This window comes from Nomascus leucogenys, chromosome 19 (assembly GCF_006542625.1).
Source record: "Nomascus leucogenys isolate Asia chromosome 19, Asia_NLE_v1, whole genome shotgun sequence".
NCBI lineage: Eukaryota > Metazoa > Chordata > Mammalia > Primates > Hylobatidae > Nomascus > Nomascus leucogenys.
In genome coordinates this window covers 15,995,947-16,140,125 of record NC_044399.1, presented here as the reverse complement: position 1 = coordinate 16,140,125, position 144,179 = coordinate 15,995,947, and the positions used below count along the sequence as shown (strand labels likewise).

At 42.1% G+C, this 144,179-nt stretch overlaps 1 protein-coding gene across 3 annotated transcripts; it reads left to right on the top strand.

Annotated features, from left to right (window-relative positions):
- The first annotated feature begins 28,014 nt into the window (after positions 1-28,014).
- Positions 28,015-138,700, top strand: FAM49A (family with sequence similarity 49 member A). 3 transcript variants are annotated; one of them, XM_030799617.1, is made up of 12 exons: positions 28,015-28,052; positions 69,677-69,832; positions 100,144-100,223; positions 122,190-122,311; positions 123,863-123,968; positions 125,816-125,952; positions 126,421-126,498; positions 126,677-126,793; positions 126,885-126,964; positions 128,368-128,494; positions 132,741-132,811; positions 134,890-138,700. In XM_030799617.1, the coding sequence occupies exons 3-12, from the start codon at positions 100,154-100,156 to the stop codon at positions 134,951-134,953; spliced, it is 972 nt and encodes a 323-aa protein (XP_030655477.1). In that variant the 5' UTR covers positions 28,015-28,052; positions 69,677-69,832; positions 100,144-100,153; the 3' UTR covers positions 134,954-138,700. The 3 variants fall into 3 exon arrangements, with proteins under 3 accessions (XP_030655477.1, XP_030655479.1, XP_030655478.1); XM_030799619.1 differs by having other exon boundaries at positions 28,030-28,052; positions 69,680-69,832; positions 134,890-137,756; XM_030799618.1 differs by lacking the exon at positions 28,015-28,052 and adding an exon at positions 67,922-67,963 and having other exon boundaries at positions 134,890-137,756.
- Positions 138,701-144,179: the final 5,479 nt, after the last annotated feature.

The window sequence follows — 144,179 nt, the reverse complement described above, 5'->3', positions numbered from 1 at the left end:
AAGACTCATTTTCATTATGCAAAGGTAATTCACCTTTAGGAACTCTAGGTAATTTAATATATTCACAAGATAAAGAAGGAAAAACTGTGAGATAACCTCTATACACAGCAAGCGGGTGTTTGGTAAAGTTATTTCCAATTTCTAAATAAAACAAAACGTCTTTTCAAATTAGAGTTAGAATGTTCTCCTAAATGTCATTGACTTGGGAACCGCAGGTGAGGTCCTTAGACCATGAGCATCTCCAGCAAGATAGCATTCAAGGGATGTGCAGTGAGTATCTCCAAGCCCCAGAGTGTGAAGCCAGCTGCCAAGGGACCAGTTTAAGGAAGAGCTTTCTTAACTCTTTAACATTCCTCACTCCCAATCTCCAAACTTGATGGGTTAGAAACTGCTTACCAAGCAGGAGTGCAGGAGAAGGGATAGCATTGGCGGAGAAATGAAAAATAGTGGCCGTGGAAGGCTTCTTGCCTGAGACATATTCATTCTGGGAGGGGAGAAGACTTAATCCTAAATCAACTTTGGAGTTCTACTTAATATCTTGGACTTCATATTCTAATTTTTGGACTGAGATTGTTTGAAACTTAAATTTTAGACTGTTATCTAAGAGTAAGGAGAAAAACTATGTGTCTGCTAGAGTTTTCATCCAAGACCAAAAGAAAATTACCTCCTCTAAGACACTGAAAAGGATTGGAGTTTTTATTATGTCGTCAGTCTTGCGTAGCTAATTGTACTGGTTACATTTATTTTCAGTCCCCTATGAACATTTGAATCAGCTTGTCAAGTAGCTAAAAAAAAATCCTGTTTAGATTCTGAGTAGAATTGCATTTAATTTGTACATTGATCTGTAGTAAAGTTACATTTTTATAATGCTAGGTGTTTTCTATTAGAGTGTTCTTTTTATATCTTCCGCCAGTTTTCCAATTTACTTCACACAGGCTATGCATATTTTTGTTAAGATTGTCCCTAAGTAGTTTTAATTCATTTGTATAGCAATAAGAAGTGCTTTTCCATTATAATTTCCCTTATAATTTCCACTTTTTCTCTTAGAATTTCCGTGTAATCCTCACTATATATTGGAATTTATTGAACACTTTTGTGGATCTTTAGTCCAACAACCTAACAAAGTTCCTTATGCTTATTTGTTTTTATTGTCTAGATAATTAAGTGGTCTGCAAATATCATTTTTTCTTTACTAATATTTATGCTTCTTTTAATTTTATTTAATGAATTTCATGGATTTTATGCAACTACATCAATTAACATTATCACAGTGAGGCTATTTTGTTATATCAGCTGACTGAGGAGTGTGTGTGTATGTGTACATGTGGCCAATCAGGAGTGTCTTCTGACATCAATTAAGATGATCCCATGGCTCTTATCCTTTGATATGTTAATAGTGAATTTCATTCATTGTTTTCCTGATGAGGAACTGTTATTATATGGCAATAACTATAATAGGAAGGGAGAAACCTTAGATATTCATAATGCATTATGTTTTCAATTCAATGCAAAATATTATTTTCGAAGTGACCTATGTCTGAGTTTTGCACATATGTTTGTGAGGCTGGCCAAAATTATGTGTGTGTGGTGTGTGTGTGTGTGTGTGTGTGTAAGTGTGCATGTATGTTAGCCTTTTTTAGGGTTTAGTATCAAAATAGCATTAAATTGGCTGTGAAGTGTTGTTTTTCTGTGCTCCAGATCAGTCAATACAACACGGGAATTACCTTATTTTTGAAAAGCAAGCTGAACAGGAATCTGTTTTTATAGGGCTAGATCTTGACTACTTTTTACAATTTTGCCACGTTATTAGATCAGTGTGCTACCTTTTATTGATGTGATTTTACTAAATTATATGTTACCAGAAAAATCACTCATATATTTTAGTTTTTCAACTTTTGCCCTGAAAATGAATGTTTTATTCCTCTATCATTTTAAATAATTTTAAATGATCATTTTCTAATCTCCATATTTTTTCTTTTTCATTTTTCTATTTTTTAAATTTGGGTTAATTTGTCATGGATTTCCTATCTTATCAATTTTTCCAAAATAAACCCCCTTTCTTCATTTTATTATTCAGGATTTTTTATAACCTTTTAAAATTTCCATTTTTTTGCTTTTATCTTTGTCAAAGCAGTCTTGCTTTCTGAGGGGATTTATTTTGATTTATTTTCTTACCTTCTTTAATTGTACGCTTACTTCTTTTATTCTCAATTTTCCTTTTTTCTCTTATATGAAAGTAAGACTATCTATGAGGACTGCTAAGCCAACAGTTTACAGCTTCCAAAATGAAGTGTATTCATTGTAGTTTATTTCTAAATAGATATTTTAATTTTCTCTTTAATTCAAAATTTATTTAAAATCTTTTATACGGCCATTTTTATTAAAGTCTAACATACATACAGAAAAGTGCACAACAAGTAACAGGATTGTGTGTTTCAAAAATTTTTTAGTATGAAATAAATAATTTTTAGTGTAAGTCATCCTTTGATGTATCTTTGGATTTTCTTACAGCAACAATTCAATGGGTTTTTTTGTATTTTATTAAGATTTTCTTTAAGATCTAATACAGTGTTTTTTTGAATACTCATGTTTTTTAAAAAATATATTATTTCTGTTTGTTGGTACAAAGTTTCATAGAAAATAGACATATAAATACATATAATGATATCATTCACACATTTTCATCATATAATGTATCTAATGATATTTAATTATCCTTAGTTGTTCTAAAATTTGTTCGGGTCAGAGCACAGCTCACAAAGAAATTTATTTGTATGGCACACTCAGAAAATGAACAAAGCTGCTTGAAGCCTGAGGTAATTGGTTTTAGGCTGTGGCCGCCTCAGGTCCCACCAGGCCACCCCATGGCCACGTGGATCAATATCTCAGCACTTCAGTGACCCATCTGCGGCACACCACTGTGGGAAGGGCTGGGTAGCTCAGCTCTCAAGCCTTTGTTATTGTTTACTTAATCTGCTGATTTCAGAAAACTGTGCATTAAAATGAGCTACATGAATGTGGATTTGTCTGTTTCCCTTTTACTTTGTTAGCTTTTTCTTTACAAATTTTGAATCAAGATTGTTAGAGATCTAAAAATCTATGATTCATATGGATTCCATGATTTTTAAGGATTATATTATTTATCAATATTTTATCTCTCCATTGTCTTACTTAGAAATCCTCACTTTAAATTCACTCTTACCTAAAATTAATATTGCTATTTTGGGGTTTGTACTATAACAGTGTACCTGGGACAAATAAAAGAATCAATTTACGTTACTTACAAGTGGTACACCTAAAACAGAATGAAACATACATTTTGCCTTTTATGTTTCATCCTGTTTTAGGTGTGCCACTCGTACATAGCACAGAGCCATTACCCAACGTAAGGATCTCTTTCCTTCATATTCATTGTTATTATTTCCTTTGGACCTATTTTTGCACTCATATTTTCGACTTAATGAGCTTTTTCAGTGTTTACTTTTATTTCTCTGTCCTGTTTTTGTTTTAAGTAATTGAGTTTTCTTTGTTCATGTTATTCCTCTAGTATTTTCATGTTTATACATCCTATTCAAATTTTGCTGGTGGAAACTCTTAAATCATTGGATCACATATCAATCTCTAGAGCCAGCCAGTATCTATATCTTTTATTTCAACAAGATAAAAACTTTAGGAAAATTTCATTTCCCCCATCTCTCTAACACTAGCCTCCTTGTATGTTTAGGTACAAACTGATGTTAAAATGTTCTTAAATTATGCAAAAATAATTATTTCAACTATAAGTTATATCGGTTGCTGGGGTTTGGTGATGTGGTTTTCTTTGTTATGGTTTTGTTTTGAGTTTTTTGCAAGGCTATTTAAAAAAAAAAACAAAGCATATATCTTCCCTTTCTTGAATTTATTATTTATTTTGATACACTCTATACTAGAACAAGTCTTTTGGAAGAGTCTCTGAGTTGTGAGTTTAAGAGCCCTTGCATTACCAAGAACATCTTTATATTTTCCTCTCATCTGAGTGGTAGTTTGTGTGTCAATTCTAGAACTCTTCTTTCAAAATAATTTTATCTCATACCTCTGAAAAAACTTCCTCCATTATTCTTAGCATCCAACATTGCCAAAAAGAAGTTAGGTGATAATCTAATCTTTACTGATTTCTTCTTTTCTTTTTCTGCAAACTTAGAAGAATTTCTCTCTTTTATTTTATTTTGCACTTTCATTAGCACATATCTAGATGTAAATATTTGTTTATTTATCTATTTAAATTATTCCCAAGTAGCACTTTTTGGGTCTTCAGGTTTGAGAACTCTGTCTCAAACCACTTACTTTCTTCTGAAGAGTAAGTTGTAATGTGTCTGTTCTCAAAAAATAGATATTCCTGCTGTTAATTAGCTAGGGAGAGGGCAGGTTGCTGGGTAGGAAGTTGAGACTCAGAAGGTGTGGTAGGCAGAATGGCCCTTCAAAGATATCCCATCCTAATTCCCAGAACCTGTGAGTATGTTGAGGCATTCCTGCCATGATTTTGTTACATTATATGGTACAGTTGACCTTAAGATGTGGAAATTATCTAGCTGGGCCTGGCCCAATCTCATGAGTTCTTGACAGCAGTGTTCCTTCTCTGAAGCAGAAGGGGAACTTAGAAACACTGGAAGCATAGAAGACTCACTGTATCATTACTGCTTTGAAATGGAGGAGGCCATATTCAGAGAATATGGAATAAGGGATATGAGAGCCTAGAGGAGCCGAAGGCAGTCCAGGCCAACAGTGAGGGAAAAAATAGCTACCTTAGACCTATAACCCCAAGAAACTGGATTTTGTCAAAAACCTGAAAGTCATTGGAAGTGGATTTTTCCCAGAGCCTCCTGATAAGAACCCAACCAGTCAACACTTTAATTTTGACCCTACTGTAAGGCCCTAAGAAGAGAACACAGTCATGCCTACCCAGACTTCTAATCCATAGAACTGTGAGATAATAAATAGGTGCTGTTGTAAGCTGTTAAACTTGTGGTAATTGTCGTGCAGCAGTGGAAAGCTACAGACAGCAAGCCTTTTTCAAGTGGGAAATAAATCCCTGCTTCTTACTCTTGGGCTTTGAGGATGGGAAATATTTGGGTAGGATAGCTAAGTAAATGGTGACAGTGTAATAAATGGAAGACCTCAGAAGAGAAACTTGAACATTTTATAACTAATGTCATACACTCAAGGCCCTTGCAAACCTTTTTTTTTTTTTTTTTTTTTTTTTTTTTTTGAGATAGAGTCTCACTCTGTCACCCAGGCTGGGGTGCAGTGGCGCAATCTCGGCTCACTGCAAGCTTCACCTCTAGGGTTCATGCCGTTCTCCTGCCTCAGCCTCCCGAGTAGCTGAGACTACAGGCGCCTGCCACCGCACCTGGCTAATTTTTTGTATTTTTAGTAGAGATGGGGTTTCACCATGTTAGCCAGGATGGTCTCCATCTCCTGACCTCGTGCTCTGCCTGCCTCAGGCTCCCAAAGTGCTGGGATTACAGGCGTGAGCCACTGCACCTGGCCAGGCCCTTTTAAGTTGGAGAAAGCTATCAATTTCCTTACATTGATTCAAACTAGGTCAAAGACATATCCTTCTTAGGTGGATATTACTTCTCTTGTTTAAAGTTAGGAAATCATGGCTCATAAGATGAAGTGACTTGCTCTGAGCTACATAGTCACAGTCAGGCTGGGGTTTAAAACAAAACTTGTCTCTTTTCCCAAACTCTGAGCATTAGTTCATTCATACCTAACACTCCAGTTCAAAGGCTGGGACAGCTCTTTTCTGAGCCCTAGACTCCTAGACAGGGACCTGATCCTGCCTGGATCCTACCAGCTCCTTCACTTAAGATCTCCATCTAGTCCTGCTTACATTGGACTTCACAGCTGACTCCCACTGCCTCTTAAACACCAATATGGAAGCCTACGGGAATCTCCCCCAGGCCCACCAGTGGCCCTAAAGCTAAATATTACATCCATCCATCTCCTTTACTTTCTCCTCAAGGAGCCAGCTCCTCCATCTAGACATTTGCCTCCTATTCTAAGACCATACTCCATCCCCTTCTGAAGTAAGAGGAGAAGACATTTGAAAATGCATGCATGTCCTTTTTTAGTTGTCACAGTAACTGAGGGGTGCTCAGCCATTGAAGTGTACTGTTCCTACAATTCATGGGTCAGTTCACACAATGAAAAACTGTCTTACCCTAAATGCCAATAGCACCCCAGTTAAGAAACACTTGACTGTGGTCTGTTTCACTTCCCTGTGATGTGAGGCAGCACATCACCCAATTTTATCCAAACTAGTTGTATCTGCCATACAATGCCTACTGCGATCTTGCCTCTACCCACCTTTCCAGAAAGATTTCCTTTTATGAATATCCTGGGACACCTTGTACACTGCCATTCCTTTCTGCCTCAGGATTCCTACACCTTTTTCCTCTAATATCTTTCTTCTACTTGTCTATTTGCCTGGTGACAGGCAATCATTCATCCCCAAAGTAGCTGAAGTTCTACTTTTAGGAGGTTCTTCCTAAGTCCCTGAGGCAGTCTCAGAGAGGATGGAGGTCTACTCTGTATCTTCAGAATGTAGTATTAATAAGCAGTCCAACAAATAAAGCAGTTGTTCAAAGAATATTATTAAATAAATAAATTAGTGAATAAATAAATTAATTCTGTAACCAATGATGGATTATTGAGTAAATGAGCAATTGATTGGGAAGAAAATATGCATTACATATTGCTCTGTGATACATTTCACATCCTAAATAGCCTGCAAGCATCAAATACCATCCATTGTCTTATGTGATACTGAACTCAAGCTAAAGCATAGCTCTCAATGCATTTCAAGGTGCCTTAAACAGTCTCCTCCTCTTATGTTCATAAGTACTTTGCTTGTTATTGGCTGTGCACTGTGCACGTGGTACTTCGCCCCTCCTTGGCAGGCTGGTGGCTGGTCTGGACCAGGAAGCTCTCTCAATGAGTGTGATGTCTGGACTGCCAGGGGCAGTGACCAGGAGAGCCAGGCAGTGAGTGGCTACTGGCTGTGTCTGGGTGCCTGAGTAAGGGGGGCAAGCTCAACTGTCCCTTTGCTGTTCTCTTGATCTGGATTCCTTCACCTAGAATATTATTAAAAATGGAAACATCCCGTTTTAAATAACAGAAGAGTTATTTTAAAAATACTGTAACTGCATCAGAAATGTATCATCTTTTCAATATAAGCATATCATTACATATGAAGCTTCTGGAGGCCATGTGCTTTGACTGAGGCCTCTCCAGTTCCCCGCATTGGTTAAACGGGAATGTTAAAAGCCCACTTCTCAAAAGTGAGAAGTGCACATAAGGAATTTTGTGCTAGGGATGTGGAAACTCCTATATACCGTACTGATTTATTCATGTGCTTCAAATGCATCATTTACTGTACATCCATGATATCCCAGGAACTAGGAGTCTGAGGAAGGCCAGCACTGTTATTCTCAGAGTTCATGGTCTAACACTGGAGGCCAACCCACGGAATTTACGATGAGAGAGGTTGAGGCAAGAAGGGGGCTGACTTCACAGGGCAGACATCCTTCACTTAGCCCAGGGGAATCGGAGGAGGAGATAGGAGAGATTCCAAGGACAGATGAGTTCCAAATCTGAATTTTAATAAAGTAGTAAAGACCAAGAGAGGAAGAATTCCAGAAAGAGAAACCAGCTTGTGCTGCAGAAATGCCAAAAGCTGCTATGAGTATTGTTCCTATTACCCTTCTTATGACTGCCCATTTGTGAATAACACTTGCCTAATTATTAATGATACACTGCTTTGTGTCCTATTGTACCATCACTGAATGCTACTTCTTTGTTGCATTGTTAAGTCTCACTTGTTTATACGTTGTCTCCTCAAAGATCTATGATGTTTTTTCCCTGCATCCTAAACAGAACTCTTCCAGAAACAAAACTCATCCGCTTCCCCAACCTGCTCCCTCTTCAACCATCCCTTCTACAATCCCTCAGTCACACAGACTCAAGGCCCTGGGTTCATCTTTAGCACCTCCTTTCCCTCTCCTACTTCCGTTCTTATTCCCTGGCCTCTCAAAGATACCAATCATGAAGGCTCAGTACTTGCGCCTCGGTTAAGTTTCCTTCCCACCCCCAACCCCAGCAACATCTCCTCTCCCAGCCCTAGGCCTGCCTGAACCTCTCTGAGGGGTCTGAGGGGCCTCAGTTACTGCTGCAGGCTCCGCCCTGGCCTCTTGGCCCCCAGGCTTGTCCTCTGACTGTCTATGCACATCGGCTGAATGACTGAACTCCACTGTCTTTGTGCTTCTGGTGTTACCCTAGCCCTTTCAGCCCAGCAAGATGGACATAACATCTTTCTTGCATATTACAGGGATGCAATGAGACTCGAGACCAGTTTATAAACTGGTGCCAGGCACAAGGAATTGGAAAAAGTGAGATTTTGGACGTTACTAATGTGCTTTTTCTTTGGCCTTTCCAAACACTAGATCTTTTTTTTTTTTTTTTTTTTTTTGAGATGGAGTCTCGCTGTCGCCCAGGCTAGAGTGCAGTGCTGCGATTTCGGCTCAATGCAGGCTCCGCCCCCCAGGGTTCATGCCATTCTCCTGCCTCAGCCTCCCGAGTAGCTGGGACTACAGGCGCCCACCACCTCGCCCGGCTAATTTTTTGTATTTTTAGTAGAGACGGGGTTTCACCGTGTTAGCCAGGATGGTCTCGATCTCCTGACCTCGTGATCCACCCGTGTTGGCCTCCCAAAGTGCTGGGATGACAGGCGTGAGCCTCTGCAGTCGGCCACCAAGCACTAGATCTTTAATATGCTCCAGAGATTTGTGTGGTGTGTGTGTTTGTGTGGCCAGGTTGAAGAACAGGGTTTTGACACGGAAGGAAGGAAGGAAGGAAGGAAGGAAGGAAGGAAGGAAGGAAGGAAGGAAGGAAGGAAGGAAGGAAATTATGAAGCAAGACAATAAGGAAGGAAGGAAGGAAGGAAGGAAGGAAGGAAGGAAGGAAGGAAGGAAATTATGAAGCAAGACAATAATCCCCAAGCCAGACTATTGTTTTCAGAGAAATTTACTGAGTGCATTTTTTTTTCATGCTGGCATATTTAGAATCAAATTTGGATAGCTATATTCTTAGATCTTTCCCAAAGTGCAGAGGAAAACATTCTTCTCTACCCCTAAGATTTACTGCAGTCAGAAATAAGGAGCCTCTGACACACAGGGGGAGGAAATGTTCAACCCAATGTAACTTTTCCAGGCTCTTCTCCATTCTGGGGAAATGGCTTCAGATTCCAGCACTTATTATAGAAAAAAAATAAATCTTAGAAAGAACTTGGTGAGAGGGGCAACGGGATGGGGCCTTGACAGAGGAAGGCGGAGATGCACGGGTCTGCTACCTGTGAGAGCTGAGGGAGGCTAAATCTGCAGAGAGGAGTGACAATTTCCCCCTAGGGAGAATTGTTGAAACCAAAGGTACAGACAGTCCATCAGTAATAGCTGCAATATGATGATCACCAGAGTTCCCTGCAGCCACGTAGCCACGTAAACAACAAAATGTGCAACCTGGTGCAGTTCTGAGGATCCGAAGAATCACAGGGTCCTCTGCCTTTTTAAGGCCCGGAGGCCATTTTAACTTCCCTTCTCATATATTCAGACTCTATCTTAGGCAAAGGAGTGGGGTTGTGGGGGAAGGGGCCCCCCAAATAATGAAACAATTTTTTTTGAGACAGTATTTCACTCTGTTGCCCAGGTGGGAGTGCAGTGGCACGAACACAGCTCACTGCAGGCTTAGCTTCCTGGACTCAAGCAATCCTCCCACCCCAGCATCCCGAGTAGCTGGGACTACAGGCATGCGCCACCGTGTGCAGCCAATGAAACACTTTTTATCAATTCTGAGACTGAATAATGCCTTGAGAGAGGTCTTCAGTTTTAATATGAGACTAAACTCTATACCAGACTGAAATAATTGAGATTTTAGTAGTTTTTGTTTTATTTGATGTGTGTGTGTGCGTGTGTGTGTGTGTGTGTGTTTGGTGTGTGAGTCAATGTTTTATTGCATTCTGGCTAACCAGCATAGAGAGATTTTTGAGAAGGCCATTTGATTATACACAAATTTTTAAAAACAACTACTATTTTCTCTGCAAATCCAAGTTGTTGTGAGAGATGGCTTTGTGCCTTCCTCCTGCATAGCCTTCCAATCCATTGTAGTGAGGAGAAAGATGAATAGGAAGAGATGAAAACTGGAATACAATCCCAAGAAATGATTTAACCTGATATCTAACTGACTCTATGATCTTTCCTGACCTACCTTCAAATATTATTTTTCATTTATTCCTTTAATCTACCCAATCCCTTTCCAAGGATCATTTCTTCCAAATTCAGAGTCTCTCTGAAAATGAGCTACAGCTTCCTAATTAGAAAATTGTTCTCATGCTTATGGCAGGGGCCTCCTGCTCCCACCTGTCTCAATGCTTCTCTGAAGCTTGTTTTCTTCCTCTCTTTGTTCTAAGTTCATGGACTCTGGGTATCCAGGGCTGAGCCTCAGTGGACACAAAGAATAAGAGCTGAAAGTGGAGATGAAGAGAAACTGGAGCACCAGTCTGCCAAAGGCATGGGATCAGATAAGAACCAGGGAGCAGACACAAAAAGAAGGGGCTCTCTACAAGTGACACAAAAATGGCCTTTGTATGGAAGAGTCACTGCTGGGAGTTGAGGAAGCAGCTTGGCTGGGCCATTTTGGGGAATCCTAGCAGTGGCCTCTGGTCTTGTTTGCTTCTCAGCTTTCTCTCTTTCCAGGTATCAAGCTTCAGGCCGGCATGGGCTGGGATCTCAGCAACAGGTGCCTGTGAAGGGGAGAAGAAATCTTGTAACAAAGCCAGTTTCATTATTAAAATGACTCAAGAAACCCCCATTGGTTGTTGTCTGCTGAGTGCCTGACCCTGTGCTAGGAGAGTCAGGGAGAAGGGGGTTTCTTCAGAAGTCCCCTGTGCCAATGAGTGTGCCCAGTGGAGTGGGATGCATTTATATTCACATATCAGGATCAACCAGCAGTAGCACGGATGCTGCTGGTGGTACTGCAGACTCCTAGCTCAGTGCTCTGTTTCCATGACACTTCTTCTGAATTATTATCAAAACAAGTCTACATGAGCTAATACTGTGCATGCTCACTCTGCTTAAACCCTTCCACTCCCAATCCTGTTTCTCTTCTGTGCCCCCATAGTACCATGTTCATTTCTTTACTGCGTCTGTAGTATTTTGTCATGAGGATTACAAGGCAATTCTTGAGATTTTGGAGAATATTAATGTGGTTGCTTTAACAGCTATTTTGAAAACCATTAAAATTTAAGTTGTTTTCCTTACCAAGTAGTGGCAGAACAAACTGAGCCTGTAGGGAAACTTTGAGGGTTGGCATCAGAATCAAGGTGCTGAATTTGGGGCTTCCATGTCTAAGGACTGTACCAAGTTGGCCGCATCAAAATATCCTGCTTTTCCCTTCTGTACGGGCTTGGACTGGGTGACTGCTTTGGGATCTTGGGGCCTGGTCCCCGACTGCCTTGTGTTCCGGCTCGGAGTATATGGGCCATCTCCCCTTCTAAGACTGAGCACTGTGTGTCAGGGCTGGGTGGGTTTTGTCTTTGCTCTCACGGTGATGCCCTGAACAGCTTTTACAGCTTCTGCGAAGATGTGTGAAATTGAATCATAAACCAGAAGTTCCATCCCGCCGCCCAGTGAACTTGGCAAAGACAGAAGTGTTCATCTTCCCTGTGTTGTGTTCGCCCACATGAATCTCTCCTCCCATTCCCAGAATGGCCCCGTCATCCTCTCCTTTTCCCTGTATAAGTGAGTTCTCAGCCAGTTGGCTCTGCTCTTCCACCCTAAACTCACCAGGATCCGCTTTCCCTCATCCTGACTAGCTCAGGCGGCTGCAGCCTTCTCCCCTATACCTTTGACTTCTTGGATCCTTGTGCTGCTGCCAACAGTGTATTTCCAGACCTGCATTCAAGATGATCCTTTCTGTGCCAGCCCTCCTCAGCCTGCCCACTCATTCTGCGGCTTACTAAAAAACCACAGAACCATGACATGAAAGGAGTTGACCCAGCGTAGAAATTATCTCCTTCTACAGCGTTGCAAGGCTGCCAAGCAACCCTGCTTGAGTATGTCCAGTGACAGCAGACTCCCTGCCACATTATTTGTGTAGTTTTGTGTAGCACTAACAAAATTTGTGTAGCTCTATTTTGTAGCTCTATTGTGTAGCAATTTGTGTAGCTCTAACGAAAGTTTTCCTCAAAATCAGAGAAAACCAAAAGGGGCCTCGTAAAGTTCTCGGAATACAAATCTATCATGGTGCAAGAATGAAACAGGGCCAGAAAGCTACAAAGACAAGTCAGGGCAAGTTCAGGGTTTAAAAAGCTACACTGCCTTCCAGTCAAAGAGCACACCAAGTGCACAGTCTCCCTTGGGTCTAGCTGGGCTCTGGCCCCCCATAGTGTCCACCTCTAGTCTTATTGCTGTCCTCTGGGGCCACAGGGGACTTTGCACAACTACTCTCATGGGTTTCTGGAACCTTCTCTTCCTCAGGGTCAGTGCCTCCCAGGCTTTTATACATGCCATCATCCAACCTGGGTTACTTTTTCTACGGTTCATATTCAGCCTTTCTTTCTAGATACGTTTTTCTGTACCTCCCTCTGGAAGCCGTATCTGATAACCTATCTTCTCCAACTTCTGCTTAATTCTGCAGCAGTTTAGCAAAGTTGACCAGAAGTCTTTCTACCATTTCCATAGGCTTGTTTTTCTCAAATAGAGCTTCTGGAAGGCAGGGACTCATGTTTGTTTTATTGCCCATATGTAAAGAAACCACACTGGAATTTTTCTTCAGCGACTGCCTTCTAACTTCCTAATTGTGTCTAACATCGTATGAGGAAAGTGAAGCCCACGGAGGTTGCTGAGTCCCAGGTTCCTTCAGCTGAGTGCTATCAAAGCAGGACTGAAACCCAGGTCTCCTGACTCCCATTCCAGTGGTGATTTTTTTCCCCAATATATCCCCTTGGCCTACAGAATTTTAATACAACAATTCTTTTGTGAATTACTTGCCTGTTGAGGCGTCTGTATGTCCTCTGATTAACATGATCACTCTTGTCTATCTTAAATAACATCAACGAATTCATGCATAATCTCTAATTGAGCCTTTTTTAAGCCTTTGTAAAGAACTATGTACAGACCACAAATGCTTTTTTGATGATAATAGTGATTTTTACCAAAAGCCTTCATTTAGGATAAGTGTGCAACTGCAGAAAGCAAGGCTACTGTTCCTACTCACATTCCCATGTTCACTACAAGCAACTTCAAAGAAACTCTGCAGATGAAGCAATGCCACTATATTGCAATTTAAGCTTTCTTCAGTCATTTCTCTGCAACCACACTCAAATTTTCAATTCCTCAAATAGAAAATGAACTGAATAGACATTAACAAAGTAATCTCTCTACTTCTTTGAAAATTGCAAACTAGCTGAATTTTTCTCTTATGGTTGATAATAGCCATGAAGAAACCAATCATAACTCCTTCTCTTCTGCCTCCCAAATACATCATTTGAAAAAGCTTCCTTTATTGGGTAATAAAACGAGAGGAAAAATCATATTAGAGACTAATGAACTCATATAGTGTTATTTTCATCACTTAGTAACCTCAGGATATGAATAATTTTCTTTAAATGAATTTTTTAAATGTGGACTAAGGAATCCATATCCTTAAAAGCCTGAAGTTGTCAAAGTAGAGTGATAACTTTTTTGAAGTTTATAAATTTCAATACAGAAAAACAGTCTTTTATAGCTTTAGCTGTCTTTAACTTCAATCACATATTCTAGCTAAAGTCATTAAGCCCAAGCACTGACCTAGATTGAGAAAAAGAGGACATCAATTCTAAAGACATGAACATTTGGGACAATAATTGTAGCCACAGCTCAAAGAGAAGGCATCCTGTTTTCCTGTAGGGATGGACAGAGAACTTCATAAAGCACACACTACAGGCTGAGGCAGTACCTAGGAATCAAACTGGGCACTACTCAAAGCAGGCATTAGCTGGGCTGATCCTGGAGAGTTTGTCACAGCCTTTAGTGACTTCAGAAGTGAAAGGAAAGAAGATGCAGTGGAAGGGTTAGTTGTGTAACCAGGAAGGGTTGGCACTTTGCTAAATATGTGGAATTATTGAGAGTCAAAAATAAGCCAGCTTCACCCCCGTGTTTCCTGTGCACTTACCTACAAACTGTCTGGCCTACCTACAGAAGAATCTTCCTTTCTGATAAGGTTTTGTGTGTTCCTTTCAGCATATGTACGTCTTTATGTCCTCTGAAAAGTAATGCAAACTGAGCTGATGTGGAAGATACTCCCCTTACTCAAACCACTGTAGACATGCCGTCTTAAAAATGGAAAAACTAATCAGCTAGGAATTGTAAAGTCATAGCCTAATTTGAGACCAAGAAAGGAAAATTCCACATTGAGAAAAAAATAAGAGGGGATCTCAAAATGGTAAGTGAGATTTAAAACTGAAAAGTGTTATAGGGAAATTGGAACCTGGTACAGGCCTTAACAGCTGGCACTAAGGATTAATGCCACCCAGAGAGGGGAATTCAGCCAGGAGTCCTATGTGTGTGGGCAGCTGAAACTGAGTGGTCTGAATTGATTCTGTAGCCACTGGTATTGTTGTTTGTAAGAAAATCACTGCCCACCAGCTGGGCGCAGTAACTCACACCTGTAATACCAGCACTTTGGGAGGCTGAGGTGAGTGGATCACTCAAGGCCAGGAGTTAGAGACCAGCCTTGCCAACATGGTGAAACCTCGTCTTTAATGAAAAAAAAAAAAAAATAGCTGAGTATGGTGGCATGCGCCTGTAATCACAGCTACTCGGGAGGCTGTGGCAGGAGAATTACCTGAACCAAGGAGATGGAGGTTGCAGTGAGTCAAGATTGCGCCAGTGTACTCCAGCCTGGGTGATAGACAGAGTGAGACTCTGTCTCAAAAAGAAAAAAAAAATGAAAAGAAATAGAAAATCACTGTCCATCTGACCCAAGAAAGCTGTAATGAAGCTTTTTATCCACCTAGGTCAGTGAATAAAAATAAACACACCTGCAAAAAATCAAAACACAGGAAGGGTTCCAAATCTAAGCTACTTGAGTTATCCAGGACACCAAAGAAATAAATTAACATAAAGATTAGTCCAGTACACTTAAACTCATAAAGCATTAGCGATGCAAATGAGAAACTGTTACCCAAAGCAAATCACATGGGTTTCTAATAGAAAATATCCTCATAGCCAAAATGATAAACCATATGAGAAAATGAATGACACAGAAGAACAATTAAGAGAAACAATAAATAATCCTGGAGATACTTGCAACAACTTAAATAAAAGTAAAAGTAATTCAAATCAGTAGCTTCAATTAGGGTTTCTCTTAGGATTTCAAGAATAATTCAGCAACAGAAACGCTACCAGTATATTTTATCACATTAAACAAATTAAAGGAGCGAAGCCATAGGAAATAGAGAGAAAATGTTAGATAAAATTTGCCATCATCTGTGATAAGGACCCTTAGAAAACTCAAAATAAAAGAAAATGTTCTTAATTTTATAAAGAGTGGCTACCAAAAACTTATTGAAATACCACAACTAAAGGTAAAATTCTAAAGATATTCTCAGAAATGAGACAAGGGTGATTGATAAATGCACCATTGTTCAACACTGTACTGAAGATCTTAGCCTGTGTGATAAGAAAAATAAATTAAGAGGAATAAGAATTTGAAAGACAAAGTAACAGCTACACTCAACTGTAATTAATGTGACTGTCTACATCAAGTGTTGAAAAACTGTATCTGTGAAAAACCAGAAGTAAATATGTTTGACTTTTTGACTTTTTAGGACATACGTTCTCTATCACAACTACTCAGCTCTGCCACTGAAACATAAAAACAGCCATAGATCATACACCAGTGAATTAATTTAGCTATGCTCCAATATAACTTTATTTATAAAAACAGATTGTGGGCTACATTTGATCCAAATGTCATAATTTGCAAACTTCTGATTTATACAGAATAAAAAGACAAATATTGAAAATCAATAAAAGATTTCATCAGGATTGCTGCAAATAAAATCACAATATATAAGTCAATAGCTTCTTACATGTTGGCAATAACTAATTAAAACTCCCTTATTCACAGTATCAAAATGATCCATTCACAATAGCAATAAAAATTATAAAGTACCTAAAATAAATCTAAAGATTATAAGCAATACTGTTACAAACAAAATTACTAAAAATTATTATTTAAAAGAAAAAATAAATTAGAATATATTAAGACTATGTTCATAGAAGGAACTAAAAGATATCATAACTAGGTTGGTTCACCCTATGTTAATTGAAAAAATACCAAAACATTCTCATCAAAAAGCCAGAATGTATTCATGTGAAGTGTCTATATATACACACACATTAATATATATGTATAACTGTGTGTGAATACATATATATTATAAATTCAGACTTTAGAATATATATATATATATCAAAGTCCATATCAAAGAGAAAATTCCAAAGAAAGCCAATAAATTTGTATAAAAATCAGGAAAAAATCGCTTCTCAGTCTTTTGGCTAAGATCAAGTATAAAAATCAGGAAAAAGAAGTGGACACATTAAATATCAGAGATGAAGATGTATTATAAAAATAGATTAATCAGAACAATGTGGCATGTGAACAGGGATAGATGTGAACTTGGTCTACATTAGAAGAGGTATTAGAAAACAAAATGGAAAAGATGGTGTTGGCACAAATGGCTTTTTCTAAAAGAAAATAATTAGATCCCTTTCTTATACTATTTTCCCAAATGTATTTTATACGTATCAAAGTGAAAAATAAACTTTAACATTAGATGTAAACATTGAAAAAATACGTTTTTGACTTTCGGTGCGAAAAAGCTTCTTTAAAGAAGAAACAAACAAAAAAACCCAAAACTATAAAACGATATAAATTGGCTTCAACAAAATTAAGCCCTTCTATATGATAAAAGATGCCACAAAGTGAAAAAGAAAGCCACAGATTAGATAAATTAGCAATACATCTAGTAAGCGATTAATATTCAGAAAATAATATCTGATTTTCATAAACAATAATAAACTATAAAATTATAAATTATAAAAGATACAATAGCTATAATTACAAAGGATAGGTTTAGATATTTTTCAGAAAAGAAAACCTGAAAAATCAGTAAACATATGAAAAGATGCTCAGTTTTCAGTCTCTCATTAGTAATTCAGAAAATGTCAATGAAAACAATAAAATTACATCTAACAAATAAAAAATACCAGAAAATTTGACAACAGAAATATTGGAAAATATGTGGAGACATCAATAAGCTGATGCATTGTTACTGTGAGCAATAAAATGGTAGAACCATTTTAAAGAGGAATTTGTCAATATCTGGTAAAACTGAATATGTACATAGTCTACAGAATCATGTAGTTAATCATGAAGGAGCGTTCTAAAAACCCAAACTATTGAGTGAAGAAACAAAAGAATCATCATATTATATGATAGCATTTACATCAACTTTAAAACCATGCAATATATTAAGTGTATATAGCTCTTTAAGGAATGTGCAGATCGTGTGAATGGAAAGGTTCCCAACAAATTCATGATAGTTGTTGTCTCTGGAAGGAGAAGAATGGCAATGGGGCTGGAAGATGTGTCAGTTGGGTTAAGTATGGTTATAACAACTTCAACATGCTACAGGAGGGGTACAAGTTGTTGTAGCATCTCACACTGCTCACATTGCCAATTAAGGCTTCCAACCCAGCAGTGACTTATGACTGCCCACAAACCAATGGTCAGAACTGATCACATGACCCTGCAAAGGCAGCAGGGAAATGTAGTCCTCTCAATGCCCCTAAAAAGAGAAGAACCAGAAGTGACTTGGCACTGATTTTCAATTTTCAGTTGAACATTAATCTTATTACTTAAGAGGAAACATTAAAGCACAAATAACAAAATGTTAATATTCTGGGTGACAAGAACATAGATGTTTGTTACATTAATATTTGTCAATGTATCCCTTAGAATGAGGTAAGCACCTCTCAATCATTACTCCTTAGTATGAATTAGATTATCAGTGCTTGGGTCGAGACAAAAAATAAAAAAGAAATAGATGCATGCTGAAATCACACTTTAGTTACTGACACATTCCCCCATCACTTTCAACAACTAGTAAAATCTCCTTAGAAAGTTAGAAAATTTATCTATAATGGCCACTCTCTAAATCTCCCGTCACTTCAGTCAAACTGAAGTATTCATAATGTCCTGAGTAAACTCACGTCTGGGTACATTTGTTGTTATTTCTAACTTTCTTCCCTTTTCCCTCTGGGTCAATTCTACTCAGCCTAAATATGCAAAAACATAAAATGTATTCCAAACATCAGTGACATTTGGTTGGAAAAAAATAAACGCAAAAAAAAAAACAAAAAAAAAAACCCTTGACCACCTGCAGGAAATGAGCATCAAATTAGTATGCATGCCACTTTGGCAATAAACAAAACCAACATATTCTGCTGTGTTTCTTCTGCTAGGTGAAATAACGATTTTTTTGTTTTGCTTTTCGCAGTCCTTTCACTTCTGTCACTTTATATGATTCTTTCAACATCCTTATGAGGTTGACAGGGCAGGCATTTATTATCCAGAGTGAACAAATAAAGATATTGAGACAAGAGAATTTTGCTGACCCACCCAAAATCATACAAGGAATTCAAAGCAGAGCTGTTCCCACCACCCAGGGCTGAAGATGGCAAGCTCTTCTCACTAGATCACTCTGCCTGTTTAGAAGGGCAGTTTCCCATTCTTGTCCACATATTTGGCCAGGGCCTTCCTCTATATACACCCATCCTTCTTGGAGACAAGACTTAATGGAAGCCAATGGAATCCATGAGAAATTGTGGAGGAACTTGATAATTTACAAACAGAAGACAAGCATCCTAGATATGCAATGTGCTGCAAACTTTAGTGCTCATATCAGAAGGTGGGGTAAATGTTCAGTATCAGGGAGACCCAAAAACACCAGCCTGGATGCAGCACATGATTGCTGTGGTTTTGAATCCCAGCTCTGCCACTTACTTGCCTTATGACTTTGGGAAATCATCTTCCCTCTCTGGGCCTCAGTTTCTCTGTCTGTCAAACGAATAAATAAGTTTAGTTTATGTCTAAAGCCCCTTCTCCTCTGAGATTCTAAGAGCTGGAAATGATTAACTATGTATAATAAAAGGTAATGTTCCTTTTTTCTTTCTAGAAAAAAACCCACATTAAGTGGATTAGCTGAAGCCTAGGTATAGATGAAACATAGAAATCAGAAAATTAACAGCGTTTATATATATAAACAAAGAAAACACTGGATTTTCTAAAATTTTCCATTTTCTCTCCCACTAACAGATGGGAAGCAGTTTGATGGAGTTTATCAGAGGAAGCAGCTGCCATCCTACATGAGTGACACTAATGAGACAGGTGAAATATTCAAGAGCCCAAGACTGTCTTCAAGAAATTACTGCAGTTCTGGCAGGGTCATACTGGGCTTGCCTGGAGGTTTGTCTTCTGCTCTAAAAATAGACTGTGTAAATACTATTTTTTATAATGATGATGACTATTATTTAGAGCTTGCCCCAGCCTCCAGGCAAATGTCCCAGGAAGAACAAAAGGACGCTTAGTATAATTAAAACAAAGAAAACGTAGAGGTGTTGGCATGTGAGAAAAGGAAGTGTTTCAACATCAGAAGCCAAGAACTATTTGTTGGATTTGATTAATAATCACTAATGTGGATTTTATTTTAAGATCACACAACAGTGTGGAGTTTTGCTTTATTCATACACACACAAAAGCAGCCAAACAGCTCTCTTTATGAAAAAGTTATTACATTGCCCTTCTGGGCTTGATTGTACTTTTCCAGAAATAATTTGAAAGGGCAATTTTTCTAATCTCTGGATCTTGAAGATTCAGGATTTGGTGTAATTCAGATCAACTCAGTGGATATGAATTAGGTTTGTATTAGATGTCAATATTAAGTTTAAATTAAGTTTATATTAGATATTTAGATGTCAAACATTGAGAACACAAACATTGTGTGTTTTTGTGCGTATGTATAATTTCTAATTTTCAGGAGCCCAGGAAGTAATGGGCAGAATTAAAACACTGTGAGATACATTCTAGGAAGAGGAAATAGCAGGTATAAAAGCAGATAGAAGTGATATAATATTTCAAGTTAAAGAGTGGAGAGAAATGCAGCAGAAAGAACAAGTAAAAGCAGATTGTAATTTGGCCATATGAGTTCTGCAGAGAATGTAAGACTCTGGTCTAGTGTAATGGGGAGCCACTGAAGAGTTTCAATAGAGGGATTCCGTGATCATAGTTGTCTTTTAGAAAGGTCACTTGGGCTTCAGGATGGACAGTGAATTACACAGACTAGATATGAAGGCAGGGAGACCAACCAGAAACCTGTTGAAATAACTGTGGTGAAAACTGATAAGAGGTTGAGCTGGGCAGTGGCTGAAGCGGGGATAATAAAGAAGATATAATAAATATGAATTCTAAAGACAGCAAGTTTCCTCCAAGTATGACTATTCTAAGGCATTTCTCAAGTAGTTACAGGGTTAAAAGGCAAACACAATAGGCTGCAAACCATGAATATAGCCATTTATGTAGTTGTCACATGTAGTAATGAGCATTTAAACATAAAATATTAATATAATATTAGCATAGCTTATGAAGAAGCTCTACAGAGTCAACCATTCTGTTTGATGGTAATTTTAACACTGTGTTATTACTGAAATTGTAATTTTCAGCTGCCAAAGATTAGGATCAACTGACCTATGAAAAAGCATCAGTGGATCTGGACTTGAAACAGAAGTCATTTGTTGAAACTTTTCAAATAAGAGAGAAGGAAAGAGAGACAGAGACAGAGTGGATAGTAAGAGAGAATCCTGGCCTATGTATGAATCAAACCTGCCCACTTGCTCACTAATATATTTTTTGAAAAGCAAAGAAAGTATTTGCAAAGAAAAAGTAGATTTGGTTGTCCAAATAATTCAAGAATTGGTCCTAAACTGTAAGTCATGACACCCGTGTTTTAATTTATTGGCTGTGGCTGTAACTCAGTTGATGACTTGAACAAGTTACATCAAGCCTTAATTTCTAGGCTATAAATGGGTATAGTCATAAATGACCCCTACTTACCTGTTTGTGTAGCTGAATGGATGACTAGGATATGCCTGTTAAATGCTCTAAGCCTCTGCTTAAGGTTCCCATATAGGTGTCATTACTTCATTGGCAGGGATTTTGGAGACTGTGAGCTTTGAAAGTGGTGAGTTTGAGTCCCCTAAAGGGGACAATCAGCAATTTCTGGGTTTACCTGGCCAGCCAAAGAATGAGATCAACTGACCTATAAAAAACTATCAGAAAATTTGGACTTAGAAGAAATAGAAGAAACATGCTGAGAGTTTGCAAATCAGAGAGAAAGAAAAAAAGAGACAGAAAGAAAAGAAAAAAAAAATTGTGGGTGAAAATAACTATAATCACTTTTTAAACTTGGTAGCTGGGTAATATGATTTGAATCTGTGTCCTCATCAAATCTCATGTCGAATTGTAATCTCCAGTGTTGGAGGTGGGGACTGGTGAGAGGTGATTAAATCATGGGGGCAGGGCTCTCATGAATGGTTTAGCCCCATCCCCTCTGTGCTGCTCCCATGATAGTGAGTGACTTCTCAAGAGATCTGGATGTTTTAAAAGTGGGTAACACCTCCTTCACTTTCTCTCTTACTTTTTCTCTGGTCATGTAAGACATGCCTGCCTCCCTTCACCTTCAGCTGTGGTTATAAATTTGCTGAGGCCTCCCCAGAAGCTGGGCGGATGGCCAACATCATGCTTCCTGTACAGCCTGCAGAACTGTGAGCCAGTTAAACCTCTTTTCTTTATAAATCACCCAGTCTCAGGTATTTCTCTGTAGCAATGTGAAAACAAACTAATATGCTGGGTTACATCAGGCACTGGGCTAGCACTCATTAGTCGCACAGTCATGATCTTATTAACATTTCTCTCTAGCACACAGTAGGCCCTCAATAAACATTAGTTGCATAAACAACTCCTTGTGGCAAGTCCTGTTGCAATCATTTTATTTATGAAGATGAGAAACAAGACTGACGGCAATTAAATAACCTGCTCAAAGTCATACTGCTGTTAGGTGTGAGGAGGGGCCCAGATTTACATCTGGACCACAATGCAAAGTTCCTACATGGTTCCTCTAACTTCCCTGCCTCCACTTTCCTTCCCTATTTTCACTGTGTCACCAGTGACCCTTACAGTTCCTGGGCTATGTAATTTTTCTTCATTGTTGGCTGTCATTTGACTCTATTTTCCCAGATCCTGAGAATTCGCCCCCCACTTCTTTTTTGGGGGGAGAGAGGTGGATCGTGCTGTTTATACTCTTCCTCACCTTGGAAGTCAACATACGTATTATCCAGATTTGATACATACGAGAAATCTACTCTAAATAGAATGCTCTTTACATCCAAAATTGGGGGCTCTTGTCAAACAACTGGCAGGAACCAAGTCAGGTCTTTGACATTCATATGAGAGAAGAACCCGCAAGATTCTTTCTGCTTTATTAATGTAAGTTTATAAATTGTTGGTAAAAACCTAAAGAAATGCAAGGCCAGATTAAATGATTCACTCAGTCAATTGGCATTTGTTAAATATTAATTTTTTTAATGTATCGTGTGCTCTTCTGGGTGTTGAGGAGATATAAAGACCAATAATCAAGCATAAATCCTGGCCTCAAGGAGCTCATAGTCTATTCGGGAGGCACATAGAGTTGCTGTTCACTCTTAGAAGATTCTATATTTGTGATATTGCCTACTTGTTAAAATTTATTCGTAACCCCAAAATCTATACTCTTATTGGTTTTGTGATCTATAGACATGCACCAAGCATGAAACACTTGAGGCACCCAGACATGCATGTTCCGAGTTGAGGTCCAACAAGACAGTATTCTGCCTTCTTGTTTCAGCTTTCATACAGTGTCCTTTTTGTGATCTATTTAGTGCTACACTTCTTTCACATTTTTGTACTTGTTGACAGTGATTTCACTGTTTAAAATGACCTCTGAGGGCAAGGCACGGTGGTGCACGCCTGTAATCCCAGCACTTTGGGAGGCCAAGGTTGGTAGATCACAAGGGCAAGAGATCGAGACCATCCTGTCCAACATGGTGAAACCCTGTCTCTGCTAGAAATAGAAAAAAGTTAGCTGGGCATGGTGGTATGCGCCTGTAGTCCCAGCTACTTGGGAGGCTAAGGCAGTAGAATCGCTTGAACCTGGGAGACAGAGGTTGCAGTGAGCCGAGATCACACCAGTGCACTCCAGCCTGGCAACAGAGTGAGACTCCATCTCAAAAAAAGACCTCTGAGCACAGTGCTGAAGTGTCATCTAGTGTTTCTAAGCACAAGAAGGCTGTGAAGTTCTTTACAGAGAAAATACATGTGTTAAATAAACTTCATTCAGGCATGAGTTATAGTGCTGTTGACCATGAGTTCAATATTAATGAATCAATATTGTATATTAAATAAAGTACCTTTAAACAGAAACACACATAAAGCAAGGTTATGTGTTGATTAGTTGACAAATATGTGACTCTTGCAGGAACTTCACCCTACATTTCCCCTAGAAGCTATCGCTCAACATTTATTCAGTGTTTAAGATGACTTCATAGAATATAGCTACTGCACATAAAAAGAATCAACTGTTTATAAACGTATCCAATCATCACAGCTTGGTGAGTGCTCCTGTAGAGGTGTGAGTGCTATTCTTTGGAAGCACACAGGAAAGAACAATTGACTTGGTCTTGGAGAGTTGAAGGAGTCATTATAGAGGGGTTGCTTTTGATTAGGGTTTCAAAATAATGAGTAGAAACTCAAAGAATGGACCAGGTTGAAAGGTCACTCAAGGCAGTGGCGAATCATGTGCAAAGGAAGGAAGGTCTGAAAGAGCCTGACATGCTCAGTGATTAAAAGCAAGTAAAGTCAGAGCACTTAAGTTGTGTGCTCTAACTCAGCCACAGGCAAGGGTTTCCAGCCATTACAAAGTTTCTCTACACAGTTTGGGCTGTGATTTTTGCAACAAGGAAGTGTGCTTCATGTCAGCTGTGAAAATTGGCTCAATGTTCATAATCAAATCTATTATGCTCCCTCTGAAGCCTAGGCCATGTTTCCGTAGAAACCCCTAGTTACATAAAGGGACCCAGGCCAGCAATTGGCAAGAAAACCCACCACCTTTGTAAGACATTATAGTAATGCCAGGGGGAAAACATTATATAATTTCTGCTGGAGATTAGTGGGCTTGGAGGGCGAAAATAAAGATTCAATCCTTGCAGAGTAGTAAGCAGAGAGCACTACAGGGCCTCACGACACAGGATCCCTCCATCTCCCTGCCTTGTCCTTATCTATGAATTAACCCACTAGCCAGTGGGTTAATAAGCACTTTAACACAGTTTGTAATGAGCACTTCCTACATGCTCAGTCCAATTCAAGGCATCACGAGGCCACACACACACACACACAAAACACTTTACATATTTTTTCTTTCACTGCTACAAAGCAGTTTATAATAGCCTTCACATCAACCTTCTCAGGTAGATTTTATTACTCCAGTTTTGGGGAAGAGGAAACAAAAACACCAAATGATAAAGTATCCAGTAAGTGACAGAATTAGGATTTATGTTTGGCTTTGACTTCAAATCTACGGTTTCATCTGTGTCTCAGAAAAAAAAAAAAAAAAGTCCCTGTCCTTGAGAAGCTTCCCTGTCCTTGAGAAGCTTGTGCATGTGAAAAGTCCTACATGCCACTCCTGAGAAACAGCTGTCACACGTGATGTGTCAGAGGAGTAAGTGGCTCAGACTATCAATTTTATAGAAATATTCAGAGGACAGAAGTTTGAGCCCAAAGTATCACACTGTCCCCAAGGCACATCACTAGCATTGGAAGAAATAATTTTTGGTAGCTGAGATGGCAGAGGTAGGTATGTCAGCAAAAGTCCGGAAGCAGAAAGGATCCTTTGAAGAGACAAGGCAGTCAGGTGGTAAAGGGAAATCTAAGTTGTTGAGGGATTTAAAGGGAATGTTTCACATGCCCTTGGATACGTCTCAGTGGGTGGAGAGGAGCCCTTGATAAAATCAGCCTTGTGGGGCTTACCATTTTCACTGCTGCGTCCTCTTCTTTCTCCATTCACTGTTGCTAAGGACCTTAGCCTATCATCAGGCTCCTTATTCGGGGCTCTGGTTAAGGCCACTCAGTCCCCAGGAGCTCCCAGGATCAAGTGCAGATTCTCAGGCTGATGTTCTAGCTCTTCACTCTCTGTCCCACACTGAGGGATCCCCCTGGTACGCTGGCCGCCCCAGACCACTTTTCACCCAGGCCTCCACTTTGTCTCTCTACTTGGAGTGTCTTTTTCCCCATTTCCTGCCTATTGAAGTGTAACTTCCCACCTCCGATTTTAGCTTAAAACTGTGCTTTTCAAGAATCTGCTGTCAGTTTCCCCCAATCACAAAGAATTCTTTCTTTTCCTGGGTCCGCACGGCAAATATCTGTTAGTCTTTTTCCACAGGCAGCCTGCCTGTGTCCTCCTCAAGACCAGGGAACTGTGTCCTTATTCCATCACTTAGCAGAGTGCCTGGCACTTTGTCCATGCTTCATCAATCTCTTTTAAAAAAATAAATACATGAAAAAGATGTCCTTGAAACTAGAACAGCTCAGTATACATTTAATTTAATTAAGATATTAAGGTTTGTTTTAGCAAACATACTGTGAGTGACAACCATCTGAAATTCAGTCTCAACTTACCTGCCTCCTAAATGGCAGTTTAATTTCACTATAATCTTTATTATAATAACCTTTAAACTTGTTATTACTGATAAAGTTAAAAGACTTTCATCTGGTAATTGTGTCTTAGGAAACATTCAATTATTAAATTCCACACTGATCATTAGAAAACCCTATTATTTCATAATGGACTGGGCAATACCATGCAGGTATCCCTCAATTATTGAAACAGAAGCCGTCTCTAAGTGTGTGGAAGTGAAATCTCATACATCAAATAGTCTACTCACAAACTTAAGCTGTATTATTAGAGACAGATGGGTGTAAAGTCAAAAGTCCTCTCATGGTCTGAAATGATAGTGTTTTATGGGGATGAATGGTGTTTGTGGCTGATTGGTCCTCACTCTTCCCAAAACCTGGCCAAACTCAAGGTGGACAGATTAAGCCAGAAAATTTTAGGGGTGTGTGTGTGTGTGTGTGTGTGTGTGTGTGTGTGTGTGTCTGTAGTAGACATGGTTTACCTCATGGCAAGAAGGCTTTTCTCATAGAGCCACTCACAGATAAAACATCTTTGTCAGCCGGCCACGGTGGTTCACGCCTGTAATCCCAGAACGTCGGGAGGCCAAGGTGGGTGGATCATGAGGTCAAGAGTTCAAGACCGGCCTGACCAAGATGGTGAAACCCCGTCTCTACTAAAAATACAAAAATTATCAGGGTGTAGTGGCAGGCGCCTGGAATCCCAGCTAATCTGGAGGCTGAGACAAGAGAATTGCTTGAACCCCAGGGGATGGAGGTTGCAGTGAGCCGAGATCACGCCACTACACTCCAGCCTGGACGACAGATTGAGACTCCATCTCAAAAAAACAAAAACAAAAACAAAACACCTTTGCAGGAATTGACAACAGAGGCTGGTCTAGGGCATGGGGAAAACTCAAAAAGAGAACGGGAAAGTGTTTCTTCTGGTCCTAAGGACCCCTTCCAAGTGGGAATATATTTCACTCTAACTAGACAGTGCCTTCCTGCCCTCTGTGAATTTTTGCCAAAAAACAGACCAAGAGCCTCTGTGGGCAGCTCAGGAGAGCCTTTCAGCGCGCAAAGGAAGCTTGGGCAGCAAGTCCTCCCAGGGGAAACACCCTGGATCTCAGAAAGGAGAGGGGCCTGACCACCTTCTCCTGATGCTTCCCGCCTCCTGTGATCCCAGCCCACACAGGGCCCCAACCCATGCAGCTTCGGGCACGTACCTTGGCACACTATGGGGATTTAACACGTTTCATGATGTTCTGGCTGATGGACTGGGAAAGGAAGCAGCCAAAGCCGGGGTCCCCAGGAGCGATCCCTCCCCTCAACAGGAGCTCTGACTCACAACCTGTTTGGCACTGCTAAGTCCTCTCTGGTTTCCTGAATCTCCCTCTCTCTAATGCAGAAAGCCTCCATGGCAGATGTTTTAGAACAATGATCACGTCAATGATGCTGTAACCCACTACTTTCTTTTTGCATCATAGAATTTCTTAAGTGTTTTTGCAGACTTACTCTTTGAGGTTAATTACATTTTTTGGATTGAGCCTTTGGGAAGACTTTACGGTGGTCCCATCGGATAACTGCGGGCCCCAAGACTGGAGATCTGTTAATAGGGTGGGCAGAAAGGGACTGGGAGCGAGACTGGGTTCAGAATCTCAAGTAATTTGGAGTGTGCCTAGGGATTGGGATGATTTGGCTGGGCATTAATTTGGAGGTGAATATGCGTCTAGAGATTGCGGGGATTTCTCCTTTTTCTTGGAGGGCAGCCGTGGGTGTGGAGGAATTCGGTGTGCAGAAACAGAAAGGTCTGGTTCAGGCTTCCTCTGGGAAGGCAAGGCCAAGTGGCCAAGGCTGAGAAGGGGCAGGGGCGACCGTGCTGGGGCGGGTCCGCACCAACTCCTGGGAGCAGAGGAAAGAGCCAGGCAAGGAGATGGGGTTGTCCAGGCGAGGGTGAGGACGCGGCCGGTGACAGCGCGGGTGGGGATCCCCCGGGGCCCGGGGCCGGGGCGGGGCGGCTGCCGCGAGCCGGGCTGGGGGCGGGGCGGGGCGGGGCGGGGCGGGGCTCCGAGGCCGTCTCTCAGGCTGCGGCGGCCGCGAGAGAGGCGTACACGGCGGCGGCGGCGGAGCCGGCGGCGGAGCAGGGCGGCGGCGACTCGGTGAGCGCGGCGCGGCTGGGGGCGCGGCAGGGGCGCGGGCGGGGGTCTGCGGGCGCGGGGCTCGGCCTGCGCGGGGCACCGCGAGGCGCGGCGGGCGCCTCCCTGCCATCCTTCTCCTCCCGGACGCCCCTGCAGCCTTTGGGAGGGAGGGAGAGTGGAGGACACCGTCCAGGAGCCCTTCTCTAGCGATTGCCGGCCGGAGTCCGGCTTTGTGCCCCGTTGCCCCCTTTCTGAGAGGGCTGCCTCCTGATTGTGTTCCTTTCCAAGACCACCCTCCCTCGTCCCTCACTCACTTACCCCCCACCCCCAGGTATCATAAGCTCCATTCTTGCAGGGGACCCCTAACACTCCCCTTCCCACCACCCGAGGCCCGGGGCTCCTGGGTACTCTCTACGGCCCCAAAGGGAGGGATAGCTCCCTCCCCAGCCCCTGCACACCTGGACCCTTCTGCTGCCACCTGCCACAGACGTTCTTAGCCAGCCAGAAAGCTGCTGTGCCTAGGACCCAGCACACCTTGCCGTCACCGTGTCTCCTCCCCCAGAACCCAGAACCCCAGTTTGGCAGAAGGCACTTTTCCAATACTGAGCTTTGGGAACAATTTGACCCGCTTCCCAAAATGCTGGTCCCAGGCCAGCCATGCTTTTTGGTGGAGACACCTGTCTTGTCTGCCAGGAGACATTCTCTGTCAAAATGGGCCAGCCCGTCCCTGGGTCCTCCTCCAAGCTGCTCCTACTTGCTAGCCAGTGTCCCCAGAGACCAGGGCCAAGATCTTTGTCATTTAAGGCCTCCAAAGCTATTTCCCCACCCATCCCCAGAATTCCCCCAGCCACTGTTTTGGGGGTGCCAGGTCCAGAACTGATGGAGCAATCTTTCTGGGTCCAGGGCCTGATGTCCTCTCCCACACCCTTGTTTACCCGCCTGCTCCCCAGGGAACCCAAGACAGGGTCACGGGGCTGGAGTTTAGGGCCCTGATCTCCCCTGAAGCTCTGTGACCCTCGTTTTTTCCCTGTTAGAAACTTTCCTGTCTCCAGTCACTGTCTCCTCTGGATGGGACCTGGGCCATCTGCACAGTGTCCAGTCCCCAGGGCACAGAATGCTGATCTGGGACCCTGGAAGGCTGAGACTTGTGCTGGGGCAGCAGGAGGAGAGTGGCTGCTAGCCAGCTCTGGGCTTGGGTACCAGAGTTCTTTGGGTGGATCGCTGTCGGCTTTCACTGATCTCTGGTTGGGGTTTGAGGGCTTTGCTTTGCAGTGGAGACAGGAGGCAGAGCAGGGGCTGTTTTTCCTGCGTGCTTCTGACTGTCTTGTGTTGCTATGGTGACAGTTTTGCCTGTCTTCCTCCTTCTGACTCTTCTGGGAGCTGGTTTTTATTGGTCCGTTGTCCTGTCTTTCATGGCTCTAATTTCTCCTTTCTACTTGCTCTGAAATAAACAGTCATAAACATGGGCTCTGGGCCCAGGCTGGGGGCTGGCAGAACTTCACCTCCTGCTGGCCCTGGGTTCCTGTGAGGGGAGAGTGGGAAAGCGAGGTGGAAACAGACCTGCCCACACTCCCTCCTGCCTCTGGGCTCTGGCTCTGGGAAGGGGGCAGCAGCAGCATCACGGGCTTGGGCACATAGTGGGCGCATACTGCCTCAGTGCTAAAAATAGATAACAAATGTGGCGAAGGACCTCACTGGTTATTTCCTTTCATCTTGACAATAGCCCCGTGGGGCAGGGGCTCTTTCCACTTTGCAGATGATGAAACTAAGCTCAGAGCAAGTGAGTTATTTCCCTAAGGTCACATTGATTTGAGCACACAGTCAGCCCTCAGTTTTGGTTGAATGAATGGAAAAGTGATGAAGCTGACATACACGCATCTCTGTTGGGCTCCCTGGTCCTGTCCCAGAGGGATCACAGGGACTTCCTTAGTCCAGCTGCCTAAACCCACACTACAGGAGGCTCTTTGGAAGGTGTCTCCACTTTTCCTGTCCCTGCTGGACTACTGTGGAGGGAGCTGCCAGGAAGCTGTCTGGAGTGTCCCAAGTGTACCCTTGACCTGAACTGTTGAGGACCCCAGCTGAAAGCAGAGCAAAGCCACTTGTGACTTCCTGTTTTTACTCAGCACCAAGAAGAATTCAGTTTGCATTTACTCCCAGGCCTAGATGCAACTAGATAAGTCAGGGACCCAGATTCAAGTAGACCCTCCCAAGCCAGCCCTGGGCAAGGAGTTCATAGCTCCCCAGGGCCATAGGGGCACCCACTGTCAGCTGTGAGTGACACTCTCCAGTGAGGCTGTTCCTTCCCTTCCCTGGTGTTTTTTTCTTCAGTACACGCTCTTCTTTTCCATTCCCTGCCAGTCCCTTCACATTGCCATGCTCTAGGTTTGTTAAAAATAAGCTGAGCTTGTATTATGGTAGCACAAAAAGACCAGAGAATCAGCAGCCTCAGTGTCAAGTGTTGGTCCTGAGAAAGTCAGTTCACTCATATAGCCTCAGTTTCTCCGTCTTTAAAATGGGGTTGACAGCATCTATACTATTGGCCACATTTTCTTGTTCTTTTAGGACGGCATAGAATAGCCTACCGGGAATGCTTTGAACTCTTTGAAAGGCTGAAGGACCCATAATGTCCTAGTTCTATTGGGAGATCTCAATCTTAAAGAGAGACCTGGACCACTGTCCAGAGATTGAAAACCAATTTAGGAATAATTAAGCTGTAAAATCTCAGGGTTAGAGGCATCTTCCAGAGGCATTTTGCCTAGCCTTGATGTTGAATCCTTTAATTTATTTATGTACCTTACATTTGTTGAGTATCTGCTCTGTACCAAATACAGTTTTCGGAACTAGGGGTTCAAAAAATGAGCAATATTTCTGTTTTTTTAAAAAAAAAAAATTAGTCATGGAAAAAGATCCTTGTAATACAGTTAGGTGGTATGATAAAAGGAAGGGCAGGCTGATGTAGGGCCCAGAGATGGCCACTTGACTAGGTCATCCATGAGGGGTGAATCAGGTGATTTGTGCTTTGGGGCTGAAATACATTTGTCCTTCCACTGCCCACTTGAGGAGCAATGGAGTGATGGTTGGAGAGCCACACATCAGCCCTTGTGAGCAGGGCAGGGGAGAGAAGCATGGCAGGGAGCCAGGCCTGCCTTTCTCACTGAGTTTTGACTCATCCTCTCATAGAAGTCTCCGGTTCCCACTTCATCATGGTTAAAATCTTGTCTCAGGAGCTGCATGAATTACCTGACAAGACGTCATGGTGATTGGAAAGAAAGTGGTCTTAAGAGTCAGGCATGAGTTCAAACTCCACTGCTGCTTTGCCTTAACTGTGGTTGAAGGTGCATCTAACCTCTCTGGGTCTCAATTCTTACATCTGAGAAATTGCAATAATTATACTTGCCTTCTAAGATTTAAATGATCTTATGTATTTAAAGGGTCTGGCATTGAGCCCATCTCACAGTAGACTTGCTGTTATTTAGTTACATTGATTAGAAAAGCGTTCTCAGTTACTGGACCTCTGGGTCCCCTTAAAACCATGGTACAAAGCTCTTTGGATGAATTCTAGCCTTTGGAGATCCATTCATTATCTGAGAAGGTTAAAAATTGCCCATGCTCAGGCTCCTAGCACTGCTGGTTAATTTTCAAGTTATTGCTCACTAGATAAGCTATGCTCTACAATACCACAACAATGCACGAATCCCCAACACTCTTTTTTTCAAAGGAGAACAAATTTGAAGTGGCAGCAAACACCCCGAGTTTTAGAAATGTATTCTATCTGTGAGAATACTTTAAAATGAATGCCTCATATTTTTTATTCTGAGCATGTTGAACTTCTTTTTTTTAAGTTACTTTAAACATTAATATACATTTTTCTCAATTATCACTACAATTCTATGACATTAGTATTATTGTCCCCATTTTACAGTTAAGAAAACGGGGAAAGGTAAAGTCCCTTGCCTCGTGCCTAGAAGCTAGGAAGTGGCAGGACCAGAATTTAAAGCTAGGTTCTACTTGCTCTTTGTGCCGTAGTACACAGTGTTGTCGTTTCCTTGGCTGGCGTGTCAGTGACCTAAAATAATTGTGTTTGGAGAATGCAGGCAGACATTAACAGGGGTGGAACCAGTCAGTGTTGTAACTCAGTCTCTTAGTAAATATTTAGAGAGTTTATTAGGATTTTGCTCTCACCACAGCCTTAAGAATTGCTTCTGCGGTTGGCTGGGGTGTTATTTCTATAAGTGATAAATAGAAGAGGAGTTTGACACATCTGAGTTAAAGGAAAATGTTTGATGATGCTAGAAGTAGCTTCCTTTGCACAAGAATGGATTGCTGATTTGTCACTGAAATAAACTGAACCTTTAAGCAGGCCAAGATTTTATGATTGAACTTATGAATGGAAAGCATAGCAGTTGCTTTCCAGGGATACACAGACAGGAGAAACAAGGTCAGAACATATGGGTGGATGGCTCTTCAAATACAAAGGTGACTTGGATTCAGTTTATTTATTTTTTCTTTTTTTGAGACAGGGTCTTGCTCTGTCACCCAGGCTACAGTGCAGGGGTGCCATCATGGCTCACTGCAGCCTCGACCTCTTCAGCTCAAGTGATCCTCCCACCCCAGCCTCCTGAGTAGCTGGGACCACAGGTGTGCACCACCAAGATCTTTTCACTTTTTGTAGAGGTGGGGTTTCACCATGTTGCCCAGGCTGGTCTTGAACTCCTGGGCTCAAGTAGTCCTTCCGCTTTGGCCTCCCGAAGTGCTGGGATTCAGTCTGTCAGTACAGCTATCATCTAGGAAGCTGGAGGTATTGAAAAGCAGTTATAGAATTGCTCATTAGCCTTTCTTGGGTAATTTAGAAGCCTAATTTCCCTGGACTAAGAATCCCATTTCCCCCACGAATCCAAGTGCTGAGAATGGGTGCCATGTTTCCCAGCAGTGTGTTTACCAGGTCCAGCTTAGCACTGCAGACAGATGCGTTTCTATTTGCAATTATCTCAGGGCCTGAGTCTGGTGTCTGCTTATTTAATGACTTCACTTTCTAATAAAAATTCTGTATGGCATAGATAATTAGATTTTTTAAATGAAACTGGGGAAATGGAGTGCCCCGAAGAGTTTAATTGCAGTTTTATGATGGATCAAGCAAAAAAATGAGATTATTCATTTGACAAATATGTACGGGGTGGGTTCTTGCTCTGTGCTGTGCTAGGATACAGTGATCAATATGACATTACCCCTGCCCTCAGGTAGTTCTCCCTCCATGGGAAATCAGGGGAGGAAACACATGGCCCAGTGGAGCCTGGCCAGTGTTATACAGAGTGCAGTGTGCTGGGAGAAGAGGGAAGTATTGTTTCGACTCTTATTTCAATAAAGTCAATTTCCCTCCACATGGGTACTCTCCGTGCACCACCTGAATTACACCTGATGCTGCACAGAGAGGGAGCACGAAACAGAAACACGCATGTCCTGGAAGCCTGCCCACCTAAGCTCAGCTGTCAGCTGCAGTCCTCACTTCCTCGTAAGGGAGGAGCAGGTCTCTGTGCTTCATTTTCACTGATGGTGAAATGAGAAGACTGGATTTGATGACTTGAAAGTGCCTTTCCACATCTAGCCTGATTATTCTAATAAGCTCTTGGACTCATTTCCTCTAGTGACAGGTGAAGAGGCAAAACCTAGCTGTTTTAGTTAGCAGGGTTGCCAAGAGAGAGCTGGGATGCAGAGAACCAAGTGTGTTTTCAAGGAATCCTCTCAAGGAGGCGAGAAGCCCTGTTTTCCTTCCCAGAAAGGGAGCCACTGTCTGGCTGAGCATCCTGATAAGAGGCTGATGACAGTAGGAAGAGACAAGCAGAGACACAGGAGTGCCACAGAGGGACCAGCTTATTCCCATATTCCAGAGCCTTTACCACAGTGAATGCAGAAGAAGGTTGACCTCACAGATGCCTTGGTTACTGCAATGTGCTCTTCTGTTTTAAGTTAATGTTGTTTTTTAAAAATCATTATTTGGTTTGATGATTCCTGAGTTTCAAACTTAAATGCACAATCATTTTTTGATCGTGAGGAACAATGAGTGACACACTCTTATCCCAACACTCTTCCAGTTCTCTCATTAGCATTGGCAACCAGATGCAGGCCTTTCCAGCCACAACGATGAGGCTGGCTCCCAGTCACCTCATGTAAGAAGCTTCATGCTGTGTTTGGGGCAAGAGCAAATGGAGAGTCCAAGAAGACCCGGGGTCTTGTAGTCACGCTGCCCACTCACAAGCAGCCTGGGCTTTGACAAGCTGTCTGATCTCCTGAGTCTTGTGTTCCTACTGAGCCATGTAGGGCATTGTCGGCAGGACAATGATAAACATTTTGTACCCACTTTTAGCAATCTTCTGAAGAACATTTGAAACAGATATTATCCCCATTTTATGGATGGGGAAATGGAAGTCCAGAGGTGTTAAGGAATTTGCAGAATGTCACCTCATTAGAAAAGTGGCATAGCTGGTATCTGAAACCACATCTGTGTGCCTTCAAAGCCTAATCTCTCTGTACCACCCACACTATAAATAAGAGCTGTGCATATGTGAGGAGTGTGGAGTTAATTAGCATGTGTCTTGGGCAGAACACTCATCTCAAAGAGGTGGTAAGTTTCTGCTAGCCAGAGGAGCCTCCATACCTTAGAACTGAATGAAATATAGCTTGTGTTTCAAGTGCTTCCCTATGACTGGTGTGTCTGTGTTTGGCTGACGTCTTTCAGGGTGTCCTTTGCTCAGCCCACCTCGACGGAGGATGCCACACAGAAGTAATGAGCTGAGCCTGCAGTGAGTGCAGCATACGGCCTTGTTGAGCTGTGGATCGCTCCCAGTCGAGGCAGGTGGTATCCAACTTACTTCTCAGGCCCTTCCTTGGGACAGCTTGCAGTCATGGGAAGGAACACCAGATAACTATGTTCTCAGCTTACAGAGTGACAGGTGTGCATGCTGATGAACACCCCTGCTCTTTCTCCTCTATTCCACAGAAACTGGGGGATTAGATAGCTAGGTAGATGGATGGAATGAAGAGAAAAGAAAAGGAAGAGAAAAGGAAGGGAGGAAGGAAAAGAAAAAAAAAGGAAAGGAAAGAAAGGGAAAGACGGGAAAAGAGGAAGAAAGAGAAACTGAGACCAGTGGCTTTTCCAAGGCTGAGACAAGAACTCAGCTACCACAGCTCTTTGAAATCCAGACAAGTGACATCTGCTCCTTGAAGTTCTGAAGCAAGTGTTTGGAAGCAAACAGACCTGGGTTGGATGGAATCTTGGCCCTTTCCTTGGGCAAATTCCTTAAGCTTGCTAAGTTTTCCAGTTTGTGAACTAAAGTTAATAATGTTTGTGTCTCAGGAATATTGTGAGGAATATGTGAATTAAATATACATCCATCTTTCTTTTGGCCTGACCTTTGAATAAAATTTGTTTGTAAAGTTTTTGCTACATCCTCTAGTTTCCTCTTTATTTGTTTTTCTGGGCGGGAAATGACATGAAACTTCTCCTTTCTCTGACAACACATTCCTGAATTGTCCCTGAAAAAGCTCCACATAGTCAACCCCTCTAGACTTCTGTTTCTAGCTTTCGAGTTTTCGATTTATGCCTGAAGTGAACCTAGCCACGTTATTTCCTAGACTGTAACAAGGATAATGATTCTCATCAGCATCAAGCACTGTACATGCACTATATGATCAATCGCCTTATCCTAAGCCTTTTTCTTATTTTTTAAACATGTATTTTTTTTCTGGAGTCTTGCAGTTTTAAATCCAGGTCCTTGACTACCTTCAGAAGTAATAAATGGGGTCATAAGCTATTTTTTGACACATACACATTTGCTTATTTTTAAGTCCAAAATCCAAAAAGCTCTGAAAATGGGAAGTTTATTTCATCATGCATTTGAAACCAAAAGCTGGCCCAGAGACTTTATAACTTTTATGTATTACACTCAAGATGAATGAGTTTTTCAGCAGAAAGGTGAGTGTCCCAGACCCTGCTGGGCATGTACGTAATATATGGCTTATGCACCCTTTACCTTTCTAAAAGACATTTCTGAATTTGGAAGCACATCTGAGCAAAGAGTCTCAAAGAAGGGTTTGTGGATCTTGCAGAAAGCCTAAAAGAACTGACTGTGTCGGCAAAGTCCAGATGACACAAGTGAATATCCTATCTTTGGATATTAGAGGGTATGGTGACATGGCCCATCTCATGCTTATCAAAAGCATTAGTGGCCATTTTTATATTTTGTCAATTAACTGAATTAAATGACCATGCTTGGCACAAAAACAAAACAGCCAAAAAAAAAAAAAACATCAAAAAACATGGGCTCTCAAATTTCACTGGGACAAAGTTATTTAAAAAAGAAAATTTCCTGAGAAGTAAAAATAAGCTGGGAATTTTTTATTGAGTGTGGCTTATAATTAAGTTTCGGTTTCGGCCTTGTGGGGGGATGGTAGAGGGAATTTTTAAATCTTACTCATCATTTTACCCATGTGAGGAAGAGCCAGGGCTGGAAGAGTGAGCATGGGGAAGTGAAAAGCCTCAGCCGAGCGTGAGAACCTTTTGGTTCTTATTTTGGGTCTGTTCTTTGGTTGTAAAGTGAGCTTGAGCTTGCCACTTCCCTTCCTCGGCCCCTAGGAACTGAGTGTCTAAGTAAATGACTTCTTCCTTTGTCTCTCTGAGAATTAAGACATGGAGGCTAGGACGTCAAAAGAGGAGGAGAGTGGGAAGCACTGAGCTGTCTGTCTGGCTGTACTGGTAACTTCTGCCAGCCCCAGGCTGACCTCTGGAGGGATGTAGAAAGTTTCCCTGTGCTCTGCTGGGTTCCCTCCTGGGTCTTCCTTTACTTCTTCCACAGCTCTAGTGTTTCTGTGCCTTTGGCTGGTTTGCATCAGATGTATTTTGGCCCTGGTGCCTCTACTGCCATTCACACCACTGATGCTCACAAGGTCTCATTGGCTGCTTGACCAAGCATGGCTGTTGGCAGTGGCCCTAATGGCAATGGCCGTTCCAGCGATTGCTCTGCATTTCTCTCCTGTTTTCTCTTTCTTTATATCTTTATCTTTTGAGTTTATTATTAATGCGTCATAATTCTGACATCTTCCAGATCAAAAGATTAACATTTCTTTCAGAATCTGATGATGCTTAAAAGTCAGCAGCTCCTCCTCTCTGAGGACCCACTATGTCCTTCTGGAGGAGGGTCTCACCCACTCATAACCAGTGATAGCCATGTGGCTTCCGCCATGGAGGAGTGACCTTAACTTCCAGGATCCTGAAGGCCTTTGGTTTGCATAGACTATTGGAGCCACTAGGGAGCTGTAAATATGGTTCACATCAGTGCACATGGAGAAGAGGGTGCCTCTGGGGATGGCTGGCCCTTAGAAACTAAAGAGGCCTGGACTTACGAGTGTATAAGTATGATGTGTGTGGTTTGAATGGATGTGTGTTTATGTGTGGCTTGTGAGTTGGTGTGTGGGTGTGGATATGTGGATGTGTATAGCTGTGTGTGTATAGGTATGTGTGAGTGTGGGTATGTGTGTGCAGTTTGTGAGTGGGTGTGTGGGGGTGAATATGTGGATGTGTACAGGTGTATGTGTAAGCGTGTACAGGTGCATTGGGGGAATCTTTTTAGTTCCAAGGAAGCGCTGCAGAGGGCAGGAATCTGCCAAGTGTTCTCTGGACAAGGCTCTGCCCTGGCCTTTGTGTAGCTCACAGGTGGAACCGACTACTCAGATGCCCCTGCAAGCCAAGGGACCTTTTGTCTTTCAAGGACCAGTGACCACCAAGAAAGGCAATTCTGACATTAACTGGCAGAAAGCAACTGAATTACATTTCTTAGGGAGAAATATCCAATTCTGCTGCTTCAGAAACATAGAACCCTGTAAATCTTATGCTATACATTTTAAAAACACCCAAATCATTTGCATATGTGACTTTAGAAATAAAAATAAGTGAAAGAAAAACCCAATTCAGGTTTTTAAAAAAAAGACCAAGAATGCATTCAATTTTATGTAATAGTCAGTTGGAGAAAGTAGGGAAAAGATTATGAAAGAGAAAAGAAAGGGAGGGAGCAGGAGAAGCTGTGCTGCATCTGTCCGAGCCCCTGTGTGATCAGGCCGTGCTCCTGTTGCCGCACATTTGCAACTCCTTCAGGTTCAAGTTCTTTAGGGTCAAACCCAAGCAGGGCTTAGCAGAGTTGAGACACTGGATGTGAGGGAGAAGGAACAGAAGAGAATGTGAAAGATTGTTGCAGTTTTGCTTATCAAACTGCAGAGGATCAGGAAGACCATGTGGGCAGTGGAGCGAGCACTGTCCAAGGAGTCCCCTGGGTATAAGCCTAGCTCTGCCACTGACTTTCTGCCTAACTTGTTGTAAGCCCCCTCCCCTCCCTGAGCCTCAGTTCCTCCATTTTTAACAAGTGTGTTTGACTAGATTATGTCTAAAGCCATTCCTGGGTTGGTGAGGCAAGCCCTCACACTGGGCCCCACACCCCAGGCCCAGAGGCATTCTCAAGATGGAAGAGGAGATTGTTCAGCTCTGGCCTGCAGTTACTGAAGCCAAGAGCCCTCTTCCGCATGGGTCTGAACTGGGGTTTCCTCTTGCATCACTCGGGGCAAGCGAGTGAGCTTATACGGGTGTGGATGGAGTGCTAAGTGCATATCTCCTATTTTTTCTCCCTTTAAAACATCTGTGTGTCAAGGCCTCGTCCCTCTTTCTCCCTTTCACACTACATGCTCAACCTGCTAGTAAGGTCATGGGTTGTGTAAATTTATCTGTTAAACCTCAGATTCAGGAAATAGATTGAGTAGCTCATAGAAACTAAAATAGCTACAGTGTGATCGCTATTTGTGGTATATGAATGTGAGTTATTTTTTTCTAACCAGTGACTTATAGGTTGCCCAGTCCAGACATGACCCTTAATTTTTCATACTATTCCCAAATTTTTAATTATGTTAACACCAGTGAATTATGCTATTCAGTTTACATTTAGCACCTATTAATTCTAACTATTTGGATAGTATTTTTGTATACATTTTTTCATCCCACAGACACCTTCTAAGGTGATATTTTCGTTTCTCTTTTAAAGATAAAGACAATGAAGCTAGGAAGTTTTTTAAAAGTTGCTCTAAGACATAGGATTGAAAAGGGCTGAAAATGGGGCACCAGGATTTGGTTGAAGTCAGCCTGGCTCTAAAACTTCTACACGTTTCCATACCACACAGCTCACACTGCTTCCAGGCCACAATTTTATTTTTTTTTTAAGAAAATAAAATCCTTTTTCCTGCCATGACTGGAGTCTCTTAAGCCTCAGAAAATATGATCATAGCTTGATTTCTTTGCCTTTTTCCAGAATGGAGTCCCATGGCACTCCCTACCTTAATGTAAATTTCATGCAAATAGTATATGGTATTTCTACTTAACAAACTTTGACCACGTATTCCCAAAGTGCCAGACAGTTTTCTGGATACTTCCAGATGTGTCATTCAATGGGAAAAGAAGTTGTGCTCTTTATTATATAGAGAGCAAAATCAAGACTCGGAGAGATGCAAACATTGTGGCTTGCTTGGTGAATCAGTGATTCACAGGCTGCAGTTTTATAGAGCGCTTGGGGTTTTGCCTTGCCCTGGAACAGAAACATTCCTTGTTGAACCAGGAGATCAAGCTGACCCACCAGCTCCCACCTCACAGGGCTGGGCTTCCCCAGTATCTGTCTGCTGGTCATAACTCAATCTGCTGGCTGTGGAGGAAGGCAATTTCCTCTTGTCTCTTCCCATGTTGTTTCAGCCTGCCCCACTATTGGCTCAGTTTAGCTCACCCAAAGTCCATTTTCAGTTTCATGGCTCATCATAGACTTGCAAATACTATGTGTTAGCTTCGTATTACAGAAGAGAAAATGGTAATGTGATTTACCCAGGATCACACATGAGCTACATCCTCTTTTCAAAATGCCCTTTCTTTGCCTGGACAGACCCTTTGAGATTCGCTTCTGGTATAACATTCGCCGGAAACCTTCCCCAGGTCCCCATCAAATTCATCCATCCATCCTTCCATCCACTTATTCAACAGATACTTATTGAGCACCTACAAAGAGTTGTGCACTTCTCTGGGTCTGTTTCTGAGGATTCAGCAGTAAACCAAACACACAAAGCTCCCTAACCCATGGAGCTTGTATTTTGTTGGGGAAAGATAGACCATAAACACACAAACAAGTAAAATGTATATCATGTTAGATAGTGGTAAGTTCCATGAAGGAAAATGAAGCAGAAATGGGTATACAGAAGGATGGGTGGATGACAGGAAGTTTGGGGAAAGAGTTGCTATTTTAAATAGGGTTGTCAGAGAAGGTGAGGATTGAGTGAGGGCCTGAAGGACATAAAATAATCCATGTGGATAATCGAGGGAAACTGTTCCAGTCTGAGCCTCAGCGAGGGCCAAACCAGAGTGGAGTGTGTCTGGCCAGGTGAAGAAACTGCAGGGAGGCCAGGGCCAGAGCTGAGTGGACAAGTGACCGGTTGCAGGCCATGGGGTCATGGAGACATCACAGGCCAGCCTGTGATTTCAAGGCGCTCCTGGCGCTCCCTCTGACCCAGAATGTTTTTGCTGTCTCCAGTTCACTGGCCTGTTCTCACGCTGGCCTGTGCACCATGCAGGGCAGGCCCAGGCTTGTCTTCAATCTTCACATCCCCAGCACATAGCACAGGGTCTGGGATAGAAAGAGGGCCCAGCTTTTATGAAGACTTCTGCTCCTATTTATTTTTTTTAAGTCCAAGAGTCCTAGTTAAATATTACTTGTGATTTCTTTTAAATAAACGTTGGAACTTTGAAGAAATGCTGGCTCTAAATCCCAGTTAACCAGCTGGACAACCATCAGATGGGCAGGATTGCTAAGGAAAGGATAAGGTGCCAGGAGAAAGCTGTAAGTGAAAGCTGTGGGGAGGAGAGTGTAATTAAAGTCCAGAGGAAGAGGGCTTCTTCAGAATCCCTGGGGATTAACTGCTCATCCGATCCCTGCTGGGGACTGGTGTTTATAAAAACTGACCGAAGGCTGGAACAGGAAGGCTCTCGAGAAACCCTCAAAGTGTGTCAGGATTTCAGCCAAGACTTTCCACTCTCCACTTTGCTGACGCAGGGGGTGGCAGGGGGTAGCAGGGGGAGCCTGTGGGACCCGGAAGACTTTGTCTCTGGAGACCTTTCCAGAAGGAAAAGAACCTCCCCTGGCAGGTCCTTTCCCTTTAGAGAGCAAGATGCTCATCTCAGAGGAGCTTGAGTTTCTTCAAATGCAGGGAAAAATCCTAGCAAATGTAATGGGGCTACAGCAAGGGGAGAGAGGCTAGTTGAGGAAAGCATTTGGCCCCAGTGAGGCTCGAGGACCTCTGGAGGCTGCCAGCTCCCACCTCATATCCTCTGCCCGTCTGAACCCTGCTCCTCAGGACAAAAAGTGGCTTACAGCAACTTGTAGCAACTTAGAGCAGGTGGGACAAGTAGCTCAATAGGGTTAGAGTGTGAGGAGGATGGGTAGAGCTCGCTGAAGACTGAAGCTAGAGGACATCCTGAAGCTGTGGGAAGATGTTAGGGAATTTTCACAAAGGAATGATAGAAATGGATTTCCAACCAGAAGTATGTGTGGGTGTCAAAGGATGGACCCCATAGTTACAAAGTTGTGGAGTGTTCATTAACGAGAGCTGGGGAGGGAAGATTGCTTTCAGCTGCTGGATCAGGTAGTAGGTTTGCTTAAAAATATTAAAAAGGGAAAAAGCAAAGACTTGCCTTTTCCTTATTCAAAAACTGTTTTTTGAGAACTGACTCTGCTTAGGTGCTGGGGTTGTTCCCACAGATAAACCCCGCCCTCATGGAGCCCGTTCCAAGCAGCCTCCTTGAAGAACCTTACTTGAAGGTACTTGAGATAAGATGACTGGAATTTCCTGCATTCAACTCCATATTACAAGTTTTTAAAATGGGGAAATTAAAAAAAAAATTCACGGCACCTGATATTAAAATAATAAAAAGTTAATTCTTGGTCTGCCAATGACCTGCTCAAAGTGAGTGGACAGCCTCCCTGGGTCTTCATCTCATCCTCCAGTGTAACTAATCTTCCTTCCTGCCTCCCTTTCAGGAATATTTTGAAGATAACAAGTTTTGAAAACAAGTTGAAAGCTCTGTATAAATTTCAGGGCGTGACTCACATGCCTGTGAGGGACCCGTGTTCACAAGGTGCTACCTGGTGAGAGGTTTTGGATGAAGGATAGAGTCTGTTCACAGATCAATTTTTATCATCTTTACTTCTCCAGGTTTGTCTGCAACTGTTTGGTGATTTTTTCCAGCTGTCAGAAATACTTTTCCTGATTTTATATTAGTATTTGGCTTCTGCACTGCAGTGCGGTGCTTTACAAACATGTGCACGTATATGTTTACCTAATTGCTTTAGGATGATAATTTAATGTAGTTGATATGACAGTATAAGAAGGCAAAGGCCAGGATTGTTGCTCCAGGTACGACGAGGCTTGAAAACAGCATCTGTGGGTATACAGGAGTGGGAGGTGTCAGAAGTCAGCCTAGGTTGGGTCAGGGTAGGAAACCAAGGGTGTGAATTGTCATGAAAAGCCACATGCAAGGTGCCAACCATCCCAGAACCCCCAGAAATAGCTGTTGAAAATTGGGCTTTCTGGTGAAAAGATCAGCTGCTGCGAAACGCCTTCCATATATGTCAGCAAGTGGGGCCAGATAGCATAGAGCGAGCCTGAAATGTGTCTAAATAAATGATTATGGTGACTCACTCGCCCCCGTTGAATGGAATGTTTTTTTAAAGTGAAAGTAAGAGAGAAAGAAGATAATAAAGCAAAGAAAAAGAACAATAAGGTTTGAATTTAAAACAATAGGAGCAAAAAATTGAATTAGTCACTCATGTCAAATCCTGTGAGCCTCTGTCCTGAATTGCTACCTTCCTCCTTGACTTGCCTTAAGGTCACGGTCTTTCTGTTTGAATTTCCTGGTGAAATAACACACCCTCTGATTGTTGCCGTTCCCGGTGCCAGTTGCAGGCATGTAATGGGCATTCTGAGATATTTGTCACAGAGCCACTACAGAGCTTGTCTGTTGAGCTCCAAAGGTCTTTCCATGGCCAGAGAGGAGCATCCAGTCTCTCTGAGATGTTTAGGGTTGCTTTGTGGAGCTTCTGAGTGTGAGAGCTGGGGCTGCCAGCCCGTGAAGCTTAACAGAGAAGGTTCTGCATTTGTTCTGTTGTAGGCCTCTTGGTCTGTTGTTGCATCATCCCTGATAACAGGAACCGGCCCAGAGACCAATGAAACCTTTGTGATTTGCTAGTGTTTTAATCGATCTGCAGTTTGCAGAGATTTTTACATTAAAATGAGTCAGTCTTGTTTTATGCTATATACTCATTCTGCTGAGTATATAGCTTTGCTCCTCTTTTTGGTTGATTTCTGGGCCATTGCTTAACCACTCTTACGTCCTAGGGATGTCATCCATAAAATGGACATAATTTCTTCTCAGCAGACCCCAACATAATACCTGTGAATATAAAATTATTTAATCTGGAAAAATGTGGAGTATGTCACTTTTGCTGCAGTCAGAAATAACCCTCAAATCTCAGTGGCTGATAGCGACGACTGTCTTGCTGTGCCCTGTGTCAGGGGCTGCAGGTTGGCTTCTGTGGCACTGGTGTATGTTTCTTCTCATTCTGGAACCTGGGCTGAGGGGGTGTCTGCTTCTTGGAATGTGTCATGCTCATGACAGAAGTGATCGAGCAAGGTGGCAGAAACTTGAGACTCTTGTTGAAACTTCTACTGGGATGTGTCTTTCTTTATTCTATTCTCACTCCATTTGGTAAACAAGGCAAATGTCCAAGTCCTATACCAATTGTAACCTCCTCCCAGGGAGGGGAAGTGGTACATCCAAGTCATCTGGCAACCAGCAAGACCGTACTGTACAACCGTGCTCTGCACTGTACAACTGTCCCCTGTACTGTATAACCATGCCCTGTACTGTACAACCGTGTCCTGTACTGTACAACCATCCCCTGTACTTTATAACCATGCCCTGTACTGTATAACCGTCCACTGTACTGTATAAACATGCCCTGTATTGTACAACTGACTGTCCTCTGTACTGTACAACCATGCCCTGTACTGTACAACTGTCCCCTGTACTGTATAACCATCCTCTGTACTGTACAACTGTCCCCTGTACTATATAACCATGCCCTGTCCTGTACAACTAACTGTCCCCCATACTGTATAACTGTCCCCTGTACTGTACAACCATCCCCTGTGCTGTACATCCTTCCCCTGTACTGTAATCGTCCCTGGGAGAGACACCACCCCCTCCCAAGATATCAAAATCTGCAGATGATTAAGTCCTTTATATAAAATGACATAGTATTTGCATATAACCTATGTATCTCCTCCTATATACTCTCAATAATCTCTGGATTACAATACCTAATACAATGTAAATGCTAAGTAAATAGTTGTTATACTATGTTGTTTTTTAAATTTGTATTATGTTTTATTGTGTTATTTTTTTATTTTTTTTTCTGAGTATTTTCCAATCTTGATCGGTTGAATTCCAAGGATGTGGAACCGTGAATATGGAAGGCTGACTGTAACATCTTTTACAATTGAGGAAATAATGCAATGTAACAAGTACACTGTGAGCTTATTAAACACGGTGTGAACATTATGTTCTTAGTAAAATAATATTTGATTGGATACTGAGAATGGAGCTTATGTCTGGTATCAATATTTATTGGGAAATATCACACTAGAATGTAGTGGTCTATGATGGAGGAAATTTTGTGTCACCCACCCCTACATTTTAAAAGCAAGGCCTAGACCCTCTTCTTGGCATATAGTAGGCATTCAGTACATACTAGTTGTTCTGAGTAAATTCATGAGATCACAGCTGCTCCAATAATCTGGGAACCCAAGACAGTAAAATATAATTCAAGTCTCTGAAGTCTATTTAAGATTAGAAAACAGCAAAGCCAAATTTTCAGCTGCATGCTAGAGAGATAAACAGGTTTATCAATTTATTTCTTAAATTCAAGTGTAATCACATCCACAAAGCCTTTTGCTGAAATTCCCCTTTTGATGAAACTCATGTCATCACATCAAATAACTCTAGTGGCACAGACTTAACTCAAGGTCCCCAGCATTGTTGATGGGCAGTGGCCTTGACAGGGACAGTATTGACATAGTGTTTTGACCATTGTTGTGTCTTTCTTTGGGGTCGTCCCAAATGCTTAGTATTCATTGTACTCTTTTTTTTTTATTTTTTTTTTGCTGTTGTCATTGTTGTTCCTACCCTGTCTTGCTGGGAGCAATGGTAACCTCTTAAATTTAGAAACAACAGAACCAAGGCAACAAGATGTGAGGGTAGGGCCAGGCTATGCAGTGGGTGTGGCAGAGACTCCACCCCCCTGGCTGAGTTTCTCTGACATAGATAAGACCACCTGGGACACTTCTCCACTCACTAGCTGTGTGACTTTAGGCAAATTACTTAACCTTTCTGTGCCTCATTAGTCAGATTAATGGAATGAAGATAATAATAGTAGTATTTTCTCTTAGGGGTGCTGTGAGGATTTAATGAGGTGATACATGTAAAGTGTTTAGAGCCTGGGAGGTCAGGGGAATGAGATGAGCATCCTGGTTGGACAGGGCCGTGGGCCTCAAACTACTGTAGTGGTGGCTCCAACAGGAGCCTCTCAAAGTAATGCTCATTGGAAGCACAAAGACCATTCACAGGGACATTGTCACTCACCTTGATATGAGTGGGTCAGGGAAGGCAGTCTGATGAGCAGACACCTGGAAGAAGTGTTTGAACTGTGGGGTTGTGGGGGCTGGGTGAGCCATGGCAGAATCTGAAGGAAAAATGTGGATTGTACAAGGCAGAGGAGAAAGAAAGTGGGGAGAGCCCAAGATGAGAGTATGCTTTGCTAATTCAAAGAAAAGCAAGAGGTCAGTATGTATGGTGAGGAGTAAATGAAGACAGCAGTGATATGGTTCAGAGGGAGACTGGACCTGCAGGACCTTGTAGTATGGGTTTTCATCAAGGAGAAAGGAAACTGGCACTTACTGAGGACACATCGTGTGCTAAGCCCTGGGCTGGGTCTAATCTTTTAAATAATTCTGCAAGAGCAGCTGGTACAGATGAGAAAGAGGAGCTTACATTCTTGCGTATAATCAATCAGGTGGCTCACACATGGCAAAACCAGAATTTAGACAAGGTATTTTGGATTTCAGAGCATACTCCAGACCTGCTTCAAATTTAGACATTTGTTAATTATCTAGTATTTGAATATACTTGTTCATTTCTTTGCTTCAAGTCAACTGAGATGATACAGGAAAGCTAAATTTCAACTTGCTAATTTGCATGAACACAATTAATGACTGTAAAAAATCTTTTTGGAAGGAAGGTTGTACCAGATGTGGTTTCATTGCTTGAGCAAATTAACACATCCCCTGTTACCTGGTATGCATTAATCTGGGTTCTTCAGAGAAATAGAACCAATAGGAGATAGATACGGATATGGATACAGCTACAGATAGAAAGAGATTTATTTAAGTAATTAACCAACATGGTTATAGGGGCTCAGATGTCCCAAGATCTGCATCTGGCAAGCTGGAGACCCAGGAGAGCTGATCATATAGTTCCAGCCTAAGTCAGAAGGGCTGAGAACCAGGAGAGCTAATGGTGTAAGTTCAAGTCTGAATCCAAATGCAGGAGAAGACTCATCTTCTAGCTTACAGACATAGAGGCAAAGAGAGAAAATCCCCCCCTTTAATTCACCTTTTGTTCTATTCAGGCCTTCAAGGGATCTGTTGAGGCCCATCCATACTAAAGAGTGCCACCCGCTTTACTCTTTCTACTGATTTAAATGTTAATTTCTTCCAGAGATACTGTCACAGCAACAAACAGAATAATGTTTAACCAAATATCTGGGTACCCCATGCTCCAGTCAAGTTGATACATAAAATTAACCATCACAAAGACCATTTTTTATGAATGTAAGTACAATTAAAGAAAATGTCAAGTTGCAACAAGGAGGCTCCCACACTACACATGGCTTCTCTGGTCTTGCAGGGAGGCCTGAACTTGCCTGCCCCAGAGCCCCATTTTTCCTTGCACTGATCAGCTTCTCTAGATTCCTGAGACTTCTTTTGCCTGTACAAGTCCTCTCCATTTTCAAAAGCTCTGCCTCACAGGACAACTAAACAGGCAGCATTCTTTAGGATAATCTTGATTAGGGATTTTCAAAATGTGCTATGTCATGGCTGCATGGAAAATGGTCATATTTGTACAGCACACAGAAGAAATGGATGAAGCTGCTTGTAGTCACAGAGTAGTGGCCCGGTGGGGGAGGAGGAATTCTAGACACCTTGATTCTACCGACTGTCCCCCTAGACCACAAGTGTACCTTTGCTACATGGTTGGAAAAATCTGATTGAAATCAAGCCATCCATCGTATAGGTGGGAATACTGAGGCCCAGAGAGGGAAAGACTAGAGCTAGAGCCACCTGCTTTTCTCCTGGGACCTGCCTGTGCAGTTCTGGTCATACCGCATTGCCTGCCTGATCCTTTTCTGCCTCCTCATTTCTGAATTATTCATTGGGCATTTGTCACAGACTGTCAGGGACAGCTGACTTGTGTGGGTGTGTGGGTGTGTGCGTGTATAAGCACATATGATCTTTTCCCAATTAGATAATAAATCATCTGGGGACAGGGTCTTTGTCGCGTTCTCTTTCTTTTCTTATACCCTCCAAATTACCAGGCATATCAGATCCTACTTTTCTGTGTATTAAAGTATAAATGAATAATCATCCATCATTAGCCTTTAAAATAAACTGTAGCATCCTCCTACTTCAAACGTCTTCTCTTCCAAAAAGTATTTGCTGATACCTAGCTGTCAGTGATCTCTGGTTTGTCTCACCTTCCAAAGCATTTTCTTTGTGACATCGTAGAGCTTTTACTGCTTTCCACCTTATATTAGAGTCATAGGTAGAAATATCCCATCTCCTTTTCCAATGAGGTGACCACCTTGAAGGTAGAATACATGTGGCTCGTGTAATACAGTGGTGTTTACTTCACAGGCATTCAATTCCAACTCCGCATTTTAAAATGTCTATTATATATCAGATACTGCACTAACTGTGTCATTGCAGGAGCTCGTTTAAACTCCACAGCAGCTATATAAGGTGCATATCAGCTTCATTTTTATTATATAGGGAAACTGATGCTCAAAGAGGGGAGGTACCTAGTTCCAGAGTGAGTTGAAGCCAAACTTCTGGTTCCAAATGCCATACCCTTGTTTTAGCCCAGGAAAGTTGCCTGCTTATCTTAGCAAATGTTTGTGGAATAAATATGCAAGCCAAGAATAGGTGAGTTAATTCATTTGAAGGCTAGCAAATGCTGAACATAAGTCATTTGTGGCTTTTGGAAATCATTATGAAAATACCTTTATACTGTAAAAAATGAAAAGAACGTTGATTCTCATGGATCAGTTCTGCTCGCCTATGGATTGTCCCTGAGACATCTGCAAGTTCAATTGAAATATGACTTTCAGATGAAAGAATGCTATCACTGTCCCAAGGCTTTCTTTCCTGATTTCTACCAACATCAAAGCAGAGGTTTATACTTTTTCATTTTGATGGTATTTGGTTTCCTTAATAAGTCTTGTCTTTAAGAGGTAAATTCAATCAGCTGCTGTCTGCTACGAGACTGAATGGTTGTGGCTCCACGTGTGGGGGGTTGGTGGGGCAGGGCTGTCTTTATTTTTCTGCTCTATTTTCTTCTTATTTCCCATAGCAATAATTGACCCCCTTGCAAGTTAAAGACTCCCGCAAAGGTAGAAGAAGGCATGCGCAGTGATGCTGGAATCATCTTCCATGTGGTTATCTAAGTGTGGCCTCCAAGGAAGTTACTTCTAGAGCCCAGTTAATTTCTGACTTAATCAGAGCCCGGAAGCCCCAATCATGCTTCTGAATTTGGTAATGACAAGTGTCTTTGCAAACATCTAGGAAGAAAACAAGCTTAGAGGAAGCTTTGACAGACAACAGTAGTTAAGCCCCAGCAACAGTGTGATAGATGCCAGCTGAGCAGTGTGATAGGCTCCAGCTCATGGGTGGACGTGGCAAGGACTGTCCAGAGGAGAAATGGTCACCTGAGGCTGGAACACAACAAGGGCAGTCTTCCAGTATGACTAAACACCGAAGTTTTCATGACTCAGCCCATCCACCAAAGGGACTGATCTTACGAGTTTCAGTCCTAACCTCCCTGTGTGGTGGGACAGACACAGCAACTAAGAGGGATGTGTGACTTCACTCACATCGGCTCTCTACCTGGGGTCAAACCAGGCATTCAATTCTAACTCTGCATTTTAAAATGTCTATTACATATCAAATACTGCACCAGCTGTGTCATTGCAGGAGCTCATTTAAACTCCACAGCGGCTATATAAGGTGCATATCAGCTTCGTTTTATTATATAAGGAAACTGATGCTCAAAGAGGGGAGGTACCTCGTTCCAGACTGACTTGAAGCCAAACCTCTGGCTTGGCAGCAGGGTAGAGAGCCCTGAGATGCTGGCACAGAGAGTTGAGGAGTGGCCTTTATTATGCCGAGGCCTGCAGGTAGATGAGCTTGATCTTCAGTCATCAGATACTTATGGAATGTCTGCAGGCACTGTGCTTGGCACTGGAGCTAATGATGGTTAATGCATTTTCTGCCCATAGGTGAAGCCTAGTGGAGTGCTGTTTCTCAGAATATATTCTTACATCATGGAACTTGTCCTAGCAGGAGATGCTCAGAAGGCATTCATTCATCTCTTCATTCATTGAACAAAGGCTTTAAAACACTATGTCTGGGTGGGCTCTAGGAATATAACAGTGGGCAACACTGATGTGAACCTGGCCCTGGAAGCCTGCAGGGTGTCTTAATTGTGGGCGAATACAGATAAAACTGGGAATATGGTCTTTGTAACCATTTTTAAAGGTGTGAATATATGTGTAATGCAAACAAAATTGTAGAGGGAACGTGTACACAATTATTAACCAACTTTAGTGTGTTTCATTTACATCGTGACTGTATGTCTTAAAAGTTTATGTAAAAAGCATTGCTGCATATTGAAGTCTCTTGAAACTGTCCATGGCAGGTCTGGGCTCAGCGGTGCTTCCCTAGTGGCATCGTTTAATTTAGGCAGGCTTGTGCAACACTGTCCCATCTTGAAGTATTGAAGAAGACTGTATCTCCAGGCCCTGGCTCCTCAAGCTCCCCCTGCCTACAGGAGCCTTTCAGCTGCCTTTCTTGGTGGCTCAATGCCATTCATTGTCTAAACTACAGTTCAAGGATGAATGACTAAAGTGATTCATTCCTGTATTTGACAGATATTTATTGAATGCCTACTTCATGTCAGGCATGGCTCTAGGCAGTAAGGATATGACATATCAGTTAAGGAAAAAAAGTAGATAGTAAATAATAACTTTAATAATGTTAAAGTAACAATAATAATATTTTATTGTGGTAATAACATTAAGAAAAAAGTACTAAAGTAATGTATTTATCTTATTTAAGTAATAATTATATTATTATATATAGTATACTATTATAAATAATAATAATAACTTTAAGGTAAGGTAATAAAGGAATATTTATTGCCTTCTAGTATATTAGAAGGTCAAAAGGTCAATGGGAAAAATGGAGCTGAACCAAGGAGATTATGGCTGCTGCAAGGAAGGCCATTGCAGTTGAAAAGGGTGGTCAGGATGGTTCTCATTGAGAAAATGACATTTGAGCAAAAACTATTAAAAGGTGAAGGAGTGAGCACACATATATCTGGGAGAAATGTGTTCTAGGCAAAGAGAAAGGGCAGTGGGACTGATAGATTTGAGGACAAGCTAGGAGGCCAATGTGATGGACCTGATAGAACAAAGGAAGAAGAGTAGCTGTGGATGAGGTAGGCAAGATCCTGGGGAGGCAAGGCCTTCCACCCTGAGTCTGATGGAGGGCGCTGCTGGAGAGCGTGTACTAGTGGAGGGTCCTGGTGGGACTCACATTTTAGTGGCATCACTCTGGCTGCTCTATGGCAAGAAAACAACAGGGTGTCAGGGATGGAATGGGGGGACCCTGGCAGCAGCATGTTCTTGATGGACTAGTATGGAAGGTATGCAGGGATGCCGGATATGTTTTCAAGGTAAAGGCAAAAGAATTTTCTGAAAGATTGAATTTGGGGCGTGAAATAAAGAGGAGGCTCAGATGACTCAGTATTTTTGTCCTAGCAACTGGAAGGATGGAATTGTCATTAGCTGACATGAGAAATAATGTGGGTAGAGCAGGATTGGGAGGAAAGAGGAGGAGTTCTGTTTTGGGCCACGCTGAGTTTGAGTTAGGCATTGGAGTGTAGCTTCTGAGTAGACTGCTGGTTATTGCTGGCAAGGGAGAGGTCAAAACTGGAAATATAAATATGGTATTTATCAAAATAGAGATGATATTTAAAGGCGTGAAACTAAGGCAAGATCACTAAAGGAGTGAGTCCTGATAGAGTAGAGAGGCTGAAGGGCCAAGTCCTGGGAAGTGCCAATATTAAGAATTTAGAAAAAGAGAAAGAGGCAACCAAAGAGACCGAGAAGGAGCAGACATCGACTAGGAGGAAAATTAAGAGACCCTGACCTCTTAGAGGTCAAGTAAATCAAGACTTTCTGAAAGGGATGATAACTCAATTGTGTCGATTATTGCTAGTGGGTTTAATAAAGATGAAGACAGAGTTGACCATTGGCTTCAGCATTGTGGAGATCATCGTGTCCTCTGCTCTCACCCTCAGCCCACCCAGCCTGCCCCCTTGCATGCCATCATGGCGTGATCTGCTTATGTAACTGCATCTCCTGCAAAACATTTTTCTGTCTGCCATCCTGCAGACACGCTCACTTGTGTGCTTATGCAACATTGGTGAGCACCTCCCATGTATCAGGAACTGTGCTAGATGGAATGAGTATGCAAAGTTGAACTTGGTATTTTTCTACCCTCAGATGTCTTACAGCCTAAGGAGAAAAGCAGGGTGTCTAGAATCTGTTACAGCAAAAGAAAGGGATTGAGGGCTAGTAAAATTATGAGACTTCAGAGGACAAAGAAATTTTCTCTGGGAGTCAAGGTTGACTCCATGGCTGAAGTGGCCTTTAAATTCGGCCTTGAATGCTGGATGGGATTTAGAATTAAAGAAATGGAGGAGAAAGAAGAATATTTTAGAAAAAGGGGCATATAGGAGTAAGGGCATGCAGGTGGGAAGGCTGGAAAGGGGACCCTGGGCTGAAGGAGTGGCATACGGAGGAGAAGGAGGAGTGGAGAATGAGGCTAGGATTTGGGCCAGGGACCCGATGAAGAGGGCCTTAGAAAATAGAAGCTGGGCTTTATTTCTTAGTCAATGGAGGAATCATTAAAGGTTTTTGAGCCATAGAGTGATGCAATAATAGCCGTGCTGCTTTGGGAAGAGTCATCTGTCTGTGTGTGCAAAACTGTCCAGGAGAAAGATAATAAGGGCCTAAATTAGGGCAGCAGAAGTGGGAGCAGAGGAGGGGGCAGATGTGAGGCACTGCAGGAGCAGAGTTCACGGGCTCAGCACTCAAGAGCGATGGGCACATGGTGTGGATCTGGGGCCCTGGGCCCTCTCTGAGAAACTCGTCAGCCTTTTGAGGTCAGTGGCCTCAGCTGTCCCTTGTGCTTGTCATCCGCACCCCCACCCCATCCTCTTCCAAGCCCATGTGTGCTCAAGCTTCACCTCGTTAATGAAATGAAGCTGCTTATTTTTGGAACTCTGTGATTAACATAGTTTCTGTGTTTAGGAAACAAAAGAACCCTGTGCATTTCAGGACTCTCTACCTGCACTGCGTCCACCTAAAAAGGTGAGAACTGACGCATCCAGGTCATCTCTGGCCTCCAATCTCTGATCTTCTGTCGCACCTGATCTGATCCATTGCCTGCAGCATTGCCAGTAATGGTTGAGCAAAAGCTGCTCTGGAGGCCCAGAGAGGGCGATACACAGTGCCACCCGACCAGCAGCACCATAGGAAAGGCCAAGCAACCAGATGGGGCTCTCCACTCTGCCTCCATAAATCTAGGCAGGCTGCCTGCCCATTTTCCCTAGAAAACCAGCCTAGTCACTTGGCCAATTGTGCCAGAGGATGGAAGCCCTCTCAATGCCCTGTGGTTCTCCCAGTCCCCAGCCACGGCCAGCTGGGGCATGGCAGGCTATGGCCCCCAATGGTATCATCAGTGATTTCAGGAGGCTAGAACCCTAGCGCTGTGGGGAAAGGGCTGGCCTGCTGCCAGTCCCAGCATCCCAATTCCTATGGCAGTGCAGGGAGAAGAGCCTCTGTGGGGGCGAGGCTGGCTTCCTCCTGAATCTGCCCATAAAAGGATAAAAGTGCTGCTATCTGGTCGGCATTGGTAGGATTGCTGATGATAAATTTTTTAAAAGTGTGGATTTTTCCCCATTTTTGCAAGGATATGTGTGTGTGCATGCAGGCGCACGCATTCGGGTGTGCCTGTGTTCACACAGTTTGCAGCCTGTATGTGCTAACAGATGGATTCAGCCTTATCTTTTATCCGGTGTTACAGAAGATAAAACTGAAACTGGATGATATGCTGCCTCTTCAATTTAAAAGAGAAAAAATAAAATAAAAAAGCTCTTAAAGGGAAGCCCTTATGGTAGAAAAGAGTGGTCCAAAATATTGTCAGGCTTTACTCAAAAGGCAAAGAACAGCAGAGCCATTCGAAAGTAATTTTTCTCCCTCCTCCCTCTCTGACTTATCCAAAATATATCATCTATGTGTCAGAAGTAGGGCAAGCTTTAAGGCTATTATGAATTATATATCAAGGGACATCATTTCCCAGGAGTCTTGAACAAATGCCCAATGGTTTAAATTTTACAGACATGCTCTTCCCCCCAGTGGCAGCAATTTCTGTCACTGCAGTCTTCGTGAGATGGAATCGGAAAGTGTTTTGCAAAATGCACAATGAGACGTTATGCTAATAAAGATAATTGTGCAGTGGTTGGAAACCATTCCTTCCTGAACGAGGCTTTTATCCTCCACAGACTGCCCCACACTGCAGGTACTTAGGCAGCAGGCTGCTTCCACTGTCTTGCCTTCTTTTAGCTGGAATCAAATACATCCAGGGTGAGGACAGATTGAAAGAGGGAAACTGAAATCAACTGGGCATTTCTGTGCCCATCAAGTAAGACAAAGACCTTGCCATTTCATCTGAATATCAGATATTCTTTGCCTATCTATTTATTATTCTCTAAGATTCAGGAAGAGCTCTGTGAAAGTCATTCTTTTATCTAAAATTGGAAACGTACATTCATTGGCAAAATAAGAAAGGTGGCTTTGAGGGTCTTGGTATTTTGCTTCCTTACCGCTATTGGATGGATCAGAAAGTTAGCCCAGAACAAGGGAGCAGAGGACGAGCGATTACCAGAGTGCATTGCTGGGCAGGGCCTTCCAGACAGTGACAGCGACAGCTGCAGGAAGTGGCTTTCTCTGCTCCATGCTTCATACTCTCCCTCCCAATTTATTCTTTTGAAGTGGATATTTTAAAGTTCTGAGCTTTTCTGTATGCAGCCTTGAGAGAATCCAGATATAATTTTTTATATAAGTTTGTCATTTTCTTTATCTTTAATAATTATTTATTCATTATCTCACTTTATTCTTACAACACTTTTGAGATATGGAGGGCACATCATGTTTTTCCCATTTTAGAGAGAAAATAATTGAAAGAGTGGTGAAGTCACTTGACTAAGGGCACTACTGCCAGAGTAGTGATATTACGTAGATATAGATCTAGATCTACACACACAACACTCCACACTCACATGATATAAAATACAAACCTGACAATAGCACCCTGTCTCTGCAAAATAATAAAAGGTAAAACCCTACGTTCAAAATGCAGATTCCTTTACAAGGATTTGCTGGGCCCTCTGTGGTCCACCCAGCCCCTGCCTCACATGAGGTGCAAGCCTCCCTCCCAGTCCAACCCATCAATTTCTTATGCTCCAGCCACACCCCTTCACTCAGAGTTCCTCACATGAGGAGCTTTGTCACTTGTTCATTTTCAAGGCCTGTGCTGTCTGCCTGAACACCCTATTCCCACTTCACATCCTCAAAGCCTCCCTTAGTGGTGTATGAAATTCACACTTTGATTAGGCCCCAGCCCCTCCAGGAAGCTTTTCCCGGCCAGATCCCGTCACACAGGTGGAGTCGGGTGCCCACCAAGGATGCTTCCACACCAGCCTGTGCAACTGCCACACTGTAGTTAATCGTCATTTCCTGTGTTTATATTTCCTGGAAGCTTATGGGCTGTTAGCAACCAAGATGGAGGTACCATACCTTGTTCTCTGAATCTTCATCCCCAGGGGTGGAAGAAATTCCGGAAACCAGTTACAGCCTGCAGGGTGGGCTCCAGTGAGATTCCTTCTCCTTCTTACCGCTCCTCTGTCTGAATGCACCTCAAAGGCTTTACCTAAGAGGTAGGCTTCGGTAACTGTGTGCCATTCAGGTGTGTGGCTCCTTCCAAACCCCAAGATGGGGTCACATCTGCCACGCCACCCATCACCCCTCATTACCCAGGCCCTCAGCACCACACTCAGCAGACATGTTAATGAAACATACTGATTTCCAGGGTCTGTGGCATCTGATTGGTCCCTAAGTGGACACAGTCCCTGGTGAAGGACACAGAGTTCAGGATCAGATGCTCTTCTGCCATTGACTGGCTGTGTGATCTCAGAAAATTCACCTGAGCACTCTGGACCTCTGTCTCTGCACCAGTAAAATGAGAGTGGTAGATGCTACTTGAAGCTATTTTGTTAATGAGAGATTATTTTGTATAATGAAAGGTACATAAATCATATGTATAAGTATTAGCCATTATTAGCATGAAAAAATTCAAGTTTGCAATCCAATATATTAGGGGTTTGTTAATAATATGTGGCAAAATTATTTTGTCATTACTGAAGAAGTCATTGGCTTAGTCAGTTCAGGATACTGTAACAGATTACATAGACTGGAGTACTTAAATGACAGAAATACATTTCTCACGGTTCTGGAGGCTGTGAAGTCCAAGACCAAGTTGTGGGCAGACCCGGTGTCTGGTGAGAGCTGGCTTCCTGGCTTGCAGATGGCTGTTTCCTCATTGCAGCCTCATATGGTGAAGAGAGAAAAACATCATCTCTGTTGTGTCCGTTTTGAGAAGGCCACTAATCTCATTCACAAAGCTCCATCCTCATGACCTGATTCTTCCCAAAGAATCTTCCCTCACCTCCAAATACCATTACATTGGGAATGTAGGCTCCAACATATGAATTTAGGGGGATACAAACACTCAGTCCCTAGAATTCATCTTGTTGCTGCTTTAGATATTACAACTTTTAAGTTAAAAAGAAAAGAGTTTGATGAGCATTGCAATCAAAGAAATCCATTAGCTGTTTGGCCAAGCAGATTTCTTTATCTCACTTAGCCTGGGCATCACAAGATCCACTGTGCTGGGATGTGGATGTGAGGAATGAATGACAGAGGAGTGATGAAAGGGGCCAAACTCAGCCCAGGAGATAGCCAGCTCCTGGTATGTGGGGATTTTGGAAATTTCTTGGCTATTTTTTGTTGTTTGAAATGGGGTCTTGCTCTGTCACCCGGGCTGAAGTACAGAGGCATGATCATGGCTCACCGCAGCTTCAACTTCCCAGGCTCAGGTGATTCTGCCACCTCAGCCTTCCTAGTAGCTGGAACTACAGGCGCATGCCACCATGCCCAGCTAATGTTTTGTATTTCTTTCTTTCTTTTTTGGCAAGGGGTAGGGGGAGAGATAGGATCTTACTATGTTGCCCAGGCAAGGGTAATTTCTTTCCCTGAAGTTGTCCTACTTCCAACCTGTGGCCCTAGGTCCCAGATGGATTGTAACCAGCTTGTCCGGAGTTCTGAGTAAGCCTTGCAGAGGGAGTATAGAGACCTCAACAAAAACATTTTCTCTGAATAGATAGGTGACTCAGCACTGGACACCAAGAAAGCTGCATTTAGCTGAAAGTCAGTAAGAAACTCAGGACCAGGCCTGGGGCAATCGGCCTCCTATCTGGACCATGGGCTCCTCATTCACAAAGCAAGGGGCTGGGCAGAGGGTTGCCCAGGTGGCTTCCAGCTCTGGCATTCAGTGCCTCTGATTTATAGTTGAGTGAGTTGTCATTTATAGACCAGGAAGGGCGAAATTATCCCCATTAATCTGCTCACAGTTCTGGTGCTTGAGAAGCCACTGGGTCTTGCCACATCTCGAATTAGGTCTAGGCCCTTGGGCTTTTAATTAAAGGGCTTTGTGAGTCAGATGGTTTATGGTCAGATTCAGATCTTCAGGGAGACACAGAGGGAGGTCCTCTGTTCTGTCATCTGCTTGTTTAGAAATCAGCTGCCTCTCTTAGTGTGAGAACTCAGAATCCGGAGTTTTGCAAGGGACTTCCAGGAACGGCTTGTGGTTACACCTCACCCCCCACTTTCGCTGACTCCAGACCCCAGAGGCTGAGGGACAGTAGATATGCTGCCTGCCATTGCCTCTTTCCTTGTGCATGTCTGAGTGGTGCCAGCCTGATCAGATTCTGTTGCAGTTCCCCGTGCTTGCCACAATGTCGGTCGCATTTATTACCCAACGCTGTTTCCGCTTCTGGTGGTTTGTGCTATATGCATTTTCAATCCCAAGTGGTACAGAGAAGAAAAGGATTGTCTTTAAAAAGTGGCTTTGAATGTGTCGAAAGCAAGGTTGCCTGCTGTGTGTTTTTGACAATTGCCTCCCCAGAGGAGCCTTTGAAAACCTCACTTTTTAAAATGCTTCAACTCCTATTAGAAAGTGACTTAAATAAAATTGCTCTTCTGACCATCACTGCTCTGGATGCCAGGCTAGTGATTATTTGTCTAACCTGAGTCTCCAGGGCTGGAACTTCACACCGTGTCTTTTCACTACCCTCCCAGAGGAGGTGAGAGGAGGTGAATAGACACTTGTCAGATTCTTCTGCCTGGTGTCACTGTGGGGGGATGCACACACACTGGAGTATAGGCTTGCTAAAGAGAGACTGCATTGTTATTTCAACTAGACACATTTGCTTTTCCTGCGAATGATTACTGAGCACCTATGATGTTCCCGGCACTATGTTAGGGCAAGAGATCTACCTCATCCTTGCATTGTAAACCTGTAGCATCCGTGGCAATGTTTTACACCACTGCCCTCCCAGGGTTCCTGCAAGCTGACTCCTTTTATTTTCCTTCTGCATGCTGATGTGTTCAAGGTATTTCAATGGGCTACTGTGAGAATATCTCCCCATCAGGATCTCTCAACCTTGGCACTAGTAACATGTTGGGCAAAGTAGGTCTCTGTTAAGGGAGGAGGAGGGGCTTTCCTGTGCGCGGGAGGATGCTTAGCAGCATCCCTGTCCAGTAGCACCACATCTACCTCAGTTGTGACAACCAAAAATGTCTGCAGACATTGCCAAATGTCTCCTCCCTATTTTACATTTACCAAAGTGCTCTTTATGTCTTTTACAGTTAAGGAAACTTAGGACCAGGAAGAAACTTGCCCAAGTCAAACAGTGAGTTGGAGGTAGAGCTTTAGCTACAATTTAAGTCTTGTCTTCCCAACCCAGTGTCCATCTTATGGATCCATTCAGTGGTTTGCTCCTAAATGCTTAATAACCAATTATCTGGGATAAACAAAAGCCAAACAAACTTGCTGGGAGCGTGAGACAATTTCCATGGTGTGAATACTTCCACCATGGCTGGTTTCAAGCTACTTCCATGGCCTCGCTGAATGTGAAGTTGGGAAGGGATCTATACAGTTGGCTCTGGTGAGCTGGTGCCAGCCAGCTCAGAATGCCCCCAGCTCCATGTGTGCTGCTGATCACGTATTAGTCTTGCTCTCCTCTGGACCTTGTTCTGCCACCCCCAGACACATGCACTTATCACTGTGATGTGCTGTGGGGAAAGCAGTCGCCTGGTAAGAGTTTTTGATAACTTCTCTGGATAAACATAAAGCAGTTAGAGTGGAGTTTTCCCTCTCTTCTGTTAAATGAAAGTTTCTTTTCACAGTCTTTCCGTTGAAGGAATTAGAAAAGTCATGGGATAGCTCTGGTCTTAGAGCAGAAATGAAGTTCCCCAGAAGGGGGTCCTGGACAGAATGGTCTCTTGGGCAGGGACTAGGTGCTGTTACTCGCCATCAGATGTGTCTACCGTAGGATGCTTGGGAGGCATCAAAGTGTTGACAGCGGGGGGCTGTTGGATTTTACCATTCTGGAATATAAGAGAAGGGGTGTGGCTGGTGTTTTAGTCCAGACAGCAGCTATGACCACTGGGAGCCTCATTTTCCACACCTGCAAAAGGAGAAATAGTGAACCCCTTCCCACTGTTGGTATAAAGAGTAGATGAACCTCTGCCTGAGTCTCAGATGCCTACTGCCCACTTGGTTGCTTGGTGGATCGGCTGGCTGTCAACAGTGTAAGCTTATCAAGCCGAAAGACTTAGTTGGTCTTGACTTTTTCACCTTGACCGTGACTCAGTGTCATGTGCTCCTAGTCATCCTATCTGTGGTCCAACATTAGCCTGGGAAGCACCTGGGACTGAAGGAAGAACCCTCAGCTAGTTATTCAGCGATCCAGGTTCTCCTCCTGCCTTTGATATCACCTCATTATATAACCTTGGGAAACACTTTGGTGTGACTGGAATGTGGATACTCCCAGGGGAAGGGTAGGAGCGTGGTAGGGCATTTGGACTTTATCATGAAGGTGGTAGGAAATACTTGAAGGGTTTTAAGCAGGGACGACACATCATCAAATGTGTGTTTTGAAAAGTTTTTTCTGCAGAGGACAGGGCCACAGCTCAAGCAGGATCAAACCAGTTAGGGGATTGATGTAACAGTCCTGTCAGAAAGTGATGAGGTAGTTGGGTGCGGTGGCCCATGCCTGTAATCCCAGCACCGTGGGAGGCTGAGGCTGGCAGATAGTTTGAGACCAGCCCTTGGCAACATGGCAAAACCCCTTCTCTACAAAAAAAAAAAAAAGCCAGTGATGGTGACCTGCACCTGTAATCCCAACTATTCGAGGTGGACGTTGCAGTGAGCCGAGATCATGCCACTGAACTCCAGCCTGGGTGACAGAACGAGACCCTGTCTCAAAAATAAATAAATAAATAAAAGTCATGAGACAACTCATAGGCACTAAATGCTGAGTGGCACAGACAGAAAGTTCTATGAGAGTTCAGAAAAGGGAGAGGTCAGTATGGATTGCGGTCTTAGGTCGGTATCAGAGAACACTTCATGGAGGAAGTAAGACTCTGCTGCTGGCCTTGAAGGATGGTAGACAGGGTTGGGGGTGAAAGTCTAGGCTGCAGGGCAGGGCAAGAGAGGACAAAGCTGCAGTAAATCACATTTGGGCTTAAGCTGGGAGTTTACATAAAGGATGGCTCTAATTAGTATGCAGTTGTTTATGGAAGAACTTGTACCCTCAGCTTAGGAATATGGATTTTGTTAGAGGTGGTGGTTCTCACATGGAAACTGCATTTTCCTGTAGTCAGTTTCTGTGGGTATCTTATCCTTATCCATTCTTCTATCCACTGCTCCCCTCACTGGGGTGGGGGGTGTGCACCCCCTCCTGCAGCCCTGTGCTGTTGGGGAAGGCAGAATCCCTTTGCATCGTGGGGACGAATGCAATGCTGAATACTGATCATATGACCCCTGCTTTGCCTCACAGCAGGAAGCCCAGGAACAAGAGCAGCTGTGCTATTGTCTGGAGCACAATTGCCAGTGTTTGTCTGCTGAGGCCAGGGGTGACCCTTGCCAGCATCATAGATAAGCCGGCTCCCAGCTGTTATGGGTGCATTCTCAATCATTCCTCATCCTATGGACTCTGACTCTCTCCGGCTTCCCAAGAATTATGGAAGTTTTTCATTTTCCCTTGTGCCTGCTTTGTGAAAGTGTGTCTGACTCTTCCCACAAAGATGAAGGATGACCAACCTCAGAGTATCCAAATAAAATGAGATTTGTACTTTCTGGGAAGTGTTAGGAAACAGTTTGCTAGAAAATAGTATGAGCGATACATCATTGCCTCTGAGGCTCACATGAGGAAATTGAGGCTCATGGGTGTGTAGTGACTCACCTGAGGTGGCACAGACCGGAATTGGTCAGGTGAAAACTAGAAACCAGGCACCCTCTGAACTTCAGCATATTCCTGTTGGGTTTGAACAGGAGCATTCTATAGAAGGGGCTTCATTGTCAGGGTAGTTTTAGCAGAGGTTTGCCTGATAAGAACATGACTTTCTCAAATGGCAGTGTATATCCTAGGTTAAGCTCTTACAGAAACACTCCGCTGAAGGGCACTTCTAGGCATTGAGAGTCCCAAGACTGTTCAGCCACTGTGCAGAGGGCAAGTCACTTGCCATGTGGAACTGGAACCCAGATCTCCTGCTTCTCAGCCCAGAGTGCTGTGCCTCCTAGCCGGCCTTATGGCATAAGTGGTCTCTACAGAACACCCAACAGAAGCCACCTGACAGTGTCCCTTGTAGATAGTGCTGCAGGCTGGGGCACGGGGAAGCTTTGAGGTGGTCTGTGGGACTCAGGGGGTATTTGCCATGTGACACCATGTGGCCTTTGGGTACATGAGGGCTATAGGTGTTCACAGGATATGCCAGAGCATACCACGATTGCTGGAAACTTGGACAACACATGACTGTAGCCAGACTGACTCTAGATTGTCCTCACTGCAGTATGGCCATGGTACCATTGCTTAGTTTCTCACTCCAAGGCAGCGTTGGCCTAGAACCTCTGTAACATGCCTTTACATCTGATAGTCAAGGTCAGCTTGGCCTCACTCATTTAGGGCAGTAGTATTTGCTGAAATTCAAATAGATACTAAATATTGCACTGGTCACTTTAAATGCTAGGTACCCCTAATGACCCTGGAATGAAGCTGTTATTCTCATTTTGCAGGTAAGGCCACTAAGGCTTAGCTCCAAAGACCTGAGACTGAGGTTCATGATTGTTGGGCTTGAGACCCCAGGCTCTTTCTGAAGCCCCATCCTCCACTAATGCTAACTAAAGCATTTGGGATATCAGCTTACCATCCAGCTACAGATGAAATTTAGAAGCATTAGTATGTGTAAAGCCCTCCACAGTCTAACAACAGCCTCTTTTTCCACTCACTGTATCTCTGTCATCTCTTTCCTTCCACCCCAGCTACTCTGGGCTATTCACTGCCCTCAGAGAAGCTGAAGTTTACAAATTCAACCATCACCTCTTCTCATTTGTGCAGGGCTCTGGCCTAGTTACAATCATTTGTAAAGATGAATGAGACATGACCTCTCCTATTAAGTAACTTTCCACCCAATGGTGGAGATAAAACACGAACACAAATATAATAGCTCATTTGGTTTTCAAAGTAGTCCAAAGAGGCTTGCTGGTATATATCTCCATATGATCTTCATTTAACAGGTGTTGTATCTCAGGATCTGACAGTAGTGACTGACTAAAGGTCACACAGCCCAGCCAAGGCCAAGTTAGGGGTAGACCCAGGTCAAGACTAAGTCAAGGCATCCTCCTGGCTTGCATCACCTGGGAGTGGTCAGGCTCAGACTCAGCCCAGACTGTTGGTTTTCGTCTTATTGCTGCCTTCCTGATGGAGACAAGGCAGGCTGTCAGCTGCTGACATCTCACACCTGCTTAAGGTGTGCCCATTACCCCTCCCTAATGGTGATGCTCCTGTAGTTGGCGCCGTGGATGGGAAGAGGGGAGGTAAATTGCCCCTTTGTCTGGCATCCAATTGTTCTGTTGCTTGGGGTTGTCAGAGAAGAGGAAGCTGGCCTCCTTGGGTTTCTAATGTGTCTCCCACTTCCTCACTCAAAGGAGACCTGGTGTAACTGACATTCTGAAATGCAGTCTGAAGGAGAAGGAACCCACCCCCGCGGTTATGTTCAGGCAGTGCAATGTGAACTCATCGAAAAGCTTGGTGGAGTTTCCTGATTGCTGCAGCCAGTTTGGCAGGTGTTCTCCTGCCCTGAACATGGGTGCACTCACCTTAATGGCTATTCAGGTGTTACAAAGACCACAGAGAGATGTTAAACCACAGCCTTGGGAAATGGGACTAATGTGAGCCCAGGAGTAGAGATCTGAGCTCTTGTTCTGGTTCTGCTACCATTTGCCACTTGCAACTGCCTTCCCCACCCCATGACTCATAAATGCCACCTCTGAGGGTGGCCTGGGTCCTCTCCTTTGCTGTAGAGTACAGTGGTCAGGGCCCAGGTGGGGGTCCCTCAGATGTGAGTCCAAATGCGCACTTCGTTATCTGCTCGCCATTAACCCAGAGCTCATCACTCAGCCTCTCTGAGTGACCGTCCAGTTCCTTATCTGTAAGATGTGGATAATAGGAGCACTGCCATTTCCAGCAAGAGTGGGAAGAGGGCTGGTGGAACATCCAGGTGATGTCTAGACCATGCCTGGCAAACAGTCAATGCTCAGTGAATAAGGGTTGGTATCTTCTGCCCCATCACCATCATCACCGGCGTGTTGGCCTCTGACTGTCTAGTACTGCCTGAGCCACGGCCACTCCCAGTTAGTCACCATCTGGTCTCTGGGCTCCTTCTATGCTGGGCTTCCCACCATGGGAAGGCTGCATGCTGGGTGGCATCAGACAAATCCTTTCCTTCTCTAGGTCTTAAGCATCCCCCAGAATAACATTATAACATATGGTCATAATCACAGCTGTTGTGTGTTGAATGGTAACTGGTAAGAATCTAAGTGCATTCCCTAATTCCCACAACCTGTGCATGTGGCCTAATTTGGAAAAAGGGTCTATTTACCAAAAAATCATCACTTGCAGAAGTCCCCACACAAAACAGGTAAAAAGTATCTCTATTCCTTTTATTGCAGGATGAGGGCCCAGAGCCCTGCCCGTCAGTGCCTCCAAGAGCCCTGCCAGTTTCTAGGGCTGCTAGGAGCTGGCAGGCTTCGCTGGGGCCTCTGAAAATCCCTGGCCTCGAGGTCCTATGATGCTCCATGATTAAACATATGCCAGAAACGGTGTCTTCCGAGAACAGACAAATGCCCTCTGCTTTCTCATTAGCTCTGCACTTTACCTGTATTGATGGGAGAGTTTGTTAAGAGTGACTTCCTGGCTTCAAAAGAACAGCAGATTCTTCCTTCCTCTTGGTCAGAGATTCCTAAGAAGGCAGATTCTTAGGGAAAGAGTAAAACAAAAACAAGCTTTAAATGCCACCTCCTTCCCCACTAGGCCCCGTCAGGGGGAAAGGGAGGATCTCTCACCAGGCTAGAGCTGCTCACCTCCATGCATGATCGGTGCCTGCTGGCAGCAGAAAAAGGCCAGGCCTTGTCTCAGAGATGCGCCTGTCCCCTGAGGACCCCAGGTCTATGTCCTCCCAGTAGACGGCGGTTTCTCCAGGAGGTCCAGTAGTGGTGGCATCTGTACTCCTGTGCTGGTTCCCCATCTGCTTGTCTCAGGCTGTCCTCAATGGGACAGCCACAGAGCCCTCACTCTTGAGGGACTGGCTGCTTATCAGAACAGCTGGGTATTAGGGTTCCGGGCTGCCAGGGCACAAGGAACCCACCAGTCTTTTAAAATACACTGTTTCAGTTAGTGACACCCTGCCTTCTCAAACCACAGCATGACTGCTTTATAACCAAGTGGCATCAGCCTGTTTATCTATAAGGCCAGCAAGCTCCGTGAATTCAGAAGACAGGCAGGTGAACACAGGGAGAGTGAATTTTTGGGAAGGAGTATTTGTGTGGATTGGGAAGCAAGGCATTGCCCAGAAGGGTCCTCTACCAACACGACTGGACATAAAAGTAACCAGCCTGTGGGAGTCTGGATTGTATTCGGGTGACTGCATGTTCTTACATGCCTAGGACCATCCTGGTGTCTGCCTGTTGTCCCAGCAATATTATTAAAAGGGCCCCCTTTCACTCTCAGAGGTATCCTCATTTGGATGATAAACCATTAAATCACCCCAACTGTATGACTGTGTATATAAAAGTGGTTAGCAGCACTTACTGTGGATGTGTAGTGTAGGGAGTATGTGGACGTAAACGCCTGTGCCCATGTGCTCTCACAGCCCAGAAGCTGGCTGTGGGTTAGCACGGCTGCACGGTTGTGGTTAAGTCACTTAACCATTTCACAGCACACACAGCTTTGAGGTGAGATCAGGGGCCTCAGTCCGATAAATGGTGGTTCAGATCCTTCCTCATAGCCTGCTAGCTTTGACCTTTACAGAATTACTTAACTTTCCTCAACTGTAAATTAAGAATAATCATATGGACCTCTCAGAGTTGGTATCATTTTTACATAATCTATATACACATCTAGCATATTTCCTGACAAATCATAACCTGCCAACAAATGGTGGCTGTTGTTGTTGTTATTATTCTAGGACCCTGACTATTTTTGGCTTTAGCTCTTCGTTGTGGAAATGGTGAGAGATGACCCCTGTCTTTCCTGGCTTCCCGGGCTTCATGAGGCTGAAGCCCAGTGGCATCCCCGAAGCCTGGTGTCCTGGGCATGTGTGCACTGCTGGTGCTGGGGATGCAGAAAGGGAACCGCCTGCCTGCCTGCCCAGCTGCTCCATCCCTCTGGGACATAGGAATTGGCTTCCCAAGGCATCATCCCCTCCACCCATCCTGGTGACTCTCCCATCTCAGGCCCTCCCTTCATCCCCTCCCTGGCCCAGCCACTCCCTCCTCCCACAGTGGTGCTGTGTAAACACCAACACCAGGATGTCATTTACTGGTGTTGGCTGACCTTGGTCGGCTGCTACCCAGAGGGGACTAGGTACCAAATTCCTAATTCTGCCTGCACAGCAGCTCTCAGTCTTTCCTGCCTGGAGAGTCTCCTATCTTCCTTCTCTCCTTTTGAAGGAAGGTGTCATCTGTTCCTAGTGTATTTGCTTTGTTCTCTTTCTTTCCACTGTTTGGCTTTGCAGAATTTGAGCCAGACTGCTTAAATTCACACCTTGACTCTATCACTCAAAAGCTAAATCCCATGGACAAGTGACTTAACCATTTTGTGCCTCAGTTACCTCATCTGTAAAAGGGGACAATAATAATGCCTACCTAGTTCGATTGCCATGAGGTTTCAGGGAGTCGCTACATGTACAGCGCTAAACAAAGCCCAACACACGGTAAGTACTTAATCAGTGTTAGCTATTTTTATTATCTAAACACCTGCCCCTTCTGGTTTCTCAGTGTTGGTCTGTGCTGCTGGCATTGAGGGACTCAGTCTAAGCTCTGCTGTTGGTGAACTGTGGGCACAAGCATGCCCCACCCTGGACTTTGTGTCCCTTGACTGCCCACCCTGGAGGGTGGGGACGCGGTCTTTGGGGCCCTTTCGGCCTCTCATAGTGGATATTGCCTTCCCTTCAGTTGTTGTGCCTTGCTTTTCAATTTCCAAAGCCGTTCAGAAGGGGAAGGCAGCAGCCGTTTGAAGCTGTTCCCTAGCCCTCCCCTGAATGGGGTGGGGAGGGACAGGACACAGGGAAAGGTCGCTAGACTGGAAGACAGGAGATGCCTATTTCAGGCCCTAGTTCTGTTTTGAGACTCTGGATAAGGCACCTCCTGTCTCTGATTTCGGCTTCTCCATTTATAAACTGGGGTGATTACCCCTCAGCTTTGTACCACTCTCAAAATGAGCAAAGGTGAAAAGATATGGAAAAGCATTTCACTGGCTGTCAGGTGCTACAGAAGGGCAAACTCCTGATTGTGTTGGGTGATGTGAATCCCCACCAGGCCAAGCACAGGGCATAGCACTGTGGAAATAGCCTGGGCCACCTGTGACTGCTTGGATGGGAGCAAATGCATGCTGGTGTTGCTGGTGATATGTGAGGTTGTGCTGCCTGTGGAGATGCGAGATGAGAGTTTTCAGTTTCTTTTCGCCCCTTGCTCTCTGTTCTCCCTAATGGACACTTGGCCCCGGGGTGACTCACACAGTAAACCATCAGCAATTGCTTCAGAAGGCTTGGAGTCCTCTCAAACATATGCTGACTTTTTGTCGTTCTATGTTTGGTTTGGAGGAGTGGGGCAGATCCCTGGGAGGCCATTAGCTGTGGGACCTGGAGTGAGCCCCTGCCCTTGGAGAGCCTTTGTGGTTGCATCTGTAAGGTGGGAGAAGGTGGGGTGAGGGTGAGAGCTGAGTGGGGGTCCATGTTAACTGAATGCTAGTCCATAGATCAGAGCCAGGTTGGTGACACTAAAACCCTCTCAGAAGATTTTTAACCATACAAGTTTCCTGACCGCTACTCTGGATTGGGTCTGTATTTTTTGTTAGCTTCGTAGATGCATAGCCAGTATGGGGGACCCGCTGGAGTAGGGGGGACCGGTATGTAATGGCTTACCCATGAGGGGCTCTGCATTCCCTACCCCCTGGTGCCCATCAGGGGTCTATGAATAGTATTAGCATTAGTAGAAGTGGTATTCCATTATTAAGTTATTATTAGGGTCATCTCTGTGTGTGGTTGTTCCAAGTTGCCAGGTGACTGTCATTCTTTACAATGTGCATTTGGAGTTGGGGAATTTCTGTAAGCCTCAGTAAGTAAATGGAGTGAACAAAGTGGATAGGAAAACAAGCAGGAGGTGTCTTAGAATCATGATCAGGAGGAAACCCAGTGTTCCGCCTGACTGATCCTCTTAGTTTTGTAGTGGAAGATAGCAGCATTTGTGCTGAACCCAGCTGAGTGAATCCATCCCAGTCATGCACACTGAAAATGGGTTCAATTTTGAGGACATTTGAGGAAAAAAAAAAAAAAAAAAAAAGCAGTGAGGATGGGATAGCTCTCCCTGATACCTGATCACTTTGAGAGCTTTTCTCTTGTTTCCAGATCCTTTTGTGACATGCCTGGCCCCTCAGCCACAGTCAAGAGGTGAGGAACAGGGCCTTACCCCAGAATCCTTCTTTGGAAATTCACCACCTTCCGTGTCTACACCTGAGGTGTGGAAAACAGCCCTGTGCCAGGCTGTGCTCGGTGGTGGGAAATGGAATTTGTGGACCCCAACCCTGAGTTTGGAGGAAGTAAACATCTTTGCCCCACCCTGTTACCATCACAATCCGGTTTCCTAAAATGCAGGGCCCAGCTCCACTAACGTCCACTCAGAAATCACTTTCTCATCAAGCCAAGGACATTTCAGAGTTGCTGTGTTTTCTCTATCATTTCCTTCCCTCCTCCCCCACTTCACTTCCTGTTTTTTCTTCCTCTTTCTCCACCCCCACCCCATCTCTCCTGGCATGTCCCTTGTTGTCTGAGAACAGGAACAAAGCCTTGAGCCAGGGAGCGTTGATAATTGTGACTTCCTGAGGTGCCCTCTTGCTGCTGCCCCTGCTGCTGAGAGCCAGAACCAGCCCAGCCTCTGGGGGCCTGGGAGCCCCAGCTGGGAGCCTGGCAGGAAGTCTTGGACTTTAGACCCCTACTTCCCCCACAAGCCCCACCACCATCCCCCACCCCCGTCAGAAAGAGAATCTAATAAGAATAATCTTTCATGCCCTTACAACAATTTCAGCTTTAAAGAACTGTCTCATGCATTTGAGCTGAAACATTGGAAAAAACAGACAACTCTAGTGTTTGCCCTAGTAACAAACTATATAGTTCAGTTTAGATAGCAAAAAGTAGATTTAGGAGGCATGAGTTTATTTCTGCCTCTGCATCGTATCTCTTTTTGACTCTGCAGATCATCCTAGCTCTTGAAAGATTGGTTTCCTACCTCTTTGGAAAAATGGAATTAATGGTATCTCACTGGGATTTTTTGAGGACAAATTAATAAGAAAGTATATCTATACAATTCTCATGGTATGCCTGAGAGATATTTGCTTAATAAGTGAGAGCTCCCCTCTATTTTCTATGATTTGGTTTTCTGCACAAAGGAGTGGCCATTCAAATGCACAGGAGCCAATAAATGATACTCATGGAAAAAGCAATAAATGATACTCATGGAAAAAGAGTTCATGTCTGTTGCTGTGTTTCTCTGAAACATGGAGGGAAAGAGAGAGAGAGAGAGAGACACGTGGGGCCACATATGCTTCTCGCTGAAGAGCAGCACTCACTCCCCACTGTGTCACTGTGTTCATGGGTCATGGTATTTTATAACAATATTTTTCTAATGAGAAACAGGGAGAACCATCCCAACCACATGCCTGAGGTGGGCTGTTTTACTAATTTAGCTCCCAGGGGTGAAACTACAAAAACAGCAATCTGGAAAAAGTGCCACCTCCCTTTTTCAAAATCTGTTAAACAAAAAATAAAAAGACTTCCCATTCAAGGTCAATGACCACTTGTTTGAGAAGTCAGCCTGACCACATGGCTGCATTTAAAAAATATGTCAAAGGCCAGAGAGTCAGAGACATGTTCCAGTGTGGATTCAACTCCCAAACTGCTGAGTCCCCGAGTGAGGCTGGTTTCTTCTGTGAGCCTCAATCCCCTAATTATAAAATGAAAGAATTAGACAAGACTGTCTCTTAGATGTCCTTCAGGCCTGATAATCTATGATCTTGTGACTCTCTGCACTCCTTAAAAAATATATTGTGACTAGTGGAGAATAGGAAATTGCTTCTCACAGTAACATGACTTGCATTCCCTTTTTAGCAGGGTACCACCATCTTAAGAACAGAAAAGCTACAGGACTCTAGGAGGCCACTGTCCTGATTTGGGAAGTCCAACTTACTTTGGCCAGACAGCAGCTAAGCTGGTTCATCCCATCAGCCTGGATTGGTGAAACTGAATCACAGGAGATATTTCCAGGTAAGAAACAATTGACTTTGGTTATAACGTGTAGCACACTGATAACCATCATTATACCGCAGGAAGTATGTCATATGCATGCTTATGTTATGAAAGACATGAAAGTATTAAGGAAAGGGTTCAAGGCTCTGGGTTCTACAGCTGTATTCTGAGTGGGATCTGTGCTATCTTGAGTCTTTTGAGGGTTAAGGAATGAAAGAGGGTAGCTGAGAATTACATGCAGGGGAAGAACAGAGTCGAGCTGTAGATCTAGGTTCCTTTTTCCTTGCAGAATCATTTAGTGTTCCTTTCTGCCCATGCTAGCCAACTAGATTTAGACAGTAGGAGGAGAGGTCCTTTGGTAGCCAATCTGAGATGGAATTTAGATCCCATGTCAGAGGACGGATTTGCATCCCACCTGCTACAACATCTTTAGAAACAAATTCAGTTCATGAAGTTTCATCCAAGAGCGCTTACAGCAGACAGGCTGCAGCTAACCACTCTCATCACCCGCTTTCCTGACCACCAACGCAATGGCTCTGTCTGCTTATTGCTCTTCTCTCTCCCCTCCTCCGAGTCACTTATGGATCCTTTCCTTCTTATGTGCAAGGAATGTGGCCACATCTACTAGAATGTCTTCATTGGAATTGCACCTGATGTAGGCTGACCTCCCTCCCAGATGACTAAAGTTTGGTCAAGCGTTCAGCTGCCTGGACTGTGGTATATTAACACATCTCCCTTACGCAGGCCCAGCGTAAGGAATCATGGTCAGGAGTCACGAAAAAAATGCCAACACACTGAGATGGACACACATCTTCACTCTTGCACTAGTTTTTGGTGTTATCTTCTGCTATCCTTTGTCTTGAAACTCTTCTTTTTCAGCTAGATACCTTGCCTTTTCTGAAAAACTAAAACCAGAAGCATTTCACGAAGCTAAGCATAGGACAGAAGGTAAGACCAGGTGATATCTAAAGCTTGTTTTGCATTCCCAGGATTGTCTTATCCCAGACTTGTTTCTTATGCCAGACTCTTGTTCTTTGGGGAACATGTTTATCTCATGCCTGCTTCCTTTCTTCCTCTTGTAGTTTCTTTCTCTAGAGTGGTTTCTGAGCTATAGCATAATTCAGAGGAAGGAGAAAAACTTTGCGACTTAGACACACCTGACTTCAGATCTCAGCTGTGCTATGTGTTGGCTCAGTGATTTTGCTTAAATCGCCATTTTAAATCCCCAAGCTTCTGTTTCCCCACCTGTAAGGTAGGGATAGTACACTCCATGTTATAAGCTGGTGTTAAGGATTAAGTGAGATTCACCCATGAGCATGGTTTCTTGCTTACAGGAGACCTCAGCAAATACCATCTCCTTTCCCTACCTACCCATTTTTAGAGCTACTTAAATATAGCTTTGATCCCATATCTAGATTTCATTTGAGCCTTGTGCATAAAATCTAGGACAGGCCTTGTCCACAAATACTGTTAAGCCCCAATGATTTAAAAAGGAGAGAAACTGTTAACAGCCTTTTTATTTCAGAGCTCTTCATCCATAGAAGCCTTTTCTCACCTGGACTTTAGCCAGATTGCCTCTCCAGCCTGGCCATTGGAAGGTTTTCTCTGCCATACCCAAAGTTAGAACTACTACTTTCCTAGCCCTTTGTCCCATGAGGTATTAGCTGAAAACTAATTCCCTCCCAGTGGCTTTTTCCCTTCAGGCTAGCCTACATCCAAGACCAAGAGTAAGAGTCAATTGATTTGGGGCAGTATCCTGGCCTGGCACTCAGCAAGACAGTCAGGGTCCAAGCACATGCTCATTCAGGGCTTTCTTCCTTGCCTGTTAGCTTTTCTCAGGCAGTCATTCATCCAGTCATCCATTCAGTCAATAGATGTTCATGGAACATGAACCATGCAGTGGGTGGCTCTTGCTATCTTGGTGATAGGGATACAGGACAGAACAAAACCAAGTTCCTGTTCTCAAGGAGCTTGCATTGAAGTAGGGTCAAGGGATCATCAACAACTAACAAACATGCATGTATTACATCAGGCAATATTAGTTGCTATGAAAAAAATAAAGCAGAAAAAAATAAAGCTAAGTCAGAGAGCTAGAGAGTTGGGGGAAATGGGCATTACTGTTTTATATACAGTGCCAGGGAATACCTCTGGATAAGGCATTATTTGGGCAGGATCTGGAGAAAGTGAGGGAGCAAGGCTAGAAGGAAGAGCCAGAACTAAATCTCTGAGCAGGTTATGCGCTTGGGCTTTACCCAACCTCGAGTGACAGTAGGATTGGAGCAGAAGGAATGAGGAGCCTGTGGAATCAGGTGACGGCAGAAAGGACTTGGGCGTTTATGTTCTGGCTGGCTTTTCTGGAGATTCTTCTACCTTTTCTTTCTCTTCCCCAGAGCTCTTTCCCAATGTAGTGTTAGTCATTCATTCAAAAACCTTTACTGGGCCCTAGCTACTGGGACTCTGCAGATTAATGAGTCTGGGCCCCATTCTTAGGACTCCATGGCCTGGTGCTATCAAAGCTTCTTGGGGAAGTTGCATCGATAAAGTAGGTTGATGTAAACAGTTGTCTTAATTTGATCATCATGGAGTCAATTTGCTAGAGTAGGAATTTTCCACTGGAACCTCCCACAGGTCACTTTTACCTGTTCTCTTGGAATTTACTTACATGATAGACTATTGGTCTGTCTCGCCTTCGGGGTAGAAGGAGGATCATTCATTCAGCAGATATATGAGTGCCTCTTCTATGTGAGTGCTGCACCAGGCACTGGGGATAAATGAGGACTAGGTCAGCCCCTGCGGTTGAGTTGCTTCTGGCTTTACCAGGAGATGCACTAATGGCTAGACAACACACTTTGATCGGTGTTGCGTTAGGAATGAGTGTTTGGGGAGCTCAGAGGAGGAGTCCCTGACCCAGATTGAGGGGTGGAACCACAGAAGCTTCTTGGGAGCAGGTTGTCTGCACTCAGTCCTGGAGATGAGATGTAGCCAGGCAGGAACCAAGCAAGGAGGTCAAGATGCTTCAGGGAAGGGTGTTAGGAATTTCCAGGCTGGGAGATGGAGATACATAGGCAAGGACTGTGCCTTGGGGAATCCTGTGCACCTTCACCTCCCTCCTGAGACTGTGGAATGTGGAGAGGTGAGTCTGAGAGACCGAGGAACTCACTTAGAGAGGGAGGTGAGGGTATGAATGAGGGATTTTCCAGACCAAGCCAAGTGGTTTGAGTCTGTTTTGAGGACAGCTTGGAGCTGCTCACAGTTTTTAAGCAAAAATGGATGAGTTATTAGGATTGGAGTTTTAAGAGGCAAAGAGCCTAATTTTATTTGAAACCCTGGTTCCTTAAAATGCTTATTTTATACCTCTTTCATATATTATCATAAGATTATAGTTTCCTTGGCTGTAAAATAAGTTCACACAGATCAACTGAATGAGATGGCTGTGGGTAGCAGATGCATACAATGACCCTTCCCACCATTGGTGTTGTAGTGAATGTTAAACTCGTCATTTCATGCCCAGTCTTAGTACACAGATAGCTGTGAAATGGTTAGAACATAAGTTTTGTTTCTCTTAGAACTGGCTGGCAAAAACTTAAACTATTCTAGTAGAAATGGGGGATTTAGGTCTTGTTACGTTTTCTTCTCATCAGAAAATGAATGAGTAATATCCATTCCTTAACCCTGTCTCCACTGAATACTAAAATCAGAGTGTTCTTTTAGAAATTACACACTCATTAAACAGGAATATCTGAGTATCTACCAAGGGCCACACCCTGTGTTGGGCCGTGAACATCAGGACAAATCGGACGTGGTCAGCACCTCAAGGAGTTTCTAATCATGTGACAAAGACAAAAGCAGCCAACAGTCAGAGAAGCAGATGGCAGATAAGAACCCAGACATGAACAGTGATGTGAATGCAGAGGATGGAATGTGTTCTCTGCCCAGGAAAGTCAGGGAAGGCTCCAAAAGGAGCCATATGATTTGGGCATTGAAGGATGAGTAGGAGTTAGGAGCTGGAAGTGGGATGCTCAGGTACAGAACTGTGTTCTATAAATAAGGGCCAACATTCATTTCTCTGTCATGGGTGAGGAGGAAATAGCCAGCCTGCTCATCATGCTCAGATAATGCCTCAACTCTGCTTTTCAAAAATCCATTAGTAGCCACCTCCTCATCCTCCCACTTTGTTCCCAACAGTGACTAAAAAGAAGTGAATTGATTAATTTGAATTGATCTTTTCTCTGACCCTATGGAGGTGTTAGTGAGCAGAATAGGGTAAGGGGACCAAGAAAAGAAGTAGAAAGAAGAGGAGGAGGAATTCATCTTCATCATCCAGAAACACTCATTTAACAGCATGGATTACACCATAGCTCTCTGGTGGTAAAATGCCGCTTTACAGAGACCCGAGTCTGCTTTTTCTAAGTGAAAACTGTATTTCCCCTGCTACCTTCCCTTTGGAACTCTTGGGGTGGAACACTTGGGGTGGAATATGTGTGTGTGTGTGTGTGTGTGTGTATACACACACAGAGGGTTTTATGTACGTGTGTCTGTACATATGCATGTACCTACATGTGTGTATATATGGGTATATATGTGTGTATGTATATATGTGTACATTATGTAGAATTTATTCTAGAACCTAGCTCAGAGCATGGTGCAGTTGACCTCCCATCACCCCTGTTGGCTGGAAGATGAATGGATGGGCTAGACTTAATCTTTCACCTGCACACTTCCTTGGTTGTGCCAAGATCTCTGCACTTCATGGTACTGGATGTTCACAAGCTCCAGGAAGTAGCTTGGGACCAGGTACAGAAGATGAGACTGAAGCTCAGGGAGGAAATGGCTTGGCCAAAGCCCATAGCTGTGAGGACATCAAGATCCAAACTCTTGTCTAATTGTCCCCTCTTGCACTGTTCATGCTGTGTATCACCCTCTCCACAAGCAGATGGGGCTTCAGGCAGACCAAGGAGGAAATTATGAAACTAAGCATTGTGTTTGGATTTGAGTCTCACCTGGACTCCAAAATGCAGGACCGGGCAAGAGTGAAGTCAGAGCAGCATATGTCTAGAAGCCCTCTGAAAGCTACATCTTTCCCTTCGGGTGTCTGCTCACATGCTTTCAGGGACGGGGAACTCACCACCTTACAAGGAAGCTAGTTCTAGTTCTAGAGACTGGGCAGCCATCCCTCCTTACAGAATCATCTCTAAACCTAACCATGCCTCAGTTCTAGTTGGCGTAAACATCTCAACAGCGAGGGGCTTTGGGGTGGGTGCTTTGCTCTGATGGAGTCTTTTGAAGACAAGGGCAGCTCTGTGACATGCTCTTTACTGAAATGCATTTAGAATCACTTGCCCTCCTTACAGCCAGGGCTGTCTGGTTTCTTGTTCTTAGGGGCCCTATTTGTTCTTCCTAATGGGCTGGGCTGGGGACAAGACATATGACCTGGGTTTCTTCTCTTCTTCTCTAAGGAAAAGTAGACCTCAACAAGTGCTTTCTCTGACTCCATTCTCTCCAAAACCCGGGCTGTACCCAGGGGGAGTGAGCATTCCCTTTTATATCAGGAGAAATTCAAAAGGATTGTTTAAAAAGAGAAAGAAAGAGAAGATGCTGAGAAGAGGGAGTGAAGAGAGAAAGGGGCAGTGTTCTTTTTAGAGGCAGCATCCTCCTGCCCCTGCTGCTGCACTGAGGCAGTTTCCAGCACACTCTCATGCTGGCCTGGGCTCTGTAGTCCTCCACGTCCTCAGAATCCACACCAAAGACCACCTCCCCAAGGAAGCCTGACTTGATAGCCCAACTGGAAAGAGTTCCTTTCTCCTTTAAAACCCCACAGTGCTGCCTCTCTGTGGCGCTTTCTTGGTACAACAAGGATACAGATTTAAAAATAAATAAAGAGGGAGAGAGGGAGAAAAACAAAAAGTGACCATGATATCTGGGTTTAACTTGGATTCTAGTCCAAACTGCCACTGAGTAACCAATTAACCTTGGTCAGCCCTCTTCCCTTCATCATAACTATGAGGGAATTGGGCTTGATCATGCAACTTCTTCCATCTCTGAACTTGTCTTTAAGATACCCAACTCCCAAAAGAGTCATTGAGTCCTGTTAAATCGCACATGACCCGGCAGGACCTTGGTGTGGAGTTTGCACTTAAACCACCACCAACAGGAAGCCCCGCTGGAGGGAGATAAATTACCTCTCACCTCTTCATAGCAGGCAAGGCCTCTGTCAGCCCTCAACAGACAACAGCTGATCTGGCTCACAGAGTGAAAGGGGCTCAGCTTGTACCCTACCCTCCTGGCTGCAGGCCTTAATGAGGCAGCTACCAGCCCTGTGCTGAGAGCTCTGGCGCAGCTACAATGTTCAGTTCCTTGGTTTCAGTTCTCCCTCCTTCTTCCAACTCTGTCTTTGTTCCTTCTTTGGGTTGGAATCTAGGAGAACCGGCTTGGCAGGGGGTTTTGGCCTAGGCCTGATGGCAAGCCTGTCTTTCTCTGGAGCTGTAAGCTGGCGGCACACTGGCCCCAGGATAGAGACTGCACTGACCCGGAAGTAGGCAGAGTCCTGGGGTTGGGGCCAGGTGCACACTGGCAGAGGAGTTATGAAGAATCGTGACTGCTGAAACCAATTTGGCCAGTATGTCCTCTAAGGACCCCACTTGGTCATCAGTGCTCCTCTTAGGACCTCCTTTCTCGTACCTCAGCTCTTTCCTGTCTCCAGACCTGAAGGCTTGACTATGCTGCAAATCAAGGGAGAAGGGGAACAGCCATCTATCAATTGTCTTCAGCTGCTATAATGTGTAATACAAGGAGCCTGGAAACTTGATGACATTTGCAGAGGCACACGTACCTAGTTTCAGGACCCCCGTATAGCAAATATTGTACATGTTAATGGGCTTCAGGTACGATTTGCTTTCATTGTGGTCTTGATATAATCCTTTGTCATGCTGCGGTTAAGAGCCCAGGCTCTGGAGCCAGATGCTCTTGGGCAAGTTTTCAAACCTCTTCATAGGACAGTTTCCTTATCTCTAAAATGAGAAGACTAATAGCACCAACCTTGTAAGGGTTCTGGGATCACTGCATGAGTTAATATGGGTAAGCATTTAGAAAGGTGCCTGGAGCACTGTAAGGACTCCGTGATTGTTAGCGAGTTTTATTTTGACTTAAAGCCTCAGTTGAATTTTCTATTAGAAGCAAGTGTCTGCAGTACAACGTAGGTTCAAACACTTGCTGACCATTTATGAAGCATCTCCTGGATGACTGAGTTGCAAAACCGAGGCCAGCATCCTGACAGATATCAGGATGAACACCCGGCAGACATCCCTAGAGTGTGACGCCATCTGTGCCCTTCAGACAACCAAGGAAAGGTCTTAGGAGTCCAGAGGCAGGAAGGTCCTCTGAGCGAGGAGACCTCTCAGAGGGAGTGAGAGGCCCAGAGTCAGTGTGGAAGCAGGAGCCCGGGGGAGCCAGGGAAGGCTGGAGAGTTGACAAAGGGTGACGTAGGGAAGGATGCCATTGTGAATGGGATAGTGGGAAACCAGCCAAGGGGAGAGGAATTGTTCAACAAAGAGTTTTTGGTGCTAGTGTGAGCAGTAAGTTCTACTTGAAGCCTTTTTAGTGCAAATGCCTGCAGGCTCCAGGAGCAGATCCCTCCACTTCGCCCAGCCCTGGAGTCAGGAGGAGGGGGATGTAGAATGTTCAAGTGGCGGGTTCCCACCATGAAGGATGGAGCAGGCCACCACTCTACGGCTGAGTGAGCACAGGCCTCTTCTGTGTGCAGCCTGAGCCAGGCTGGCCTCGTCCCCTTGAGGGACCTGACAAAGACTGGCTTGTCAGGTGAGGCCCTGACATCAGGCCTCACCCTCAGGATTGCTCTGTCCTTCTGGGGCAAGATCTCACACAGTGATAATCGAGCGAAACGGAAGAGAAGAATTGAGTGAAGATGGTCCCAGGCGTCACCATGCCAACCCCGGGCCTGCGGAGGGCACTTGCCCTGTGTCCCGTCTGCACCTCCCAGTTTGCACCAGGGACATCCCAGTGGTAGAGCTGCTGGTATCGGTTCAGAAAGACCAGCTGCCTCGTCACTGAGCCACCAAATGTTACAGTAACATTCAGTAATAGCTGCAATATGTAGATTGACTGTTTTCTGCTTTTGCACTGCATTTAGCGATCTAGATTTTCTATTATAACAGAGATTTCTGTGGAGAGTTGAACCTTGGAAATTTCATAAAGCTTACTTTTGGAGGGATCTGAGGGATCATTGGGTCTACCTCTGTGTGATCCCATTTGCAGGTGAAGAAGCAGGCTGGGAAAGTGGAGGCAGTGTTGGTTGTAGAAAGAGTGAAGACTTCATAGCTATCTAGCCCAGCTCAAGGACTGAGATATTGTATGTGAAGCACTTAGTACAAAGCCCAGCCTGCAGTGGGGGCTCAGTAAGTCCTATCCCTGGTTGCAATGTAAACTTTCATTTGTGCAAGTGGGACTAATCAAGGGGCCCACTTGTAAAACCAAATGCATACTAAACCAGTAGGAGAGGAACTCCCGATTTCGGGACCAATCCTAGAACAACCACTGGGTACTTGGGGGAGGCAGAAAAGAAGGGGATATGACACTGGGACTTCAGATCCTTAGTCAAGTGCAGTGGTTCTCAAACTTGAGGACACTGAGGATTCGATTAAAACGTAGACTTGCGTTCAGCAGTTCTGAGGTGGGGCTTGAGAGACCGCATTTGTAATAAGCTCCCAGGTGGGTGCCAGTCTCCAGACCATGCTCAGAGCAGTAAGAGCCTAGAAAACTCAAAGGAAAAAAAAATAAGCCATTTTGTATTTCATGGTTAGAAACAATTTATGCAGAATTCATTGCCAGAGCTCCTTTATGGACAAGAACTACTGGCTCCTGTTTGGAGCCTGATTCAGTCCATCTAATGGAGTCACACAGAAGGGAATGGTCTTCATGAGTACCGGAATCTTGCCGTGCCACAGTTTCCTTATCTGAAAGCACTACTCTGCAGAGAGATTTTGAAGATGAGTAAGAGCCAGCAAAGAGCTTGGCATCCAGTAGGCATTCAAGAAAAGGCAGCTGTGGAGAGGGATGTGGCACCTTGCCAAGGCCATACAGCTGCTATGTGGCAGGTGACCGGGTGTCTCCATACTCCTTCCTCAGTGTATTTTCCATCCTCCACTGAGCACCAGAGGACCTGAGATTATTTTGTGTAGATGAGCTGGTTGTCCGATGATATGAGCTGGGGAGCAACTCAGACCTCGTGTTGGAATCACAATTTGCTGTCTTCAAGTGGAATGAAGAAATATCCCAAACAGTGCGTGATCTGTCTGGGAGGCTTGCAAGCTCTCCAGAGGGTGAAAGGCAAAGCGTTCGAATGTAGAGGACTGTGTGGCCACAGACAGCAGCCTGGGAACCCTGACGACAGGGGAAAGTTGAAATCAGGATAGAGCATGGCTGAGTCATCAGGAGCCAGGCTGCGCTTACACAGAAATTCAGAGATAAACTTTGTGCGTTTGTTTGTTTGGTTTAATTGTGGTCTTGGCTTATCAATCTAAACAGGGAAGTTCCACGAGGACTTTGCTGCCTTCTTTTGTGGACTGTAGATTTCCTGCAGGGACATCCTCCATGGAAGCAACTTGGACCTTTGTCCATCTCCCATCTGTCCATAAGAGCAGGCTCGGGGGTACAGATCTTGAATTGAGGGTCTTCAACTATGTGCATTTCCATTTCCAGAGTATTTTCCAGACCCAAAATATAATTTTAAGTGGAGGTTTTGTTTAAAACCTCATTCTGATAAGCTTGTGGTAGGATTCCAACCTTTCTTTTTACCCTTAACTTGAGTGAAGTTGATTCAGCCACAACACAGATGTTTTCCTCAGTGGAAAACGTGACTTAAGAAACTAGTTGAAGGGGCTGGAGAGGATAATTACTAAGCCAAATGGCTAAGTCTATTCATGTTTCCTTCTCAAATGTCATAGCCCCGTTTTCTGGCAAAGTGGTCAAGACAGATGCTTTTGAAATGACCTTGAAGCGGGAATTGGGTTACTACATTAAGTAAGCATTGGCTACTACAACTGTGAGTTTAAACACTTTTTACAAATGAGGGGAATCACGTTTAGAAAATATTCAGGATGTTGAACTTGATACTTCTGCTTTGTCCTTTTTTCACAAATTTCTACATTTGTATTCTGTACCTACCTGACCAGGTCTGGCATTTTTAATGTGAGATGATAATGCCCCTTAGTGGATAAAGTACTTAACTGCAAGCTCTTGCATTTGCCCAAAGAAAAGCTCTCCAATTTAGCAGAAATATACAATACAGTAACTCTTCAAACTAACCTACTGGAGGGTAATTGTGAGAATTAAATGAGGGCATTTGCGTGTAGCACTTAGCATAGCATCGAGTGCAGGGCTGACACTTAGCGAATGGCTGCTGTTAGTGTAGTTATCAGATAATGAGAATTTGATTTAGATGAAGGCCTTTGAAAGCAGGGGAATGAGTCTCCTTGGGATTTCAGTGTCAGGGTCCTCTGTGTCTGCTCTGGTATGCATTAGGAAACAGGACTGAAGAGAATCATGTCCTCCCCTGGGACAGGACTACCTGCTGGCTCTCCTGCCCAGAGGTGGAGGCAGTAAATACCTGAAAATGCACTCCTGAGAATGCATGGAAGTCTCCCAGCCTTCAGCATTCTTCAAAATTCCTTCAGCTGGAATTTTGACTTAAAGGAGTGTACTAGTTCATTCTCATGCTGTTATAAAGACATACCCAAGACTGGGTAATTTATAAAGGAAAGAGGTTTAATTGACTCACAGTTCCACATGGCTGTGGAGGCCTCACAATCAAGGAGGAAGACGAATGAGGAGCAAAGTCACATCTTACATGGTAGCAGGCAAGAAAGCTTGTGCAGGGGAACTCCCATTTATAAAACCGTCAGATCTCATGAGACACATTCACTACCATGAGAACAGTATTGGGGGGGAACTGCCACCATGATTCAATTACCTCCCACCAGGTCCCTCCCACGTCATGTCGGGATTATGGGACCTACAATTCCAGATGAGATTTTGGGTGGGGACACAGTCAAACCATATCAAGAAGCATCCATAAAATGAGCATCCACCTCCGCTTGGTGGGGAGACATTGCTATTTTTCAGCGTCTATCCTTGAAGTTGGACTTCTCACCTAGCTCAGCCTCCTGCAGCTGATTGGCTGCTTCAGAGGCCAGAGCAGAGATGGTTCTGCAGGCTTCTCATCATGGAAGTAAGTCTCTGGCCATCACATCCTAGCAGTGGGTGGCAGGCTCTTCTCAAATCCTGCTGTCTTTTTTAGAAGTTAATTTGTGCACCATTGAGGACATATTTCACTTTTTTTGTTGACTCAAATTATCTTTCTTTTAACTTTCAAGCATAGCATGAGATCTTTAGCTATGTCTTTATTAAACTGAGTGTCACCATGGTGGAACCATTTTTATTCCTCCCCTCCCTTCATCCCACCCTCTTTTTTCCTCCTTTTCTCTTTCTTCCTTATTTCCTTCCTTCCTTCCTTCTTCCTATCCTCTCACCCTTTTCCCCCCTCCCATCCACATGCCCTCCCTTCCTTCCCTCTTTCTCTCTTTCTAAGTAGTTGCCTGGAAGAACCTCAGGCTGGAAGGACTTGGATTCTGATTGTGGCCTTCACACTATCATTCTTCACTCATTCTTTCATGTATTCAGCCACACACATTCCCTGGGTGGTTTGCTGTGGATTCAATCACAAGTAAGTTCCAGTTCCCATCCAGGGGGTCTTCACCTCCTAGGAGGAGAGCCAGGCAGGTAAGCAGGAGTGACCAGGAATGTGGAAATGTGGTGGGAGAGAGGACACAGGGGGCTGTGGCACAAGGTGCAGAGGGCAAGGAGTCCCCCCTGCAGGACTGGGACAGGTATCGTGGCCTGGCAGGAAACTACTTTCAGAGCAGGCTTAAGAGCCACACAGGAAACCTGGTCCCACTACTTCAACATAACCAGAAGATTGGGAGCTGGCAATGGCTTGGCTTTCGCAGATCTTAAAGCCAACCCTGTGATGACTGCCACTCCAGAGACCCCTCATGTCCAACCTCCACCACCACCACCCCCGCCCCTCTGCCCAGTACGTGCGATCTCAGCAGATCCCAAAGTGAAGGACGTTGGGCTCCCTTCTTCACAGCTCACAGGTGTCTTGGCAGTGGGATGTTCACTGGGAGTTTCTCCCTCTCCTCCACCTCGAGCTACAGCCCCTTTCTGCAGGAAACCCTCCCAGACTATTCTAGTCCAGATGAGGCACCTCCTCTTTTAGACTCCTTTCCCCAAACACTTTGCCTTTACCCAGATCACAGTCCTCACTAGAGTCTTCCTCCCCATTATAGTTGTCTTGGAACGCAGATTCTCATCCTTACTGGTCCTTACTGCAGGGGCCATGTTTTATTTAGCCCTAGTCTCTAAAAAGAGCAATGCTCGTGTATTTATTTCTTTGACTAGTCACCAGATTTATTTATTTATTTTTGAGATGGAGTCTCTGTCACTAGGCTGGAGTGCAGTGGTGCAATCTGGGCTTACTGCCACCTCCACCTCCTGGGTTCAGGCAATTCTCCTGCCTCAGCCTCCCAAGTAGCTGGGGCTACAGGCACATGCCACCACACAAGCTAATTTTTTTGTATTCTTAGTAGAGACGGGGTTTCACCATGTTGTCAAGGATGGTCTTGATCTCTTAACCTCATGATCTGCCCGCCTCAGCCTCCCAAAGTGCTGGGATTACAGGCGTGAGCCACGGCCCCCGGCCTGGTCACCAGATTTCAACTCTGTATTAAGAACTGTGCTAGCTACAGGGGATGGATTGATGATTAATACCTGTCCTCAAGAAGTTCAACAGGTAGGTGTAAATATTATATTTTTGATAGAAATATATGCAAGATATACAGGGTATATATATATATATGTTGGGACTAAGAGAAGTCAATCCTATTTTTGAGGCAAGTGCCAAGGATGATGAGGGGTGATGGATAGAGGGAGGATCAGCAGAATTGAATAAAATGGGAAGTGAAATGTGGGTAGGTAACTAAGCAGAGCCTATACAGTTTTGCCAACTATACAGAAATTTTGGTTATGCTTGTAATTTCTAGGAACTTCACAGAAGTTTATCATGTGTTCCAACTACATGGGGCAGTGTACACAGGCTGCCGAAGCCTTGGGATTTTTGAGTCTCAACTTTATCGTCTGTACCTAAACAGGACTGGGCCACTGGGCTGGATCAGGGACACTTCTCCCTGTTCCATGGCCACAGGCCATGTCTTAAGCCATTTTCTGTTTCCCAAAAACATCTAATAATAGTGCAGGAGTATTCGACAAAATAACATAGTGGCTTAGACTGTGAGTTTCCTGGTATGATGGGCTGTGTTTAAATTCCAGTTCTGCTGGTGATTAACTGAGTTACCTTAAGCAAGTTATTCACTTGCTTCAGTGTTCTCATTTCTAAAAGGGAGATGGTAGTAGCACAGAATCTTGAGTTTGCTTTTGGCATTGAAGATGACACTATATGTATTTAGCACAATGCCTAGCACAGAATATATGCACACTCTGTGAAAGTTATTATTATTATTCATCTTACTAAGTAAGCAGTAAGTACTCAATTGCATTTTTTTGTTGGCTGTAAATCAGCACATATTGGCAATATGGTCTGTCTGCCAAAATGCCTCAGTACCATCTTGGGTTACATCAGTAGAGGTTTAGTGTCCAGATGGAAGCGAGATGCAGTCCTTCTGGTCAGACCATACTCAGAGGCCTGGAAACGGTTCTGGATACTACACAGTAGTAGATTCTCTGACCAGTAAGAGTGTGTGAATAAAATATCAGGATGATCTGAGAACCTCTTTTCCCCATAATATGGAGGAAGAAGCATATGTTTTGTTTTAGGAGGAGAAGCGACAGGGGAGTCATGGAAGATGTCCTTATTTATTCCACATATATGTATGACATTCCTTCTATGTGTCAGGCCCTATTCTAGGAGTTGAGGGTACATAAATAAATGATGACATATACTAAAAAGAAAAGCAGAGTTACTGGGGAGTGGGAGTAAAATAGTATTTTGGACAAAACAGTTAGGTTGAACTCCACTGAAAAATAAATCCCGAATGAATATATAAAGAAAATCTATGCAGACTGTGGAAAAACATTCCAGGCAGAAGGACTGGCAAGTGCAAGGGTCCTGTGGTAGAAATATGTGGTCTCCAGCTAGATGCTGAGGTCTGAGGAGGGGTGAGATGACATGCCCAGGGTCTTGTGGCTAATCCATGTTACAATTGAGATGTTGATATTTAAAGTCAGACTTTTCAGACCGCAAACCTCATGCCTATTGCACTGTACTCTTTAGACAAGGGAGGGAGAGAAGAGCCTGGGGCCCCTGGGGTCCCCCTTGTGTGCTTTATCCCCGGTATCCCTGGCCCGCAGTTCCAGAGATGACCAGCAGAGGGTACCATGCACCAGGTTTCCGCAGCCACTGCCTGAAGCCATGTTGAATGAGCAAATGTCTGCAGCCGCCTCTGTGAGATCTAAATGTCTCCTTGGCAGGAAATCCGCGAGGAGCACGGCGGGGTTGTGCAAACAGCCTTACAATGTCCGCTTGTGTGTGTGCACTCGCCTTCGCCTGCATCGCCCACAATGCTCTGTGTTTTTTTTGGATAATGGGGCTCTGTGGACCCATGTGCCTTGTCATGCAAAGGGAGTGACCTGCGTTTGTCATAAATGGGCTCTTGTATGATTAATAGCCATGTGAATCATCCCGTCGCAGCAGCAGTTCAGCACCCAGCTTCACCTCTTCACTGACGTGGTGGTCTGAGTCGGCATTCTTCTCCAGCTCCAAAGCAACAGTGCAGGATTTATTGCTAAAAGGGCAATGACTTTGCGCTGTGGTTGCAATTTTTGAAATGCAAGGCAGGGGGCGCAGATACTTATTTGTTAGGACCCACTGCATGCCAGATGCTACACTAAGAACTTCTACCTGCATTATCTTACTTACTTAGTAACAATGCTAAAAAGGGAATATTTTGATTTACATTTTACTAACAGGGGAAACTCAGATTCAATAGAGTCCGATGAGCCTCCCAACGTCTCCAAAGCTCGTGCTGTTTCCATGAAATCGTTCCCTTTCCCTTTTAGAGTAGCTTAGTCCGTAGTCCACACTGCAAAACGCCGTCCTCATTCCACTTGGCCATCTATAAACTGAAATTTGCGATCTTAAAATAGATGAGGGATTCCCTCGTTTCTGGGCTTCCGTGTATTTATTTTACCTCCTGAAAATATATCAGTCTGCATGTGTGCATTTTTCTGAGAAAGCCAGTTTTCATTAGATTTTCAAAGTAGTCTGTGGTCCTAAAACAAAAGGGCCAATCACCCAAAAGTGTTTATATTTGGGGAAATGCTTATTTTTCTCTGACCCGTTTCTCTCACCAATGACTGTTTTCTCTGCTCCGTCTGTGTGGTTGACGTCTTTGTTGTTGCTGCTGGATAGTGACTACTTATCCAGCCCTTCCCGTCCATCTCAGTGGCCGTAAATGAACAATGTGATGTGTCGGACCCTGCTTGGTGGTTGGGCGGGCAGGAGTGAGGAGGAGTGGTTGAAATGGCTAAAACGCTGACAGCCAGTCAGAGATAGCCCCTGCAAGAATCCACAACAGCAAACGTGCTTACTTATGCCTGGGGTTTGGGGAGGAGGTTGCTGGGAGAAACGATAGGCCGTCTTTAGGCGTTCAAGGCAAAAGGAACAGCATGAGTAAAAAAACAGAGGCAAGGACCAGGCACTCTGGCTCACACCTGTAATCCCAGCACTTTGGGAGGCCTAGGCAGGTGGATTACTTGAGGCCAAGAGTTCAAGACCAGCCTGACCAAGATGGTGAAACCCTGTCTCTACTAAAAATACGAAAATTAGCCAGGTGTGGTGGCACACACCTGTAATCCCACCTGCTTGGGAGGCTAAGGCAGAAGAATCGCTTGAACCCGGGAACCTGGGAGGCAGAGGTTGCAGTGAGCCAAGATAGTGCCATTGCACTCTAGCCTAGATGACAGAGCAGACTCCATCTCAAAAAAAAAAAAAAAAAAAAAAGAAGAAGCAAGGAGGCAGGAACCCTTCCACTGTCATATTCTGGTGTGGCTTACGTACAGAGCGATCAGAGGAGCTTCAGCAGAGGGGCGGAATCTTGAAAGAGAGCTCTAAGCCAGGCTTATAGCCTTGCATACCAAGTAAAAAATTTACCCACCTTTATTTGACAGCCAGCTTAGCAGGCGTTTATGCTAACCATGGCTAACTTCATCAACTCAGCTAACTCTGTATTCTATTTGTTCCCTGGATTCTGTCTCAGGAAGTAGCACCCCCCACCCACCCCTCCTTGCCTGACAGGCCCACCTCCCACCACTCTGCAGACTCTCACCTCATCGACCTTTCCTGTCCCAGCCTTAGGTTGACCGTCTGCACAGCTTGCTCAGGTACCAAGCCAGGGCTTTTATTGTAACATGTTAGTTTTGTTTGCAATGATGAGTACATTGAAACAAGGGCAATTGCTCCTTTCAGAAGCTGGAAACAAAGGCAGAGCTGCACCTGTCTCTGAGATTTCAAGTGAAGTTTTGACACTCTGGACATTCTTGATGCTTGAGATTTCACGGAGCATGCTAATCTCTCTTGGCCTCAAATTCTTCAGGTTTTTTGTATGTGATGGCTTTTATTGGATTTTTTTTTGTTTCAGTACCAAAATAATTTTTTATATCCCCCTGCACTTTCCAAAGTAAATTTGACCTGGGAGCAAATTTCCTTTGCTCGTAGGCAAATTTCCTTTGCTCCTTTGCTTTGACATGTCACATCCAAAGCCTCCTTTGGTACCCAGATGAGCTCCAGTTTAAGAAAACTCAACATCTAAAAATCTTCTTAGATGTCAAGTCATCCCAAGGTCCTGGAGCCATTGAATTCTGCAGGACCTTTTGCTTCCCAGAAGGAACATTTTCATCAGGACTCGCCTCCCGGTCCCTTGACCTGATAGGTTGTATTTTACCACCTGCCAGAGAACGATGGAGGCAGATAAATTTCAAGAACAAATGTGTGATGCAGTTGCCTGTGGAGTGAAAGCTGGGCAGGGAAAAGGAGAAGGCCTCTTTTTCATTTTGTTTTGTTTTTTAGTTATATTGTAAGACAACAGGAATGAAAGAGATTTAATTCCCCAGAATTCATTGTATATGTGACATTCCCTTTAACATGTTCAGAGACTGGTGAATGATCCCAGGGGTCTCAAGTATACAGTATAAGAGTGGGAGGAGGAAAGAGAGAGACTGGAGAGAGAGAGAGGACGAAGACACCCAAGAGAAGGGCATCGGGAAGAGGAATAGATCTAAGGGAGACGTGGAGAGAGTTTGGTGGGAGAGTGGTTCAAGGGGTACAGCAGGTAGAGAAATCTCAGGTGGGCCCAGGGCTCTGGTTATGTCACTGGGAGGATAATAATGCTTTTTGTTGGGTGAGGGAGGAGGAGGAGATTTTGGAAAGGGTGGAAAGTGAGGTTTCTATGGCCTTCCCCGAATGGCTATGCTTGTGGGACATTCACTTGGCTTGATGGGCCTGGAGCTGGGGACAGAAGTCTAATATAGAACCAGAGGTTGAGAGTCATCTGCCTGTGGGTGGAAACTGGAGTCAGAAGGGTCTCACCAGGGAGGATGAGAAAAGGCTGAAGAAAGCACATGGACACCAAGACTTAAAGGCCGGATGGAGAAAGTAGAAACTTGAGGGGGAACTTCCAGAGAGGTGAGAGATGAGGAAGGAGATGGGTCCCAAGCATCTCAGCAAGAAGGAGTTGATCAGCGGTGCCCATGACAAGCCTTCACCTACAGCTCTGCTCTCAGAGGGTTAGAGGGTCTTGGATGTTGTTTATTTAAATACTTGAGAATGAATTCTGGAGAAAGGAGGTTTGTAATCCAAAAAACTGACAGCCTGTTTAAGTGAATTCACTATCAGAACAGCCCAAATTTGACGTAACTTCTAGGTGTTCCATTTTACTTTCTAGAATGGAGTTGAAACCAACCAAGAGAGGAAGAGCAACTTGCCCAACATGACACTAAGTGAATGGTATCTCCAAGATGAGCGCTTGGGTCTCTGGGGCCCCTTGCCCTGCATGGGGTACCTTTCCCTTTGAAATTAGGCAGAACGGGCCTGGGTAGGCTAAGAGTGTCCACCTGCCTAGGTAAGAAGCAGGTGTCTCAAGCAGTTTCTTCATAAGCGTGTTCTTGATTTACCAAGAGAAAGGGGACAGATTCACTAGTGACTTCCCAGCGGTGGCCTGGGCCAGAGCTGAGCCCAGTTTGATTGCTCCCATGTCACTAGCATTTGAAAGTGGGGGACACATTGACTTTCACTCCCTAAAAAAAGAGTCTAATTTTGCCGTCATTTCTTAGGTACTTTTTGCTGCTGATGTTTATGGAAAAATTAGCTATGATGAGGTAATAGTCTATTTTAGAAAACTGAAATCAGATATTGAAAGAGCTATTTTAAACCTGCACTTAATTGTTCAATTCCATAATGGTTTCATGGTTTTTTTTTTTTTTTAGAATTCCCATGAATTGCCTTACAACTGGACTCTAGCAGCTTGTATTCCATGGGGAATGCCAAGCCCTTTTGAGGGACACCATGGTATTAATGATCGATGAGAATATTCAAGGCATTTTCTCATTTGAGTGCCATTACTTGTAGTGTTAAAACGTTTTGAAAACACATTTTAGCCATTAACTCATTTTTATTGTCAGATGAAAGTGCTTAATAGACTCACTCCACTTCAGTTTTCTTCCTTCATCTTGGAATGAAATCATCTGTTGGATTCTTGGCAATACATTCGACAACGGAACAGAAAACCTCATGATTTCATTGCAAAAAATGGCAGATGGAGCAGGGATGTGCACGCCCAGCCCTGCCATCTAAAATGGCTAACCTGGTTTAGCAAATACAGGCTCCCAGAATGTATGAACTGAGCTACCTCATTCCAGTGGTGCATATTTTTCCCCAGAAAAGCTGCTGCTTATATCATTTAAGAAATGTGCCTTTAGATGAGAAGTATTTTTTAACACCACCTATTGACGTATTGTAAGCTGATGATTAAATGGAAGTGGGTAGTTTGTTTTGCTTGTAATTCAAAACAGTCAGATGGTGTACATGTCATATACGGGGTTCTGTGGTGACCAGGAGAAAGCATGTCTGAGTCATCTGAATACTAGACATGTCAGGGCTGACACCCTTCCTCCTGGGACACCCACTGGATGCCAGCCGATGGTTGGGAGGAGCCAGAAGTGCTGCTAGCTTTGCAGAGCACTGTGGAACACATGCAAGCCTTTGATGTCACTGACAGCAGTGGCTGCCCTGGCTGCCCGTCAGGATTTCTCCAACTCTGAACTTGCTGATAAGCTTGAAAGGTAGATTGTCTTAATTGCCCTTCTAAAATCACATCCAGTCTCCAGAAACATTCCTAAAGCCAAAACTGGACTGTTTTCCTCTACTCTGTTTTCTTCTACCCTGCTGGGGAAATCTTGGGGCCCCATTATAGCTAGAAGGTCAGACTTACACGGTAAAACAAAACGAGGTAGCAGGTGCAGATGAAGGCGCTGGCCTGACGATGTGAGAGGCCAGGTCATGCTTGTAGCTCTGCTCCCAGCCCCACACAAGGCATAGCCCAGGTGCGTGTTCCTAGACTTCAGGATTTCAAAAGTCAGTAACATTTCCAAATAAACCTGGCATATTTAGGATATAATTACAACACCATTTTCCAACATAAATAAAAACCTTGTAACATAGAAGTGTTTGAATAACTTTCTGAAAGGCTCATGACGTAGGCTTTATTTTTCTCATTTTGCCTTGGAGGGCTTGGGAACCACCAGTCAGAACAATCCTAAGGATTTATTTTTCAGTGCTTACTACATGCCAGGCCTGTCCTTAAGTGCTGGGAATACAAGGAGGTGTAAAAGCAGCCCTGCCCCAGAAGACAGGGAGATACAGGAGAAAGCGTATGCAATTATGGTTTGCTGCAATAGGCACTGTCGCATGGCACACAAGGCATGTTAGGTGAGCAGAGACAAGGAGCTCACTCACAAGAGTGGCTTTTGTTTTTACTGGTGTAGAATAGAAGGGGAGGAGGGCTCAGGGGGTCCTTCCAAGGGTCCTGATTTTCACCCTGCTACTTCAAAGGAGGTGTGGGGGAAGCAATTGCCAAGAGCTGGTGCTTAGATGTCAGATAGAAGGGGATTCCAGTGACCCTGATCTGTCGCTGGTGAGATGCAGTAAGTTTCTGTCTTTGAGATTCTTTCTTTATCTCTGAAACTGGGATAATAGCAGTAACTATTTCATATGGTTGTTGTAAAAATTAAAATATGGCAATACATAAAGCGCCCTCCTCACTCTGGCCTGCAGATCATTAAGAATGTTAAGCAGACAGAGCAGCATGTGCAAGGGCCCTGAGGCAGTCAAGAGCGGAGCCACTGTAGGGACAGGATGTGCAGGGCAAGGCTGGAGTGGAGAGGGTGGGGTCCAGGCTTTCTGTGCCCAGTGCATGCATTTGAATGCATTCTATCCAACAGGCACTGGGGAGCCACAGAAGCATATTAAGCAAGGAAGTAGCATCTCAGATTTGTGATTAGGAAAATGGCTCTGCCAGCAGCATGGAAATGAGTAGAAGGGAGACAAGACTGGTGTCAGGAAGATCAAGTTGGAGGCTATTTGCAGGATACTGGCAAGCTCTGCCAAGGGTATGAATCAGGAAAATCAAATTGAGAAGGAAGGGAAGTGTGCAAATTTATTCTGGACCACCAGCGAGGGTGTCCTTATTAGGGAGCAAAGAGCATTCTGAGTTCATCATGTCTTAGAAAATGAACTTGATGTCCCATTTACTGTTTGTATTAATGGACAGAGCATGAGATTGAGAGCCACAACATCTCTCTTCTAGTCCCTTCTTTGACCCTAATGTGCTGTGGATTCTTGGACCCATCCCTTTTTCCTAAAATGAGAGCTTTAAAAAGATGACCCCAGTTCTAATGTGAAGTGTATTCAGATTAAATTTGGGGATTTAGGGGGGCCTGTATATTATGAAGTCCAGGACTCATCTGGAGGACCTTGGGAAGGACACTTACTATACCTGGTCATGGAGTTCTTATACCTGTAAAATGGGTCCAGTGATAACTTTTCTCCCTTTGACACATGCTCATACTGAAGATAAATGCAGTCAGACACATCTTTGACAAAGATGTGAAATTATATAAATATATGTTATTGGTGTATTCATGGTCAGTCTGTAGTTTAAATGCTATGTTGCCAAAAAAAAATTGGATGAGTCAGGACTTCCTTATTCCCAAAATGTTGTTATAGGTAATCTGAGTCTTCGATTTCTTAAAGCCTTTGCACCAGAGATGCTAAAGATTATAGATTCTGGAAGGTATTAGGTCATTCAAAATGATAAGAAAATCTATCCTTTCTGATAGAGGTCTTATTATCTGTTAGAGACGAGTATTATTGTCTTAGACTTTTAAAAAAATGTTAGAAAATAAACACTGGTAGGGCTGCTGTTGTATTGATTTATTTTCTCACCTTCTGTTCATTATTGATAAAAAGTAACATTGGCTTAGGAATTCTCCTTTCAAATAGTCATAATCAAAAAAGAAATCTAGGAGCTTGTGATCTACTCATGAAGGTTGCGCATTGAAATTTTGGTATACACAGGCAGAGGTCATCATTCACACTGCCCTGTTCCCTAGGCCTGCTTCCTTTGATATGTCTTATTTATAGAAACAAATGAATTTCTCCATAAACCACAGTCACTTCTTTTTAAAATAAACCCTGCTTGAATTCATTTGGTTTTATACTCTGGGAGTGCAGCTAATGCTATCAACTTATTTTTCTTCTAAACAAAAATAGACATGCAAATAGTGAAAAACAGTGTCTGTGTATATGAATTCTTTTCTTTTTTTTTTGAAACTGGAAATGTGACTAGAGAATTATTTCTTAAAGAGAGTCACGGTTTTCCACTGAATAGCCTCAAAGCCAACTCTCATAGAAGTGGTTTTGAACTGAGAGCCAAGAAAGTGGTCATAGAAAATACCATGAGTACATCCAAAATTGTCACCCCTTAAAGATGAGTGCCTCCCTTGGCAAGGGCATGCAGGCGGGCTTTAGAGGCACTGCTACCACTCCTAAAATGACTAGAGAAACACCCTTCTTCTAGACTATTTGGGGAAAAAAAATTTGAAGAACCTATTTCAAAATACTAGCGCAGTAAGTGAATCTTGAGGAAGAAATTCTCCGTTTTTGGAGGATTGAGGAGTCACCCAATGTGTATTCTGTGTTCCCTTCACACTCAGAATCCCCCCAACCCCCCTCAGCTGGAGGGCTTCTCTCAGCCAACCCGGATTCCCAGGATTCTTCACGTCTGGGTGGCAGCTTGCTTCTTCTATCGAGCAAACTCTTCCAGAAGACTTCACCCCACGTAGTTTTCTTTTCCTTCATTTCCTAAAGAAACACCTCCTTCCTGTACATGCTATTGAGTAGCACTAGTGTAGAGCCGACCCCTTTGGAATCTAATGGAAGCTATGGGCTCTCTCCCCAGAAAAAATGAGCATGTTCATTCAACAATACAGCACCCTACGCATACCTTCAGCTGACCACACTCTCTGAAGTCCCCAAGCAGGCGCCTCCTAGGGATGTGGAGCCCCAGGACTTCTACTGTGCAGAAAAGAGTGTAGTCTTCAGATTCACAGATTTTCAATGTCAAATGTGACTCTGTCTTTTATTTTCTTGTAGTATTTGAAAAATTGTTTAGCCATTCGAACCTCGTTTTTATCCCCCCAATCAATGTGATGATAATTATAGCTACCTGATGTTTGCTGTAAGGTTTGAATGAAATACAGTGTGTGAAATCTTCAAGTATAGTGCCACACACACAGTGGGCACTCAATAAAATGCTGATGTTCCTGTTTCTCTCATAAATTATAGTAGTAATAACTATAATTACTCTGTTACTTAATACATACCGGGGACATACTATTATTTTCACATTCAATTAATATATTTGAGTACTTACGATTTATCAGGAATGTGATACGTGCTTTTAGGTAGATTAAATTGTTTAATTTAACTCGTGCTGTTTCCCTAAATAGAATGTGCATCACCTGAATATGGAAACCATGTCTTCGCTCAGTGCATACCCCACCTGTAAGTGCCCTGGGGATTGAGTAATTCTCTCAGAGTAATTGTTAAAGGTAGCATTTTCATTAGAAAACCAAAGGAGGAAGAAGAAACTTGCCACCCAAACTTCAGATTACCTTTTCATGGGATAGGCATTGCTTTTTCCTTTTATTTTGCTGTCACCAAGAGAGTCAGTGTTGAGGAAGATAAAGCAGATCTCCTAGGACCGGAGCGGGCAGCCACCCCAAGTCCCCCACTTCAGATTGCTAGAAAATCTATGTGTTAACTCTTTATGCTTTGGCATTTATTTCTTTTCAGTAGAAGTATTTATGAACCACTTTGTTTGGGTTTTCTTTATTAGACATTTGTTTTCCTTAGACTTTGTGCTATATGACATGGGGTACACATAGACACAACTGTTTGGTTAAAAAGTAAAATCTGGCCGGGCGCAATGGCTTACGCCTGTAATCCCAGCACTTTGGGAGACCAAGGCGGGTGGATCACCTGAGGTCAGGAGTTCGAGACCAGCCTGGCCAACATGGTGAAACCCCATCTCTACTAAAAATACAAAAATTAGCTGGGTGTGGTGGCGGGTGCCTGTAATCCCCGCTACTTGGGAAACTAAGGCAGGAGAATTGATTGAACATGGGAGGCAGAGGTTGCAGTGAGCTGAGATTGCACTGCTGCACTCCAGCCTGGGCAACAGAGTGAGACTCTGTCTCAAAAAAAAAAAATGTTAAATCTTTGATGATAATCCAACTATTACTAAAAGAGTGACCACACCATTCATATTTTTTAAAGCATTTGTTTACGTTTGGGAATTTTGCATTGAAAATGGATTTTAATTTTTGTAGAATTAAAAGCTAGCAGAAGGCAAGAAATAACTAAAATCAGAGCAGAACTGAAGGAAATAGAGACACAAAAAAACGCTTCAAAAAATTAATGAATCCAGGAGCTGGTTTTTTGAAAAGATCAACAAAATTGATAGACTGCTAGCAAGACTAATAAAGAAGAAAAGAGAGAGGAATCAAATAGACGCAATAAAAAATGATAAAGGGGATATCACCACCAATCCCACAGAAATACAAACTACCATCAGAGAATACTACAAACACCTCTATGCAAATAAACTAGAAAATCTAGAAGAAATGGATAAATTCCTCGACACATACACCCTCCCAAGACTAAACCAGGAAGAAGTTGAATCTCTGAATAGACCAATAACAGGCTCTGAAATTGTGGCAATAATCAATAGCTTACCAACCAAAAAAAGTCCAGGACCAGATGGATTCACAGCCGAATTCTACCAGAGGTACAAGGAGGAGCTGGTACCATTCCTTCTGAAACTATTCCAATCAATAGAAAAAGAGGGAATCCTCCCTAACTCACTTTATGACGCCAGCATCATCCTGATACCAAAGCCTGGCAGAGACACAACCAAAAAAGAGAATTTTAGACCAATATCCTTGATGAACATTGATGCAAAAATCCTCAATAAAATACTGGCAAACCAAATCCAGCAGCACATCAAAAAGCTTATCCACCATGATCAAGTGGGCTTCATCTCTGGGATGCAAGACTGGTTCAATATACGCAAATCAATAAACGTAATCCAGCATATAAACAGAACCAAAGACAAAAACCACATGATTATCTCAATAGATGCAGAAAAGGCCTTTGACAAAATTCAACAACCTTCATGCTAAAAACTCTCAATAAATTAGGTATTGATGGGATGTATCTAACACAAACATATAAAAATTGTTCTTTTGAAAATTTAGTTGTCTCCCATAGGAATTTATATTTTTTAATCAGCTTCTACACTTAATTTTAATAATTCTTAGTTTTCTAAGCTTTAATAATATATATCTGCCTGATGTATATTTTGAATATGAAAAAAGAAAACATATCTAAAATACAGTGTCTTGCCTGTAGAAAGTATCTTTCAACTATTAATGCCCATAAGCATTTACCTGGTTATAGTTTAATGTGGAAAAGATATACATAAAGGACCATGAATCTTAGGACACCACTCTTGAAAAATAAAGAAAAATGGAAATCATATGGAATCATACAATGCTGGGGACATTAATCCATTTATTGGATTCCCTGAATATCTTAAACTATAAGAGGAGTTGTAAGATTGAACAATTATAGGTAACGTTTGCCCAGCCCTTTACGGTATATATGGTGCTTTCACACCCAGTTCATTTAGTCCTGAAAAGAGTTCCATCCAGGAGATACTATTATCATACTGTTGTGCAAATGAGGAACCCAAGACTCACAGCTACAATGACTTGCTCTGGAGTAATAGGCAGTTAGATGGTGCTTTATATTCTTGAGACTCTTTCAAGCACTCTTTTCTATGATCCTATTCATGTATTACTTACAGTACACACCTTTTTGGGTAAGATTTGGTGCTCAGAAAATACAAACAGGTTAAACTAGAGAAATCCAGCTTTTTTTTTTTTTGATTGAAAAACAAGGAAAAAGAGTCATGGCTAAGAGAGAGTCAAGACAAAGAGAAACCTCCTCTGTTTTCTAAGAGAAGAGCTGTTTCACAGTAGAAGTCATATTTGAGAATGAGCTGAGTCAACACATCATATTGTTACTTTGGCCTACTCTGCTTCAGATTCTCAAGACTGTGTCTTAATCCCTGTAAGTTAGTCCCAGCTTGCAGTGCCTGGGAAAATAGACCCAGCCAATGCCAAGGACCAGTGACCCAGATGCCCAGACACCTTCATTTCAGTAAAGAAGGGGCAGAGTCCTGGAAAATCTAGGTAGGGAAGACTTGCGCCTCTAAGAGCAAAAGGCCTCCCAGAGAGGACATGGATAAAAGGAGGACCACCTTCCAATATCACTCTCCAAAGCAGGAAACATCCAAATAAAGGATGTTGATTTTCAGGACCCCATCCCTTCATGAGTGCTTATACAACTGGTATATCCTCTCTTGTCTTTTCATCTGGTTGCCAAGACCTTATACAGTTTGAGTATCCTTTATCCAAAGTGCTTGGGGCCGGAAGTGTTTTGAATTTCAAATTTTTTTATTTTGGAATATTTATATCATACCTCTTAGTTGAACCTTCCAGATAGAAAAATCTGGAGTCCAGTGAGTATTTCCTTTGAGTGTCATGTCAGTGCTCAAAAAGTTTTAGATTTTGGAGCATTTCAGATTTCAGGTTTTTGAAATGAGAGTATTCAACCTGTACTCTCTGTCCTTGCTCCACTCCTACCAGACCCTCCCCGCAGGAATGCATTTAGATCTGAAAACTTCTATGTGCACCAGTGTAGCTACATTATGTCCCAGTAGGACTTCAACTTAGAAATGATTTCTGAAGAATGCCAAGGGAGTCATTGTGCATGTGTGTGTGTGTGTGTGTACTTGTGTGTATATGTGTGTGTGTCTAAAGTAAGTCTAAACTTTACAGTATACACAACATACTATATTTAAGTAATAAACTCAGATACTCATATTAAAGTCCTCCTAGGGAGCTGAGAGTACCTGCTGGATTGCCGTATTCCCTCTGATATAAGCTCCCATACCATAGGGAAGAGTCGTAAACTGATGTCCCTTGGGATAGACCCAACAGCAGGTCATTAGGAGGGTATCACCAAATAGAATGTAGAAGCCAGAACTCCCAGCCCTTCAGAGTACACCCCAACCAAGCTACTCTGCCACCCATTTGGCTGTGTAACCACAGCTCTGCCCATGGGAGCTCTGAGACTCAGCTCATCCTCAAATATGACTTCCTCTGTGAAACAGCCTCTCCTTTTAGAAACCAGAGGAGATTTCTCGTTGTCTTGTCTTGGTCTTAGTCATGACTTTTTTTCCTTTTTTTCAATTAAAAAAAAAAACTGTACTTCTCTAGTATAATCTGTTTGTATTTTCTGAACACCAAATATAGAAGGGGACACTTCTTTGCTTTGGCTATCCAGGAGCAAACGATAAGCCATCTCCAACAAATGTTCTGGATGGAATAGCTTATAATTCATCTATTTCTTGCCTCTACCTTTATCTTACTATTTCACTTTTACTCTCCTACTCCCCCTACTTCCATTATTTATTTGCATTCTCTAATAGTGCATAATAACCAGTTATTTTATTGAATGAGATAAAATAATAAAAAATAAGCTCTATATGAATTAATTAAGCTATTTCACGAGTACTATGGTAATAGCAATGTATATTTTGTATTCACTGACGAGCTGCTTGAAAAAATTGGAGAGTAATCTGTCATGCAGAATATGGATGAGAAGCCTTTCCAAGTGAAACTCTGGGTCCAATTAAAAATAACTATGATGTCTACTAGGTGACCATCTGTGTGATGATGGACCAATTCACTTTGCAGATCCCCCTAAACCAGAAGACACGCCCATGAATACTTATCAACCTTGGAGTGAGGCAGTAAGCATCAAATCATTTGGCCATAATGAGATGAAACACTTGTTTTCTAGGTTCCTTGGGACTAGACCTGTACTCTATCTCTACAGTGTCCGCAGTCATTGTTCTAGAGGTCCTTGCTTGAGAGGTGACACATCTAGAATCCTGAGAGTTTCAAGTAATTAATTTTGGTTGATGTTAGAATGATGTTCAAAAATATCTGATGATATCAGCCAATCCACTGATATAACCTTTTGAAGACATGGAATTCCACAGCCAATATTTAGACATACTTTTTCATGTGCTTGTTTCTATCTGTTATGAGTTTCAAAGGCTTGTTATATCTTCTACTCAGGTATGCTGACAGTAAAATCACATACAGGACAGAATTTTAGGAGGAAGCCCAATCCATGCAGGTCTCTTATGACACATTCATAGCACAAAACTAAGAAACCTAAGAATATTTAACTTCCATTAAAGCACTTTGTATGAAAGTCAGTACTCCTACAAACAGTAAAATCATCTTCCTACAAGAAGTGACTCCAGACCTAATCTGAAATTTTTCCTTAGTCTGGAAACAGATCATTTCCTAGAGACCCAGGAGGTTAGTGAATGCTGCCCAATGGCAGGGATGGACTCCACCAGCCCAACTTTTAATTTGGCAGAACCTACCTCACACAGGGTTTTGCTCAAAAATATCTTAAAAGGAAATGGGCGTAAAGGCAGGGAAGGAATGGAAGAATGACAGAAAAGACAATAATCTTTGTGAAGAGAGAAATATGGTGTTTGCTTTCCAGTGTGTGTGTGTGTGTGTGTGTGTGTGTGTGTGTGTGTGTGTGTTTGTGTGTGCATGCCCAAATATATTCCTACACCTCAAGGTGGGAGATGTCTAGGATGCATCTAGCCCAGCCTTCTGCCCCACACATAACTCATTTTTCCAACGATGTTGAGGGCTGATACAGCATTTTTCTGCTTAAATATCACCAATGAGAGAAAACTTACTATTTCACTAGGCAAGTCACTTAATATTCAGACAACTATAATTTTTAGAAACTTTTTCTCATCATTTCTCTGTTAGTCTTCTCTTTCTTAGCACAACATATGGCCTATTATAATCCATCTTTCATAGGCTAATCCTAAACAAGCATTTGAAGGCTGTTAGGATAATCATGATGATGATGATGATGATGGTGACTACCATCATCATCAATAGTAAAAGCACCTAATTCTTCTCGAGCACTTCCTGTAAGTGCTGTGCTAAGCATTTTATACTTTTATCTCATTAATTCTCACAACTTGATGAAATAGATCCTTTTCAAAAGTTTATTTTACAGATGAGGAAACTGAGGTTTACAGAGATGAAATCTCTTGCCCTGGATAACAGAGGTAGTAGAAAACAACTGGGATTAGACACCGGCCGTCTAACAAAGGATAGACTACTTAAACAGTCTGTCTTCTGATTTCATGTTAGTGATTTATATTGGGGAGTACGTCTGCAAATGTGTGTTTTCCCAGCGGAGGATTATGGAGGCCAGATTCCACCACTTGCTACATATTCTCATGCGCAGAGTCATCCTTTTAGTGCATTCTTCTCTCGCCACATCTTGCTTAGAATGGTGTGTTTTTTAAAATTCCTTGTATCAACATAAATATTGTTGGAAACTGTAGCCATAGAAAATTGAAGCCCAGCAGTTTCCTTGCACCAGTTCAGTAATTTTTCAAAATGATCCTTCACAAACTGAGATATCTGAGGCACAAGAGTTCACTTACAGCAGAGTTAGAGGAATGTCTTCCCAAGAATACAGTGCCCAGCATCTAATTGCTCCTCCGTAAATATGTGTTGAATGAATGAGTGGATTGATGACTTCCCTAAGAAGATAGTTTAATGTCTAGAGCTGAGAGCAGTAGAAATTTTTCTGTTTATTAGAAAATGCCCTACATTTTAGCTATTCTTTTTATTAGGTTGAGACTGCTGATATGTAACAGGCTTGTAATTTTCTGTTGATTTGACTCATCTTTGCAGATGTCTTAGGCTGCAATTTTACTGAGAGTAACTTTTTGGGCATTATGCCTTTTCATTGTTAAGCTTCCAGAAGTATCCAATCTCATTACCATTGAAATATCAGATCACAAGATCCTCTAACTTGCCTGGGAGCCACTCCTCTGAGAAATCTGGCCTGTTATACATGTTAAGAGGAGTTCCTGGCAGTGTAAATATATGTTTCTAAACTCTATTCCTCATGAGCTTTCAGGAACTTACTTTTTTGGACAGGTATTTTTAAAATGCCCTCTTTGTTGTCTTGTCCACTGATGTGACATGTGCCACATCTATCCAAAGGAAACAAAGCAAAGCCAAAACATTTGCTGTAAGGATCCAGGGGATTAGGAAAGTGGAAGGGAAGCACTTTGGAGAATATTCCTAAACTTTGTCTCCTATAATGAAAATACCTGATTCTTTTCATAGACTATTCTTTATTTTTTTATATGGTGAACGAGATATGGACTACAGGTGTATTCTCGAGAGATTGTAACACTTCTATCATTGTCACACTTTGTATGACATGTCCCTAAGTTTTAGAGACCCAGCACCTCAGAGATATTTATCTGTCACCAATTTAGAAATGAGTTGCTATGTTATTGCTCAACCCCTGGGTTGGAGATGCTCTCTTTCTGGTCTTCAAAGGTAGCTATGGGGGGACCCAGGGATATTCATGCAAGTCTATTTTTTTATGTTGCTAATGGTATTTGGTTTTGTGTTGCCTTTCCTAGGTTTGCTGGGATGGGAAACCTGCTCAAAGTCCTTACCAGGGAAATTGAAAACTATCCACACTTTTTCCTGGATTTTGAAAGTAAGTTCCAAGAATTATAATAATGGAAACATTTTTACATTCCTTATAGTTTGTTGATAAGGAAGTTGTAACATAAAGATTTTATATCATAGTTGAATCAAATCCAAAGGTCACTGTATTAGTCTGTTCTCATGCTGCTAATAAAGACATACCTGAGACTGAGTAATTTATAAAGGAAAGAGCTTTAATTGACTCACAGTTCCACATGGCTCAGGAGGCCTCACAATCATAGTGGAAGAGCAAGGGATGTCTTACATGGTGGCAGGCAAGAGAGAGCTTGTGTAGGGGAACTCCCCTTTATAGAACCAGCAGATCTCGTGAAACTCCTATTCACTGCCATGAGAACAGTATGGGAAAGACCCGTCCCCATGATTCAGTTACCTCCCATCTGGTCCCTCCCACAACACATGGGAATTATGGAAGCTACAATTCAAGATGAGATTTGAGTGGCGACACAGCCAAATCATATCAGTCACTATGCATTTTTTTTCTGAAATCATTTCTAATGTCATTTTCCTTCTTTTTTCCCTAATTTTTAAGAAATCCAATGGAAAATGTGTTTAATGTACCCATGGCTTTCTTTGATTTTTAGAAGTGATCAACTTTTGTAGCCCTAGCATAAATAGAGGATCATTTTAGTCTTTGCTTTCCTTTTGAAGGTCGTAAGCCCACAATTATTAAGTGCATACAAAGGAAAAAAGATGTGAAGAAAACCATCATGTATTTTTCCTAAAAGTGTTTATGAATTGCTGTATCACATTCCAAAGAAAGTACTAAGGACAGTAATTTACAAAGATTCATATAAAACAAATATTGCTAAATGTGAAAGAAAATCATGATCAATACTCAGAAATAAGGCTTACAGAACATTTTTAGTATTTCCTTTGTTCTTTACATATTATTTGATTGTACAAACCATTTCAGGATTTTGACGTATATCCTTTTTATCCAAAAGGTTATGTTTCTCTTATCAAAAACTTTAAGTTTTTCTCAGGTGAAATGGCTTAAGAATCATGACTGAAAAAAGACAGAGACTTTTTCTTATTTTTTGATTGAATATATTGACAAATGAGAATGAGTACATGAATGAAGAACATTTATGTTTGCTCAGACTAAGCTCATGTTTCTTCCTTAACTCTCACGTTCACCCCTTTTCAAAATTCCAGTTTCACAATAGCAAGCACAGTTAAATGTCTTTTTTTCCCAGTAATCACCATCTGTTGCAAACTCTAATGTGCTTTAAACTTTAATTTTTCAAGTATTTTATCTCCATTAAAAATAAAAATTGGAACTTCCTTGCATATAGATTAAACCTTCTAACAGAAGTTTGGTTAGGAAATGCTATAAGACCCTTCTAAGGTGCACTAAACCTAAAGTGTAAGCTCCATAGGTGTATTTTTTTTTTTTTTTTTGCTGTCTTTGGCAGGTTTTAAATAGCCTCTTGGAAAGGAAAAGTGTCCCCAAAGCTCGTATGTTCTGAAAACACATTTAATCTAGTTTATAGTCAATGAAAGATGCCTTGCTTCTGATTTAACTCAGCGTGCTGTGTTCTTATTGTTTGGTTTGGTTTGGTTTGGTAAGGGGTTTAGCTAGAGGCAGAGTGAGTTGATATATCAAACAAATGGGCTTTTTTACTGGTTTAACTGGTTTAGCTAGAGGCAGAGTGAGTTGATATATCAAGCAAATGGGCTTTTTTTACTGGTTTAACTTTTGGTATTCCTCTAAAAAAAATACACACACACAACACACACACACACCCCTACACACACACATATATGTTGTTAAAAGAATGGTTTATTAATTTTTTTAAAAAGTACAAAACAAATTATCTATAATCTTACCACCCTTCTTTTACTATTTACATGTTTAATTGTTCCCATCCATTTCTTATCAGATGCATTTTACATTGTTGCATTCAGTGTGTACAAAGGCCAAAATAGTGGTAACGTGTCCCATTTATCCACAACTGTGGGGGTGTATAAAGGCCTGGGAGTAGGAGACTAACGTGCTTGTTCTGTTTTGGAAACCCTAAATTCCATATGCATCTGTGCATGCTCATGTGTACCTCCCAGAACACTTGCATGTTTAGCTGTTCTTGGAGTCTCAGATTTCCATGCTTCCAGAAAGACCAGTGTTGAGTTCTTGGTCAAGTCTAATCTCAAAAGCCTTTAAAGTGATCCAAGTAGAATTTGCAGGGATTTAAAACTGGTTTTCAACTGTTATTCTCCTGAGCATCAGATTTCTGAGTCTATGTTCAAAAACTCCATCCCCCACCGCCATAGCACGTAGGGAGGCGTTGAGAGGGGCTTGAGGACACCCCCACCCACTACTACCAGCGTACTCTGCTTTGCCCAGTCTGGTACTTTGAATATTTTCTTAATGCTTTATGTAAAGAAAGGTCATGGTGGCTAAACAGAGCATTTAGAAGTCTCAAATTTTGATGATAGTTTATGGTACTAAAACTCCATTTGTCGATGTAATTTCCTCAAGAGGAAGAAGTGTGGACTGGATTCACATGTCTGGTGGCTTATTCCTGGGACTAGCGCTATAGTATTTAAGGAAGATATAGAACTATAAATTTATAAACATATATAAAATCCTGCTTGTTTTCTCATCAGTCCTGTGGAGAAGATTAACTTTATTCCACTGAGACTCTGAGAAGATAAATAACTAGGGTGAAGTCACACAGGAAATGACTAGGAGATCAAGATGGGAACACAGATCTCTTTGGCGCTCCTCCTCCCCTGGTTTTACTTCCCCTAAGTGTTCACCACCAGTAGCTTCCTAGAAGAGCTACGGCAATCGTTCTATCCCTGACCAGAGAGGGACATCTTAGTTGCCTGCAAACTAACACATTCCATGGAAAAAAATTTTTATCTTGAAAATCCTATTTCCTAAAGATGATTTTCAAGAAATGATGGTGGACTGGAGGGGTAGGGAAGGTGGGCTGCTATCATGATTTCTCCTCGAGTCTCTGGATTTCAATTCAGTCCACTAGGGCATGTTGAATATGGTTGTGAGTGTACTTGTAAGCCACTCAGTGTTAGGGACACAGAAGTAAACAAGAGCAGTCGTTGCCCAGTGAAGTCTCAGGCTAGAGTGGAGGACAATATAGTCACTCAGTTTAAGATGAAATGAATAAAGGACTTACAAGAGTACAGTGTGGCATGAGAGTAAGGAAGGAAAAAGAGCATACTTCTAGTTTCGGGAAACAGAAGGCTATGGAAGGAATTGGAGAAGTCTTCTTGCAAGAGGTGGCATTTGGAATGGGCTTTAAAGAATGAGTGTTTTTTCTACAGGCACAGATAGGGAGAGTTTTTTAGCAGATGGAAACAGTATGATTAAAGGCATGGAAACTGGAATAAGAAGGGCATGTTTGAAGAACAGCAAGAGGTCCGATTTAGACAAAATACCAAATGCTTCCTGGAGAGAAATGGGGGATGAAATGGAAGGCTGGCTTTGGTTAGACCATGGAAGGTAAGGCTGCCAAGCTTAGGAGCTTAGGGCTAGATGTCCAGCACTGGGGCTCACCTCCAAAGAGAATAGCTGACATCCCTGACAGAAAACCAGAGAGCTGAGCAGATGGGAACATTAGGCATGCTTATGTTTAAAGGGGGCTTGAGCAGTCCGAGGATCCATGAGAGAGGTCAGACTGTAGAAGAAGGAGGACATTTTACTAAATTGAGATTCCTGGAGGCAGGGTCTGGGCCCCCCTCAGTTTTATGACTCAGCACTTAACCCATGAATGAATCTCAGTAACAGTTGCTGATCCCATGAGGGAACAGAGTGAAGCGGGCTCTATCCAGGCAGTCACAAGAGCACAGGTGATCAAGAAGGAGGGAGTGTAAATGGATTCAATGCTGCAGAGCTGTCAAGAAGAATGAAGCTTGAAAAGGGACTGATGAATTAGGCAGTGAGTGGTCCAGTCACTAGTGGCCACTAGGGGAGCAGATTCCGAATTTGTTGCTTTGAATATAGAGGCTGGATTGTAAAGAGTTAAGGAGGAAGAGGTGGCGGGAAGGAGGAAGGCTGAATAGCATGTAGTAACAACTTTAATGAATTTGGCACCTCTACTTTGAGTGTTAAATATTCTTTTTGAAGTTAGTGATAGAATATAATTGAACTGGGTCAAACAGATATAATTAAGCTGGGTCAAAACAATACAAAATTAGACACATCTGTCCTTAGGTTTTCCTGTTGCATAGCTCTGATTTAAATTCTCATCTGACCTTTACAGTGCATTCTATATACTTTGTATTCACATTTCTCTACAACCACTTAACATCTTCTTTATTGTTGTTTGTCATCCCTCTATTTCTTTTTCTTCTCTCTCTACTTCCTTGCCATGTCTCCATGTCCTCTTTGAAGTCTGGGAGACAGGGAGGAATGAAAGATTAATGTAGCAAACTAATCTTTCATGAGTGATGGCTTCAGTTTGCAGGAAGAAGTATGTCTGAAGTTCTACTCAAGATTGTGCAATCAGACCCACCATTATGGCACCCAACATGGGCAGCAGGCATTAACCTTTCAATGAAGTAGTTTCAGTAATTCCAAGGCTGAAATGATCATTAGAAACATCTTGTGAACCTTCTTTTTATATGATTACCTGAGACTCACCTAAAAAATCAGATTCAGTTGTTTAGTCCCAAGAATCCATTTTTTCCCACATTTCCAGGAGCTTCTGATGATAAGCTGCTTTGTGAACCACCTTTAATTCATGCATCTAGGTGAGGATACATAGTTAGTGTTTACAACAGAGGAGCTAACCCATGCAACTTTTTGAGCTCCAAGATCCGAAGCTTGGATTGGAAGATCTCCAAGTTAGGTAGAGGTTCAAGTATATTCAAATCTATGCATTCTCACTTCAAGTAAACTGTTTTTTTAATCATCAAATAATTTGATATATCAAAGATTTCTTTGGGATCTGAGTGGACATTTCTCCAAAGAAAATAAACAAATGGCCAAGAAGCACATGAAAAGATGTTCACTATTATTAGTCATGAAGGAAATGCAAATCAAAATGACAATGAGATCGAATTTCACACCCACTAGGATTGTTCTAATCAAAAAGAGAGATAATAAGTGTTAGTGAGGATGTGAAAAAAATAGGATTATCATACACCACTGGTAGGAATGTAAAATAGTACATCTGCTTTGGAAAACAGTCTGGAAATTCTTCAAAAGGTTAAACATAAAGCTACCATATGACCCAGCTATTCCACTCCTAGATATATATGCAAAAAAAAATGAAAATATATGTCTACACAAGAATTTGCACATTAATTTTCATAGCAGCATTATTTATAATAGCTGAAAAGTGGTAACAACCCAAATGCCCATCAGCTGATGAATGGGCAAATAAAATGTTATATCAATTCAATGCAATATTATTGATCAACTAAAAAAATGAAGTACCGATATGTGATATGACATGGATGAACCTTGAAATCATTGTGCTAAGTGAAATAAGCTAGTTACAAAGACCACACACTGTTGATTTCATCTATATGAAATGTCTAGAATAGGCAAATTTGTCGAGACAGAAAGATTAGTTGTCTAGGCCCGGAGGTGGGGAGAGGGTTGGAGAGAAGTGAGGAGTGGCTGCTAATGGGTACAGCCCATTAGCAATGGGGTGTTAATGAAAATATTCTAAAACTGATTGTAATGATGGTTGCACAACACTAAGAATATATTTTAAAGTGTTTACTTATGCACTTTAGATGGGTGAATTGTATGGCACTTGAATTAAATCTCAACAAAGTTGTAAAATTTTTTTGTTTTTAAAAAAGGATTCCTTTGGAAGATCCAATTCTTTTCTTCTGGCTAATGCTGACGTTATTCCATCTTCACAGAATATATTATTTCTCTTATTTTCCTGATAACTCCACTTTTTAAATTTTATTTTCATTGGGACATAATTTACATGCACTAAGATGCACTGGTTTTAAGTTCACATTTTAGTTGGTTTTGACAAATGCCACACTCTATCAAGACACAACATATTCATGTCACTCCAGAAAGTTCCATCAAGCCCCTTCCCAGGCAGTCTACCTACCAGACCCCAAAAACAGCTACTGATCAGGTCTGACTTATATTGTAAAAGACTAATTTAGCTAATCTATAAGTTATTTAAGTTCATATAAATAGAATCATACAGAATATGCTTTTTTGTATGTTTTTCACTCAATATAATGTTTTTGACATCCAACCATGTCATTACATGTATCAATAGTTTATTTCCTTTTTGTTATTGAGTACTCTTCTGTTGTATGACAATTTGTTTTCATTTTCCTGTTGATAAACATATGGGCTATTTCCCGTTTGGGGCTATAATTAGTAATTGTGCTATAAACATTCTTGTAGAATATTTGTGGGCATTATATTCCTTGGGTAAATACCTAGGAGTGGCATTCCTCGGTGATAGAGTAGTTATATGTAACTTTTCAAGAAACTGAAACAACACAATATACCCTTGTAAAAAACTTATACGTGGCATATGTACCCACTGGATTTAAAATAAAAATAATAATAATAATAAACGTGCTTATACATACAAAAAAAAAGAAACTGTGAAACAGCTTTCCAAATGAGATGTGCTATTTTACATTTCTGCCAACAACTAAGCAACTCCAAGTGTTCCACATCTTCTCCAACATTTGGTATTGTCAGTCTTTTTCCCGTTAGCTGTTCTAGCAGTGGTGGGGTAGTATCTCATGGTGTTTTTAATTTGCATTTCCATAATAACTGACAGTGTTGAGCTCTTTTTCATGTGCTTAATGTATAGTTGCTTATCTATTTAAGAAAATATCTTGTCATGTCTTTTGCCTAGTTTAAATTAGGTTGTTTGTCTTTGTATTGGTAAATTGTAGGAGTTCTTTATTGTAGTTTGGATACATGTGAGATATATCTTGCGAATATTTTTACATAGTAGGCTTACCTACTTATTTTCTTAATGATATCTTTTCATGAATGGAAGTTTCAAATTTTGATGTACAGTTTATAATTTTTAAATTTTATGCTAAGCACTTTCTGTAGTCTAAGAAATTATGACCTATACCAAGGTCACAAAGATATTTTGCTTTGTTTTCTTCTGAAAGCTATATTGTTTCAAGCTTTACGTTTAGATCAGTGACTGATCTTCAACTAATTTTTGTATATGTTGTGATAAAGGTATAAGGTTTATTATTTTTTCATAGTCTATAATATTGTAGTAGCACAGGTGGATTGCTTTAATGTCCATTTCGTAAATTTGCTAATTGTAATATGTGTGATATGGGCTACTTCAGGACTCTCTGTTTTCTCTGATTGCTCTATTGATCTACCTTCTCACCAATTAATACCAAATATAACAAATCATAGGTCTTAGAGTCAAGAAAGAGTAAGTCTTTTAACTCTTTTGCAAGATTGTTTTGGCTATTCTAACTCCTTTACTTTTCTAAATAAATTTTCTAATTAGTCCTTAGTTTCTACAACAAAAAATTCTACTGGGATATTGATTATAATTGCATCAAATCTATGGAACAATTGGGGAGAATTGCCATCTGCTTAATATTGATTTTTCCTATCTATGAATATAGCACTTCTTTCCTTTTATTTATATATCATTTAATTTTACTCACTAATAGTTTACAGTTTTTAATATAGAAGTGCTGCACATCTTTTGTCAAATATACCCCTAAGCATTTTATATTTTGACTATACCAGCCTTTTTATGGTTAGTGTTTAACATGGTATATATTTTCCCAGTCTTTTGCTTTCATCCTGTTTATGTCTTTATCATTATAGTGTGTTTCTTATAAACAACATATAGCTGGTCCTAGCTTTTTCATCCAGGCTGATAATATCTGCCTTTTAGGCTGAGCACAGTGGCTCATACCACCATACCTTTGGGAGGCTGAGGCTGGCAGATTGCTTGAGCTCAGGAGTTCAAGTCCAGTCTGGGCAACATAGCGAGACCTCATCTCCACAAAAAATACAAAAATTAGTTAGGCATGGTGGCATGCACCGTAGTCCCAGCTACTCAGGAGGCTGAAGCAGGAGGATTGCTTGAGGCCAGGAGGTGGAGGCTGCAGTGATCTGAGATCACACCACTGCACTTCAGTCTGGATGCTAGACTGAGACCCTGTCTCAAAAAAAAAAAACAAACTTCCTTTTAATTGAATATTTAGTCCATTTACATTTAATTAATGTTTATATATATGTTTAATTAATGTTTGTATTTGAGCTTAGTATTTGAGTCTATACAATTAATTATTGAATTACATTTAATCCATGTTTGTATTTGAGTCTATCTTGGTGTTATGTCTATTTATCATATTTGCCTTCTTTTTTTCTTCATATTTTTCTGATAAATCAAACTGTTTGGGATACTCTATTTTGGTACTGTATTTTGTCTTTTCTGCTGACTTTTTAGTTATGTCACTTTTTGCTTGCTTTAGAGATTATAATATACATGATTGTGATCTGCCTTCAAAATCTATTCTTTACATAGTAAAGAAATTAAGAACTTATCACAGTGTACCTGTAAATTAACACCTTTTCACTTTGTGCTTTTGTTACATATTTTGCTTCTATATATGCCATAAACTTCTCATTGCAATGTGTTTTTTATTTTAAATTGTTAATTATCATTTAAGAGTGTGTGTGTGTGTGTGCACGCGCATGCATGTGATTTTAACAAGGCCTTTATATTTACTTGCATATTTATTTACTTGTTCTGGTGTTCTTCATTCCTTGTCACATAACAAGGTCTCTCTGGTGTCATTTTACCCAAGTCTAAAATACTTATTTTAATGTTTCTTTTAGTTCAAGTCTATTGGAAACAAATTCTTTGAGTTTTTATTGGTCTAAATATATTGCTATTTAATTTTCATTTTTAAAGGATACTTACATAGAATTCTAGATCCACAGGTTTGGGGGATTTTGGAGTTGCAGTTATTGTTTGCTTTGTTTTTCTTAAAGCACTTGAAAGAAATGATTCCATTGTCTTCTGGCTTTCATTGTTTCTGATGAGAAGCCATTTTTATCATTGCTCCCCTAGATGTAATATGCTTTTCTCTGGCTACTGTCAATAATTTATCTTTATTTTTGTTTTGTAGTAGTTTGACTATGATGTGCCTGGGTATGTTTTCTTTGTAATTATCCTGTTTATGGTTCTCTAAGTTTCCTGGATCTATGAATTAATACCTGTCATTAATTTTGAACATTCTTGCTTATTATCTTTTCAAATGTCTTTTTCTGTTGTTTTCTTTTTCTTCTTCTTCTGGGACACCAATTGTATAAGTAAGTTGATTTGACATTGCTTCACAGATCTCAGATACTCTGTTCTATTTTTAAAATTCTTTTTTTCTTTGTATACAGTTTGTATAATTTTTATTGGTCTGTCTTCAAGTTTACTTATACTTTCTACTAATGATAAACTTATCAAGGAGGTTATCATTAGTAAAAACCACGTAATGTGGAATTTTTCATTTTTAGCATTTCTGTTTCCAACAGCAATTACTTTTGCACCAACCTAATAAATAGTTTCAATGGATTTTCTGAAATTTTCCATTTTTACACATACATTATTCAACATTATAGATTCTTTAACATATTTTTATAGTTATTTTAGGATCCTCATCTATACATTTCAACCTCTGGGCTATCTCTAGACTCTATTATTGAATCTTTACTTTTTTGGTGATATTTTCCTGCTTTGTGTTTGGTAATTTTTTTCCTTTGCTTTTTTTGAACAAATGCCAGGCAGCAGAACAGTGATGACTGATGTGAATAATGCGTGCACTCAGAAAATCACATGCCTTTCCTTCTGTCAGTCCACTAGTGTGGTTGAGTCCATCCAAACTGGATCTGGGCTACACTGTTTCTTGTTATACCTGGTTCACTGTAAATTTCAGATATTTGAGGAAAGGATCAAAGCAGGCCGTTTACCAGAGCTAGGGATCTGAAGAGTTTGTCTCAGTTTTCACTGTCACATTTTCAGGCTTCAGAAGGCCCTCTAGAGCACCTGCTTCTGAGGATGGCTTTTCTCAACCTCCTCGGCCTCACCAGGCAGACAGTTGTTCTTTATTTACTGGGGAGTGGCTGGTGGCTTTCTCTTCATTTTCTGCTCTGTCTACCACAGCAGGCCTGGCATGCTGGGCCCTAGAGGGCACCTTCCCAATGCTCCTCCCCTCCCGCAGTCATAGATGATCACGCTTCACCCTTAGGTAAGACTGAGAGTGTAGGAGCATTTCTCTTGTGTATCTTCCCCTACCCAGAGGGTTTCTTTTTTAAAATCTTTTTTCCTTTCTTGTTCTCAACTTCTTTTGTTAGCACTTGGTGAAGGTTCATGGAAGAGACTTTGCGGGTTGACATAGACTGTCCTTCTGCCTGGAGCTCCCAGGGACTCTTAGCTTTCATGACACTTCACACTCTTCCTTTTACAGTGTGTGAAAATGTCAGCTATATTCTTGTTACCTGCATTTATGGCAGCTTTCTCCTCTTACCATTTCTCTGTCAAACTTGAAATCACTGTGGTCTCACATCTCCTAGGAAAGTCTTGTCACCTTATGGATTATAGTTCATTAAGGACTTTTGCAACCTCAACTTTCTTATAGTTGAAAATAACAAGGATTTTGTAGAGTATATAACTTGTTCTCTTGTTAGGGTGAGAGCAATACTGTTTGTGAATTTTACATCTCTTTAAAAATATGAAAATGTGTTACATATTTATATATAAATGTGTTACAGATATTTATCTAAATTAACATTATTTTGTATCATCAAATATATAGTATGTATAGATATTTCTCTGATTTTCTCAAATGGCATTTAATAGGTTTTTTTTACTCTAATCAGAATTGAAATGAATTCACACAATATATTGGATTATGTTTCTTTTCTTTTTTATTATGGTAAGAAGACCTACCATGAGATCTACCCTCTGATCGGATTTTAAGTGTATAATACAGTATTTTTAACTATAGGCAAGTTGTTGTAGAATAGATCTCTAGAACTTATTTATCTTGCATAATGGAAACTTTATACCCATTGATTAGCAACTACTCATTTTCCCTTCCCTATGCCCAGGAAACCACCATACCACTCTCTGTTTCTATGAGTTTGACTCCTTGAAATACCTCATGTAAGTGGAATCATGCAGTTTGAGTTCTGCTGTTACTTGTTTATTTTGCTTAGCATAATATCCTCAAGGTTCATTCATGTTGTTGCATATGGCAAGATTTCCTTCTTTTTTTAAGACTGAATAATATTGCATTGTATGTATAGTCTACATTTCCTTTATCTGTTTATTTTAAATGGAAACAACTCAACACTTTTGGCTCAATTTTTCACGTTATCATAAAAGGGGTATTCTCATGCTAAGCTTCTGATAGTTGTGGTGTGAATAGCTGCAAGTTTACATTCTACTGGAGGAGGCAGACGTGATGACCAACATCAATAATGCAATATTGGTAAATGCTGTAGCAGGGACACGACCTGAGCTCTAGGATTCATAGGAGAGAATAACTAATTTCATCTGAGAAAAGATAGAAGAGACAGTTGCAGAAGGACAATCCTGGGAAGATTTCCAAGAAAGGGTGAAATAGTAGCTTCAATGATGCCATATTTTACATCTTCCTTTCTGAGAAACTTTCTTAGCTTCCACTTAGGTTGTTCCTGAAAAAAGTCTCTACATTTAATGCCATTTAGCTCTCACTGCATGATGACTTTTATTATACTGTTTTACTAAATTATTACTGATAGTTTGTAACTTTCACTTTAGGATGTCAGTCTTATTTTATTAATTACTTCATCCCCCACATCACCTGTCACTGTGGCAGGCATATAACAAGTACCCAATAAATGCTTTCTGAATCTAATGATCCTGTCCTCACCCTCCTAAGGTCCTTGAGGACAGGAACTTTATCATTGAATCCATATCTCCCAGAAGTGTCTGGCATCATTGGCACTTAATAGGCTGTATTAGTCCATTTTCATGCTGCTGATAAAGACATACCCGAGATTGGGCAATTTGCAAAAGAAAAAAGTTTGATGGACTTACAGTTCCACTTGGCTAGGGCAGCCTCACAATTATGACAGAAGGCAAGGAGGAGCAAGTCATGTCTCTTACATGAATGGCAGCAGGCAAAGAGAGAGAGCTTGTGCAGGGGAACTGCTCTTTACAAAACCATCAGATCTCATGAGACTTATTCACTATCACAAGAAGAGCCTAGGAAAGACTTACCCCCATGATTTAATTACCTCCCACTAGGTCCCTCTCACAACACGTGGGAATTCAAGATGAGATTTGGGTGGGGACACAGCCAAATCATATCATTCTGCTTCTGGCCCTTCCCAAATCTCATGTCCTCACATTTCAAAATCAATCATGCCTTCCCGACAGTCCCCCAAAGTCTTAACTCATTTCAGCATTAACTAAAAAGTCCAAAGACCAAAGTCTCATCTGGGACAAGGCAAGTCCCTTCCACCTATGAGCCTGTAAAATCAAAAGCAAGTTAGTTACTTCCTAGATACAATGGGGGTACAGGCATTGGGTAAATACAGTTCCAAATGGGAGAAATTGGCCAAAACAGAGGGGCTACCACATGATCTCTTTTGACTCCATGTCTCACATCCAGGTCACACTGATGCAAGAGGTGGGCTCCCATGGCCTTGGGCATCTCTGCGCCTTTGGCTTTGCAGGGTATAGCACCCTTCCTGGCTACTTTCACAGGCTGTTTTTGAGTGTCTGTGGCTTTTCCAGGCACACAGTGTAAGCTCTTGGTGGATCTACCATTCTGGGGTCTGGAGGATGGTGGCCGTCTTCTCACAGCTTCACTAGGCAGCACCCCAGTAGGGACTCTGTGTGGGGGTGCCCATCCCACATTTCACTTCTGCACTGCCCTAGCAGAGGTTCTCCATGAATGCCCCACCCCTGCAGCAAATTTCTGCCTGGACATCCAGGCATTTTCATACACATCTTCTGAAATCTGGAGATTCCCAAACCTCAGTTTTTTTATTTCTGTGTACCTGCAGACTCAGCACCACATGTGAACCACCATGGCTTGGGACTTGCACCCTCTGAAGCCACAGCCTGAGCTGTACCTTGGTCCCTTTTAGTCACAGCTAGAGCAACTGGGATGCAGGGAACCAAGTCCCTAGACTGCACACAGCAGAGGGACCATGGGCCTGGCCCACAAAACCATTTTTTCCTCCTAGGCTTCCAGGCCTGTGATGGGAAAGTTCTCTGACATGCCCTGGAGGCATTTTCCCCATTGTTGTCTTGGCGATTAACATTTGGCTCTTAGTAACTTATGCATATTTCTGCAGCCCTCTTGAATTTCTCCTCAGACAATGGGATTTTCTTTTCTATCACGTTGTCAGGCTGCACATTTTCCATACTTTTATACTGTATTTTCCATTTAAAACTGAATGTCTTTAGCAGCTCCCAAGTCACATCTTGAATGGTTTACTGCTTAGAATTTCTTCCACCAGATACCCTAAATCATCTTTCTCAAGTTCAAAGTTCCATAAATCTCTGGGGCAGTGGCAAAATGCTTCCAGCCTTTTTGCTAAAACATAACAAGAGTCACCTTTGCTCCAGTTCCCAACAAGTTTTTCATCGCCACCTGAGACCACCTCAGCCTGGATTTCATTGTCCATATCATTATCAGCATTTTGGTCAAAGCTATTCAACGAGTCTCTAGGGAGTTCTAAACTTTTCCACATTTTCCTGTCTTCTGAGTCCTCCAAACTGTTCCAACCTCTGTCTGTTATCCAGTTCCAAAGTTGCTTCCACATTTTCAGGTATTTTTTCAGCTGCGCTCCACTGTACTGGTACCAATTTACTGTATTAGTTCATTTTCACGAGCTACTGATAAAGACATACCTGAGACTGGGCAATTTACAAAAGAAAGAGGTTTAATGGACTTACAGTTCCACATGGCTAGAGAGGCCTCACAATTATGGCAGAAGACAAAGAGGAGCAAGTCACTTCTTACATGGATGGCAGCAGACAAAGAGAAAGAGCTTGTGCAGGGGAACTCCTCTTTATAAAACCATCAGATCTCATGAGACTTATTCATTATCACAAGAATAGCATGGGAAAGACTTGCTCCCATGATTCAATTATCTCCCACTGGGTCCCTCCCACAACACATGGGAAATCAAATTGAGATTTGGGTGGGGACACAGCCAAACCATATCATAGGTGCTCAATAAATATGCTTCATTGATTTTCCTATCATCTCATAACATTCTACTCTCTGTTTTCAATTCTGGATTTTATCTTTCTCTCATACTTTGGCTGGGTACTACTTTGGAAATATAGAATATTTGATCAGTGTGTTAGAATTAACTGCAGGGAGAAGTCAGTCTGTTAGTGTCAAGAATCAGTCATCTGGTGGTTAATCACCAACTGTCTGAGACACTGTCAGGGATCAAGCCTTGGTAGTTTTCTTCTGCAAATGTATGTTTGTATACTCATCGTTGTACACATCCCTGAAGGGAGAATTTAGATGGCATCTTATGCTTATATTATTCTGTGTCTTATCCAGTGTCCAGCCTAGGTCTGGGCATGAAATGTAAGCTGAGGAACACTGGCTTTGATTGACAGTTACCAATGAAGAAACTATATGCAGAACAGCTCTTGCATTCCTCAGGCAGAAACAGCAGCAGTGGGGTGTGGGTTCTTAGTGTGGCAGGGGGCCTGGAGGGATGAAATATAGCACATAAATATAGGGACATTGGAAGAACATGATCTCTTGTTCAAGAAGCATATAATTTTGTTGAGGAGATAAGATGTAAGCACATGGAAGAGACAGTAGTGCAAGTAGTAGGGAAGAAGTCTGTAACAGAGCAGAGAGTAAGTGATATGCTAGCCAGAAGTACAGGTTCTATATTGGACTAAAGAAATGTTTCTTAGAAGACAGTGGCTGAAAAAAATGGTTTTCTTGCAAGACAAACTCACATTAATTAACATAATAGGAATGCCAAGATCAGTAATGGATGTGGTGGGGGCTGGGGTGTAAAGAAAGAAATTCTGAAGTCTTCAAATCATTGTACTCTTAAAAATACTCTGGCTATGTTGACCTATTCAGAATATAGACTCCTACTCTTTAAAACAAAGGTGTTGAGTCAAATCCGCTATCATCTGGGATTGTTGCTGTTGTTGCTAACTCAGACCACTCCCTGCCACTATTGGTTTCTTCTTTCATCTGTTCTTCTCTGCTGCCCCTCCCATCTGCTAAGCTGTTCAGAGGAGGCTTGATAATCTTGGAAGAAGAGGGGAAGTATCAGATGTCTTTTGGTCTAGTATCCTCACTTTACAAAAGAAAACAAACAAACAAAAACAGAACATACCTGGGAAGCAGTTTTTTGATGGCAATACAAAGATTCCGTGACAAAAAAAAATTCATTTTTTGGCACTTTTGCTTTTTAAATGCTTTAAATCTATTCCATCATCTTCATTATGACCCTGCAGGTAGGGAGGAGACAGGCTATTCTTAGCTTCCCTCTCTTTTAACAAGAATGAATCTGGACCCAGAGAGATTACTTGGCTTGCCCTGAGGTCTAATATTGAGTGGCAGTGAAACCTGGTCTCAAAAATGCCATCCTTGGACTGCTCCCACCACAGCGCCACTGCATTTGAAGAAAATAGACAGCCTGCAGGAACTTTGACCCTCCTACCCTTTTCAGTCCTACTGTGATTGTTCCACAGGAAAGGGCTTCGTGCCCTGGTGTAAGATGACTAATGTCCTCTAACATTAGTAAATATGCCAGCCCTGTCACACATATTTTCTGGCAGACCTTTGCAATTTTATTCTGTTTTCATAAGCAGTTAGTATTGTGCTATAAATCACTTCCATTTTACATCCCCCAATATTAATAATAGATAATTATTTATGCTTCTTAGTTTATCCTGAAGGGGAAAGAGATTGGAGGAAAGAGAAAGAGGGTGGGAAAGAAGGGCAGAATTTAATTTACAGCTTTGGCGAATCCATTTTGCTGTACTTTTTTTCAGTGTTTATACAACAGTCATGGGGCACAGAGATAGCTATATATCCTGTTGATGAAATGCCAGGGCATCTTTCAAAACCAAAGACATCTCTATGTAAATGGTGTTTTCTACTCACATTATCTTAGGTTAGTTTGATTCTCTGTCAAATTGTCCATACAGTCCTAAATGGGTTGTTAGGAAAATGTGTATATGTTCCCGGTGCATTTGAAGACAGTGTAAGTCTTTGGCCGACTTATAAAAATTAGAATACATGGATTTGATAGCCCTTCTCCAGTGCAAGCCCTGCTGTTGTGCCCTGTGGCAGGTTCACCAAAGACCTTCCCAACAAACAAAGCACATAGCCACCTTCTTCTCCATTAGCATCAAGGAGTGCCATGCATTGGTGTAAATAAATATCACTCTTCTCTACAACGAAATCTTCCACGCTGCCTCAGGTGACAGGAAAGTATTGACAGTTAATATTCACCATCATTAACAAATTGAGCCCCTGCAAACAAAACTAATCCTGTTTAACTATCTTAATGTATAAGGTACTTATGCTATTGCAAATTCTAGACACTTGGAATTTAGTGAGTTCTTGACAACAAATGTATATGTGTGCAAGGTCGCAGGGCACATGATACATTTTCAAACTTTCACAGTAGCAAGTCCAGAACAGGACTTTAAATCATCCCCCCAGATAATGTCCTGGATACACTTGTTCCAGGGCTCCTGGAAGTATTGGTTTCTGAAACTGCCCGTGTAAATCACAGAGATTTTTAATAGCTTTATTGTTAGACAGGAGTAACCCCAGCTTTATGTAACCATTCTCCTCAATTTCCGTGAAATAATTGGCAATGGTTAGAAGCTTAGAATGTGGTTCTTAGAAGGAACATTACCAAAGAAAACACTGGCTGCAACTAGAAATAAGGACCCATTTTCACCAGCAACATTGTTGGTGTGTGTGTGGTGGGGAGTGTTTGTACCTTTCTTTGACTAAAGATCAGTCTTTGTGTTAAAAATAGAAAAGCCAAGCACACAGTTCAGAGTTCCTGTTCACTCAGCAGATGCTTTAAGGGGTTGCTGATAGCTTAAATTTAGTAACCTTTTCAATCACTAGTTCTTCAGGGTTCCTTTTAAGATGTCTTTCCATGACATCTGAAAACACAATAAATTTCAAAAACGTGCTCACCACTTGAATCTGAATATCGAGAAGGCCAAGTGTAGACTCCAAAGCCTCTCAAAGGGATTTTCCAGATGGCAAAATGATAACAGCTTTCAGATTAAAAAAGTAAACGTAAGTGCAGTTTTTCACTGTGTCAGACTCAACAAATACCCTATTAGTATGTTAACCACACTGATGAGACATTCAGGCCATAGATCAATAATGGATGATTTGAGAACATGGATGTTAATGAAAGAGTGGATGGCCAATTTGACTGTAGGTAAATACCTACGTCTTAATGGTAACCAGGAGAGATGTAACTATACAAAAGCCATTTGACTGCAGTGAGCTATGATGATACCACTGCACTCTAGCCTGGGTGACAGAGCCAGACCTTGTCATTTAAAAAAATAAAATAAAGTCATTTTGGGAGTAGAGACAGAGGAGAGGATCTAAACGTAATAGGACCTTTACTTACTACACTGCTTTCAAGTACCCAGCATTCTATCCCACCTTACCAATTTCTTCGTGTATTCATTGATTCATCACACGTTTATTGCCTGTCTCCAATGGCCTTCTCAAAAGATCTTAGAATTCAAAGACAAGCAGAAGAAAAATCACAAAACAGTATGAGTAGTATATTCAAATTATTTGTTCAACTGTTTGTTCAGCAAATTTTTCTTGAGCATCTACTATGTGCCAGGCCCTGTGCCAGACCCTAGAAATATAATGTCAAGTGAAACAAATATGACCAGAGTCCTACAGTCGCATGGATAAGATTTTCATTAATTAGTTCTGACTGTATGATCATTTAGCTGGGGGATGAAAATAGAATGAATCATGGACTTCCATAGGGATTTAGGCCAATGTCACATGTCACTGTGTGTCACACAGTTCTTTTCCCATTTGAAAAGAGAGACAGACAGACAGAAGACAGACAGACAGACTAGAGCTTCTCCCAGTTGTCACTCTTCCTTGAAAGCTGACACCACTTGTGATTTGAGTCCCCTGAGAATCTTATGGCACTCTGGCCCAGAAGGCAGGAACTGTGCTGCCTGTCTAATTATAGCTGGAAAAGGTGACTTCAGTTTCATGACAGGAAAGAAGGAAGAAATTGGACATCCAATCAAACCAACAAAATTTTGGATGAAAATGAGGCAACATATTTCTAAGCCTGGATGAAAGATGGAAATGATGGAGTGGCTTTCTCCTACCGCATCCCACTACTGCTAAACCACATGAGAACTATCTCTAATAGGACACCAGGAAATCTGCCAAAAGAAACAGTTTCTTAGAGAGGGAGGCTGAGGACTGAGGGTCCTGTCTTATAGATCACCCCAGCTGCCAGGAGAGAATTACTGTAGGATGGAAGGTATTTGTTTACCACAGCCCCCGAAATCTGCCTCCTCTGGGAGAGAAGTGGTACCAGCCCCCTGGTTACTCATGCAACTCTGTGGTCATATAAATGTCAATGCTGATTTGTCGAAAGGGTCCCTTTACCTGGGATGGAGAGCACAGTTTGTTTGTCTCTAGTGCCAGTACCTTTTTCAGGCCACCCTATCAGAAAGTCTTATTTTTGAAACAGTTAAGAAAGGCCTCTATTTTTAAAGACTGACTTGAAATTTTTCTTTTTTTCTGTTTAAGTAATCATCAACAGGATTTTTTTTTAAATTTTCCAGCTCTCCTCTCTGGCCCACTTAGTTTTAATTCTGTTTTGTCTAAAACTTATCAAGTGGTGACTTGCTAGGGTGGAGCCAGGTGACAGCTGGGATTAGAAGGCTTTCTGTTCTGGCCTCAGAGTGCCTTCTTCTTTCCCATACTATTTTATAAATATATTCAAATAGTCTTAGCCCTGAGAATCTTGGTCACTGACTACCTTGCTTTTCTTCTTCTCCAAATACATACATCTCTAGGAAACTGTCTTTGTTTAGCTTATGATTTTTCAAAAGGAGAAAGGATTTGAATAGTCAGTGTTTTATTTTTATTTGTTTTCTAGGCTCGTTGCTTTGCATTTTTTCTTATGTTTTCTTCCCTGACACTTTCCTGACACTTTCCTTACTCAGAAACTGCCAGCCTTACCCTGGAATTCTATTCTACCAGAACACTTTCTCCAGTTATGGGCTTCCTAGCTTGTGGATTTTTAGGTTTCTGTTTAAGACACTTGCATCACTTTGAGAAAAGTTTGAGAAAGCAGAAAAAGGTAAAATACAAAGTGATTAATATTGTGAGTAACATCGTATCTGAGAAAACTTACCAAATGTTTTTGGGAAACACTGATAGGCCATAAAAACCTAAAAATGTTCAGGTTGAATACCCTTATCCAAAAATGCTTAGGACCAGAAGTGTTTCAGATTTGGGTTTTTTTTTTTTTTCTAATTTCGAAATAGTTGCATTATACTTACCAGCTAAGCAGCCCAAATCCAACAAGCTGAAATGCAAAATACTCCAGTGAGAATTTTCCTTGTGCACCCTGTGGGCATTTAAAAACATTTCAGATGTTGGAGCATTTCAGATTTTTGGATATAGGAAGCTCAACCTGTAATAAATGTCTTTTTCCCTAACTGTCTCCAGTAGATTCTCTTTTCTAACCTAGCAGGTTTGTTTGTTTGTTTCCCAACCTTGCTTTCTCCAGCTGCCAAGCCTTTTTCCAAGCTGTGCTCTCTTCATGAATATACTCCATCTCACCTTCCATTGCCCCAGCTCAAGTCCTATCCCTTTCATGTAACTGTTTCCACTCTTTCCAGACCACATTCATCTTCTCTTTCTCTGAGTCCTGGTGCACAGGCATTCTAGTACCTCCTTACCTCCTAGTTGAAATGGTTTCATTCTTTGAATGTATAGTTTGCAAAGTTTCTGGATAACCTATGAGGACCTATGATCTTTTCTTCAAAGAGAATTGCCATGGCACTGATGATTGTCACTCTTCATTTCTTAGGAAACTCTACCAGTTTCTCTGGTCTTAGGCAGGACCTGGTGAGTCACCTAGTCTAAAAATCTCCATGGGCCCCAGTCATGGAGAGTTTAGGTAACTGAAGCAGGAGCAGCCACCCCGCCTCAGTTCCTCCCTGATCTCAGCATTTCTGAACGCCAAGTCAGCATAGCCAGTGCCCCACTTCACCATCACTTATGTTGTGGATTATGTCTTTTGTTTTTTTGTTTCGTTGTTTTTTTTTTTTTTTTTTTGAGATGGTGTCTCGCTCTGTTGCCAGGCTGGAGTGCAGTGACATGATCTCAGTTCACTGCAACCTCTGCCTCCAGGATTCAAGCAATTCTCCTGCCTCAGCCTCCCAAGTAGCTGAGACTACAGGCACACACCACCACACCCAGCTAATTTTTGTATTTTTAGTAGAGACGGGGTTTCACCATGTTGGCCAGGATGGCCTCGATCTCCTGACCTCATGATCTGCCTGCCTCGGCCTCCCAAAGTGCTGGGATTACAAGCGTGAGCCACTGCGCCCGGCCCTGTCTTTTTTTTACCCCCAGAGAAACACTGGTAAACAGCCCTCTTGCAGGATCAGCCCCTTGTACTCCCATGAAGATTAGTTAAAACTGAGATTTGATCTGGGGAGGGTTAGACCACGTGTAAACTTGGCCTTCACCCTCTGTTAGTGAGGTCTGCTGCAAGCATGCAGTGCCTCACGATCTGGATATTTGAAAACAGAGTTTTATAAGATAACATCTGTCCCCTCTCCATGAGCAGTGCCTTTGTTTTAGATGGAGAGATGAACTTCCCTACTAGGCCAGGGAGATAACCTATTGCATAGGAATTGCAAGATAAATAAAACCCAATCTTTACTACCTCTCCACCACCACCCACCAGCTCCCATGAAATGCTCGTGGGAACAAGAATACATACTAGCTCCAGGAAAGTAATCAAGTGAGAATTCACTGAAGAGCTCGAGGGTGCTTCTGTGACTGTTAGAATATTGTTTTCATTATGGAAGCTTCAGTGTGTCACTTGTTTTTGTGGATAACAGTCATGGTCAAGACCAAAGATAAACAGAACATTTGTCTTTAAAATGAACTCCCTGCACGTCTTTGCCAAACCTCCTGAACATGAGATCAGGTTCAATGAGAAGTGCTTTCCACATACCCATGTGTTCAGGTATGATATGCCTCTGTCATGGTTTGAAGGATTTTAGTTATCCAGTTTTTAAGCATATTTTAAAATATAGAAATATAAGGCAGACTGTTTTTCCCATCTACACTCAGATTCACAGATTTTCAATCAAAGCAGAAATATTCAGTTGCTTCTCCTTAAAAAAGCAGACCCAATACAGAGTTTCAGTTTTACAAGATGAAAAGAGTCACGGAGATGGAGTGTGGCGATGGTTGTACAACGTTATGAATGTGTTTAATATCAATGAACAGTACACTTAAAAGTGGCTAAGATGGTGAATTTTATGTTATGTGTATTTAACTACAATAAAAATAGTAATTGAAAAAGTACTAAAATAATAAAAAGACCAAAAAATGTGGACTCAAAAAGACAATCCTTATTCTTTCTATCAGCCAGTGCACTGTTTTACATAGCAGGTGTGCAAAAAAATTGTTCCACATAAATAAATAAGTGCCTATAATGATTTCCGTATGCTTGTTTTATGACTATAAAAAGATCATTGACTATTTTAAACTGAGTAATGGGCAGAAGTTTTGTCAGTTTTCCCTTCCTAGCATCCTAGCAGCTTATTAGGTTGAAGAGTAAATAGCAGAGCAGCAGGAATATGATAGGATTGTCAAGCAGGTAAAACTGAATATCCATCCTCCTCCCCAGCTATTTGTAAACACCAGCACTCTGTCTCTCGGTTTCCCTGTTTCTTAGATGCTCAGCCTACAGAAGGAGAGAGAGAAATCTGGAACCAGATCAGCGCCGTCCTTCAGGATTCTGAGAGCATCCTTGCAGACCTGCAGGCTTACAAAGGCGCGGGCCCAGAGATCCGAGACGTATGTCAATGATCACGCTGAACGGACAACACCTGAGGAGGGGAGGGAAAACCACACATGCACGTGGACACACGCAAGATTAAGTAATAGCTATAGTATTTCCTACAGTACCAGGAAGAACAAGGAGGGTAATGTGTCCTTAAAAACAAAATGCATGGGTCGGGTGCAGTGGCTCACGACTGTAATCCCAGCACTTTGGGAGGCTGAGGCGGGTGGATCACCTGAGGTCAGGAGTTCAAGACCAGGTTGGCCAACATGGTGAAACCCAGACTCAACTAAAAATACAAAAAAAAATTAGCTGGGCATGGTGGCAGGTGCCTGTAATCCTAGCTACTTTGGGAGGCTGAGGCAGGAGAAGCACTTGAACCCGGGAGGCAGAGGTTGCAGTGAGCTGAGGTTGCACATCGCACCATTGCACTCCAGCCTGGGCAACAAGAGTGAAATTCTGTCTCAAAAAAAAAAAAAAAAAAAAAAAAAAAAGAAGAAGCATGAATCGCCCCTTTTATTCTAATGCATTAATCTGCTAGATTAATATTACCCATTCTCTTCTCAAACACACAAGTGATATTGCAGGACTCACATTTAAACAATAACGTGTCAATATATTATTTCATTTAAGAGAAACAATGTAAAGTCTGTGAACAACAGTTGAAATATGAACCATGAAGTCTGGGTGGACATGTACTTTCTGTCATTTGGTAATTACTCAGGCAGGTTCCACCAGTGTGATACGCAACAGCCAAAACCACCTTGCTTTCAGTTTGTCATCTCAAATGTCTTATGAGATTTTCTAAAATTAACAGAAAACAAAACAACAACAAAAACAGAAAAAAAAATCACCACTTTGACTTTTGCCACTTCACAATACCTTAAAAGCAAGAAACTTCACACTCTTTATTTGAATGCATTAGTTTTGTGGCAATACCAACACATACATATATGCATGCAAATACACACATACACACACACACATACACACACATGCACACAGTACTTCCACTGCCCCCATCCTTCTGAAAAGAAAACCACCACCATCATAATCCTCAAGTTGCTGAAACTCAGACAAAGCGGAGTTTCTAAGAAAGTAACAGTCCAGTAAGAGGTGGTTTTTCTACTTAGGGGTCACCATTTAATTTAGACAATTTAGGTAACGTGACAAACTGGCAGAAATGCAATACCTATTAAAGATAAAGGAAATATCTACAGAATGTGCACTTTATAATGAGCACTAATTCCACTTTGGAGGGGTCTAATGGTGATGGAGAGGGCTGAGTTTCTTCCAATTTAGATGTGAATTTTTTGTATTCAAGATAACAGAAACAAGTAAGATGACACAGGACGTAATTGTAGAGCCATTTGCTGTATGTTCAAGTGTTAAAATTTCCATTCATAATGAGCATGTAGGAGGACCGTCCAATGAACTGGTGTTGATTTAAGTAGTATACATCAGCAAAATATAGCAGGGATTGTATTTTAAACTAAATCTTAGGGCATTTTAATGTGGAGCTTACCACTTCTTTTTAAACAGTCAGCTCTACTGTGTTTTTGTAGGCAATTCAAAATCCCAATGACATTCAGCTTCAAGAAAAAGCTTGGAATGCGGTGTGCCCTCTTGTTGTAAGGCTAAAGAGATTTTACGAGTTTTCCATTAGACTAGGTGAGTATGTGTTTGTAGTTTTTGTAGCCCACATACGGAGTTCTGTTTTGGTGTTTGAGTAGGTAGTGGGAACAGTGTGGCATATTGGAAAATGTCCCACATCCATCCACTGTGTCAAATGAGAGGCCATTTATGAGCAACAACTCTTGTCATTTTCATTTCTGTCAATCCACCACAAAGTTTCTTCCCCTGAAGTTATTGGCACATTTAGTGTGTCTCTACTAGTGAGTATCTTCTTGGTCCTGTTCTCATCTGTGTCCAACTCTTAATAGTTTTACTGTGGGCTGATCACATTTCTAAATAACAGAGAATTTAAAAGATAACAGGTTACCTGCTCACCCAACCAAGAACTTGCTTGTCTGGAGTCATATGATAAATTTAATAGAGTAAAATACAAGAAAAACAAATGTAACATTATTTCCTTAAGCTTTAAAAAAGTGTGCAAGTACAGGATGGCTTTGTAGATGTTGAGTAATGCCAAATCTGGTTGGAAATAGGATCAATGTGACCAGCAATATGACAGAATCACTCCCCAGGGCAGAGGCTTCATTGGTTAATACAGTATATCTTGAATGAGGAAGGCACGTTCTACTCTACTTTTGCCATAAAATGGGTGCCACAGATTAAGAGGAAAACAGAGGACTTGAAATACCTTTGAGGAGTAATGACCATGATGTTGAGAGGACTAGAAGTTAAGACCAAGGATAGTACTTGAATGAACCAAACCAGTTTTCCAAGAAGAGAGGGTTTCTGACGACTCGCAGATAGAAGAGAGTAAAAGAGAACATAGACTTCTTTCTATATTTCCTCAAAGGGTAGACCCAGTGAATGGAAATTCTGAGGAGCTAAATTTTTGCTCAACAGAAGGAAAACAATTCCGTACGAGAGCAGGCCAAGGTAGAACTGGCTGCCTCAGAAGAGAGTGTATTCTTACAGATGGAAATATCTCAAAAAGGCCAGAGACATCCCTATAGAAATGCTATAAAAGTTACGTAAGAACTATATAGAGCAGATGTCCGCAAACTTTTCTGTAAAGGGCCAAATCGTAAATATTTTAGAGTTGTGGGCCGTCCTGTCTTTTTTGCAACTACTCGCCTCTGCCACTCTCACGTAAAGGCAGCCCTAGTCATTACACAACAGAATGAGCATGTCTGTGTTTTAATAAAACTTGTGTTTATTTACAAAACACAAATAATGGACCAGATTTGGCTGATGGGTCATACCTTGCCAATCCCTGCTTTAGAGGATTGGTTAAATGACTCTGTGCTATTAGAAATATATTGAAGAACAAGCTATAAGGGAATGTTTAGAAACAGACAAGTGGGAGTGGTGAAACTGTTGCAAGAAAAATAATGGAGGTAGATAGGGCAATGGGTTCATAGAAAAATATTCTTGGGATTAGGTTAGAGTGTAGATGCAGAGAAAAGTCCAATAGGGGCAGAGGTCTTTCCCTGCAAAGCCGGTCATCTAACCCATGTGTTTAGGGCACTGTCACATCTCATCCTGAATCATGAATGGCTGTCTCATGCACATGACCCGAAAACACATATTTGTGGTTTCCTAACAGTGTCAGAAATTGAGATTACTAAATATGTCCAGGTCCAGCTGAGCTTAGAGAGAAATTTACAAAACACTGTGGCCATGGGGGGTTTCCGCAGGGGAGGCCGCCTGCCCAGCCACGTGGGATTCCTTCTCTTCCTGGTCTGCATGCAGCACACCTCACATAGTTATCAGGAAAGACTCAAGCAGGTGGTCTCTGAGATTGTCAGCTGAGGCTGGGAATTGTGTTCTGTGAAGGTCCTCAGTGGGCCACCTCCAATATATCTATTTATCCCTTTGATTTTCAGAAAAAGCTCTTCAGAGTTTATTGGAATCTCTGACTTGTCCACCCTACACACCAACCCAACATCTGGAAAGGGAACAGGCCCTGGCAAAGGAGTTTGCTGAAATTTTACATTTTACCCTTCGATTCGATGAGCTGAAGGTTAGGCCAAATGTACTGTGAAAATTTAATAAACTTGTACTGAGTACCTACTGTTTACAGCTGCTCTGTTAGTGCTGTGGGGTGGGTGGGTAGAGAAATGAGTAAGATGTAATTCCTTCCCTAGAGAGACATATAATGTGGTGAGAATTTGCATTCCATGTGGTAAAAGTAATTTAAGATGATGATTTGTATATGGAAATTTTAAATCTGCTAAATGAAATCAGAGAAAACCTTTTCAAGTATCTGTTCCACATTGAGACCAAATATACTTTCCCTGAAATCTAGCCCACAGGGCATACTTTAAAATAATGAAGTTGTGGGTCCTTATTTTTAACCAGAAGTTGCTTTGACTCTTATGTAACAAAGAGAAGTCCTGGAGTATTTATAAAATCTAGTGTCTGGCCTCCTAATGCATATCCCCCATCTGATACTGAGAGATGACCTTCGCTCTTGTCTTCTGAATTTCAGATGAGGAACCCGGCTATTCAGAATGACTTCAGCTACTACAGAAGAACAATCAGTCGCAACCGCATCAACAACATGCATGTGAGTCCCTGGGTCGCCTTGATCTTTGCACCCTTCTCCATGGCTCTTTTGATTTCTGCAACAGGCAGAGCACAGAGAGAAGACAATGTCCTTGTCTATAATTCAGTTCCAGAGAAAAAAAATTGGAGCATTTGGACTTTCTCTTTATAAATCCATCTTCTCTTCTTATTTTCATCAGCTAGACATTGAGAATGAGGTCAATAACGAGATGGCCAATCGAATGTCCCTCTTCTATGCAGAAGCCACACCAATGCTGAAAACCCTTAGCAATGCCACAATGCACTTTGTCTCGGAAGTAAGTGAAGTTGAGCAATGAGGGGCTTTCTTTCTTAATTCCACACAGGAGCTGCAAGCAGGGCTAATGTACATTTGTGTCTCCCATTTAGAACAAAACTCTGCCAATAGAGAACACCACAGACTGCCTCAGCACAATGACAAGTGTCTGTAAAGTCATGCTGGAAACTCCGTAAGTTAAATCAGAGATGTATTCGCGGTTGAGACTTCACCCAGCCAGTGTCTGTTAAGATGATGATGTTAATGACATGTAACATTTGGGTCAACACCCTAAAGTTTTCATGTATATTATCTGCTTTAATTTCATTAAGAACTCTGAATGGTAGGTGTCACTATCACTATTGCATAGCTGAAGAAGCTGAGGCCCAAAGTGGTTGGCTGACTTCCCAACAACTGCATAGCTTGTTAGGTGGTAGAACCAAGGCTCAGATCAAAGATGCTGTAGAAGATGTGTAAGAACCAAATGGAGGGTGTGTTAGATGATGGGACATTATGAAAAATATATTGTAGAGAAGATACAAAACCAAGAGTTGACATGATAAGACTGTTTCAAGAGTGAAAATGCAGGTCTCTGTCTCTGTCTCTCTCTCTCTCTCTTTCTTTTTGTACCTAAACTAGTTACTACTTGTTAGATTTAAAAATGATTGAGAATACTGAGGATGAAGCAGCATGGTAATCTGTGCTCAAAATTCTGAGTTCCACTTATGGCTGTAGCCCCTGCTATGCCTGTAAATAACTGGCCTGACTTCCTGAGCCTCAGTTTCCTCATCTAATGAAGTTCCCATAAGGCCATCTACTTTGCAGAGTCTTTAGGAGGACCAGAGGCATCAAGAGTACCTTATAAAATCTGATAGCCTGTTCAAATGTAAGATGGCATTAATTTCAAATATTTCACTTGTACCAAAGTTAAGATTTATTCCAAGGCAGAAATAGTAATCATCTTCATTGCAGAGCCAATTCATAATGAAATAGATGCTAAGAAAGCCTCTAGAAAAAAAACCCCTAGAATTGGCCTGAATTATCAGAATCATCAGTGACCCTGTCAAGGTAAGTGGACAAAATTCAAACTCTACAAATACTCTTGGATGCTCAATGAAGGATACGTAGTTTTTTTTAGAGATTTTTGCCAATCCAATACAATGTGCAGCCTGTGTTTTAACAAAGGAAGTTACTCTGACTGGAGACATGATAGCTGCTCTGTAGAAATGAGCCCGATTCTTTTTCTCTGTAATGAAGCCATTACTCTATAATCTTGGGCAGCCAGAGGGACCTGCTATAAAATATTCAAGATTGATAGGTGGAGGAGTGATGTACATGATGAGCTAGCCCACTGAAGGGCAGATGAGAAGGGAATTTACTGCCCTTTAATTTACCTTATTTTCACACTGAATTGCTGGTTGAATAGATTCGAGGAGAATTATCATGGATTTCCTTGGGAGCATATTAACTGGTTGTTGCAGGTCTGGGATTGTTCCCAAGAGAGGATTGGAGGCATCTAAAGTATCCAGTTATGGGGCCAAAGAATGCACATGTTCTGACAAGGAAGTGATGCCACTGCTGTTTCTTCTCTTGCAGGGAGTACAGAAGTAGGTTTACGAGTGAAGAGACCCTTATGTTCTGCATGAGGGTGATGGTGGGAGTCATCATCCTCTATGACCATGTCCACCCTGTGGGAGCTTTCTGCAAGACGTCCAAGATCGATGTAAGAATAGTTGTGAAATGTGCTTTCCAAATAAGGGCCCATGAATGTTGCCAGACCTTGTTTTTCTTCCTCAGGCGCCTCAAGACCACTCTACTGAGAGTGATCTTTCTAAGATGCACAGCCCATCCTGGCAGCTGTCCTCACAGCAAGATGTCCAGGCTTTTTCATGTGCTTAGGACAAAACACTCAACCTCAAAAGCATAGCAGCAATGTTACGATGCTGATCCCCTCAGGCTCTAATGGAGCAAATGAACAGTCACTTAGTTGCATGCAGTCCCTTCATTTATCCAGTGTGCTGTACAAATAGATGGTTTCTATTTTACGGGTGTCCTATTGTGAAGAGTTGGGAGATACTGCATTACAAGACACTATGGTCAAACCCCAAATTACCCTTTCACTTCCTCTCCCACCACTACCTGTTGCTCCACTCAAGTCCCATGCCTTTCCTCATCATTTGGATATACATGATATGTGTGAGTCCTTTCTCCTGCCCAGAGATCCCTTCCTCTTCCTCTCTGATGGGTGGGTTCCTTTCAGATATGCTTCAAACGTCACCTCATCTAAGAACACATTTTCTGCATGGGACGAGCCTTCTTGCTTCTCTGGTCCTCAGAGCACTCACCGTTCTGTATTTTCTGACTCCCTGACAGACAATTTCTTGACAAGGACAGAGACCATAATATCTATATACCTCATGTCTGCTCTATTGACTCACACAGTACCTGGCACATAGTGGGTGGAACTCAACAGACACCCTGTAGGTGTTTTGATGGATGAATGAAGATAATTGAAAACACATGATTTTGGTGTGCAGTTGCTTTGCTGTTGATTGTGACATAAAGCACACCTCCTCTTCATCCAGCACTTGCCTGCAGCACCAACCCAATAGTGTATCCCATGTACTCATTTAAAGCCTTTAAAGTGCAGAATAGCACCTCTTGGTAGTAACTTACTTACTCCAGTATAGCTGAGTCTGGGTGACACACTGTGTTCACTCATCTGCAGAGAACAGTGTCCTGATGCTCTGGCCCTATGCAAGAGAAAGTCTACATGCCCAGGAGGGCCATAGATCTGAAGAATGCAAGATAATGTATCAATTAAAAAATGTAACTTGGACTACTTATTTTAAGGTTCTGGGTTCGTAGTATAGTTAGTCATGTTTCTTCATAGACTCTTCATTATTTTTAATGTAATTATTTCTATGTACCAAGAAAATAAATATTTATGTGAAAAAAATTTTGACACGTAGGAAATCAAGACACGGTAAATTAAATGTATCTGTAATAACCTCACCATAGGCAGAGGATAACTGTTCATACAGCAGCATGCATGTGTACCTTCTTTTAGTATAGATGCTTGTGTGGACGTGTATGTGGATGTCCTTAACAAATTAGGACCCTGCTTTATGTGCTATTTTAAAACATATTTCATTTACATAAAAGTATATTATGGGCATTTTTATACCAATAAATATTTTTACTGTATCCTTTGTGAGGCTTTAACATTTTCATACTATAGATTGAGTATAAATAACTCTATAAATATTATTTGACTATGGATTCAATTCATTACCTGAGACTCATAAGATATTCTCATTACCATAGCCATTTGTTAACTTGTCACAGAGTCGACAATTAAAAATACACTGGGTAAAATTATGCCTTGTAACCCTAATCTTTAAAAAGCTTGGCTTTATATGTTATTTACTGAGTCTTTCGGTCGAGGCTGTAAACCTTATATCATGTTAAGTCTTCACGCATAGTCTTGATGAAGTTTGCTTTTGTCCATGGAGGCCTCACTACGTAAAGCTTGTTCATATGGATGTTTGCATGTACCTCTGAGAAAGTTTCAGGCTTAACAGGCACGGTAAACCATTTGAGATGGGCCATTTTTTTTATGACATATAGGGTCTCCATTCAGATACTAATCTGTTTCTAAGCCAGCAGTTATAGTCACTGGGCTTATAAATCATTAGGGCATCAGCATCAACTGTGAAAATCCCAGGATCTCTTTGTGAGGGCCCGGGAGAGGCAGGCACTGTGTGTACTTACAAAGGGCATGCTTTGGAGAGCAGAATAGGCATGCAGTGAGCTCTAGAAACCTAGGGGAGGGAGAAACTCATTTTGCTGAAGAGCAGAGACAGAGGGTGATGTTTGAGGTGGACCTTGAAGAAGATGTAGGATTTTCCCAAAAGGACAGAGGGAAAGCAGAGTCCTCCAGGCAGGGGGAATCATCAAAGTGGCCGCCAAGGCGGCACAAGCCATTTAGAGAAGAAATGCTAATTGTGGACGCCAGGAAAGGAGGGTTGGGAGAGGTGGTGTTTTCAATTGATTTCCTTGGAATCTTTTGAAATGACCCAATAAGTAATCACCTCTTAACCCCTGTCCCCATCTCAGATTTTATCCAGAATTCCAGATCCATTTCCCATGGACACCTGAAATATGGCCATCCCCAAAACAGAGATTCCCCTCCCCCCACAAACCTGTTCCTTCTCCTGGGTTCCTGTCTCAGGTATTTCACATCCTCCAACCAGTGTCTAAGCCAGAGGCTGGAATTGTCCCTGAGAACGAGGAATGGCTTCTTCACCCCATATCTCATCAGTCACCAAATCCTATGGAGTTAACCTCAGATTAGTCCCTGTCTCTCCTTGCTCCTCCATGCCCACTGCTGCTCCCATACTTCACACCCTCAGGGGCTCTCACTGCCCCTCCTCTCTCTGTTCTTGCTTCCTTCTGGTCCCTTTCCATATTCACCACATCACTAGATTATTTAACACCTATCAAGGATGTTTTCCACAGGTAAAGGCCCCCAACTCCTGAACATGCTGTCGAATTCACACTGCAACTGGCCCCAACTGCATCCTTGACAGCATCTTGTTATTCACACCTACAGCTTAAATCACCCTAAGTGGAACTCCAGATTCCCAAACAGCATTCCCTGCTCTTCCACCCCTTCCACATCTGCATTCTCACTGCTTCTTAGGCCTGGTTCACAAGAATACTTCTACACTATGATAATCAACTATGGGAGAGGGAGAGAAGCTCTGCATCCCTGGGCCTGATGCCATCCCAGGCCTGGGGTGGCATATACCTGGCATGCTTGTAGCTTCTCCCAATCTGGTATGCATGACAGACACCTCTTGTTTGCCATGACATTCTTTTTTGATGAACCTGTAGTGATCCTCACATGATTCCCAAACCCTGTGTTCTGGCAGCCTCCATCAGTCTATCAGGGTCTATCAGGCCTGTAAGATAAAACTTTTGACATACAAGAAGCACAATGACAGAAAATGTTTCTAAGGGCTGTTACAAAAGGGGCTCTAGTATAACCAAATCCAATATATAACAGCGTATGAATAGCTTTGCAGGAAGATTCTTGCTTTGCCAAAAAATACTCCAGGATATGCATAATGTAATGTGATCTATATAAATTCAGTTTCCATGCACTCTCCAAATTATGGGTCAACTATATTATACGGACACAAAAAGCTAAGACACTTGCCTAGGTTTGTGAAGATACTAAAGAAACAAGCATGAAGGAAACTCAGGCATTTAGCCTCTGTGAAGTTCACATTCTGAACAGTGGCCCTTCATCAGTCCTCTCAAAGATGGCTGAGACATAGACTTGGACCTCCAGGAGCTCCTGATCTAGTGAAGGAAAGAAGTTAATATGGGCACTAAATTCTCCAAGTTTCTCTGATAAATGACAGAGTCATATTGGGAACACAGAAAGGTGTTGATTGCTTCTATCTAATGAAGGTAGTGAGGTCAGAATAGGAGTCCAGGAGGTAATGATCTTCAGCTGGGTCTAAAATAAGTGTTAAGGGCTTGCCAGTCAAACAGGTGAAGGACAGAAAACATTCAGCGCAGAAGAATGGCATAAAATTATTCAGATTTCATTCAGTAAATCTCAACTGAGCACTGAGTGGACGGAAGGCCCTGCATTTGGCTCCATAGTACAAGGCAAGATCAAAGTCTCAAGTCTTTGTCCCTAAAGCCAGGCAAGTGAAATGTACAATTGCAATATAGTATGAAAATTGATAATGATTGCAGTCATACAGAATCCTCTAGAAGCCCAGAGGAACAGCTCACCAGCCTGAGGGGGTAGGAAAGCCTGTTGGCCATTTCTGCGTTGGATTTCTATGGGAAGAAATAATGTGACATTATGGGCACATGTTATTATGGGTAGACATTAGCATAGACAGTATTACTAAGATATTAACAAACATTGTGCTTTCTCCTCCTAGATGAAAGGCTGCATAAAAGTTTTGAAGGAGCAGGCCCCAGACAGTGTGGAGGGGCTGCTAAATGCCCTCAGGTGAGCTTCAACCCTGTGTCAGGCTCACAGGGAACAGCCAGCCTTTCAGGGCTATTGCCAATTTAAATACTGTTGTGGATACCACCAAACTTAACCCTTGCATATTTTAACACATTGAATCTTCCTAACAATCTTTTGAGGTCAGCCCCATTTTTATCATTCCCCTTTTTAAAGATGGAAAAAAAATGAGATTTAAGGAAGTCAAATAACTTGCCAAAATTCACACAGTAAATGGCCAAGCTGGGACCTGAACCCAGGCGTGGGTCACCCCACGGGTCATGGACCTGATTCTCAGCCACACTGCTTTGGGGCTTAAAGAGACTCCTCAGAACAAGAGGCTTCCAGGCTCTCACTTTACAGTTTACCAGTGGTTCCCAAACCTGGCTGCACTTGAGGATTATGTGGGTACCTTTTGAAAACACTCCATGTGATTCTGACTGCATGTGACTCAGACCAAATGAATTGGAATCTCTGGGCTAGGGTCTCAGGTATCCATTTTGTGTTTCTTTGTTTATTCTAAAGCTCCCCAGGTGGTTCACATGTGCAGCTACCAGAATTGAGAACCCACTGTCTAGATGCCTAAATATTTGGCCAGCTGTGGCATGTTTCAGCTTCTCATTGCTAGCAAGTGATGCCTAGGCAGCTGCTTTCTTCCCTGGGATGCAAGTGCTTAATCCATTTCAGAGAGGGGATGCTTTTTTTTTTAGCTCTGACACATCTACAAGAATTGGTTGAATCACACTGCTATGTAAATCATTCTGATACTAGATTGCAGTCTAGAAGGTTTATGGCCCCTGTTGTCTTATTCATCTTTGATTCCCCTGAGTTCCACTCAGTGTTGTACATGCAGTAAGTGTTCAATAAGTCTAAGTGGGATGGATCAATAATGCTCTACGTATGTACAACACTCATGTTTTGCACTCCACCTCTAATCATATTGTCTCATTTAATCATCACAAGTCGGAGAGGTAAGGGTGATCTGTTACCCCCACTTAATAAATGAAGAAACTGAGACACACATAAAATGAACAAAACAGACCCTGAGGTTGATGCTGTTTTGCTGTGTTGCTAAGTCATCATCCTTTAGAAGAGACTTAGTATTAATATAAGAGCCTTCCAGAGTCTATGGGAAAAAGCAAGGTTTTCTTCTGGTGTCCATTTCACACCAGGATGACTTTCTATACACAAGAATAAGGCTTTAACTTCTGAATGTGTTGAGCTTTCCAGCTTTATTCAATCAAGCAAAACCCTGTGCTAGGCCCTGAGTCCCATCTGATTTGTTAGAATTTGTGTCTCCTGGAGACACTGTGATGATGTCAGAGGAGCACAGGCTTTCCAGATAGCAAAATGTAGGTTTGAATCAGAAATCACAAATCTCAATTCAGTAACCTTCTGATCTGGAATAGATCATTTAACCTCTCTGAATCTTAGTTTTCTTTTCTGTAAAATGAAGGCAATAACTTCACCTTTACAAAGTTATTGTAACATGAAACTTAACATGGAGTGCCCACGACCTGGCCAAAGTTTTATTACATGTTAATTCTCTTTTCCTTTTTCCTTCTTTTGCATGAATGATTTCTACACCCGGCTATTGGGAGGCTACAGATTGCACCATTTTTGTGGGTTTGCTTGCCAGCATTTGTGCCCCCTCGTGGTGGCGATGAGGTTAATTAAGCATTGCCAGGAAAGTGGAGAACCATAAACATTCAAGTTCTGGCAATGTTGCTATGCAAATCTCTATTCTGAAATTTGTGAGTCAGCAGGGGCAGCCTCAGTGGTCAGGATTTCTGCACTCAATCCTGGGAAATCCACCTCCCTAGAAAATGAGACCGCTCATATCTCCTCTGTGTAATTATTTGATTATGTAAAATATCTACTTGGTTTAATAACCATAATACAAAATTCCTTTGGAAGGAAGAATCAAATATTAAATCTGAGATGACTGTGAGCATTGAAGTGTGGATTTTTGTCTAAAGAAATAAGCCCAAATATCAATTGTATTTCCCAAGGTAAAGATGGGCTGAAGCTTACACGGAGCACTGTTTGCCGCTAACCTCTACCATTCTCTCTCCATCCAGGTTCACTACAAAGCACTTGAATGATGAATCGACTTCCAAACAGATTCGAGCAATGCTTCAGTAGAGCTCTGCTCAAAGAAGAGGATCTATGTGCTGACCTCAGAAGATGTATATGTTTACATAATTTAATACAGATTGATGTTAATACTTGTGTATTTACATAACCGTTTCCTTCTTGTCACTGAAATATATGGACCTTAATTTGTATCCTGACTGACTCAACCCAGCAGAGCATAAATTGACTTGAGAGCCTTACCTTTGATGTCTGAAATGAAACCCCCTTCTCCAAAGGCAAAATTCGGAGACTTTGATCTTTGCTACTGGAGTCCTTTAGCAACACCTGTAACGATAAAAAATTCCTAATTGTTTGTGGTAGTATTTTCATTCTAGATGTGTTATCTCTCTGGGAAGTATAGTTTATAGAAACACAAAGTATTTGATTTCCTGTGTCGGCTCAGCTACAAGAAACACAACTGTTATCTTGACAGAGGAAGAGAGGAATCCAAGAAAAATGCATGTGGAGAATTAAACCCAAGTGTTTTGAATTCAGCACACCCCCCTCTGTCCTCAGACTGCAGTCTACACGTGCAACTTCTCTGTTTGCACGTGTTTTATTAATCAGCATATTCCTTTTCTGTTTGGATTTATATCCCTCTAATGTTCTCCTTTAATTTCACAAGAAAAAAAATCTCCTGTATTTTAATCAGTTAGTGGGAGAGCAGCAGAAATAGATAGATGTGCTATTGCCACTGGACTGATGAAGGTGGCTGTCTTGGAACTGGGAGACAGGTTCTCAGAGGTGCACTCAGGCAACAGGACAGCCATCTCTCTGCTTCAACCCTCTGCCTACAGGGATTAGGGAAATGGAGCTTTGGCTTTGAAGTTATTTGTGAGTTTAGCAACCTTCCAGTTACCTGCAGAGTTCTGGGTGCACAGCCACCCCTCATAGGAGTCTTGTTCTCTGAAGACCATTCATATGAGAACAAAGGTCTAGGATACTGCATTAGTTACCAGAAAACTAGGGGAATTTAGAGGGGAAAAAAAATCCAATCCATGTTTTCTGTTTCCCAGGATTTTAAAAAGTAGCTCTTCCCCAACCCTGTTGCTAGCTTGTTGCAATATAAAAGCCCTGGTGCACCTGAATTTACTCCTGGCCTTACTAATGATTCATAGTGTGATCTTGGGAAACGTGTTTAAGCTTTCTGAGTCTTAACCTCCTTGTCTCTAAAACGGGCAGTTAAAACAATCTTCAAGAGCCCTGTAAGGTTAACGCTGATAAAACGACTGACTCCGCCCTTCTTCCTTAGTAAGTAGTATCCAGAAAGCATTGCCCCACCTTGTCTTGTTGATGAACAATATTATGAAGCCTGAAGTCATTCTCTCTGTAGATCAGAGCTTAGTTCGAATGGAATCATGAAAATCTCTGATTCTGGCCTCCTAAGGAAAAATGAAACCCAGAGGATGTGGTCATACAGGATGGCTCCCATGCGGTCCTAGAACCCAGGATGCTTCACTCTTGACTCCATGCTCTTCCTTTTATACCGTGTGGCTGTGAGTACATACTATGGGATGGGATTCAACCCTTCTAAGTAAATCCTCAGTCTGGTCTATATTGTTACTTGCCTGTTTCCACTAGAAGGAGTCACCCAGACATTTAGTGAGTGATAATCCTAGAAGTTGAGTCTGAGTACATCAGAGTTTGTCATTATTTGCAACATCCCAGGGATGATCTGTAAGACTCCATTGCTTTCTGGACTTTAGTGACCAGCTGATCTTCCCTTGGATCCTCCAAGAAAGGGGAAAAAATACTTGTCTTATGTTGTTTTAGCAAGGGAGTTCAGCGAAGTGGCAGGAGAGATTCCCTGGTCTGCATCTAAACATCAGTCAACAGAGAAGGAAAAGGCTCTTTTCCTTGGAGATTTTCAAGTTGAAGAAGTACAGCTGCTTGGATGGAGGTTCTCTCATCAGAATAGAAATGTGCTAGATGGTCTTCAAGACCTTTTTGAACCTATGGATTCTAAACCTTAGAGGAAGCCAGAATATGTGATTATACCAGATGAGGAAAGTTAGGAGATATTCATCTTAAGAGATATTCTATTTGGCAGTCACATGTTACACTTGAGCAACAATTGTCTAGACTAGAAATATAGAACCACACAATGTTTATCATCATTGGGTCAATTTCTCCCCCTCTTTCAAGTGAGGAGATTAAGGCTTAAAGAAAGGAAAGGACTTGCCAACCACCACAGGGCTCATGAGAGGCTTGAACCCATGTCGTGTGCCTCTACCACAGCTGACTCTCAGCTGGCTAAAGGAGAAAATGTGAGGAATTACCTGTCAGACTGAGTTCAGAGTAAATAGATGAGCACATTTATAACTCTAAATTAGACTTTCTATCAAATGGGACCAAACATATGGAAGGGGCTGCTGTCCTGCCTCAATTTAGCCAGGCCACCTTGTCTCAAAGCCCAGACTCAGCAGTACATGGATTCTGGGAAGTCCGGGGTCTGAATTGTTGTCTCTGATTACTGGAAGGACAGGTTAACTGAATGTCTGTGATCACTAACAGGTGATGGGCTTTGTGCCCACTCCGGAGACATTGTGGGAGACAAATTCTTTTAACAGCCTGTCCTCCCGCCATCAGGAGTCATTGAACAATCATGGATTGTTGTGTTTGGGTTTTTTTTTTTTTTTGCTTTGTTTTTGGTTTTGTGTGTGAGTGCGTGTGTGTGTGTGTGCTGCATGCACATGCGTCCAAGACTTATGGGTGGTTTAGGGGAAAATGCTAGCAACAGTATCAATGTCATTGTTAACTATATTTCATATTTGAGGTCTCATTGTTTTCAAATAAACAGTGTTTTCCATGACTGAGATATTTATTTTTGGGAAAGCAACAAGGTAAAAATTATGTTTCTCAGATGCACTGCTACTTTGGCATTATTACTGTGTTCTCAGAAACTCTTTGTGCGCCACTAGGAATTAGTAGTAGAAAAAAAACCAACAACAACAGCAACAACAAAAAAAAAACAACTGGAAATGGATGTCTTCACTTTAGGAGTGGAGTATTAACAACCAGAAAGAAAGTTTGGATATTGCCTTTTAACTACTAGTTAACATCATGCTTGATCAACATTTGCTCCTAGTTATCACCATTAAATTAAGACATTAATGGTAAACTGAGGTTACTGATGCATCATCACATTTAAGTAAAAATAATTTCATGCTTTCCCCAAAGAAAAATTAAGCCTCCCAATCTTAGGATCCAACTGTGTGGTAGAATTCAGAGACTTCTCATTCAATCTTATATCCTATGCAGCTACAAATATTTTTTAAATGTTAGTAATAAACATTGGAATTTTGTCTTAAAGAGTTCAAAACCTTGGAACCCAGTTTTCTCACTACATCTGTAAAGGCCATTACAGACCCAAAGCTGTTTTGAAGTTTTCATATGTTGTTTGCTGAAGTCATTGTAATTTTTTTTGCCTGCTTTGCCTTTTTTGTACAGGGGTTTTGAGTGTGAAATGAAAATTAAAGTTTGGTACATATATTTAAAAATGCACCTCTATTTTATATGATGCTCAGGGTTGAGTGGGTGATAAGCACATGATGATTAGTCTACATAGATATTTGCTAGAGACGTACTCTGAGAAGATCACACCAGCAGCCCTTCACCTCTCTATACCTGAATTTCTTAAAAAAAAAAAAAAGTCATACACAAAATGTGCTACTCTTGGTACCAGCTGTCTTTTGTTCATTTTGCAAGAGAACCCTGAATAACAGCCAAAGGCAGGAAATTACAAAAAAAAAAAAAGGCAGAAAATGAACAGAGACATGATTGATATCTAGAGATGCCTGAGCCCTACTTGTCGAGAGATGCTAAGAAACACTAATAAGTGATCTTTTATTCTTTCTTTTGAGTGCAATACTACTTCATGGGTTTGGCAAGATCAGCAAATAGACTGTTTTATGTTAAGTGTATTTTTCAGACAATGTAAGCCCTGAAATAATTCTTTTAACTATTCAACTTTGAGGCTTTCCTATAGCATTGCTTTTAATCCCTGCACTTCTGAAGCTGATCACCTGAGTTCTAATTGTGTGTACTATCAATGGCTCAGAATTCCCAAGAGAGACCTTCCACGATGCCCTGCGCAAAAGACAAAAGCACAATTATTAGGATTATTTGTGACACAAAGGGAAAGAAATAGAAATAGGAATTTTTCTGTAAATTGACAAATGGACAAATTCAAAGAGATAAAAGCTAGAAGGAGAGGGAAAGAAAAGGGGCCTTGAAGAGTGTGCATGTGTGTGCCCCTAATTAAATGAGTGTTGAGAGTCAAAGACATGAAAAAATAAGGAAGGAAGAATATGCGTAACTGTCAAGGAAATACAGATAGTGAGGAATTGATGGATGTGCAATTCAGAATAGTCTTTATACCAGCCAGAAAGTTGACTGTTATTCAGGGTTCTCTTGAAAGGATGGGGATGAGGAGCTCAGCTGACCACATTCATGAAACCTGGTGAATATTTGCAGTCTTTCTTCGTGCCTGATTTTACCTTTTGGCTTATCAATGTGTAGATAGAATTTCTAGGTGTTTTCTGCTTGAAAGGTCTATATTATATTTGGCCATCACAACTTAAGTGACTGATTAAATAATACTGAATTGTATCGATCAGTTTATTTAAGCTATTCATATTCATTAAATACAATAATCCATCCAGTACCTAAATCCTAGTGCAGACTGGCCTAATACCACGCTGACCTCACCTTCATAGTGCCTCTTATATCATAAATAAAGTTCTAGGCCATTCTGTCTGCTTCTGCTCAGAAGTCAAACTCTAAAGAAGAGAGGTTTCCTGCGCTGGTCCCATCAAGTTCCTGAGGCTGTGTCTTTGATGCTCTACTGCTTTCCTTGCCTATTTCTCTTACATAAAAGTCTGAAAATTCTGGAACTGTTGGAAATGGATGTTCTGAAAATGTGTTCTGCAAAATACCCCCATCAGATTGCCATTTAAAATTGTGCTATGTAGAATTTTAGGTAAATCTCAGAATTTAATTTTAAAAGAGTGTCTTTGGAGACACACCTTTTTAAAATTTACCTAAGAAAATCTTTTCTTGGCAGGGCGTGGTAGCTCATGCCTGTAATCCCAGCACTTTGGAAGGCTGAGTTGGGTGGATCACCTGAGGTCAGGAGTTCGAGACCAGTCTGGCCAACATGGTGAAAGCCCGTCTCTACTAAAAATGCAAAAATTAGCTGGGCACGGTGGCATGCACCTGAAATCCCAGCTACTCAGGAGGCTGAGGCAGGAGAATCGCTTGAATTTGGGGGACAGAGATTGTAGTGAGCCGAGATTGCACCATTGCACTCCAATCTGGGTGACAAGAGTGAAACTCCATCTCAAAAAAAAAAAAAAAAGGAAACAGAAAAAGAAAAAAGAAAATCTTTTCTCTATGACATCTTCTACTTTCCCCCATCAAATCTCACACTGCCAGATTATTTCTTTTATCTGCCTGCATTTTCTGTGTATTTTTAAATGTTCCTTGTTTGCACAATGACATGCTTTGTTTCAAGATGGGAGCTACATTTTATTCACCATTCTTAAGCCACCCAAGAGGTAAAGTTTTCAGTGCTGTGATTTGAGGAACGGCAGTTTTAAGAGGCTCCCTACACCTTGAAGAACATGCCTCTAGAAAATATCAAAAGCACTTGGGTGAGGCTATCAAATTATTTTCTTCCAAATGTCAATATATTTGAAAAAAATGTTCCTTTTATGTGAGACAAACAATAAAATCACTGTGGGGAAAGGTACGGTAGCAGTGGGGTTCCATGTGAATGTGAGTGGGGAGGATATGCTAGACTATGCATAGAAATGATAGGGAGCTCTGGTGAACTCTGAACCTGATGAGTGTTTATTATCTGTCAGATGTGTGGGCATTTCCACATCTATGGTGCTGTCATTAATGCACACCCTCTTTTTTTGGTCTATATGAAGTCTACTTGTGTACATTAAAGCCCAGGTCATTCTCCACCTCCTTTGTGAAGCTTTCCCTAATTATACCAGCCCATGCTAACCTTTCCTTTTCTGGGTCCCTAATGCATTTAATTTATTTGATACTAAATACAGGCCACTTTATAGCACTTGAAATGAGCATTTGTTTTTTCTACTAGATTTTGATTTCCTCAGTGTGTCGCTTAGAAGGCTGAGCTCAATATAAGCCAGTGGCCCAGAGGCTGTCTGCCAAGGGGAAACTTCAGGGTCCTGAGACCTGATATACTAAAATCAAACCCTGAGAATTAATTTCTACAGCTCACCAACCATCTACAACAACAAATTATCTGCTTCCTTGGCTGGTCAATTTTATTTCAAGAGGAAATATTTGCCTACCTGTCAGGATGTTTTCAACTTCTGTGGACACAGCCTACAGCTTGAGGCTGCTCTGCCAGGAGTCCAGATGAGAAATCAGGCTGTTGTCTTGATCAAAAGTCAGTCAGCTAGTCCTGGCAAGGGCAGGAAGCCAACATAGTAGTTAAATTATGTCTTGGGACATCAGTCTGGGACAAGGCTGCTACTTTATAAGAGAGCTGAGTTTGACACACTCAGAGGCAGAAAGGCACCAGAAGCAGGGAAGTTCACATAACCAGACGAATTGATTCAGCACCTTGGAGAGCAACCTAGGTGTTGTGCCCTAACAGCATAGTCTTTACACTGGATTCTACAAGCCTTATTAGTTGGTTCAACTTTGTCTCTAGAACTCTGGTTTTCAAAGATAATATGCTCCTTCTAAAAATAAAGTTACCAGGTAGCTAGAAACCCACTTTCTTCTTTGTGGAACTTCTGAATATCACACAAAATGGGCAGAAAGAAGTTTTTTAAATGCCGAGGAATCACCTTGAGTGTTCATATTTATGGTGTTTTCAGATTTAAGCCAAACTTATAGGCATGACTCTTTCTTCTTCTTTAGTCCCACACCTCTTAGTCATACATATTTCTTTCAAAAGAGCTCTCAAAATGTAGCAACTTCTCCCTAGTGTGTTTTGCTTTATTTTCTCAAACCATCATCGTCTCCTCCCTAGATCACCCAGCCTTTTCTGTTGTGGCTGCAATTTTTTCTCCACACAGCCAACACTCATTTTGCTGACATGTATCTGACCATACTGATGTCTTTAGAAAATTTCCTGAAATATATTTTCAGAGTTGTTAATTGGTTTTCAATGTGTAAGGTGAGAGGAAGATGTCAATTTTCAAATATTTGTGAAACAAGATTAAAGACATTATTTTACTATTGTTTTTACTACCGGATTTTTTTTGTATATTGCAAATCTCCATGGGAGGGTATACCATATGATACATATCAATTCTCAAGTTTATTTGTCTAAAGACTCTTGTATATTTCACAAAACATCTATAATTTCTCATGGACATTAGCATTCTGCAAAAACATTACTAAGTCAAACTCAATAGCTTGAGATACAAGGCCTTCTATGAGATAAACTGCTTAATTCTCCCATCTCACTTACCTTCTATCAAACACCCATCCCATTTCCCATGCTACAAAACTGGTTACAGTTTTCTAACACATCATCAATTTTTTCATAGTTATATGTTGCTAATAATGCTTCCCCTTCTGTCTGAAATTCTACTTCCTTTCATCTGCCTTATAAAATTATATTCATCCTTCAAGGCACTGCTCAAATGTTTCTTCCTCCTTGGACCTTTCTGTGTCCTATCCCAAAAAAATTATGAACTCTTTTCTGTGGTTCTCATCCCTCTCCTCTCTCTCTCTGTCTCTCTCTTTCTCTCTCTCTCTCGATCTGCCTATATACACACATACACAATACATATACTTTAATATATATGCAGTTTTATATATAATCTATATATAATATGGTATTTAATATTATATTAAAGATGAGTGAGATTGGAGAAATAAACACAAAGAGACAAACATAAATGAAAACATGTTATATATGGATGTTCATCATAATATTTTTCACTTACGTGTTTACTTATGCTTTCTTCACTGAACAATGGATTCCTTAAAGGCAGTGACTATGTCTAATTTCTCTCTTAACCTCTCTATTCACATTATCTAATGAAATGCATAGCATTCAATGTCTGCTAAGGGCATATTTAAATGAATTCGCTCATCTCGCTTAGAGCTGAAGCCCAGGTCATCCCACCACTCAAAGCAAGATGAACTTGTGTGCTTTTGCACAAATGCAGTTCTGCCTGCTGATCTCCCTCTGGTGGGAGCTTCACTTTGCTGAGGATGCTCGTCCAGAACCACTATGTAAGATTCAAAATAGATGTCATGGTAATGGATATAGTCTGGCTCTTGCTCTACTCTCCAAGCCATGATTCTGGCATGGACTGTGCAATCCTGGAAGAAGAATCTTCTTTTTGTGTTCTCACAAAGCAAGCATGAATGATGACAGCCATGCACCAGGCCATCCAGAAACTACTGGTTCCCTGTTACTCCTGTTAGTGTATTTGGTACTGCCAGTGTACTCTGCTACTCTCACCTAAATAAATCTCCCCAGGATCTGTCAAGAAGATGCTGATAGGATTTTTCAACAGGAACATTTCCCCAAGATGTTCATGCTAGAGCAGGTCTCAGATATGGGTTATTATTCAACGACACATTTGGGCAAGGGAGAATAACAAAACCTAATCACAAATGTTCATTACTGATCTCTATGGTAGTTGTCAAATTTAAAGGTGGAGGCAAGGGTGAGCCACCTTTAATGCTGAAAGCTGCCTGTGCCACACTAAGGTTCTTGTAGTGCCAGAATGGATACATCATCACAGAACCTGATACATCACAGAATTGTAGTCCAATGCAATCATACAATATGGAGACAGAGACATGATTACCAGGTGACATAGCATTTGGGCTGGTTGGCCTAAGAAGGTAGAGATTGTCCTCAATAAGGTGGAGAAATGTAAACACACTAGTATGTAAGGTGATAGGCTTCCACTATGGAAAGTGAACTTATTTAGAGAATAGCTCTCTTTGCTGAGTTGTGAAACCCAGCTATCTTCAAAGTTCCTGGGCCAACAACCATGAATGCCCTGGCACTGAGTAAGATGATGGAGGATTAGCCACTGGACCAGGGGAGCGATAACTAAAGCCACTTTCAGGATTGATCCCATCCACTGGCCTACAGTGAAAAGCTTCAGGCTTGATATAAGTGAAGTGTAGAAAAATATCTTTAAAACAAATAATGGTTTCCCATAATATGCCATTATTTCAAAACTTTTAATATTTTCTCATCTTTTATTTATTATCA

Bases quoted from the DNA above. Each gene is read 5' to 3' on its own strand.
- FAM49A (XM_030799617.1), top strand. From the start codon at position 100,154: ATGGGAAACCTGCTCAAAGTCCTTACCAGGGAAATTGAAAACTATCCA. The intron at 122,312-123,862 runs GTATGTCAATGA...GTGTTTTTGTAG, and splicing joins CGGGCCCAGAGATCCGAGAC to GCAATTCAAAATCCCAATGA. The intron at 126,965-128,367 runs GTAAGTTAAATC...CTTCTCTTGCAG, and splicing joins AAAGTCATGCTGGAAACTCC to GGAGTACAGAAGTAGGTTTA.